At 41.5% G+C, this 108,706-nt stretch overlaps 1 protein-coding gene across 1 annotated transcript; it reads left to right on the top strand.

Moving 5' to 3' along the window:
- Positions 1-50,384: 50,384 nt before the first annotated feature.
- sptlc3 (serine palmitoyltransferase, long chain base subunit 3) lies at positions 50,385-106,700 on the top strand. Its single transcript, XM_080448586.1, has 12 exons — positions 50,385-50,638; positions 56,660-56,851; positions 62,393-62,547; positions 66,167-66,315; positions 73,257-73,381; positions 77,760-77,853; positions 83,166-83,271; positions 88,395-88,614; positions 97,064-97,190; positions 102,115-102,250; positions 102,943-103,072; positions 105,565-106,700. Exons 1-12 carry the CDS (start codon positions 50,510-50,512, stop codon positions 105,652-105,654), a joined length of 1,653 nt encoding a protein of 550 aa, XP_080304712.1. The 5' UTR covers positions 50,385-50,509; the 3' UTR covers positions 105,655-106,700.
- Positions 106,701-108,706: the final 2,006 nt, after the last annotated feature.

The following is a 108,706-nucleotide window of genomic DNA, read 5'->3' on the forward strand; positions in this document are numbered from 1 at the left end:
TAACACAAGTAAGTGTGTTCTCCTGTATGTCTGTGTTTGTTCCTACAAACACTATAACCCATTCATTTTATCGTTTTGAAAGTCTAGTTTGAACCTCTAATATACTGTATATATACAGATGTAAACTATTCACAGTTTATAAAACATTATCCATTATTATTTAATTCTTGAATGGAATAAGACTGCAGAAAGTAATTACCACTCTGCAGTAATGATTGCCAATTAGCTTGGCACTATATAGCTTAATGAGGATTTTCCATTGAGATGCTAATGGAAAGTGTATACACTGTCAACTTCATTACATTTAACAGCATAATGCTCAGCTATTTAGAACCAAGGCAGGTGTCGAGTAGGTTTGCGCTTTCCATCATAACTAGCGGGGGGAAATGCATTAAGAATGCCACTCACACCTTCCTTCCATGAATGAATGACAAAAATGTACACCTGAGAGCACATGGCTCATGACAGGAACATTCATTTTCATTTTCAAGGTGCCGTCCAAAAGGATTTAAAGTTGAAAGCATCCATTAAGCAACAATAATGCACTCAGTAGAGACTGCAGATCTCCGATAAGGCCTCGAAGTCTCCCCAGTTTGCTTGTTTGAAAGTTTGGCCAGATAGTGGCACTAGTGGAAAGCAGTGGTGTAAAGTAACTAAGTGCATTTACTCAAGTACTGTATTTAAGTACAATTTTGAGGTATCTTTACTTTACTGGAGCATTTCCAATTTTCCGTACTTTTACTTCTACTCCACTACATCTCAGAGGCAAATATTATACTTTTACTCAACTACAATTATTTGAACATTTTAGTTAGTTACTTTGTAGATTTTGATTATTATTACAGAACATACATTAACCACTTCAGCCCTACTGTATATACATTTGCGCCATTTGCTATTTTCAAAAGATGTGCATACATTTGAAAACATGTGAAATGGGACATTCTGCATAATGAGTACTTTAAGTACATTTTTATATAAATACTTTTATACTTTTACTCAGTACATTTTTAATTCCGGACTTTTACATGTAACAGAGTATTTCTACATTGCAGTATTGATACTTTTACTTTAGTAAAAAATGTGTGAGTACTTTTTCCACCACTGGTGGAAAGGCCAAGGGGTCACTATAATATCTCTTGGGAGCATGGAAGTGCTCAGCAAATTAAGGTTCTGTTCAACAAAGGAGTCGATGGATATGCTCACCTATAAATGTAAAGTTTGGCCTGGTGGTGGCGTTAGAGGAAAGGTCATGAGTGTCATCAAAATCAATCGTTTTCTTTCTATCTGAGCATCCATGTTTGAGAAATGTTGCTCACAGACAGACAAACAAAAAGATGGGGGTAAAAACGTAACCTAGAGGTAATAATTATAATCTTCATTCTCCATCCGGATAGCATTTCACCCTAACCCTTCACTTATTCTGAAGGGTAACAGGCACTTCAGAGCATTAATTACAGTATATTTAAAAAAGGTCAATATGACCCTCACAGAATGAAAATGACATTTGAGAAAAACTCCCATACTTACTAAATTAGGTTATTTATATGTATTTATGGTGTAATTTTGAAATGATTCCATCACTGATAATGTAGTAAAAATGGCAAATCAAATGTCTCAGTATAGGCCAAAAGTGGCTGTGCTATTATCTAGATATACAGTACATCTGTACAAGATCATGACCTGATCCATATTTTCTCGAGTCTCTAGCTAAAAAAGAATGGCCCCACCACGGGACACAACATCCTCCTCCCCCCCAACCCCCCCCCCCCCCCGTCACCACCACTAGCCTTCATAAATAATTAAAGATTTAATCTGTGATATTTTCTAAAGGTCAGACCCACAACAAAGAGAGAGAAATGCCAGTCCTCCCACCGCAGTGGCACATTCAGTAATCACTCTGCACCAGGGTATTATGTTTTCACCTGTAAAAGCTCTATGAAGCAGGCCCACCGGCATGCTGGTCAGTGTTGCCAGATTCTATGAGAGAAACAAGCAACCAGGTCTAGGAAAACCAGCCCAAAAGAAGCGACTATGGGCCACATGAGCACTTTAACATATACATCAGCTATTTGAAAATAGCAGATCTACAAGCTCACAACGCGTCGCGAATCTGCGACGCGTTGTGAGCTTGTAGATCGGCTATTTTCAAATAAAATCCTGCGAGGAAATTATAATTAAGCAGATCTGGCAACCCTGATGCTGGTGGTGGTGGTGGGGGGTGTGGGGGTGGGGGGAGGAAGCACAGCAATCCTCCAACAAACAATGCTGAACCTGCCATTGTCACAGAGACGAGCCTCATGAATGTTTCATCCTGTTGTCTGGAACTGGGCTGGAATTATGTCTTTGGTGAGGGAAGACACCACTCCTCTCTGGCAGTGCTCGGTGTCAACCTCCACAGAGAGGACTGCCCACTTAGGCAGTCCACAGGCCCCGGGATGTCAGAGGCCACGGACGTGCTCATGCATGGGTAAACGGGCGGCTTCACCCGTTAAATGGATGTGATCCAGATGGATCCCTCCTCCTGTTGCATTATCAATGAGGCCTCTCTATGCATCACAGCCCCCCCAGCCCACAGATATAAAGCCCTCCACCATCTAACCTCTTCACTGCCCCACCTAAATACTGCATGGATACTATATATATATATATATGTATTAGAGATGCAGGGTTTTTCGTCACTCAAATCCGCGTGTACATGTTCATCATCCATCCGCCATCCAACCGCATTAATTATATCAACCTATTTATAGATCCGCACCAGCCGCATGTCAAATAATAATTAATTTCCTGACATAAGTTTTCTTATAAACAATGGTACTCACCATTGTCGCGATGTAGTGACTGTATACAATCCATATCCATGGTAACAGCAAGTCTTCATTGTTCTTTCAATCACGTTCACTTTCACTTTTTGTTGACATTTTGGGCTTGTTTTCATAGACCCGGCTGCTTTTTTCTCTGGCAAAATCTGGCAACACTGGCTGCCTGCGGTACAAAGACCCCTTGCCGGCAAAGCAACGTGCAGTAGGCGGCTAATTTGTGCCTGATGTAAGATGACATAATATTAAAATACCACAAACGCACACACAGCGAGTTTTAATGCTTTTTAAAAGCTATAATAGGCCTATAGATAGATATCATTAATTTAATTCTCGCATTATTTCACCCACGGTTTATCCAATATTAATTATATATTTGATTGACCGAAATCCACCCAAACTGCGGTTATCCGCGGCAACTGCGGCTAAAACCGCGATCCGCGCACCTCTAATATATATATATATGCACACCCACCTTTTGTTTTCCTTAGACTTAGAGGACAGAAAAAGTCCTGAGCTGCCTGGGAGGACATTGTAGCTAAAGGTGAACACACTCTACAATAACAGCCGTCTTACTGCCATAATCCATCCCAGACACAATTTCATTTTCAGCCCATCAGATCAGATCATTCAGCGTGACAGGGTCAACTCAAGAACGGCCGTCTGCAAGCCAATCCACCAAACTACCACAGAGTTTCTAGAAAGTTTGGCAGTGCCGTGGCTGGTGCTACAGGCTACAGCCATAGACAACATGAGGCCATTATAACAGCTACCAACACGCAATATAAAGGAAAGGTCACTGTTTGTGTCAACAGAAAATGCTACCTTTACAAAAAAGTTTAAACATTTCCCCGGCACACACCATGTGAAAGGTCGACTAAATTCAACATGCACTGTCTGACAAGGTTGGAAATCAAGATTTTACCTTCGTCGTGATCATATAAGATAACCAAAATCGGGCAGTACTGTATATTGGACTGATTGGGCTGCCATGGTGTATAACAATACATACAAAATGATATACATTAAGCTGGTGAGGAAGGTTAGCTGCATAGTTGGAGTTAACCCATTAAGACTGGGAAGGGAACGCATCTGTGTCATTTTAAGATTTCTTTGAGCTATTCAAAAATAGCAGATCTACAAGCTCATTATGAAAAATAATAAAAATATAGAATTTAAATCGTGAAAATGTGTGAAAATCTTTGAATATATATATATTGTTTACTCAAATCTTTGCTTCTGGGGGTCACTGGAAAAACATATTTAGAACCACTGATATTATAGCAACATAATTTCCCCAAAAAACTATTAGGATTTAGAAGGCATTTGTAGAATCCTTGCAAAAGCAAAGATTTGAGTAAAAAAATCGCTTTAAAAACATACATATTTAAAGATTTGCACTCACGATTTCCCAAAAAAATAGCAGATCTACAAGCTCATAGCGCGGCACTCTGTGCCGCGCTATGAGCTTGTAGATCTGCAATTTTTTAAATAGCCAAAGAAATCTATAAAATGACACAGATGCGTTCCCGGTCTTAATGGGTTAAACTGGACTATAAGGTTGTGGAGGGGAGGATGAGAAGGAACCTGGACACCGTCATCATGAATACCTCTCATCCCCTCTATACTATGATGTGTTAGCGGGCTGAGGAGCACATTTAGCCACAGACTCATAGTGTCGTTTATATGCCAGTAGCCATCAGGCTCCACACCCAAGCATGACCCCCATATGTTCTGTTCTTGGATTACTGACTCCTGCTGGACTCTGGCACATTCACACACAGACTATTAGGATGTAGATTACTGAACCATGTCAGATGCCTGTTAATAAGGGTAACTGTCAGTGGTGGAACAAGTACTCACATTTCTTACTTGAGTAAAAGTATCCATACTGCAATGTAGAAATACTCTGTTACAAGTAAAAGTCCGGAATTCAAAATGCACTTGAGTAAAAGTAAAAAAGCATTGGCATCATCATGTACTTAAAGTACCAAAAGTACTCATTAGGCAGAATGTCCCATTTCAAGTTTTCAAATGTATAAAAATCTTTTGAAAATCTACAAACGCATTGTGAGCTTGTATATGGGCTATTTTCAAATGGCCGAAATGTATATAGGGCTGAAGTGGTTTATGTATGTTTTGTAATAATAATCAAAGCCTACAAAGTAACTAAAGTTTTCAAATAATTGTAGTGGAGTAAAAGTACAATATTTGCCTCTGAGATGTAGTGGAGTAGAAGTAAAAGTAGTGGAAATTTGAAATACTCAAATATGTTTTATATATTTTTTTTACTTAAGTACAGTACTTGAGTACATGACTTAGTTACTTTACACCACTGGTAACTGTTCTATCCATTTCATTGTTGATAGAATGTGCATTTACTTATATTCATAGTACTGATAGACTGTACTGTAATAACGATACACTGTTACATTATCCAAATACTCACTACTGAAGTGAAGGCCGGTCGTGCATATGCCAGTCCTGAATCACTGTTGAGTGTTGATAGACTGTACATTTCTACTTACATTTATTAAGAGAATGTATACATTATGTTAACACAGACTCGGTACAGATTAAATAGTGTCAGAATTTAAGTCTACTTATTTTATCTTTAAAATTAAATTTGGTCTGCCACTACCTAAAATACATTATCTTGAAAATGACTGGCTGGATACAAAGGAATAAAAGGTTTTGCTTTGCCATTGTCAAGGTTTGATTAGTTATTCTTAGGTTCCTCACTAAGTGCAGAAATCAGAGCAGAAGCGAAATGAACTGAACTGAATTTAACTGAACTGAACTGAACTGAACAAACAAAGAGAGCAACACACAACCCTCTCTGTAGATGAAAAGCTGTCTAGATATCTTTGGTGTTCGTTAATACATATGGATGCATCGACGCTACAGAGCTTTCAAACCCACTGACCGTAGGTGGGCTCACTGAATATGTACGAGTTATAAAGTAGAAACTTTTGTGTTGAACTCATATTCATATTCAGTGCAGTCGGTTAGCTGACTCATCTCTGCGTGTTCTCTCACAGACTGCAGCTCACAGCTGAAGGCTTTATCTTGTCGTGACGCCCAGGCAGCAATATTTTAGACTCCTAAAAGGGGCGAAGAAAGTATGTTTTACCCCCCACTCCTCTATGCTCTGCGCCATCACACACACACACACACACACACACACACACACACACACACACACACACACACACACACACACACACACACACACACACACAGAACAATTTCACTTGTGCTATTCCCTCTGTTTTGTATCCTCCATGTGCAGTAAAGCTTAATTTCTGAAAATAGCTGATCTACAAGCTCACAACGCACCTCAATGCGAGGCGTTGTGGGCTTATAGACGGGTATTTTCTGTATAAATCAGGCTTCATACAAGCAGAAGGCTGTCTAATAGATGTGGGTAAGCTGAATGTGTTTATCAGACAGAGAACAGGGAAGGAGAAGCTGTATTAAAAGCATTAATAAGCTAACTTAATGTTTGTTAGCTTGGGATTTCTCATGGCGCCAGCGTTGTTTAGTTTTTTCAATCATGAAATTGTCAGCTTAATCCACAGACATTACTGTGCCATCCAATTACCAGCGTCTCGCCTCCGCCCAAATCCTTTATATTTCATTTCAATCCATTTTCAAATTCTTTCCTACCTTAATTTACAATGTCATCTCCTCCCCTGCGTTTTCTGTCCTCCTCTTCCTCCGCTTTTTTTTATGGTGTTCTTTTTTATCCTCTCCTCTCCCATCTCTCCTAAATGTCACTACATGTAGCTTTCATTTATTTATTATTTCACGGCCCTCCTGTTTTATTAGACAGTGTGCCACGGAGACCGACAGGAAAGGGACGGCTTGCAGGAGAGCGAATGACACAAAACATGTGTCAAGCGCACAACGTCATGAATGTGCTGCGTGTGTCTACAGCCCACTGAGTCTCCATTATAACCTGTCACTCCTGACATCTTTACACAGTCCCTACATAGTCCTCTACATAGTAAAATCCTGAGTGTTATATGAGCACGGTGCAAATTGACCTGTAAGGTGGTCGATTTTGCTTGCGTAAGAGTCTTCCCTCCCCCTACAGGAAAGGCCATGGGGTTACCAAAACAGTGTTTATTCTGGAATGTGCCTATTGAATTAAGACTAGTCCATATACCAGTCATTTCCACCCACCGTCCATGTGGGCTATGGGACTGCAACCATGACTACAGATCCCATCCCATAGTCTGCGAGGACTATTCACAAAAAATGCTAAGAAACAGCTTAGATTACGGAAAGGGGAATTGGCTTCGTCACTCTCTTCATATGCCAATGGTCAATGCCTGTGTGCAAGTTCAGGCCAATTGGTCAACCCACTGAGGAGAAACCCCGGTTTTATAGTAGGATAGGATATACTCCTGCGCAAAATTGACATTTTGGCAAGAGGTTGATGCTAGAGGACATGAGGGAAATAGGTTTCATCTTACAGAGTTTCATGACAGATCCACCCATTAGATTTTGAGATATAATTTGTGTAAGTGGAAAATGTGTCCTAATGGAGGCACTAGAGGAAATACAACTAGGTCACCAAAATCAGTATAGGGCTGACATCACCTTTCTTTTAGCCTCACCGCAAGCGGCGGGGCTAATAAGAATAAACACAAGTCAAAAAATACTTTAAAAAACTACAAACCTTGTATCCATGTTTTTTTGTAAATGAATGCCCTACTTCATCATACAAGAGAGTCACACACAAATAGTGAAAATAGCAGATCTACAAGCTCACAATCCCTCTAGATCGTCAATTTGCACTATTTTAAATCGTTTTTTAAAATAATAATAAATAGGAACGGTTTTGGACTTAGTACAATCAGAATCAGAATCAGAATCAGTTTTATTGTCACATCACAGGTTTACAAGGTAAAAAAGTGGGTGAAATTCTTTTTTGTACATCGTTCCCATCGCAACGTTAGTTTCCATAGAAAGAAGAGGGGGGGGGGGGAGAAGAAGAGGGTGGGGGGCAGGTGGGAAGGAGATCAAAACAAGAGAGCAACAGAAGGCCAGACAAGTTATCTACATATTTACAAAAACCTGAGATAATAAAAAAAACTAAAAAAACTAAACTAAGGTGCCTGAGCATAGCAGCAATGTATTGTATACTGTGCATGTTATACTTATACTGTGCATGATAGACAATGGACGTTAAGGTGCTTAGAGGAAAAGGAGCACAATAAAAAAAGACCAAAAAAAAGTCAGTGCGTTATACAAGGGATTAAGGTGCAAAAGGTCAGTGCGTGTCCACCTAGAGTGGACTGACCCTAGTATAATCCGCAAGTAGCTCCATGAGGGAGTGCAACAAAAAGTCATTTGTACCTGGTGTAGTCCACAGGTGTGTCCGAGGGGGGGCTAAAGTCCAAGTCATTGTCCCTGGTATAATCCACAGGTGTGTTCAGGAAGAGCCAGAAAAGTCTGCGCCGCCTGCTGTCAGGCTGCTGAACTCATCCAGGCTTATGCCCCATTCAGTATTCTGACAGCAGCTGGATTGAAACTACACCAAAACCTGGTGGTGGAACTCTTGATACTGCGGTAGAGCCCCTTGCCCGGTCGCGGTCGTTGTAGGGGGTTGAACAGTCTGTGACTTGGGTGGTGCTTGTCCTTGATGATGCGCTTGGCTTTGACCACGCACCGCTTTTTGTACAGTTCCTGGAGCGCTGGGAGCTCGATTCCCATTATCCGCTCTGCCGATCGCACTACTCGTTGTAGGCTGATCTTTTCTCGGGCAGTGCAGTTCCCGTACCAGGCCGTGACACAGCCTGTTAGGATGCCTTCAACAGAACTGTTGTAGTACAGCCTGAGGATGCGACGTCCTACTCCGAGCTTCTTCAGGCGGCGGAGCCAGTACAGTCGCTGCTGAGCCTTTTTCCTCACGTGTGTGGAGTGCGTCTCCCATTTGAGGTCCTCCTCGATGTGTACTCCGAGGAACTTGAACTCGCTGACCCTTTCCACTGCAGCACCGTCGATGAGGATGGGCGCATGGTCTCTCCGCGGCCTCCTGAAGTCCACAGGAGGCCGGGTACAAGGTTTGTACCCGACACCAACGACACAATGTATATACAGTATATATATATATATACTGTATTATATAGTGTACATGTGCTAACTGGGGATCTGATGTAACATTAATTAAATTCTGGTCGTGCTGCTGTGGAGAATATGGGTCATCTCAACTCTGCCTCCTCTGTTTATGGTGCCTGTGAGGGCTGAGCTGGAGATCCAATAAAATAAAAGCAAGCTTGAGCTCTGAGGGCGAGGGTGGATGCGAGAGAGAAAACTGTGTGTGTGTGTGTGTGTGTGTGTGCTCGCGTGTGTGTGTGTGTGTGTGTGTGTGTGTGTGTGTGTGTGTGTGTGTGTGTGTGTGTGTGTGTGTGTGTGTGTGTGTGTGTGTGTGTGTGTGTGTGTGTGTGTGTGTGCGTGTGTGTTTGTGTAGAGAGAGAGAGAGAGAGAGAGACAGCTAAGTTGGGGTATTGGATGTAATTACATTCCGTTCTCATTAGCTACCCACCTGCTTCCTTTCTTGGGAAGTCTAGAAGAGAATGTTTATTTATTAGTGTAGGTGCTGTGATTGTCATGCCCCTCGACTTAACCCATTGAGACCGGGAAAGCATCTGTCATTTTAGATTTCAACCACATTATTTTATACTTACTTAAAAATTGTAGATCTACTATTTTTTTAAACATTGTGAAAATGTGTGCAAATCTTTGAATATATATATTTTTTAAAGCGAACATTTGTAACTCAAATCTTTGCTTCTGGGGGATTCTACAAATGTCTTCTAAATCCTAACAGTTTTTTGAAAACACGTATGTTGCTATAATCTGGTTCTCAAACTTTTTCATGTCAAGGACCCCCAAAAGTATATGTATTTGGCCACGGACCCTCATCTCAAAATATGTTGTTCCAGGGACCCCCCCAGAAGCAAAGATTTGATTTTAAAAAGTTTGCTTTAAAAAAATATATATATATAAAATATTTGTACACATTTTCACGATTTCACTCGGTGCCGCGCTATGAGCTTGTATATCTGCTATTTTTGAATAGCCAAAGAAATCTAAAAATGACAGTTAACCCCGGTCTTAGAGGGTTAACCTCTAGCCTGCCTTTGAATCAGCACGTCGTGCGTATGTGTCAGCGAGCGTACGGCGGTTGGAAGGCCTGAAGACAGCCACCTCCTTCCCCATTAAACATTCATGAACTGCAGTGCAGTCGGTGGCACCAATGCAGAAAGGTCATTGAAGAATGATGGGTTTTAGTGTGGCGCGACGGTATAGGATTGCATGCCTGTATGTAAATATGTTCCCTGTGGACCAATGTCTGTTGTTCCATTTTTTTCCTATGATAGAAATAAAATTTAATAATGATCACATGTTTATGGATTCTAGTCATGGAAACCCATAGAATGGCAGTGAAGGATTTGCCTGCATGTGTTCCCCGCCTGTGTTTTTGAATAAAGTCTGCACTGCCACAATAAACTTTTTTTTTTATATGTAGAGAAATAAAAATGCATATGCGTTTATGTTTGTGTTTGATAGACAAGCTATATTTGATTTATTTTAAATACAATTCCATGCACTATTTCTGACAACAAATATTCACGGCATTGTATTATATCGAATGTACTTAATAATTTGCATGTAGGGTTATAGTAAAAAATCAGTTCATAAAGTAAAACGTAAAATATAAAGAATCTCATAAATGTATGTGTGATCATGGTATTTATTTATGAAATATATATATATAAATGTTAACACATTGAGTGCCAAAACCGTAATATTATATTTTTGCAAATACACCCGTGGAGAGCCAAAAAGCCAAAAAAAACGTAAATTTACGTGAAATCGATCTTTATTTTAATTTTATTTTTGCACAGGGGGGGGGGGCTAGCGCAGCCCTGGAATCACCCATGAACACTCTAGGAAGTAAGGGACAGATGGATCACCGTGCCAAAAAATCTGGCTCCCATCCGCTTCCATTCTATCTCCTTGCTAAAAACCTCTGTATCTCCTTACAACTTTTTACAGTGGGCAAAATGAGTCATTCTCGATGCGCGATCGCTCCGCGATGGTGACTCGCGCGAGACACGTTGTTGTTCCAGGCTTTAGCCAGGACCATCGCGCACCCTACACACATGCATTGTTTTTCATGGATTGCTCGTCGTGGAGTCCTACAGCTTTAAACAGCACAGCGCAACGGTGAGATTTCTGCCACCGAACGTAATCTGTTATTATAAAATTCTGGCACCCAATGTGTTAATTATCTCACTTTTTTGATAAGAATATATTGCTTATAGTACTGCGCAAAATATTTGTGCAGTACTAAAGTACTTCCACAGGTGGGTCATGGGATGAAAAAGGGATTTATTTATTACACTCTTACATAGAGGATAGCAATAGAGTGCCTTGCTCAGGGACAGCGGACAGGTCACAACAACCAATGGTGGTTGATGGACATACAGTATGTAGGTTGCTGCTGAGGGATTCACATCTGCAACCTGTTGTGTTATAATGTGGCCACGCTATGAGCTTGTAGATGTGCTATTTTTGAAAAGAAATCGTGAAAATGTGTGCAAATCTTTGAATATGTATACATTTGTAACTCAAATCTTTGCTTCTGGGGGTCCCTGGAACTAGATATTTTTGAGATAGGCGTCCGCGGCCAAATACATAATACATAATTTTGGGGGTCCTTGACATGAAAAGGTTTGAGAACCACTGATATTATAGCAACATACTAGTGATGTGCGGGTCAGGTTTTTTCATGACCCGCCCCGCCCCAACCCGCGACGGAACCCAACCCGCCTCAACCCGCGACCCGCGACCCCATATAAATCTATGGCTCAACCCGCCCCGCGACCCGCGGTGGGAATATGAATATATATTATATAGCGCTCTTTTAAGTACCCAAAGTCCCTTTAAATGTCTACAGTAGCACAACATTGTCATGGGCTGAATAAACAAGCATGTTGTTCAAAATAGGGTTTTTTTTTTTTTTTGCGTGTGAGAGCGGCTGACCCGCTCACCCGTAGCCCGCATAATTTCCTCTGAAATCCTGACTCGACCCACCCGCGCCGCGGGTTGACCCGCGGGTCCCGCGGGTTACGGGTCGACCCGCTCATCACTACAACATACGTTAAAAAAAAAACCTGTAAGGATTTAGAAGACATTTGTAGAATCCCCCAGAAGCAAAGATTTGAGTTAAAAATGTTCACTTTAAAAAGCATTCAAAGAGTTAAAAATGTTTTTGCAGATCTACAAGCTCCTAGTGTGGCACTGGTGCCACGTTATGAGCTTGTTTATCTGCTATTTTTCAATAGCCCAAAGTATAAAATAATGGTTATAGCTACAAAACTAAAATGACACAGATGCTTTCCCGGATTGAATGGGTTGAGGGTTCAGTATCTTTGCACACTGAACACTGAAACGCAGCCTGGACGAGACAGAGATTGAACCAGGATCCGATCTAACTCCTCAGCCATACGTGTTATGAAGTTAACAGGCTTAAACGGTTGATCAATTCATAACGTCTCATAGCATGTCATGGCATTAAACTCATTTCTAACGTGCACACTACAGTCACAGGTTGCTTAGAGCCTTAGAGACATAAGTAAGGCCATTAGAATGTAATCACAGGGGGAACTGATTCAATCGACTGAGAAAGGACAGCAAAAAGGGCGAGCAAAACAAATCACATTACACCTCAATTAACACCACAGTGGCCTCTGGAGTCCACTTCATTTCTCTGAAATACTTATCCCTCTCTCTCTCTCTCTCTTTCTGGCTCTCTGTCCCTCTTCCTCATTACATGACTGTCTCTCTCTCTCCAACATTCTGCCCGGATGCAGATATTTCCAGCAGCAGTGAGCGGTGGTGAACCGAGAGCAGCATATAGGTGAATCACACGACCTACACAGTCGTGATCCATGACTCAGTGGAACGAGTCACTGCGCCGCGCCAAAATGCACATCGGGCTCTCTCTGAGTGACCCCCCCGCTGGTCTCACTTGGTTAATTATGAGGCCATGAGGATGTGCATCCGACTATTAACCCTTTAAGACCGGGAACGCATCTGTGTAATTTTTTTAGATATCTTTGGCTATTCAAAAATAGATATACAAGTTCTGCTATTTTTGAAAAATCCTGACAATGTGTGCAATTTTTTTGAAAATATATTATTTTTATAAAGCTTATGTTTAACTCAAATCTTTGGTTCTGGGGGATTCTACAAATGTCTTCTAAATCCTTACAGTTTTCTGAAAAATGTATGTTGCTATATCAGTGGTTCGCCATCTCAAAATATTTTTGTTCCAGGGACCCCCAGAAGCAAAGATTTGAGTTACAAATGTTCCCTTTAAAATATATATATATTCAAATATTTGCACAAATGGTCAAGACTTTTAAAAAAATAGCAGATCTACAAGCTCGTAGCGCGGCACTCGGTGCCGCGCTACGAGCTTGTAGATCTGCTATTTTTGAATAGCCCAAAGAATGAAATATGGATAAAGTGGTTGGATAAAGATGACACAGATGCGTACCCGGTTTGAATGGGTTAAAAGGGCAGAGAGCTGATGAGTGTTGAGCATGAAGCAGCAGGGTGTCCCCACTGTCCCCAACGCCAAGACAAGGACAAGTCCAACAGAGAGGCCTTAACGTACCGCTCGGGGCTCAATTACCCCACCTGCTGCACCACAGCCGCAGCTCAGGGGTGTCACATCATGCTAATGCCCAGGCCCTATATAATTGGTGTTGTTTTCCCAGTTAGAGGGTTATGGAAATGAGATCTTAGTGGATTTTTTAAAAGCCACTTGAATTAGAGTCGTGCCACTGACTGGGTTTGTTTCCGATCATTAGATTGGGTAGATGGAGTTACTGAGCGGAGCCCCGTGTCAGCCTGCAGGCATTAAACAGTCATTAAAAACAGTGAACGGACCTTTTTTGGGACGGCACATTAATTCAAGATTATGGTAAATGTCTCCGGCAGGGCCGAAGGCAGGGCAGAGGTTATGTTTTTCACCTCTGTGTGTGTGTGTGCGTGTGCGTGCGTGTGCGTGTGTGTCTCTGTCTAATCTAAAAAGTACTACTGGCCCGATCAAATTTCTTGTGCACGCTGGCAGCAGGCCAATAAAATCAATCCCTGAATATATTTTTTTAACAATGGCTACTAAAAGTAAAGAAAAGGCCGCACACTCGAAGCCACGATGCAGGATTTATTTAAATTAAAACCAACGTTTCGACCTGGAAAGGTCTTCTTCAGGGAATTAACATTGGCTACTAACAACTATGATATTTATGTGACTTTATATTTTCATACCCATTGACCTTCCAGCCTATGGGATACATGGCCACCACAAGCCTATAGTGGAACTTCAGTATAGCCAATTGGGTGCAAGCTGTCCGTTCAGCACATTATCATCCACGAATAGCATAGTACGGGAATATTGAAAAGTAAGCAAGGCAGAACACACACAGTAGTAATAAAGATTACTTTTCCCCCCCTCCATTATCTGCTTTGTTAGTGCTGTCACTATCTGTTTTTGCTGTTTTTCACACTGGTTAAGTAGCTCGCAGGAAGAAATGTTGGCCCCCTGTAATTTTATGGAAACTTCTGGAGGCTACATCGCTTTCTCCTTTTTACTGAGCTGTTATTTCCCTGGGGGACAAACGCATGAAGGATGCTGAGAGAAGAATACAAATCAAGGTCAGAGAGAAAATTATAGACGCGGGGAGGCCAGGACTTGTATTGCATTATGACCATCACCGTCCATGCCAGTGCTATTATTATGGGAATTATTCACCGCTGGACTATTTGGTATGGAAGAGGAAAATGATATCAGACCGGAGCTTGGGTCTCTCGCTGGCATACTTTATGAAATTGCCCTGCAAATTAAACATACAGCTGCTCTATGGTTGAAGGAGACACCGTTGTGCTTGTTGGTATAGCATGGTACCAATCTGCACCAACAGCTAGTATATCCAGTGTAGATACTTTAGATGCCTAGGGCATAGGGATGGGTGATATGGAAAAAATAACCGATTTACAAGCTCATAACGGGTCATATCGGCTATTTTTTAAATGATAAAATACGGCTTAGGTAGGGTAAGTGAAGGTAGGGTTAAAACAAAAAGCTTAATGTTAAAAGGTTAAAGCACTTTATTCTGATAGTACTCATTGCTATAGATTGTTTGTTCAGTCACAGGGGTCTCCCTGTCTCTCCAGCTCTTTGATAAACTGAAAATACATTTTCAGGTAGGTTCACAACATTTCAGCCAATCAGGAGAGAGTACCCTTTTATCAGCTTCATTTTGATAGTGATCCAGTTCCAATTGTGTCTGTTCATTTCTTAGTGTCACCACTTCCAATTTCATTTGTTTAATCTGTATCCTGAGTTCTCTATCCTGATTGGATAAAATTGGTATCCCATCCTGAATATGCATTTTCTGTTTAATAAAGAGGTGGAGAGACATGGAGACTCCTGAACAAACACTCTACAGCAATGAGTACTATCAGAATATAGAAAAACGGAAAAAGACAACATTTTTATTATATTATGATACTATGACATCCAAAATCCCAGATTATATCCAGTCTCATATCACGATATCGATATTAATATTGATGTATTGTATTGGCCAGCCTTACTGGGTCATTTATTAGGGCGTTTTCCCTTTGTGGTGACTCATAACGCTGCTGGTACACTGCAACCGACTGTTTGACTTTCGCCTCCAAATCTGGAAGTGAGGATGATGATGATGACGATGAGTGACAAGGACGCGTACGTCTCCCCCCCAATTAGCCAGCCACCCCCCATCCCCCCACATTAACCACAGGAGGAGGAAGGGTTGACACATGCCCGTCACTGACCTCTTCCTCTCCACCCCCGCCACCTCCCTGTCTGCTATCTTCCAGCCTGTCACCAACCATTGTCACAGGCTGCCTCCAACATTCCCTCTTAACCCTTTCAATCCGGGAGCGCATCTGTCTGTGTCACTTTAGATTTCTTCAATGGCTCATAGCGTGGCTGCCGCGCTATGAGCTTGTAGATCTGCTATTTGTTTTTAAATCTTGAAAATGTTAGCAATGTTCTTGTTTTCTGTCTTACGCTTATTTTTTGTACGTACACTGTTTTGTATGTAGGTCTGAGTCTGTTGTAGTCTGTTGTTGTTGTAGTCTGTTGTCTAAATGTAAACCGAAAAAAAAAAAAAAAAAAAAAAAAAAAGATTGAAAAAAACATTTTTTGGATGTATATGTTTTTTTAAAGCGTAACATTTGTAACTCAAATCTTTGCTTCTCGAGATTCTACAAATGTCTCCTAAAGGTCATTACACACCGGCGATTATTATATACGCAAAATTCGGACTCGTTCTGAATAATTAAAAGACGCTTTTTCGCTTCGCTTTTTCACTTTTTCGCACTATGGAATTGACTTTATAAGGTTTTTAAAAAAAAGTATTATTCGCATGAAAAAATCGCCCCCGGTGTGTAAGGGCCTTAAATCCTTACAGTTTTCTGAAAAACTTATGTTGCTATAATATCAGTGGTTCTCAAACTTGTCAAGGACCTCCAAAATGACATGTATTTGGCCGCGGACCACCCATCAGAAAATATATTGTTCCAGGGACCCCCAGAAGCAAAGATTTGAGATAAAAAAATGTTTGCTTAAAAAAAATATATATATATATATATTCAAAGATTTGCACAAATGTTCCCAATTTTTCAAAAAATAGCAGATCTACAAGCTCATAGTGCGGCACTCGGTGCCGCGCTATGAGCTTGTAGGTCTGCTATTTTTGAATAGCCAAAGTATAAGATAATGGTTTAAGTGCGGTTTTAATGGGTTAAAGTCTCAATTTAGCTCCTTAGCAGGAGCTGTCTGCGGCCGGACACGCACAATCACAGCTATCAGGAATCCCCACGGTAATAGTAATCTGAGTACTAGAGGACACACACACACACAGTGAGACCAGGCATTATGCTGGATAATGCCTGGCACATTAGCCAGAGAATTATGACACCTAGAAAAGTGTGAGGTTTTTAGCACTCTCTGGCTCTCTCAGCATGCATCAGCGCTCCCACCTACTAAACCAGTTTGCTATGCGAGCGACCCGAAACAGTTCTCTTGCTGTGACATGAACCAATTAAAATCACTGAGCGGACAAGGAAGGTGATGGTGATCAATGGGAGTTGTTGTGGGCAATGTCATTGGTTCTGGTGGAGGAGGAGGAGGAGGAGGCATCTGGCGGTCCCAGGCAGTCGCGCACACACACACACAATACTCGGCCAACACAAGTTCATGCACTTCTTACATCATGCGATAATATATGGACCAAAAAAACATGGCAGACATTTAAGAAATACTGTTTTAACTGCACCCATTTGTTTTATCGATTCCTCGTTCATAGGGTGAGAGTGAACCATTAACTCGCTTCTTCGCTCGGGGAGGTTTTCCTGTATTGATTCGTTCCTTTTCCGTGACTCTTCTGAAGTGAGAGAGTACTACTGCGAGGACGGGGCAAACTTCAGCCACAGGGATCAGCCCAGAGATGGGGACCATAAGAAAGATGCAGGGTCAGCTAATAAAGCCCATCAATTCAGGCCACGGGCCGCAGGATACAACATTTTAAAGTGACTCCATGCATAGCAATTAAAGGACCATACAGGTGGTCTGGCATATTTAGCCATTAGCCCATTAACTCTTTCACTGCCAAGGACGACTTTTACGACCTTCTGCAGGGTCAACACTGTTCCTGACGCTGCATCACAGCCTGGTATATGAGAACTGTACTTCCCTCAACCGCAAAGCATTACAGAGGGTGGTGTGGACCATAGAGGTATAATATAACTAGAGGGCGGATTGCCCCGCCCCCAGCTATCATTTCAATGAATGTGCTCAGTGGCGTTTTGAAGCACCCGGAAACCTGCCGGAAGTAGAATTATTGGTTCGATTTTGACCCCCCATAGAGTTATGAGCATGCGCACTAGTGTCCTTTTTGCGTTCTACAGCAGCCCGTGTGTCAAGGATTGAACGCGAGATATTTATTAAATACACTCGAGATACATATTTATATGTAAATGCATATGTATGTATGTATAATATGTTTACATATTTATATGTATAAATATAAATATATCTGTTTTGCGCGTGCATGTATTTCTCCCCGCCTGCAGTTCCAGCTTTGGCCACTGGGGTGGAAGCTTCAATGTTTCTCAGCAACTCTGGGGGCTTGGTGTGGACAGCCCAACGTGTCAGTGGATGTGAGCTTCCCTCCATCCAGTACATACAGTACAACAGCCCGTAGGATTATCAAAGATCCAAGCCACCGCAACCACAGACTGTTTCAGATGCTACCACATGGGCGTATCAAGGTCAAGCGGGCAGTAGTCTCCATAGAAGATACTTCCCTCAGGTGATCAGGTCTTTGAACAACAAGACCAGGACCAAATAAGCTCAGGAAAATCGAGTTACCCCAGGCAGGCAATCATGTAACAAATGATTGGCACAGTAAGTGTGCTACCTGTCTGCCTACCACATATTAAGAGAGATCGATACCGCGCGCGCGCGCACACGCACACACACACACACACACACACACACACACACACACACACACACACACACACACACACACACACACACACACACACACACACACACACACCTGGGACCAGAACCTCAAAGTGCACTAATTTCTCAATTACGCTCTACTATTGCTGCTATTCTTCATTATGTCTTTGTTGTTGTTATTATTGTTGCTATAATGTTGAGGAAACAAAACCAAATAATTGTATACTTGTGTACTGAGATATAAGATGTTACAATCTTGAACACTTTTCACACTTTTTTCAAAACGGTTAACACATATCTTAAAATAAAAACACCTCAAACTCTATAGGACAAACTATGGCAAACAAAAGGAAAGCATCTATTCATATCTGATAGAAATGACTTGAATAGTTATTAATCTCTAAATGCACCTGTGTGTAACACCTTTTTCTCATAGACTCTTCAATCAGCAATCAATCCTTAATATCCATCTATAAAAGATGCCACCTCTGTGTTGTTATTTGCAAGAATGGATCAAAAAGGCCAAAAGGCACATACTGTAAGGAGAGGAAAGTGCCATGACAGCTAGAGGCCAGAGAGGAAGAAGTGATTGCATGCATGGTGGAGGAGCCGCAGCCAAAGGAGAAAATTGAGCTCAAGTTCCAAATGAAATCCGGGCAACAATTATTGACCATGTCATCAATCATGGGCTTATCCTAGTCCAGCCCATTCCGAGTCTGAGCACTGTAGCATCTATTGTCAGACTCTTTCGGAATGAGAATATAGGTAAGTCACAATTGGGCAGTGACCACTGGGAGCTGGGAGGGTCCGGGCTCTTACATGGCTGCAGGTTGAAGTGTCCTTGAGCAAGACAGAGTACCCCTAACTGCTGGATGGTGCCTTGCATGGTTACACCCACTGTCAGTGAGTGAATGTGTACCGCTTAGCAGTGGTGGATAAAGTACTCAAATGTTTTACTTAAGTAAAAGTATCAATACCGCAATATAGAAATACTCTGTTACAAGTAAAAGTCCGGAGTTCAAAATGTACTTGAGTAAAAGTACAAAAGTATTTATGCAGAATGTCCTATTTCACAAGTTTTCAAATGTATGAAATGTATAAAAATCTTTTGAAAATAGCAGATCTACAAGCTTACAATGCGTCACATCGCGATGCATTGTGAGCTTATAGATCAGCTATTTTCAAATGGCCGAAATGTATATAGGGCTGAGGTGGTTAATGTTCAGTATGTTTTGTAATAATAATCAAAATCTACAAAGTAACTAGTAACTAAAGTTTTCAAATAAATGTAGTGGAGTAAAAGAAAAATATTTGCCTCTGAGATGTAGTGGAGTAGAAGTAAAAGTATAGACAATTGGAAATACTCCAGTAAAGTAAAAGTATCTCAAAATTGTACTTAAGTACAATACTTGAGTAAATGTACTTAGTTACTTTACACCACTGACTGCTGGATGGTGCCTTGCATGGTTACGTTCAATGTCAGCGTGTGAATGTGTACCGCTTACAATGTGTAATAGTATTCCGCTCTTGCGGCGTGTGAGAATGGTCTAATGTGAAGTATATTAGAGTGGTCCTAATACAAAAAAAAATCGCTATATAAAGAATCAGAATCAACTTTAAAACTCTTTGCCTGCCACTGACGAGGGAACTCGTCAGATTCTGCAAAGGCGCAGCCTGCCACTGACGAGGCTGACGAGTTCTGTGTTTTCAGTGGTATTCCACCAGATGGCGCTGTTCGCTACCCTATGAATGATGCTTTCACTGCCAGATGACGACAGACCCGGAATTGACGTCATTTAAAAAATAAAAACGCTTGTTTAGTTCCGGTCTATTTGTTGTGGGAAAATGGCTTTATCTCCGTTTCTGTTGTTTTTTGGCAAAAACAAGCCACATTCAACTGGCCACAACTTACCGCGACCGGATATATATATTTTTTCCTATACTAAGTGCGTGTAATGAGGCGATCGCCGCGAGGACAGCGATCACTATCAATATTCCATGATTTTTCAAAGGTTGGTAAAATCGCTCGTTTTCTCTGGCAGTGGAAAGGAGCGCTGAAAAGGAGGCTGCCATTGTAGATATGATCTACCATGGAAACAATGTGATCAGACTGCGTGAAATCCAGGCAGCAGTAATTGCAGATCAGGGAGCATTTAAAAAAAATATCAGCAGCGTGAGTTCGGCTACTATTGAATGAGTCCTTACACACAAACTCATGTTTTTTCATTCCAAAGAAACTCTGACCTTAAGGAGGCCAGACTCCAGCAGGTCCAGGTGAAGCCTAAGTACTTGGTTGAGCATTGTGACCGAAAATAGCCAATTCACAATATGTCGCACTGTAACGCGTTGTGAGCTTATAGATTAGGTCGTTTTCAGTGAGTGACACCGGCGTGCAGCCATGTATGAATCAGGTGTAAAGGATTACGCTGATGGGGCACATCACATTTATATGCATGAAACCGGCTTCTAAGGCAGTGGTTCTCAACCAGTGGTCCGGGGACCACCAGTGGTCCTTCAGCGGGTTCCAGCTGGTCCCCAGCTAAATGATGGAGAGTTGGAAATGGACCCTTATAGATCTTTAACTCTTGAGAGCGTAACATGAAACCAAATGGACCCTTACAACAGCATGGAATTGTGGACAAAATCATATCCGACGATTAACTAAATATTCGAGGTTTTGGGTCTGAGACGCTAAATCTCATCAAACGGTGGTCCGTGGCTCAAATGCCGAATAAATAATGGACCTTGATGTGAAAAGGGTTGAAAAACTCTGCTCTAAAGTGAGAAGATGTGGAAGAAACATCACAAACAAGGCAGAGGGCCACTGCTATAGTGCCAGGTCAGAGGGACGCCAATATCGCCATGTGTGCAGCAATCTCCAATGATGGTGTCCCTCCTTGCCACACAGCAACTCTATAGCCAACACGGTATGAGAATGCCTCATCACATTTCTTGATGCACTGAATGAAAGGCTCCATCTGAAGAAAAGAGTTCCGTTGGCCTGGCATGACGTAAAAGTATCAATACTGCATTGTAGAAATACTCTGTTACAAGTAAAAGTCCGGAATTCCAAATTTACTAGAGTAAAAGTACAAAAATATTGGTTTCAAAACGTACTTAACTCTATAACTGCCAAAGACGTTTATAAACGTCTTTGAGAAATTAGCTGTTGCCTGCCAAAGACGTATAAAAACGTCCTGGAAAAAAAAAAAAATAATAATAATAATTCTAAAAAGATTTTCTAATTATTTAGTATTGACACCTTTTCGATATTCCAAACGAATAAGGAGATAACAATTTCCAAAGATTTGCTGCTCCATCCACTTCAATGTTAAAATTGAAACGGACAAACAATTCACAATGTTTTTTGGTTTGAAACCACTGGTTTTGAGCTATTTTCAAACATCAAACAACACATGACAACAAGGTCAAATTGACCTCGTTGACATTTGTGAAACCACACCTGAATCTCATCTGTGATTAGAAATTTTCTGGGGATCAATCATACTTGAGAAAAATATTTTGTGGCTATGCGAAAAGGTACCAAAATCGGTCAAAACCCTGGCAGAGGCTACAGACTGTTCTGAAAAAACTCTGGCAGGGTAAGAGTTAAAGTTCCAAAGTAGAAAGTACTCATTATGCAGAATGTCCCATTTCACAAGTTTTCAAATGTATACAAATCTTTCCAAAATAGACGATCTACAAGCTCACAATGCGTCGCATTGTGAGCTTAGATAGATTGGCTATTTTCAAATGGCAGAATTGTATATAGGGCTGAAGTGGGTAATGTATATTTTGTAATAATAATCAAAATCTACAAAGTAACTAGTAACTAAAAAGTTTTAAAATTATTGTTGTGGAGTAAAAGTACAATATTTGCCTCTGAGATGTAGTGGAGTAGAAGTAAAAGTATTGCAAATTGGAAATATTAGTAAAAATACCTCAAAAATTTTACTTAAGTACAGTACTTGAGTAAATGTACTTAGTTACCTTCCACCACTGACTCTGTATGTCATCATTTAGGACAATGTTGCCTTCCACCGCTCTCTCGCCTTGTGAACCAATGGTTTGCAGCACAGCTCCGTATGATGATGCAATTCTTCCCTGCTCGTCTTTTCTGAACCCAATTAAGGAATTCTTCTCTGCTTGGAGATGGAAGGTATATAATATGATCAGATGTCCCTCCTGGAGGCAATGAATGCTGGTTGCCTGGCGAGAGGACGCAGAGGACCGCCAGTGGAAAGATATACAACATGCAGGGAGATTTCTCCCTTGGTGCATTAAGAGAAAACATCCATTGATGTTGATATGGACCATATGAACCAATGGACTGTAAATGTTAGAGTATTAGTATTTCAAGTCTCTTATTTCTTTATGTTTTCACCCATACATTTCCGTTTTTTGTTCATTTTCTGTTAATTAAATTTTTATTTAGTATTTCTGAGTTTAAAAAGGTTGAAAACAAGAGAGATTTAAAACCTCAGATATGGCTGGACCATGTATGAAATGCTATAGAGGGATTTTAAATTGAAATGACTCGTACAGGACGTTGTGACCAAGGTTATTATAGTTAACGAAAACTAACTAAATAATGGAAACTAACATTGAAAAATCATTTTCTGAACTAAATAAAAACTACAATAAAAAAAGAAAACGATAACTAACTGAAACTGTATTGTGTGTTTAAAAAACTAACTAAAACTAACTGAAATTATAGACAATTTTTGTTTGTGGATGGTTGGTGGTTCATCTGTAACTGAATGCATTTTTAAATGCTATCTTTTGTTAGGTTTTTATTACACAATACTTACCTTTTCAATCCTGCACCTGACAAATAACCCAATGTATAAAAATAAATAAAACTAACACTAAAACTAATACAAAACTAACTATGAGCATTTTCAAAAATAAAAACGAATAAAACTAGCAAATCCGCTCTAAAAACAAATTAAAACTAACTGAATTAGATTTTTTTATAATGCAACCCATGTGCAACACCTAGATTGGAAGACACAATTCATCTACAGTGCCATTCATATTCAGAGTCAGATTAAGAATGATGCCATTGTAAAAGATTATCTCATTTGAAAGGAATTAATTCTGTCAGGTAACAATGCAGTCTAGGCCATTAAGTATGACAAAGGGCTCAGAAGCCATGCAAAGAATGAACGTACACCACATTATCACACACTGACTGATATGTAAACAAGTTAATCATAATCTTTATGAATTTGTTGTTGGCAAATTGCTCCAAATCTGCTGGTTATTAAGACCATGCCATACAGTGCCAGCGCCAACACATCAGTGTCTATTCACTGTTTTGACATTACAGCAGTGGTTCTCAACCAGTGGTCTGGGGACCACCAGTGGTCCTTGGGGGGGGGGGGTACCAGGGGGTCCCCAGCGAAATTAGTTAACATAGCGTCACAATCATTTTAACCTCTTAGCTTTGGCTATTCAAAAATAGCAGATCTACAAGCTCATAGTGTGGCACCGAGTGCCGCACTATGAGTTTGTATATCTACTATTTTTGAAAAATCGTAAATCTGTGCATATCTTTGAATATATATATTTGATTTTTAAAGCAAAACATTTTAACTCAAATCTTTGCTTCTGGGGGTCCCTGGCACAAATGTATATCAATTTAGGGGTCCTTGGCATGAAAAATGTTGAAAACAGACGGCCTGGCCTCTCTAACCTCTCAGCTACTGCAGTCCCTAAAAGCTTCTCTTCCGTTATCATAACCAGGATTCACTTCCTTAACCTCTTGGTTTACCGTTCACAATGTTTACCTACCGTTTTAAGTGGTTCTTAATCTTGGTTGCCTGCCATGTACGGAGATTAATTACTACTAGTGACTTCTAATGTTGTTTACCTGCTGTTTACAGATTGTAATGCTTAGATAGGAGAGTGCAGAGAGAGGAAAGAGAGGGCAGAGAGAGGAAAGAGAGGGCAGAGAGAGGGGAGACACGACAAGAGTCTGGTTTGAACTTGGGTGTACTTGGAGCAGCTTATGGTCAGTGAGTGAGTGCTGCAGCACCAGGCACCCTGTTTACAGTGATTCTTCATGGGGTTTACCTGACATTCAGGCTACAATGGGAGCAGGGAAGCTTAGGTTTGAACTCTAAAGATAAAACTTAAAAAAGCATCATGGGCATCACCACCTAGCATCACCAGCTAGGCTGCTAATGCAGCCAGACAGCTTTGTGCAGGTTCGAATCCCGATCCCGACGACCTTTGCTCACTCCCCATCTAGTCTCGCGTAGCCAGACAACTATTCCACAATCTCGGAATGCTATATAGAGTCTGGAACTACACCTCCCGGAATCCGAGAGAGGAAACGGGCACTTCCGTTCACAACAATATATTTTAAAATATCTTTACATTTTATGTATATAAGGATACATTTTCGGGACTGTAAAGACGAAACAGAAGTGGGGAGGAGGCTTCACATCCGCTTAATAATTTAATCATGATCAGCGCTTCCGAGTCCCAGACTGTATGACCGGAAACATTTGAAAATTGTGAGGCAACAGTCTGGCCACGCGAGACTACTCCCCATCTCTCTCTCCCCATTTCCTGTCAGTCTACTGTATACTATCAATAAAGGCAGAAAAAAGCATCATGGATTAGGTCTGCTGCTTGCATAAATATGTCTTAGGGACCAGTTAGGGACAAGGATATACAGTCGCTTAGTTGGCCATAACGAGTACATTAAAAGTATCAAATGTGACACTTTTTAAACACTGTAAGCGTAACTCTACATTTGGAGGCCTTGCAGCATGTTGAAAATGGATGGAAAGACGGCGTGCTGTAATGTGGATTGATATTCTCACCGTAACTACGCTCGACTAAGCAGGGCTGAAATAAAATGGCCCCTTCAGCAATCTGTCTCTCGCTCTTGTTCTTTCTCATCCACCCCCCACCAGCCCAACCCACACCCGACGCAAATGTGATGGCATATCAGAGCAGCCCAAAGCACTACCAGCCCTTCTATCCCTTTAGACTGTCAATCTGATATGCATGGTTGTGAATGAATGTACAGTTAGTAGACTACATACAGTGAGTGGAACAATTTCCATGTTGCAACTGGCTTGTGACGCAAGTAAGAGAATAAGTAGAGAGTAATTAAAGAGTAACTGCACGTCACATTATGCGAAATCTTGTCTGGATTGCCGGTGCATATTTAATGTTACATTTCAGAGCCTTTTTGCATACTGTAAGTGTAAATTCCTCTTTAAAAATAGGTACTCACGAAAAACAATGTCTAACTTCTGACTACTGTATACTCTATTAAACTTAATACAGCTCAACTAAACGAACAGAGCCCTTAAAATTCTATCAATCAATTCTGAGTATTATGTAATCACAGCCCCACCCTCTACAGTGCTCTCATCAAGGCAATCTGGCCTCATGTCAACTGTGAGTCGTGTGGGTTAAATAATAGGCCACTGATGGAAATTGGCAAAAAGACATAGATCACTACACATATTTTGCCGATGATTTGATTGAGTTGATAGATACGCTGCCGATGTTCCTCATCAATCTCCCCATCTGTCTGCCCCCCCCCCCCCTTTGGGTCTCAGTATAATAGACTAACCTGGATAATAATGTTTTCAAGACACACACACACACACACACACACACACACACACACACACACACACACACACACACACACACACACACACACACACACACACACACACACACACACACACACACACACACACACACACACACACACACACAAAAAGCCTGTACCCAGTCCCATGCACACACACAGATTGAAGTCACAGACCGACTCGCTGTCTACCTCCATCTAACCATTATCCATTCATTCTGGTGACAGGAGAGTAGGAACGGATTCACTCGCCTCTTTTACACCAGCAGGAAAATGGCTGTCTGCACCGGTCTGTGTCTCATCAGCCATGCCTCTGCGAGACAACAGAACAGTCTCACCCCCCACGGTAAACTTCTATCCATCCCCAGAGACGCAATTGCTCAGCGTGACAAGGACTTCTGACCAACATAGACTGCATGGGGGGACCGATATCATGCCTGTAGGTCCATACATCAACGACCCTGGAGAGAAGCTCACCTTCCGGAGGGCTCTGCCTGGCCTGCCTGTCGGGCGTGATATCTGGTTGGCTGACTGGCGCGACAGGGAGGAGATTTAGTGCAGAAGCCCTGCAGTGGTGGTGTCTCTGTGGACTTGAGACAGGACAACCCCTGTAGATAGAGAACAGTAATTACAGCTTGGGGGGGTAGTATGGACCTTGCAGAGATTGGATGTCATAAGGCAGATGGATTCCTGGGAGCGCTCCCGGAACAAATAGCTGCTTTAGCAGTCAGAGCAGCCAGAGTAATACAGCAAAATTCCAAACCAAAGATTTACGAGTTTGATTGTACGCTTAGAGAGACAGGTTCTTCTAGTCCGTGACTGCTCAATGCTGAAGGCTAAAATGATCATCCTGATTCTTCTTCTTGATAATGTAATCATGGCATTATATAAAAAAGCATTAATGCCTTGTAATTCATTGTGCTTATCGGTGCCATATCTTTGATCAAATGGTGTGTAATGTAATGACCCCCGTGATTATTATTGTCCCTGTGAGCCTGATGGATGGGGAGATGGGTTGTGCAATGTTCTTGTGTAATGGTGAGGAGACACGGGCAACAGCTGACTAAATAAAATCAATTACCAACTTTCTTTTTGCTTAAATTTAGAGTAGCCAATAATTTTTTACCCCTTTTCCCCCCCAATTTAGTCATTACGGCAATTGATTCCACCCCACACACATTTCTGTGTCGTCACTGCTGTGGTATCTTACTGACTCAACTGCCAGTGAGGAGCCCCCACCAGGAGGACGTAGAGCCTTCGTCCTACTCCTCCCGCCCAACACTCCCCGCTGACAGGTGCCGCCCCATCCCGTAGGAGTACGTGCAATGACCGATATCACCCCCCCCGCCTGGCTTCCCTCCCCCGAACACGGGTCAATTGTGTTCGAGTAGTAGATGCTCGACAAAGCCGGATGCACCACACATGACACATGACATAATTATGAAAAATAAAATCAGAATTTCTATGCACAGTTCTACCCAGATTCATATTTTGACGGCGACCTAGGGCTCGTCTTGGGAATTAGCTTTTAATCTTAGCTTAATAGCACATGGGCCGAGTCCATTTCACATCCACAGGCGGTGCAAACAAACTGAACCGAGTACATTTCTGCAGCTTAATAATTTTACACGTGGGCTCGTCCGTCTGCATTTAGAAGAGGCGTGCGCGACTGCTACATGGCGCTTAAGCTACTTGCAATGCATGGGTGTGAAGTGTAATGAGAGCTCATTGATTGACAGGGATAGAGGAGCTTGGAGGAAGAGATAATGAGAGAAACAGTGGACAGAAGTACAAAACATAAGAGGATATTCAACTACCCCTCCTCCTGCTTCCATTAAGCTGCAAGCGCTTCCGTACACAGCAAAATCCAGAATGCTAATTTAACGCTGAGAGTGTAATTCTGGGGGTCGTTTTTCACTGGGTTATATGTTATATACATGTCATTTTTAGATTCCTTTAGCTATTCAAAAGTAGCAGATATACAAGCTCATACCACGCTACAAGCTTGTAGATCTGCTATTTTTGAAAAATCTTGAAAATGTGTGCAAATCTTTGAATGTATATATACATATTTAACTCAAATCTTTGCTTCTGGGGGTCCCTGGAACAAAATATTTTCAGATTGGGGTCCGCGGCCAAATACATATAATTTGGGGGTCCTTGACATGAAAAAGTTTGAGAACCACTGATATATAGCAGCGTACATTTAAAAATTGTGGAATCCCCCAGAAGCAAAAATTTTAGTTAAAATGTTAGCTTAAAAAAAAAAATATATATATATATATATATATATATATATATATATATATATATATATACTCAAAGATTCGCACAAATGTTCATGATTTTTCAAAAATAGCAGATCTACAAGCTCATATAGAGCTTGTAGATATCTAAATCTTAAAATGACACACAGATCTAAAAGGGTTAAATTAACGCTCAAAATTGCATGGTGTATTCGTTCAGTCAAAGACATGTAAGCATTAGATGAGTCACAAAACCGAATCTGCAGTAATTAAGGTCAACACCGTCAGAAAAGGCACGGTGCATGGGCTAACACCCCCAGACCAGAGACACATGTTCCTCTGAACCACTGGTTCACAAGCCTCTCTCTCCTCTCTTTCAATATTATTCTCACTCTATCCTTGTTCTCTCCATCACCCTACTTGCTACCTAATGGCCCGGGTTCACCCAAACATCTGCCATTCCCCTTTTCTCTCATCATTCCACCTTTCCCTCTTACTTCAACCTTTCAAGACACAAATCTCACTTTCACCCACTCCCTCCTCTATAAATATCCTGCTCTGTGTCTCTCTCTCTCTCTCTCTCTCTCTCTCTCTCTCTCTGAAACAAGCATTGGGGAGTCATCCATCCATCCCTTGCGGATGTGAACACACCCACTCAAGGTTAGGCATACTGCAGCTGTTGAAGCCAACACAGGGCTCCTACTGTCAAACAGGACTAAGTGGAGACATTTGTGTGGTCCACATGTATGGCCCATGATGCCCTAAAACTCAAACTCATTTATCTCGTCTTAAAATAATTAGAGACATTGAAGTTTATATTCCGTCAGCCACCTCCAAAAAGGATGTAGTGTATTTGTTCACTCACACTTGCTATCTCTGTGAAAGCCAAACATGCATGCCTGTAGCAATCTACACATTCTGCGCATCAAACTTACATGATTTTCTCGTTTGTCCTGTTGAGCCTATAATGGATTAAGTTGTTATGTAGCCGGTGTGGCTCTTAGCACACTTTCCTGACAGACAACACAAACATTACATTACAGTCATTTAGCAGACGCTTTTATCCAAAGCGACTTACAATAAGTGTATTCAACATACAGTAGGTAGGCAAGGAAACTACTAATCACCAGAAGTCTTAAGTGCATTCTCTTCTAAAACAAGCAACTAAGCGCTAAGGTAAAAGTGCAATATATCAGCAACCTACTTTCTTAAACTGATGAGACAAATAGGAAAATCAAATGAGCAAGAGCTAAAACAAATAAGTGTATCAAATAAACAAGATCCAATAAAACAAGAGCTCGTACAACTAATTGACAACAAGTAGGCACGGCTAAGAGGAAGGGTCAGGGCAGTGTTTCCTGAAGAGGTGGGTTTATATAATATAAAGTAACACATAACGCCACACACCTGTTATTCAGCTATTCTAATTGGACTTAAAGCTTATTCTGAAATTCCAGCCACTGTGATTCTCTGGGGGGAAAAAGAAAAAGAAACATCTGCAACTGCTCCTAACAGCTAGGAGGTGTTAATGTTGAGAACAAATGTAAAGTGACACATACCCCAACAACAACTAAAAGGAGACTAAATCATTATTCTTATCAGTGTTATTATTTGTAATGCAAACAGATGTAAATGTAAAACGAGGCACCACCACCACCACGGTAAATTCAAAACTCAATATCCTCCTCTTTTTTTTTCTCCTTGATGCTTTCTGAAGTGGATATTAAAATGAGGTCAGTCAGGCCTGATGAAGAAATTACATGATTTAATGGCACCCCAGGGGTCGTTTAAATATAGCACTGCATTAACACAGGGCCTGTGCAACTACACAGCGTGACAGAGATCATCCATAAACACTTAATTCCTAGATGGGTCTGTGTCTATGCTTCAATGTTACTATGAGAACACACTGTGTCAGTATAAGAGCCTGAGTTATACTTTAGTTGTGTGCAGGTGCTGCTCACTGAAGACAGACCGTCTACGAGCTTGTAGATGTGACTTTGATTTTCAGTGTGCGCACAACTAAGTCTAAATCAAGCATGAGGAACTGCGCATCCATCAGAAATAATATGCCTAACATCAAATATTGAAAGCTGCTATAGTGCAGTGGTTTTCAACCCTTTTCATATCAAAGTCCATTATTTATTCGGTATTTGAGCCTCGGAACCACCGTTTGATGAGATTTAACCTTAGACCCAAAACGTAGAATATTTTGTTATCGTTGGATAAGATGTTGTCCACAAATCCATGCTGTATTGATGTGGTACTATAGGAGAGATAACAGGCAAACGTTGATCAAAATAACAATTATTCTACATTCTCTAATTGTGTAGACTTCTTGTAAATGAAGTAATGCAGATGTTTAACAATATTTTAACTCTTGAGAGAGTAAAATGAAACATTCATTTTACACTCTCAAGAGTTAAAGATCTATAAGGGTCCATTTGGTTACCAACTCATCATTTAACTGTGGACCACCTGGAACCCCCTCAAGGACTACTGCAGTTGATGAGAACCAACCAACCAACTATAGTCGAAGGAACAGGTGTGTGTGTGTGTGTGTGTGTGTGTGTGTGTGTGTGTGTGTGTGTGTGTGTGTGTGTGTGTGTGTGTGTGTGTGTGCGCGCGCGCGTGTGTGTGTGTGTGTATAGGGTTAGGTTATATAAATGCACCTTCTGAGGAAGAGATGTATAGACTGCTAATAGATAAGCATTGTATACAAGGTAATTCATTGTGCTGCCACTAGGTGGAGGAACCATTCTTTCAATACATTATGAACTTACAGTATAATTAAAAACTAGTAGCCTAAGCATCAGGTAAACCTGTCTCTTGTCCTAAGCATCTAAGCATTAACCTGTAATAAAGTGCATTGTGTTCTATTCATGTTCCATTTTGTTTTCAATAAAACAAAATACATCCCATGTATCTTAATCATTCTAATGTTAACAATTCATGAGGATTTCTTTATTGGTCAAGCCTACTCAATCTGTTCAGTATATATGTGACTGTACAACGAATAGCGAAAATAGCCGATCTACAAGCTCACAACGTGTCACATCATTGTGAGCTTGTAGATCTACTATCTTTGCTATTTTTGGGGGGAATGAGAGAAAAAAATAATATTTGCCATGTCCCCATATAGGGACATCAGGGTTAAAGTGGTTATGGGAATTTTATGACTGTGGTCCTCAACCAGTGGTCCAGGGACCACCAGTGGTCCTTGAAGGGGTTCCAGGGGGTCCCCAGCAAAAAGGTGTTAATACATTTTCAGCCCTTTATCCATATTGTAGACGTTGGCTATTCAAAAATAGCAGATATACAAGCTCACAGCGCCTCAATTCGTGCCGCGCTGCAAGCTTGTAGATCTGCTATTTTTGAGCGTTTTTGAAAAATCAAATCAAGTGAAAGTGGATCATTTAAAAAAAAAATGTAACACAAATCTTCTCTTCAGGGGGTCCCTGGCACAAAACATTTTTAGATGGGGGTCCGTGGCCAAAGTTATATCAATTTAGGCCGGGGTCCTTGGCATGAATACTGATATATGACATCCTCCTATAATTTGCCAATGCTCTGTAGTGGTAGGTAGGGTGGTGAGGCCATCGCCATGGTTACTGGGGCTGCCCAGCTGTGGGATGGCCCCCGCGAGCTATGGGAAAAACATGCCTCCCAGGTTGCCAAATCATGTGCGCATATCCCCCCACGGATGTGTCGACCGGGTTGGACTAGTTCAGATAATACAGGATGACCAGCGCTCGACACTGCTAAATCTCAGCCAAAGCTTTCCCCACGATAACAAGCAAACCAAAAATACACTAGAATTGGGCCCTGAGGGACTACGGTTATACCCATATGGGGTTTAAAGTGGTTAATATCCTCTATGACGTTCAGATGAAAGCAGCATGAATGGAGGCCCCCTGCTGTGCCCTATATGGGCAGCTTATACACGCTAGCTATACACTCATCAGCATTCCAGGTAGGAGATTGCCTTCATGAAGCGTTCCAAAACAATTTTCCACATCACATTATATATTACACATTATAAAATTACAAAGTGTGTCTGATCAATTTAAAGGCAGTGTTAGAGCAGTGCAGGGACGAGGGTGATAAGTAGCAATCCGTTTGGGGAAATGAGAAAACTTCTATCGGTATCAAATGGGATACATTTCATGCCAAGAAAGAAAATAGGTTGTTATATATGAAGGTCAGTCATCAAAAGTATTGAAAAACGTTTAAACAGGCTTCTTGAAGTGTAGAATTTCCCTCCAGAGTTGGGCTTATTTTAGAGATCTGCTTTAAAGACTGACCAACTTCAGTTAAACTGCCAATGTTCCGCTGCACGGCCCAGCAACAAAAAACATCTTAATTTGGCGTTAAATCAGCACTAAATCGAAACTAGAGGTTACGAATGTAACCCCGGTTTTAGTAGGTTCGGAGTTTACTACTCACTATGGGATATCAGCGCCCTCAGGCGATGAGACAGAGCAACACACACGCTCCCGGTGCCAATACTGATTGGCTAAGGGTATGTCACGAGTCCGGAAGACCCGGGAGTATAAAGCTCCCTCGTGACGTAGGCTCTTCCTCTTAACATTCTCCTCTCTGCATGCCAAATGCGCACAGAAAGGGGTGTCTGGTGAGTAGTAAACTCCGAACCTACTAAAACCGGGGTTACATTCGTAACCTCTAGTTTTACCACGGTTCTCCGTTTACTACTCACTATGGGATTCATAAACCCCCCTTGAGGTAATGAGCCACACAACCCTGACAACCCCGCACGCCCCTCAGCTCCTAGGTCACGTCCCCCCCGGACGTGACCTAAGACCCCCAGGCCATAGGTCCACGACCTCACGGCCCCTGGGCGCCCCCCCAGCCCACCGGGCTGGGGTGCGGGATAGATAACAAGAGTAGGCCCTGACAGACTCTAGAGTCTGCCTTATTTACTAACAGGCAGACACAGTCCGCCTCATAATAATGAGGAGCAGGGCCCTATCCCCAAGACACAGCCCTGCTGGTCCCAAGGAAACCTAAAGAGGAAGTCGGAAGATATGGAGAAAAGGCCCCAAGCCTACTCCCTATCCTCCACTGACCTGGAGGCAGCAGCCACACCCAGGACAGCGTGCGCCATTGATGACGCCGCCACGTCCAGACTGTAAAAGGCCGCAAAAGTCGACGGTGACGACCAATTTGCAGCCGCACAAATCTCCTGGATCGAAGCTCCCTTGTAGAGAGCCCAGGACGTAGCCATGCCTCTAGTAGAGTGGGCCCTCAGACCCCCCGGGACAGGGACACCACTACTCACATAAGCCAGCTTAATGGCATCACGGATCCATCTAGAAAGCGTCGCTTTGGTGACCGCCTTCCTCTGAACCCCCACGCCAAAAGAGACAAAGAGTTGTGTCGATGAGCGACTGGCCGCCGTCCTCTGGCAATAGAGCTTCAAGCTCTCACCGGGCAGAGGCAATGTAACCGCCTGTCCTCCGCCGAAGCGAAGGGAGGCGGATGAAAAACCACCAATTCAACCGGATCTGGGGCCACCACCCCGGTCTTTGTAACGAACGCCAGGTTTGGTTTAAGCAAAACCCTCCTGTCGTTGTTCAGAAAATTCATGCACTCCGGGCTCACCGAGAGCGCATGCAAGTCACTGACCCGTTTAGCCGTGGACAGGGCCACCAAAAGGACCGTTTTTAGACTAATGACCTCCAGGTCCATAGACTCAAAAGGCTCGAACGGGTGACGGCACAGTGCCTCCAGCACCACCGTCAACTCCCAGACTGGGAACAGTGGCCTGTTGACCGGTCTAGCCCTTCTGGCGCCGTTCATAAATCGGCGCACGAAGTTATGCTGACCCACCGTCTTGCCATCGTCGAAACCTAGGTGGCAAGCCGAAATGGCAGCCAAATACACTTTCACCGTCGAGAAGGATAAACCCTGATTTAGCCTTCCCTGCAGAAAGTAAGAATGCTACACATCGAGGCCTGGAAAGCCACCACCACTGGTGACTGTTCCAACCCCCATCTGACCTCGTAAGCATTCCTCGTGGACACGGCCCTTGCGCCCTGGATGGTAGCCATCACGTCAGGGGGAAGGCCACACGAGCTCAAATTCACCCTCTCACGGGCCAGACCCATAGGTCTAGGTCCTGAGGGCGTCCCCCCTCCCTGCCGCAGCAAGTCCCTGCCGACAAGGAGGGCCCAAGGCACGTCGTGAAGGAGAGGAGTTATCTCCTGACCTCTACGTGTCCCATGCTGGGGCCACCAGCAACATCAACAACCCTCGGAGCCTGACCTTCCCCCACATGGGGAGGATCAGCTCTATTGGTGGGAAAGCATAAAGCAGTTCGTTCAGGAGGCTCGGCACCTGGAACGCCTGAATGGACGCGAGACGTGAGTCGCATCACAGCGCCATCTCGCACGCCAATCCGTCCAACACCAGGGAGGCCAAACCTTCCTGCTTGTTGACATAGCACATGGTCGCGGTGTTGTATGTTCTGATCGAGACAGAACAACCCGGAAACCGAGCACCGAACTGTTTGAGAGCGAGGAAAAACCCCGTGAGGCTGGCGTCCGTGGTGATGACCTTCTGTGATATCACAGCGCCTATACTGACCCCCTGGGACAGAAAAGCCACCTGCGACCACGATCCGAGTGTCTCCACGACACCCTGGAAACACCACCACTTCTGAAAGCCTGAGGTGAGTGGGATCCGAAGAGCCCGCTGCCACCTCTATACAGGTCTCATGTAGAACCTGCCCAAGCGGATTAGGTGAATGACTGAAGCCATGAGACTCACCGCCTGCATGCCTAGTTTGTAAGTGACTTGACGCCCTACGCGAAAAGACCTCACACAAGCTAAGACGCTGTCTAACCTGCCCTTGGACAGCCGCGTTCTGAGCGTGTTCGAGTCCAGCGAGATCCCCCAGAAGGTGGTCCGCTGAGATGGAACCAGAACGCTCTTCTGGACGTTGATTGTGAACATAGCGACGTCAGGTGGGAGAGGGCCACGGCCGTGTGCCGTGCCACCTCCTCCTCTGAGCCAGCAATTAACCAGTCGTCGAAGTTAAGTCGACAGACCGATCCCCTGTCGCCGCAGTGGAGCTATGGCCGCATTGGTACACTGCACGAGCACTCGCAGGCTCAATGACATACCAAAGGGAAAAACCGTGTACTCGTACACTCCCCTTTGTAGCCGAAGTGCAGGAATTCTCTGTGTGGAGGCCAGACTGGAACGTGGAGGCAAGCAACCTAGAGGTTGATGCCCGCCCATCAGTGCCCCTGATGTACCGTTTTGCAACAGCTTTTACGGTCGTCAACCAAGAAATGGATACTTGTTGAGGCCCTTCAGATTCAGAAAGGGCCGTACGCCCCCCCCCCTTTTTCTCACCAGAAAAAGCTTTGAACAGAAACCCAGTCGGTTCTGATTCGTAGATATTTCTCTGGTAACGCTCATGCTGAAGAGAGAGAGAGAGAACCTTCTCTCTTAGAGTCGTGGCTGCTTTTATCTTCCGCATGAGAGAGACACACTCGTCTGACATAGGAAGTAACACAAGGCATGTGGAAAACACACCAGTTCAACCACAATGTGTTGTTGTTGTTCAGGGGAGCCTGGCCAGTACAACCACAGTGTGTCACTGCCGTACTGAGCTTAACCAGTAAACACAGTGCAACGCTGATGTACTGGGATAAAAACAGATTCGGATTGCAACCCTCCCAAAAGCTGCTCACCGAGCGAGCGAGTCGGGAGGGGGCGCTGCTGTTATCAGTCCTGTGGGCAACGTGCACATTTCCACGGGGACCGATGACGGCGCCACGCGGTCCAGCGGACTCGTACTGTGGCGTCCATTAGAGACCGTTAGTGTCTGCCATGCTGTGAAACAGGCCTGTCAGGCACAAAGGGCTCATAGAGGAGGCCATCGACGCCCAGGGACCCCCTGGGACCCCTAGCGTCGTGACCTCCTGACCGGGGCTGGATTACGTGCTTGTGTATTTTAAGACATTTTTAATGGAACAAAATAAAGCACAGAGGCAGTGTAAAACAACATAAAAAGTTTAACATACTCTTATGAAAACCCTTTATGTGTGTCTCAAAGCACTCAATGAACCTGAGCCTCCATCGTGGTAGTGTAGACAAAGGGCTAACTAGCTTAGTTTGTAAGCTTAGCCTGGTCTAGTCTAGCCTAGCTACAGGTCGCTTTTAGCCTTTAGCTGCTACCTGTAGCTGTTTGGCTAACCAAGAACGAAGGAGAGCTATGCCCACCGCAGCGTTGTTTTAGGGGACTGGCTAAGCGCTGCACCAAAACAACACTGCTCTTTAACTGTGTCGATGTTAGTGAGGCTAGTCAGCCGCTAAGTGAAACAACATCAGCCTGACTCTATGGGCTCATAGAGGAGAACTTCGACGCCCAGGGACCCCCTGGGACCCCTAGCGTCGTGACCTCCTGGCCGGGGCTGGATAATGTGCTTGTGTATTTTAGTACATTTTTAATGCAACAAAATAAAGCACAAAGACAGTGTAAAACAACATAAACAGTTTAACATACTCTTATGAAAACCCTTTATGTTTGTCTCAAGGCACCCAGTGAACCTGAGCCTCCATCGTGGTAGTGTAGACAAAGGGCTAACTAGCTTAGCCTGTAAGCTTAGCCTGGTCTAGTCTAGCCTAGCTAGCCAAACAACTACAGGTAGCAGCCTTTAGCTGCTACCTGTAGTTGTTTGGCTAACCAAGAACGAAGGAGAGCTATGGCCACCACGTGTTGTTTTAGGGGACTGTCTAAGCACTGCACCAAAACAACACTGCTCTTTAACTGTGTCGATGTTAGTGAGGCTAGTCAGCCACTAAGTGAAAACAACAGCAGCCTGACTGGAGGCTATGCCAACCTAGCATATCATAGCTAGTAATAGTCACGGCTAACTCACCAAGAGTGAAGAGACGTTGACATCCGTTTCCATGGAAACAGCTGACGTCGACACCTAACCCACGGGGCCCGTGCAAGCGTGGGGGTCACGTGACTGAGTACGGAAGCATTCCACGCTGCTCCCTTGTGTTTACAAAGTCCGTCGCCATCTTGTCTAGGCTTCTTGGCCTGGCTAAAGGAAGCGACGGAGCCACCTCCACCGAAGGAAGCACTCTGTCGCCCTCCAGAGGCTGGCGTGACACGGTGCTTGGCAGGTTGTAAATATTGGGGTGACCTTCGACCCGTGCCGCCATCTTGCAAACCTTCCTTCCCACAGTGGGCCTCTGGCGCCCTCTGCCGGATGGATGGTAGAATTGGAAATTTTTTGGCGTGACCCATGTACACTGGCGTATAGAATTAGCAATGGGTTTATTACCTTTGTCTTGTTCATATCATGCACAGTATTCATCCCAGCAGCGTTTGGAAAGTCACCAAGGGACTTTCCAAGCGCTTTGGGCTTATAAGGGGTGGTTATCAACACGGGGACCACCTAGTGATCCCTATGCATCGATGCACCCCGACAGTTGTCGAAAACAGGCAGAGAAGTATCCCATTATTGTCTATCATGCTGTGAAGGCAGGCCTGATAGGCACAATGGGCTTATAGAGGAGGGCATCGACGCCCGGGGACCCCCAGGGACCCCTAGCGTCGTGACCTCCTGACCGGGGCTGGATAGTGTGCTTGTGTATTTTGGGAAATTTTAATGGAACAGAATAAAACACAGAACAGTGGAAACAGCATAAACAGTTCAACATACTCTTATGAAAACCCTTTATGTGTCTCAAAGCACCCGATTGTAGCCTCGTTCTTCGTGGTACAGACGCCGGCTCTGAAGAGGCTAACGAGCTGGTGTTGTCCTAGCAAGCTAAGCTAGAACAGCGCTGCTAACAACCTGTTGCTTAGTGAGGCTAGCCATTCGTTGAAACCAGCCGCCACAGGTTCGAGGATCTCTTCCTCGGTGGCTGCGGGAGGTTCTCCCCGTCCGGGGCTCGTCGTGGACACCTCCTGGGTGTCCTGGTACGACGGGAGCTCCAGGAAATCTTCCCCGTCCTCCGCCATGTCGTCATCGTGAAGAGCCATCGACTCCTCGCTGGCAGGGGGGGAGGGAGGGCGGGAGGTGGCGTCAGCGTTGTGGACGCTTGACGCTCTAGTCTTGGCATCGGCACCGGTGGGGGTCCCATGAGCCGGGGGGCCGCTCGTGCTGCCCGACTGGGGTCCCCGGTCCGGTGGCGGTGGAGGTCTCACCGTTATCTCGTCTAGTCCAGCCGACCAGGGTCCTAGCCCTGACGAGCCGAGCGTCAAGTTGAGAAACGGTTAACCTCGTGCAGTTAGGGCACGCATCTGTCTCACCCGGGTGGGTCCTGGCGCAGAACGCGTGATCGACCCCCAAGCAGTGGATGAAGACGCGGTGGGGGTCGTCTGCGGCGATGAGGGGGTCGCATTCCGCGACCCCGCAACTCCTCGGTGGTTCCATCTTGGTCCTCGGTCTGGGAAAACAACATGCTAAAGCCTAGCCAGTAGCGTAGCCTAGTAGCTGCTAGTATTAGCCTAGCCACTGAATGAATGAATGAGCTAGTAGCTGCTAACCGGTGTTAGCAGCTAACCGGCTTTTTCAGCTAACCGGCTTTTCCAGAACAGACCAAGAAATAAGGAAAACTGAGAGGATAGGTAAATAAATACTTAATAATAAGTTCCGGGATAAAACTTATTTGCAAGGATTTTCCCGTGGGGATATACTCCGTATTCCCGCGTTGGGTTTAAGTTGAAAAATTTGAAAAAGCTTTGTTGTGTGTGAATTTCTGCGCATTCGCTTGCAGAGTGGAGAAAAGAGGAAGAGCCTACGTCACGAGGGAGCTTTATACTCCCGGGTCTTCCGGACTCGTGACATACCCTTAGCCAATCAGTATTGGCACCGGGAGCGTGTGTGTTGCTCTGTCTCATCGCCTGAGGGCGCTGATATCCCATAGTGAGTAGTAAACGGAGAACCGTGGTAAAACTAAATCAACTCCAGTTGCCTCATTTCCATAGCAAATTGAATGGCTGGATTGAGAAAACATTTTGTCACATCACAATGAACAGCATTTTTTTCCTGATTGACATAGCTAATGAGGCCTGACAGATTTAGGTTACATCTGGTCCCACTAGTGGAGAACACAGCCCTGCAGTGGAGGAGCCACTGTGACATCCCCACTCACTGTGACATCCCCACTCAAAGACTGCTGGTGTGAAGAGGGGAGGAACACAGTAGAGCTGCTTTTAAATTACACAGTCAATCTTGATTTGACATAACTCCCCATCTCTCTGGGCCACTCCGCAATGCATTCACTCTCCACTATCAGGGTTGCATGAATAAAAAAAACATCATGTTTGTTATTGAATTTGTTTTCTCTAAACTGTCCCAACAGTGAAGCTTCACTGTATCACAGTTAGAGGGGTTAAATTATGGAACACCAGTGGTGAAGAACTGAAAGATACTCAAGTTTTAAAACAATTATTAAAAACAACATATTGAAAGGATATTGCATTAAGCTCTGAAGATGAACACCAGTTGTCGTTTGTTCTGTTTTTGTTTCTGTTTGTTTCTTGTCTTCATAGTATTTTCGTTACATAGATTATTTGATCGTTGAGCAATAAGGGATAGGACTAGATAAGTTTTTAACTTCATCCTATGCCCTTTTCGAACACCCCAGAGTACAACATGCATTTGTTTTCATATTTTTATATTTGTTATTTTCTTATTTAGGTGCATTGTTTATTTTGTGTATTTCTTTTGTCTTTTAACAGTGTTTCGAAATAAACAAATCAATCAATCAAAAAATCTCAACCACACAAATCAACAGCATGCCCCCTGTTGCGTTTGTTTTCAGACAGAGGATGATTTTTGGCTCAATAATTCCATGCTGTTGCAAGAGACATTGAAAGTCAGAATATTTACCTTGATATTGCATTTTTTCATATTGTCCAGTGGCCATTCGTGATGAAAACTCCTGCACACTACTCTTGCTCGTCAGCAGCATCCCTCTGGACCTTACAGAAATGACAACATCATGATATTATATAGATACTACACACCCCCTCTGTGTCCACAGGTGTGAGACAATCACAATCTCCTGTAGGCGTGTCTCTCTATGATTGTCTGTGGCTTTTGTGAGACTAATCACCCTAACCAGACAGTTAACGATTTAATTGTGTTTGGCATTGAACATTGGAACATTATGAATACAAAAATTCATTTCTGTTTGCCTTTTAGGCTTCGTAATAAAAAAAATTGCACAGGCCAGATATGACAAATAACTTAAAGGTAGGGTAAGTGATTTGCGTTGGTTAAAATAATTGTTAAATAGCTCTATATTCTGATAGTACTCATTGCTATAGAGTGTTTGTTCAGTATTAGGAGTCTCCTTGTCTCTCCACCTCTTTATTAAACAGAAAATGCATTTTCGTTTCAGTTTCAGTTTCATTTCCAATTTTATCCAACCAGGACAGAGAACTCAATCAGGATACAGATTAAACAAGTGAAATTGGAAGTGATGACACTAAGAAATGAGCATGCAAAATTGGAACTGGAACACTATACAAATTAAGCTTAAAAATTGGTACTTTCTCCTGATTGGCTGAGATTTTGACACCTACCGAAAAATGTATTTTCTGTTTATTAAAGAGCTGGAGAGACAGGGAGACATCTGTTACTGAAAAAACACTCTATAGCAATGATTACTATCAGAATATAGTATTTTAACCTTTTAACAAAATACTTTTTGTTTTAACCAAAAAATATCACTTACCCTACCTTTAAATATACAATGATTGATATATTTAATCCTTTTTCTGCAAGCTTACAACGCGTCAGGTGTTGAAAGCTTGTAGATCTGCTATTTCTGCTTTTTTTATATTTGAAAATGTGTGAATCTTTCTCAACATGGAAACGATTATGACTATTATGCAAAACTAATGGCGATTATCTCAAATAATTGCGATTAGACGATTATGTAACAATTGTGACAGGCCTAATCGTGACATGTTGATACACCACAAAGTCAACCCAACACATAATATATATTTACATTATTTACAATAGATACACAACTAAGAAGTGTAAACATCGGCTTTTAAGCTTTCATAAATCATTTCAAAATGTGCATAACGTACAAAGTGTAGATCATGTGTGTGTGTGTGTGTGTGTCTATGCTTCAATGAGAACACAGTGTCAGTGAAGCCTGAGTTACACTTGCATGTATGCAGGTTGCATGCAGGTTGCTGCGCACTGAAGACAGCCAGTCTACAAGCTTGAAGATGTGACTTTTGTGACTGATTTTGCAGCTTTCATAAATCATTCCAAAAATATGCATAATGTACAAAGTGTAGATCAAAGAAATCATTAAACTTCAACACTACTGTCTGTATACCAAATGGCTCTCATGTGTTACACAAGCAGAAAACGCATGGACTTTGCCGAAGTCCATCAGCGCATTCAGGTTTCGGTATCCAGCCATGGCCGGGCTATTGCGGGGGTGAAATAGGCTCGCTAGCCCTCTCTCTCCATCTCTCTCTCCCCCTCCTTCACGCCCTGGTCTAAATGGACTCTTACAGGGTCTGTGATTCTGAGAGTATACAAATGGAACCAAATGGACCCACATTTGGTTCCATTTATACCCTCTGAGTTAAATTAACACTGAGGATTTTACAGTGTAGAGTGAGGTTCCAAAAGAGTTACATACGGGTCCATGCGGACCCGACTTTGAGAAACAGTGATATAGTAGATGAGCTATGACAAGGCTGTTGGGTTATTAGACAACAACAGCCCACATCCTCAGCTTAGCGCGAAGTGAAGGAGACAGTGAGACGATGGAAGATGACGTGTGTGCCATCGCATGGCAAGTGTTTACAAGCAAAACACCAGTGGTGGACAGTAACAGAGTAAATGTACTTTACTTGAGTACAGATTCTGAGGATCTGTACTTTAGTTGAGTATTCGATTTTTTTGATACTTAGTACTCTTACTTGAGTACATTTCCAAGACAAATATTGTACTTTTACTCGAGTACATTTCTAGGAAGACTGTAAAGTACTGAGTACTTTTAAGCCCACTCCACATCCACACCAATGTGGATGTGGACAATGAAACCTGTTGACAATGCAACTCCTTGCAACATGCAACTACTTGCAACCACTTGCAACCATTATCCCCTGGCAGTTGCAAGGAGTTGCATTGGTGCAGTTGACCTTACGTTTTGTTGCAAGGAGTTGCGACTAGTTGCATTAGTGCGGTTTGGCCTTTAGGTTGGCAATTTCTTTTTCTTCCCTAAAATGCAATTGGCCTAACTTCTGCTCTCACACTAGCCGTGTTTCTGGCTTCCCCCTCCGCTCGCCTCTTTGTTACAGTACATCTTGTACAGGTGTATAGGAGTAAAAGTATTTAGTTCTGGTTCCTCAGTCATTACTTATGTTTTTATAGGTGTTTCTGCAGGCTTTGTATAACGTAGTGGTTCTACAAGCAAGCACATCAGTGCATGCAATGCAGGTGGTTTCAGAGAGTTACAGTACTTCTCTCAAACAAGAGTTACAAGGTCCTATAAATTCTTTTTTTTAACTAAATTTTTTATCCCACGATTTTTGTAACCCATTTTTTTCACCCGGTGCCAATTTCCTAAGTGATCCTGGGCGCTACACCAGCCCTACACCAGCATTACACCAGTCCCCCACAGTAGGGAGGCCAGGGCCGAGCTCATGCTTCCTTCAGGCATGAGAGCCAACTGACCTTCTTGTCACCTGACAGGGGGGAGTTTCCCTGGTTGGACGTAGCGCGTGGAAGGAACACGTTATTCCAACGAGTTCCCTTCCCCTCCATTAGGCGCCCCGGCTGTCATGGGGGAGGCGGTATAGTGACCAGGATTACTACATGTTTTTGTGAGGGTATTAACTACCCTAGGAGACACGGGGAGAACATGCAAACTCCACACAGAGTAGGCCCTTTCGCCAACCCCACCTAGGGTATGGGCGCTGATGACGCGGAGGAGAAGACACGCCCCCAGCGCCCACAGCGTCCCCGGCGGGAATCGAACCCAGGACCTTCTAGCTGTGAGGCGACAGCGCTACCGACTGCGCCACCGTGCCTCCAAGGTCCTATAAATTCATTGTGAAAACATGTAGTAATAAATTCATTGTGAAAACATTACAGCAATTCGTTGATATAAAAATTAAGAAATGTACTTCTACTTTTACTTTTACTTGTACTTTAAGTATTTTTTAAAGCATGTACTTTTGAATACTTAAGTATATTTAAAAGCAATAACTTTTTTACTCTTACTTGAGTAACATTTTGACTGAGCTACTTTTACTTGTAGTGGAGTAGATTTGACCAAGAGTATCTGTACTCTTACTCAAGTACCGGGGTCGAGTACTTTGTCCACCTCTGCAAAACACCACTCACTCACACACGGCATTCAGACAAAGCCCTTATCCTCCTAACAGCTTCTTTGCAAGTTTTTACACTTTTGCAAAGTGTCAAATGCCACCAGTGGTGGAAAGTGTACTCACATTTCTTACTTAAGTAAAAGTATCAATACTGCAATGAAGAAATACTCTGCTACATGTAACAGTCCGAAATTCTAAATGTAAAAGTAGTAGTAGTAAAAGTACAAAAGTATTGGCATCAAAATGTACTTAAAGTACCAAAAGTAGAAAGTACTCATTATACAGAATGTCCCATTTCACAAGTTTTCAAATGTATGAAAATCTTTTGAAAATAGCAGATCTACAAGCTCAAAATGCGTCGCATCGTGACGCATTGTGAGCTTGTAGATCGGCTATTTCCAAATTGCCGAATTGTATATAGGGCTGAAGTCGGTAATGTATGTTTTGTAATAATAATAATAATAAAGTAACTAAAGTTTTCAAATAATTGTAGTGGAGTAAAAAGTACAATATTTGCCTCTGAGATGCAGTGAAGCAGAAGTAAAAGTACTTAAAATTGGTAATACTCCAGTAAAGTAAAAAAAAAAAACTCAAAATTGTAAAAGTACAGTACTTGAGTAAATGTACTTAGTTACTTGTTTACACCACAGAATGCCACAGAGACAGCCCTTGTTGTAGAGGTGGGAGGAGCAGAACGAGATCTGCACTGACTGCACAGAGAGCAGTGCAATGGCAATGCCAGTCACCATGGCACCACTCCATCACAATGGTCTATGCTGGCAGCGAGTCCCAACCTGTGGGCTGGGGCCCACTGGTGGGCCACGAGGGTATTGCAAGTGGGCCTGGAACAACACTAAGATGGTCTGCAGATGATGGTACATACTGTAAGTGCATACAGGAGGAATAGCATTTAGGAACATAGGGCCAGAAGTCTTTCTGCGGTTATCTTTGCTTTATAAGGAGTAGAGAGAGAGAGATAGGAAAGCTATAGGGCTTGGAAATGGAGTACGGATTGGAAGTTCTGCAGTCCTCAGTTACAAATGATGCACAGAAGGACATGGACACTCGCACACACACACACGCACACACACACATGCGCGCGCGCACACGCACACGCACATGCACATGCACGCTCGCTCGCGCACACACTGAACAGCAATAAGCAGAATGTATTTCCCAACCAACTGGGCATGGTGCTCAGACATGTAATTGCATTCCAAGCCTCTTCTTTTCCCTCGTTAGACCCGTCTACTTAACATTATCTGCTGGTACATGCCCACCACCATCATCACACAAGCTCACCAAAACCAACACACACACACACACACACACACACACACACACACACACACACACACACACACACACACACACACACACACACACACACACACACACACACACACACACACACACACACACACACACACACACACACACACAGCAACAGGTCTGCAGTCAACACAATGTTAAAGTCACCTCTTTCTAATGCCTGTCGAGGTGCCAAGCACAACCTGGTATATTCTGGGTCTCCAGCGCCGCTGTGCTGCAAGACCACTGAGTAGGCACTGACATTTTACAAACAAATCCTCTCTTTGTGTGTCTGCCTCAAGGGGAAAATCACAACAATGCAGGCATGCAGGCACAAATATGTCTACAGTCTGCAGAGTTCCAAAGGCTATGTTGATTTGACACAATACAATAACAACAAATGCAACTTGTTGCACCACAATTAAAGGCACAATACACGACAGAATAACAAATAAATCTGCTTGTTGTACTATAATTAAACAGCTGCCTAGAATGAATAACATTGCTCACTGGGTATTTATGCTCTTGACTTCATGTCTCTTATTCAGAGATGGAGTATAGATAGTAGATACAGTACACACTAAAAACAAACGGTGCTATATAGCACCAAAATCGGTTCTTTGGCTCGTAATCATAGGGGAACCGTTTTTGGTGCTATATAGCACCAATCTTTAAAGGTGCTATATAATATAGCACCTTTGTCAAATGGTGCCATATAGCACCTGTTATTAAGGTGTTACTTAGCACCATTTGTCAAATGGTGCTAAATAGCACCAGTCTTTAAAGGTGCTAGTCTTGTCAAAGGTGCTATATAGCACCACTAGAGGTGCCAAATAGCACTATATTGTTTACAGTATAGTACGACAATTAAATCATGCCAGATACCACCATAGATTACTTAATATGCTTCTAAATCACACTTCCGCTCAAAAATATTGATAATTTCTTACTAAATAGGGCTTAAAAGATTCGGAATCCTGTACTAGAAGCATACTGAGAAACACAATACATAACCTTTTCAAAAGTTTTATTTTAGCAAATGAATAATGTATTGATAAAACTATGATACAAATATCCTCTATATCATTAATAAATATACACTCAATGTCGCTAACTTGAACATCAGTGCTGAAATGTCAGGACAAAATCTAGGCATGCTATCACAGATGGAGTTGTACATTATTTTTTTACTGTGACAGGAAGTTTGCCTGCATCTTTCCATTTCAGAACAACACAACTCCAAAAAGGTCAGTGTCTTGTTCAGTCCTTTAGGGCAGGGGTTTTCAACCGGTGGTCCGTGGAGGTATTGCATTTTTTTTTTTTTTTTTTTTTTTTTACTTTTAATAACTTAAAGGAGTTCTTACTGTATGGTGTGTGTGTGTGTGTGATATGTGAGCTTACCATAATCACAGTAATCCTTATCATATTCCATCATATTCAAACAAAATCACTGTATTTTATTAGATATTATACTGATATTATAGCTATTTTCTTCAGCTCCCCGTGGTGCATAAACCCCCCACCACTATTGTGTGGGGTGGGTCTATGATGGACCCGCCACGCACAATAGTGGTGGTCCCCAGGTTGCTCTTAGTCAGGATCGTGGTCCCTGGGTCAAAATCAGTTGAAAACCCCTGCTTTAGGGTGCTGGATTCTGAACACAAAATATACACACAATAGGAGTCCTAGTGCCATGGAGATGTACTCACTCTCATCTGTGATCACCTGGCCATCCAATGTGAGCATGATGTGGTCATACTGCATTGGTGTTGACAGCCAGAAATGCTGGTCTGAGCTTGGCCCTGGGGAAGAGGGAATAGCATTAACCATCTTGTCTCACATTTATTTGAAAGGCAAATTCAACTACTTTCATACTACTACTCAAATTAGTGATGCACAATATTAACATTTTGGCTGATATCTGATTAACGATCAGTTGCATACTCAAATCGACTGATACAAATACCGGTATTGCGATACAAGTGTCCAATAAGGTTTACCTTACACCTCTTACAGTAACTGTAATACTGGGTAACTAGGATGAATGTTAGCCTATAACCATATAATCAGCATGCTAATTTATATTAAAATAAAATAATAAAATCATCAGTAGCTAAAGAAATTACTATTATGGTAATCTCCATCAGCATCTCAAAAAGGCTTAACTCTGTTTTTAGGAGGCAAGCATCACAATGTATGACATCCACTAAGATAGCTTATTCTTATGAGAAACCAATGAAAGTAGAACTAAACCTGAGCATTTGTAGGTAAGAGGGCTATATGCAGGGGGTTTCCTTACTTAAAATCTAGCCATGGTACCTCAGTTTAAACACAATGGATAAAATAAACACTAGCCTAAATAATCTTCAATGTGATGCATTAACACTTTCATACCAACACCTACTCAGTTATACATAAATAATGTAATAAATAGATGAATAGGGCAACTATAAAATAGGGTTATGGTGGTCAAACTAATTTTAATGCTAGTTTATCTCATTTTGCTTGGGGCCCACTGACAGCCCTTTAAGCCCCCAGACCTTACTTTGAGAACCACCATAGTACTAAATAGCTAAATAGATTATCTACAAGCTCACGTGTCACTATGTGACCATTGTGAGCTTGTTGTAAATAGGATATTTTCCCTATTTTCACTTATAATGACATGTCCAAAATGGGACGCCAGGTTGACAGTTGTTAAACTCTGTTGACAGCCACAAAATGGTTCTGATAATACTATCATTTGGGCAACTGTACCTATCAAGATATGTCTAGTTAAAGTCTGTGTTTTTGCCACATGGGAGGCTCATATTGTTAACATACTTAATATATCCATAACAGCCATTATCACCGTCTTAAAATCCACCAGAATACACGACAAAAACATCATACAAAATCGCTAATTACCAAAATAAAGTTTCCCCAGTAATGTCAAAAGCCACATTCTTTGCCATTAAACACTCACCTAAAAAAAGGCCCTCTTCTTTAAGCTACTTTCGTCTATGTTCTTGATGAATCAACAATGACGCAGTTTATATTATTTTATTCTCAGGAGGATTGTACCGTGGTCCAGCGTCCCTTCTGCTCTCAGCATCACTTGTCAAAAAGGACAGATTTACAAGCTCGCAGCGTGTTTCCATGCAACGTGTTGTTAGCTTGTAGATCTGTTGTTTTTGTAACATGACACCCTGCATGGTGAACTTTCACTAAGTCAGCCAACCAATAGGAAAGAAGCACTAAGAGTTTACTTCACTTGGAAGCCATTTGTAGTTTTCTTCAGTTTCCTAGAGATTCCAGGAGATACACCTGTAGCCTGTAGGCTATTAATAAGCTACTTATTGATGATGAACTAAAATGGCTCATGTATTTGACTGACATGTGTGCATGCCTGTTTTGTTTGAATTAGACATTTGGGCAGGCCCCATATATTTATTAGATGTATTCGATATAGTGTGATTATGAGAATGCTATATTCAACTACCCCTACAAAAATAGGGCACCCACATTATATATATATATATATATATATATATATATATATATATATATATATATATATATATATATATATATATATATATATATATAGGACTTCAGTAATTGTGCTGAGGTGCTAGCACCACAACAATCCCAAAGAACCACAGAAGAACCCTGAGGTGCTATATAGCACCACAACAATCCCAAAGAACCACAGAAGAACCCTGAGGTGCTATATAGCGCCACAACAATCCCAAAGAACCACTGAAGGCACCACAACCACTCAAAGAACCACGTAAGAACCACTGTGGTGCTATATAGCACCACAAGAATCTCAAAGAACCACTGAAGCACCAATTTCTTTGTATGCAATGCCAGAGTTGATTAGATTGTTTTTCAAATTATAGTTTGTTATGGATTACAGGAAAATAAATGGAACTGTCAGCACATCAACTCTATAAACACTGTCTGAGTCATTTCAGTAACATTCTGATTACAATTTGCACCCAGAAACAATACAATTTGGTGGTAATAAATCAACAACGCTAGTTTACAGTATAACTATTGCGTCAAAAGTAAACTGTGTGATAATGCGACATCAATGCATTTCTTCTTTTAAACGCTTAAGTGGAATTTTCACCATACAGTTCAAAACATTACTGGGAAAGGGATTAGCATCATGTCATGGACCTTTTTTAATCTTGCACATACTGTAGGTCATAGGACATAGCAAATGAGGCACCGCCTCAGTACATCGACATACAGGATCTACAGAGAAGAAGGCATAACTTCTTTACAGTATCTAAATGCTCATTCATTGTGTACGCCTTTGCAACTTAGTGTGCATTTATTGTCTCCGCCATGCCGCCATGCAGGCATGGCGAAGACTATGTTTTGCTTGCAGCGAAACTGTGCACACACACTCCCTGGATGCCAGAGCAGAACCTCTGGCCCGGATTTCTCACATTGTTATAGCGCCACCAGGAGGCCGATTTTTGCAAAACACATTTTTGCATTACAACGTTTTACACCGATCAGTGTAAAACATTGTATGCGCACTCCCCAGAGGCCAAGGAAAAACCATTGCCCTGCATTTTTCACATCTGCCTTTTATAGCGCCACCAGGAGGCCGATTTTTGCAAAACATCCCACTTAATGTTGTCCAAACATCACACAAATCAGTACACGTTATCTCTATAGTCAAGTGGAATCAAGACGGATCCGTCCGATTTTTCATATTGCTGGCCCACAATTAACCTACCTGACCTGGCGGAGACCTGTGCTCCGAGGAGCACTTTTTCTAGTTAGGTCTATAATAACTTTGGTTACAGAACTTGCAGTATTGGTTGCAGTTTCATTTCTAGTCAGTCATAACAGGGAAGTGAAAGATTGCACTAATAATAGCCTAATCATTTAACCCACTAAGACCTGGAACGCATCTGTGTAATTTTTTTATTTGAGCAAAAAAAAAAGGCATTATTTTACACTTTGGCTATTCAAAAATAGCAGATCTACAAGCTCACTGTAGATCTGCTATTTTTTTTTTATCTTGAAAATGTGTGCAAATCTTTGAATATATATATTCTTTTAAAGTGAACATTTTTAACTCAAATCTTTGCTTCTGGGGACCCCAGAATGACCCCAAAATGTTCCAGGGACCGACACCCCAGACAACATTTTGGGGGTCCTTGAAATGAAAAGGGTTTGAGCACCACTGATATAGATAGAAACATACGTTTTTCAGAATACTGTGGTGGGATTTAGTAGACACTTGTAGAAGGTCTTAATCATTTAAAGGAAGATGATCTGGGGCCGATGCCACAAACTGTCTGACTGCAGATCCTTCTCTGACAGACAGACAGTGGATAAGAGGCTGTACTGAGCCCGCAGCTCCCTCAGCGACCGCGTAGCCTACAGGACACAAGGAGGAAGTCACCTTTGTAATGATCCAAACCGGTTTCATTACCTGACACAAGACCAGCACACAGCCACACACACACACACACACACACACACACACCCAGGGAGTAGACGCGGGTCGTGTGGGTAAAAAAAATGGCAAGAACTGCGATAAGAACAGCAATCGCCCCAATTGTGCTCAACGGCGATCTGAAGTCATGCCTAGACCAGACGGGACATCACATTAAACACGACAACAATGCAAAGAGAAACGGATATCACAAGGTGAGAGAGAGAGAGAGAGAGAGAGAGAGAGAGAGAGAGAGAGAGGTGCAGACAGACCTACTGTCTGCTGCTCCTCCTAGAAGCTATTATTTAAACTTATCTAACGTTGTTGTTGTTGTCCAGTTAAGCTAGGTTCTGTGCGTTAGACATAATGTATGATTAGTTGTAGCCTAGTAGGCCCACCACCACTGTCTGTGTGTTAAAGTTGTGATCATGGGCATGAGATCTCGCGGATCTTTCGCGGTTTCCGTGTGTGTGTGTGTATACAGATCATAATATTGATCTGTAAACACGGAAATCGCACCATTGCGTAACGTTAAAGTGAATGAAGTTGTCAAGAGTGAATTAGGGGGAATCCTCCTTTAACCTGACTTCACCTTTATCCAGGGTCCATGACGCCATCAGGTGACTGTCCAGACTAAAGGGTTGTCATGGTCATGGTTATTATTATCCGCATACCTTAGATTGCTACCGTAGAGTAGACCTCCAGGTAATAGCTGTCAAAATAGAGGAAACACCTGACCTGAGCTAAAATAACCAGTGGTGGAAAAAGTACTCAAATTCTTTACTTAAGTAAAAGTACCAATACTGCAATATAAAAATACTCTGTTACAAGTAAAAGTCCAGAATTAAAAATGTACTTGAGTAGAAGTACAAAAGTATTGGCATCAAAATGTACTTAAAGTACCAAAAGTAAAAGTACTAAATCTTTGAAAATAGCAGATCTACAAGCTCACAACGAAATAGCCTAGGTATAAAATAGGGCTGAAGTGGTTAATGTATGTGTTTCATTATATCATAGTAACTAAAGTTTTCAAGTAAATGTAGTGGAGTAAAAGTACAATATTTGCCTCTGAGATGTAGTGGAGTAGAAGTAAAAGTATTTGAAATTGGAAATACTCAAGTAAAGTACAAATACCTCAAAATTGTACTTGAGTACAGTACTTAAGTAAATGTACTTAGTTACTTTCCACCACTGCACCTGACCTGAGCTAAAATAACTAAAGTTACATAATGGCAGTGAGTGGTGTAAAAAGTACTTTTTTTTCTTCTTTTTTTACTTGAGTAGAAGTATCAAATACTGCAACTCTGTTACAAGTGAAGGTATTTACTTCAAAGTGTACTTGAGTAAAAGTACCAAAAGTATTGGCGTCAAAATATACTTAAAGTACTAAAAGTAAAAGTACTCGTTAAGGCAGAATGTCCCACTACATTTTTTTTCAAAATATTTTGAAAATAGCAGATCTAAGCTCACAATGTGATGTGTTTTGAGCTTGTAGATCTGCTATTTTCAAATGGCCAAAGTATATAAAGTGTTGAAGAAGTGCTTAATGTATGTTTTGTAAGTAAGAATAATCAACATCTGTCTTTGTTGATCAATAATGCAATTTTTTTTAGGTTTATGAGTGGGTGGGTTGAAAGGGATTCATTATTATAATTTATTATTTGTAACTGAGTTTTTTCTTTTTTTGTGGCCTTTTTGTGCCGTAGCCAGTGGCAGCTAACAGGTATACATTTGCATTGATTTCGAATATCAATCAATGTGTTATTTTTCTTTGTGCGTGCCTGTCTTTCTCTCCCATGAAATGAAATAAAAAGAAGAAAAAATAATAATCAACAGCTGCAAAGTACCTGGTAACTAAAGCTTTCATATAATTGTAGTGGAGTAAAAGTACAATAGGCCTATTTGGTTCTGAGATGTAGTGGAGTAGAAGTAAAAGTATTGAAAATTGTACTCCAGTAAAGTAAAGTAAAAATACCTCAACATTGTACTTAAGTACAGTACATGTACTTAGTTACTTTACACCACTGACTCCAGGTAGCTGTCAAAATAGAGGAAACATGCACCTGACCTGAGCAAAAATGACTAAAGTTACGTAATGGTGGGGATAACATTGGTATTAGTTTCACTTTAAGGTCTAACTTCTAAATGACACTATACTATGAACACATGTGGTCACCCTAAAGCACAGATGTGCTTTAAGTTCGATTTTATTTGTGCGGTGTTGTTTTTTTTACAACATTTCTTTATCATAGCCTATTTTGTGATTGCATCATCACAACAATAAATCTACTGCAGCAGTCCACCTGTTTGAAGAGTAGACAGACTGCTTTGAGGTTATATAGCAGCTCAAATATTTATTTAGGCCTGTTCATACGGTGTTGTTTTATCAACAAAACGCATCACATTCTGTTTGTGTGACATGCATGATGCAAAGGTTTTGAAAGTGAAACTGTTCAAAGTCCTCACTGGCCACCTACTGTATTAGTTAGTGGGCTCCCACTCATATTATCTTCATTTTGTCTTTGTTTATTCTGCCCACTTCTACTTCCACATACTTTGAGCTGGAAACTCTGTTCAAACATTAAAATGTTAAGTTTTTTAATGCCCTATGGCAGATGTATTCAACTTTGTGAAATATATTATACTTTTAAATGTATGTATCTGTACGTATGTATGTATTTATTCATCTTTAAAAATATATATAATCAGTGGGGAAACTGTGTTGCTCCTAACTTGTCTTTCATACTGTATATACAGCATTCACGGCTGAATGAAAGAGGACACAGTGGTTGAAGTTTAACCAGATGACAAGGTTTTATTACCCTCAAAACACAGGCTTGTAAATGGGATGGGAATGGGAGGGTGCCAAACAAAAGGCCTGACAAGCTAAACTAGCTAGCAGCAAATAACTGGGTGTAGGGTGTCTCTCCTTGGGGCTTCTTTTTATCCCCGACCCACCGCCTTTTAGCCTCAAACTCTAGACCAGGGGTCTTCAATGTTTTTGAGGACCCCCTAGCTGAGAGAGAGATGAAGCAGGGACCCCCTCTACATATTGTATAATATTGTGTTGCAGATTAAACTTGTTTTATTTTTACTTGGTCTGCTCTTTTTTCCCTCTACACCAAACCTCTTCACCCAAAAATAGCCGATCTACAAGCTCACAACGCCTCGCAGCGCGAGGCGTTGTGAACTTGTAGATCGGCTATTTTTGGCTAAAGTTCTCCTCAGAAAAGAGGAGAACTATTTTTATCACTCAAAGATTTGGAGGCCCCCCTGTAGTAACTCTGAGGACCCCCTAGGGGTCCCGGACCCCCCGTTGAAGACCCCTGCTCTAGACTCATCCTCTTCCCCCCCCCCCCTTACCAGAACTTGACCACCCAACTGACTCATTCCCCCCGACTTGGAGCAGCGGCTCTTCGGTGGTTCAATACGCCCAGGAAAGTGCCTAGAAGTCCTGACCCTTTGCGAGGCCTAGCTGCTAGGCTATGACGTGGGCAGCTAGGCAGGGGTGGGAGGCTGATGGAGACTCAGGGCCACTATATTTCCGAACTCATTATTATTATTATTATTATGCATACTGTCGGGCAGAAACCTCTTATCTCCATATTTTCAACGATATTTTTTTTGACGATATAATTTTAATAGTAGTCATTAAACTACTAATATAGACTGAAGTAATTAAAGCGGGTCATGTTTGCATATTTGGAATTGGAACAGCTGAAATATCATATCTATCAGTATTCCAATATTAACCAGTGGGCCGCATTAAGTGGAGGTGGGGGCCGCATGTGGCCCATGTATATGGCCCAGCCTTTGACGATCCCTGGCAGAACAACCTGTTCTGTCTGGTGCCTGGAGATGGCCATTTCGAGTCGGTCCTGCAACTCTAGCATATTCCGGCCCTAGCCATGGTGTCTGGTGCATTGGGTGGTCGTCCATACTTCAGCCTCTGGCTGCCTTTTCTCAGTTTTCCCGCCCAAGATCAACAATGCAAGAGTACAGCATGGTGGTTTCTTGGGCTGCGTTGCACTGCAGCATGCCATGAGAAAGAGAGGGATATCTGCAGGTCCCAGCTGGGGCCGTTCCACCAGTCTGTCACTTTGCGGATGAAGCGGGGTGGTCCTTGTCTTCATTCAGGATGTCTTCAGTTCCGCCCTTGATCTTGGAGTGGAGCTTTTGAGGGTGTTCCTTCCTACTTCCAAAAGCGGCTGAACATTCCTTGTACCAAGGCCTCAGCCATGGGTCATCGCTTCTTGGTCGGGCCTCTACCAATAGCATAGAAGGGTGTGTGGTAGATCCCCACTTGGCTGTTACTGGCTGTAGTATTCTCAGAGTCCAGATGGAGGCTTTGATTGTTACTGTGTCTAACCAGCCAGCATTGCATGATATTGCCCATCTAAACTACAAATTGCCCCTTAAGAGAGGTGCTGCCTGGCTGGCAGCTGTGAGTTGGGAGACAAATATCAAGCCCACACTGTGTGACCAACAACCACAACCATTAAAACGGACTACAAAGCAGCAAATTGCTTTCTGTGTGTGTCACCTTCGCTACTCCCCAGTGTCCACATTCAGCATGACAAGATTCCACCTCGGCAGGTGATGGGCATTCGCACATTTGTGACTGTATTTCTACTTATTGCTCGTCTTACAGACATGTAGTTCACCACATTGGACTTGATTGACTCTCCTTCATTGGTGTAACCCCCTTTCCTGATTGGTTAGTGCTCGGTACGAGTTGGTAGCTCATACATTTTGAACCACTTATCTTACAGACCTGTGGATGACATCATTGGACTCGGTATGGATGGAGTCCTGGCCCCATACCGATGTCGCCCTAGCAACCACCTAACTACACCATAGCAACCACCTGTTTTACCCTATCAACGCCCTAGCACCCAACCGGCTGTTACACCATAGTAAATGCCTAGAATAACCCAAGCTGATAGGCTGTGTACTGCTAAACTCGTTTTAGTTTTAACTGTAATGGTCTGCTCTGATGCTCTGTTTTGCACTCTTTCATTTTGTTCTCATACTTGTAAAGTTTAATTCCTCTGGAATTCGATACATCTTCAAGGATGATGTCAATGTCGGGTCATGTTATATAACAAACGCATTCCACTGAGTAATTCTGTTCAGACCTTTTTATACTGCAAGGTTATTTCCACACAAATGCTATTTCTAATCAATTTATTGCTGTATGCTTTTAAAGGTTCAAAGGTTTTAAGTTACGTTCTACGCAACAGCTAATTCTGTTATCGGATATCGGATTTAATATTTTATCATGATAAAAACACTCAATTTCATTTTATAGTGGTGAATTTTCATTATCAGGATCATTTTGAATTATCCTCACATGAGTGTAAATATCTTCACTTGGGAAGTCTAGCTCACTAACATACTGTACCAGTGTTCCTACCAAGAGAGTGTGTTCAGTGCGCATTCTCCCACGGTCACACCTCACATGAGCACAATTAAAGCCAGAAGAATTTAATATGCTGACATTTTTTGCACTTCAATCTGTCTTGAAAAGGACCAAGGTTTTACACATCTCAGTGCTTCACTAGAGGCATTTCTGTCTCATGTTATTGCTATTTGACCATGCACCTCATGCACAATGACAATTGCTCTTATCACATTGGGAATATACTGTAGGATATGTTTGATTTTTTTTCCCTTTTCTATTTCTTTGAAACTGCAAATGTTGAGCTTGTACAGCAAATAATTGAATCTGATATGATTACCATATTGTAGATAGTTTGTTATTCTGCTGTCCTTGCTGTACCTCTGTCTTTGTGATCTTGTGAACAAATTAAGTTATTCATTTACTGTGCATTTACAACACATAACTAAATGAACCATGATGTGGAATGCTTGGATATCAGGTTTTTTTCTTTTTATTAATGGATTTGTTTCTGCTGGGTGTTGAAAATAGTTTTTCTACTAAAACGATGTTCACAAAAAAAAATTTTTTTTCCCAATGTATGGTCAGAAGGACAAAGAATCTCATGAATCAGAATTATTTTCGCCAATATAATCGTGACATGAAATTTCCATATTATCCCATGCCTATCTGTAAGGGTACTTTTTCATACTTTCTTTTTACATTCACCCAATTATTTTACAATAAATAAATAATATAAAGGCATTATTACGGTAACATTTGAATGTAAGTTTGAAACCAAAATAATTTGTCCTACAGCTGTGACATAACTCATGTACCTCTCGTGTTCTTTCAGAAAAATGGAAAAGAGAACGGGGTTGCCTCCAGGCAGCCGAGGTACGAGACCTTTGAACAGGCGCCCATGTATGTGGCTGTCATGACATACCTGGGCTTTGGCATTTGCACCCTGTTTGGATACTTCAGAGACTTCCTCAGAGCCGTGGGCCTAGAAAAGTGCCACCTTGCCCAGGAGAGAGAGGAGCAGAAGGTAGGAATAATATGCATACACCACACACACATACGACAGCAAAGGTCTGCGTGTCAATTTAACCATATGAACCCTAGCGTCCCTATTCTGGGCATGTCATAATATGTGAACACTCGCCGAAAATAGAGTACAGGACGTCTTGACGTCACTCGTTCATCCCCTGGGTCGCGGAAGTAATTTCTCTATGGAGAATAACATTGAGTCATCTTAGATTCGTCTCATATTAGAATTGTGGTCCAAAAATAAACAAACTGTCTCTGCGATATTGTCAGGGAGGTGTCTCTGTATCGTTTATGATAGTCACTCACTCATGTTTGATACTCTGTTTCTGTCTGTTTCTGGCAAAAAAAATACTAATTCGGCGGAAGTAACATTGTATTTTCTCACCGTCAGTTGATGCTTCGTATCCATAAGAGTCAAACCGCCGGGATCATTTGTTTATTTTTGGAACACAGTTCTTATTTGACGCGATATTAAACACGTCTATGGGAATTCAGAATGGGGGGGGACGAGACGAGACCCAGGTAGGATGCGTAATTCTCTCCGATCTACAAGCTTGTGTGATCTTGTAGAAGGGCTATTTTCAGCAAGGAGATTTTGTGTGGAGGGAAAAAGAAGTGGGCTAAATACATTGGCCCCGGTTAGTGAAGTAAATGGTGTTAACGTTTTTTAACCCATTCAATCCGGGAACACATCTGTGTTGTTTTAGATTTCTTTGGCTATTCAAAAATAGCAGATATACAAGCTCCGCGCTATGAACTTGTAGATCTGCTATTTTTTTAAAATCTTTCTAAAACATTTTTTTTGACTAAAATCTTTGCTTCTGGGGGTGTCCCTGGAACAAAATATTTTGAGATGGGGGTCCGTGGCCAATACATATAATGTTGGGGGTCCTTGACCACTGATTATTATAGTAACATAAGTTTTTTCAAAAAACTGTTTTTATAAGACATTATTTTGTAGAATCCCAGAAACAAAGATTTGAGTTACAAATGCTCGCTTGAAAAAATATATATTTTCAAAGATTTGCAAAAAATGTCATGATTTTTGAATAGCCAAAGTATAAGATAATGGTTAAAAGTGGTTCAAATCTAAAACGACAGATGCTTTCCCGGTCTTTATGGATTAATCAGAGAGTGTAAAACATTACCCATAAGGTTTTGTTGTTGTTGTTGTTGTGTACCACACACACACCCACACACCTGCCAGTGCCCCCACTATGTGCATGTGTGCCTTTGTTTCCTTCCTATAATTGCTGTAAGTTTGTACCCTTCCCCCTGTCTTATGTCTTGACTTTCTGTGTTGCCATGGCTGAGACAGGGTACCATGGAGGATAGCTGTTGGAAGAGAGCTAATTAATTCCCTGTGGATTCAAGTTATTTCTATGCTCTGCTCTGCTTTGGGATCCTTGATGAGGTCTGAGTGGTGCTTTAGTACAGGCGGAGGAGTGTAGTGTTACTGGAAATAGGAGGGGTACTTTTAAAGATTTTTTTTGTGTGGCTTTTTCTGCCTTTTTTTATTGATAGTATGCAGTAGACCAGTGGTTCTCAAACTTGATATGTATTTGGCCGCGGACCCCCATCTAAAAATATTTTGTTCCAGGGACCCCCCAGAAGCAAAGATTTGAGTTACAAATGTTCACTTTAAAAAATATGTATTCAAAGATTTGCACACATTTTCAAGATTTTTCAAAAATAGCAGATCTACAAGCTCATAGCGCGGCACTCGGTGCCGCGCTATGAGCTTGTATATCTGCTATTTTTGAATAGCCAAAGTATAAAAGGTCATAATTATTCTGATGCTATATTTACACATTTTTCTGGGTACCCCCTGGAACACCCTCAAGTACCCCTGGGGGTCCCCGGACCCCACTTTGAGAACCAATGCAGTAGACTGACAGGAAATGGGGGGAGAGAGAGAGAGAGAGAGAGAGAGAGAGAAGGGGATTGACATGCAGCAAAGGTCGTCGGGATCGGGATTATTGGAGATTTTACTCCTTAAAATCCAGAATTCACAGAATTAGATGCTTTCGGTGCATGATGTTTTCTCTCTTGGATATTTGTGTTAAAAGCCATTTGAATGTTTTTCTTGACACCAGACAAAGTAGAGCTTAGATCGGACCCAAGAAAACAAGCCCGACCCAAGTACCCGAGCCTGTGCACATTCTGTCTGAAACATTTTAAAAGTCTGATCGATTATTTTGGGTGTAATATATGTTTATAATTTATATTTAACTGTAGTTATTTGCACACATATTCAATGTATTGTAACATTTGAACTATATAGACTGATTATCACGTCAAATAGCTTACTATCCACCCAATTATATAAAAAAAGAAAAGCAATTATATGACCGACCCCTGCCCCGACCCTGACCCACTGGCCGGGCCTGTCTCAGGTCGGGCAGGGACTCAAACCTCTAATTGGCCTGGTTGGTTTGCTGTGTTGCAATTCTTGGAAGGTTTGAACACTGTTGTTAGGGACCTGGCGTTCACGATCAATAAGACCATGTTCTACTCTCTTTTTACACCCATGTGTGTGTATTCGTATCATTTGTCTGTCACAGCGACAGCTTGGACAGTTAAATCCAATCCAATCCAATAAAAGTAGCAAAGAGCGACTGGAGGCTTTGGAGGTAGAGTGGCCATTCGGGAAGCAGTAGGTTTCCAGTTTGATCTGTGACTCTTCGTGGCTTTGTGTTAAAGTGTCCTCAAAACACTGAACCTCTAACCTTGCATAACCACGGATAGGTGAATGCAGTACATTTTGTAGTGCTTTGGATAAAGGGGCTATAGAAATCCAGACCATTTACCAAGATAACTTGGACCTGTGCTTTTCTGATGTCAGTTTTTGTTATTTAAAGTAATACTAGGTAACTTTTTTTCAACAAAACTAAAGTTAAATTGTATATCTTTTGTGAGTGGCAAATGTTTCACAACACCCACTCCATGAATTTCACCCCCGAAAGCCTTTTATAAACTATCTTATATTGAAACGGTGGCTAGGGTAGTCATTCTCGCGAAAATGACGTCATCCGGCCGGATAACAAAAAGGAATCTCACGCTGTTTTTAAGAGATTGTAGGATTTGAAGATCGAAAAACAACAGAAAAAGAAAACACAGCTCACGGTAACTAAAGCTCCACTGGCTAAGGGAAACGATCTACAGATAGTATAAAACAATTAAAAGAACGCTTTTTGAAACGCTTCCGTCTTCCGGTGAAAACAAATGGAATTCTGGGTAACACAGGAATAAACGAACGACCTGCAGTGACGGTAATGACCAGCAGAGGTTGCTAAAAATCGTTATTTGTGGATCTGCATTGTATTACTTAAAAAAAACAAAAAAACAACGTCACACAGTTTGAGGATTAGCTGAGATGCTGGGGCTAAAACTGAAAAAAGAGATACGCACACACTCTGATCTTATCTGTACAAAAGGAATTACCGTGCCTTGTAGTGTGTATAATATATATCTCCTTATACATTTCTCCATATGTATTATTTAAAGCAGCGTTGTGTTACTTTATTTTATTGAATACAATGCAATTGTGTCCAATCTGTATGGTAGAGCTAGAGTATGTTAATACAATGTAACTTATACACTTGGGGTGGTTGTATGTTGTGTCCCTGCTCTTCTATTGACACATGTAGAGCGTGTCACTCACTCGTGTGTCAAAGGTCACCTGACCTATAGACACAGGATCTGACTCCAATTTTGACCTGATGGTCAAGAAGATTCAATTTATTTATGAGCAGGCAGGCAGGCTCTATTAGGTCAATGGTAAACATTTCAGCACCTGCGTTGCATAGTGAGACCAGGTTCAAACCCGGGGTAGAAGAGGAAAGTTACATATAGTGCAGCTTTAACATTGTAACCACAGTCATAGGAAACTTCCACTAAATAATAATTTCACTCTTTTTAGTATAAACTTGTGATGTGGCATTAAAGTTGAACCTTTGAAGTCATTTAAGTCCCGTCTTGCAGAATGTCTCTGAGAAAAAGCTTGCATTAAACCATTAAGACCGGGAAAGCATCTGTGTCATTTTTAGATTGCTTTGGCTATTCAAAAATAGCAGATCTACAAGCTCATAGTGCCGCGCTATGAGCTTGTAGATCTGCAAAAAAAAAACTCAAATCTTTGCTTCTGGGGATTCTACAAATGTCTTCTAAATCCTGTTTAAAAAAACGTATGATGCTATAATCAGTCAACTTCTTTCATGTCAAGGACCCCCAAAATGTTCCAGGGAGTTAAAAATGTTCGCTTAAAAAATAATAATATATACATTCAATGTTTTGCACAAATTTTCACGATTAAAAGTGGTTCAAATGTAAAATGACAGATGCGTTCCCTGTCTTAAAGGGTTAAACTCCACCTCACCCCTAGCACTCCTCATTCCTTGTATTACTTCCTGTGGCCTATATCTGATAGATGCTACAGATGCTGTAGTTATACTGGTATAATGCTACAGATGCTGTAGTTATACTGGTTTAATGCTACAGATGCTGTAGTTATACTGGTATTATGCAGTTATATATGTTGGTTACTTGTTCACATATGTTGTTATTTAGATAGACGTACCGTTTGCTTCACCACAAATGCCAAGAATGTTATTTAGCCATGTTTGACGTTTACCTGGTATCCTAGATATACTTTGTAGCACTTAATTATTTGCTTTGCACTCTATTTAACTGACCATTTTACACTGTCGTTTGTTCATGCCATTTTGCCATTTACAGTAGAGGGAGATTGACCTTATGAACCGTTAAATTGACTTTTTAGGTTTATATTAAACTGAGTTCCAGTTCCATGCCAAAGGAAATGCTTAAAGTGTAAGTGTAGCATGTGGCATGCATGTATCATCTCTGAGAGTTGTTCTAGTTTATACTAAAGACCTTTAACCACTTTAGCCCTGTACACTTACAACAAATAGCGAAAATAGCCGATCCACAATGCGTCGTAGCGGCAATTTTTTTATTTGGAAAGAAATGTTTTGAAAATCTGCCCGGAATAAGGGATACCAGGGTTAACGTGGTTACTGTAACTGAGTACAGACGTCCTGACATCACTCGTTCATCCCCTGGGTGAAGTAATTTCTCTATGGAGAATAACATTGGGTCATCTTAGAATCGTCTCGTATAAGAATTGTGGTCCAAAAATAAACAAACTGTCTCAGCGATTATTGTCAGGGAGGTGGCTCTGTATCGTTTATGATAGTCAGTCACTCATATTTGATACAGTCTGTTTTCTGGCGAAAATGTACCTAATTCGGCGGAAGTAACATTAGCGTTTTCTCACCGTCAGTCAAACCGCCGGGATCATTTGTTTATTTTTGGAACACAGTTCTTATTTGACGCGATATTAAACACGTCTATGAGAATTAAAATAAAACGTGACCCAGGTAGGATGCGTAAATTACGTCTGACTTCGGTGCTCCATATTACCATACGTTAAAATGCTCCACACTTGACCAAGTACACTAATACTGCATGTCCCTTGCAAAATTTGGTCTTGATGGATATCTTTCCTTTTGGTTCGCAGGACTTTGTGCCACTTTATCAAGACTTTGAGAACTTTTACACACGCAACCTGTACATGAGGGTACGAGACAACTGGAACCGGCCCGTATGCAGCCTCCCAGGACCGGTGTTCGATCTGATGGAGAGGGTGTCCGATGATTATAACTGGACATTCAGGTACCAACTATTGACTCATTACTGCTAAATGATTACACCAGCTTTTTACACATCAAGTATTTTGCACAATTAATCCATTGAGACCGGGAAAACATCTGTGTCATTTTAAGATTTCTTTGGGCTATTCAAAAATAGATATACAAGCTCATAGCGCGGCACCGAGTGCCGCGCTATGAGCTTGTAGATCTGCTTTTTTTTTTTATCGTGATTTTTTTTTGCCAAATCTTTAGATGGATACTTTATTGTCCTTGCGGAAATTCCTTTTGTACCAAGCAGCCCTCAGGACACAACAAAATCACAAAACATAACATAAATACACAATACATAGACAGATCACACAATACATTGACAGTGCTACACAGCTCCTCTCTTACAGAGTGAAAACTAGAAAAGCCTACCAGTCATCATTCAAGAGGCATCGCATTACATTTTATGTACAGAACTGAGATATGGGGCCTGTTTGTTCAGGCGTCCTATACTTGTGGGTACAAATGATCTTGAAGCCCTAGCCTGCAACATTGGCACTGTGTACCGTCGTCCTGATGGTAAAAGGCGGTATTGACTGTGTAACGGGTGTGTTCTATCCCTAGCAATAGCTTTCCCCTTCCTAAGCACCTGGGTCTCATACATCTCTTTGAATATATATATTTTTAAAGCGAACATTTGGAACTCAAATCTTTGCTTCTGGGGGTCTCTGGAACAAAATGTTTTACAAATGGAATAAAAAATATATATATTCAAAGATTTTCAAAAATGTTGACGATTTAAAACAAATAGCAGATATACAAGCTCATAGCGCGGCACCAAAGAAATCTAAAATGACAGAGATGCGTTTACGGATTTAATTGGTTAAGAACTGAAGAGTTTCAGCCCAACCAGAGACCCATTGACTTCCATCACAATATTAAAGTTAAATATTATATTCCATAATAATTTTGGGAAACAAATTTGTGGACGTACCAAGTTTTGTACGAACCCGATAAGAGCCCAAATAAAATTAGAGCAGGTGTTAGCCTCCGGGTTAGAGATGAACTAACAAAGTCTTATTATGACCTACAGGCATCCACCCTGCACAACACAATTATGGGAATAGAATGTATAAAAAGGGAACAGAGCTATGGTGGAGAAGTGGGATCAGGTAAGAGAGATACAGAGGCTTACTCAGAGATTGAGAGATTTGAAAACAGCCTTTTGTGTTTGGCCTCTTATTGTCAGTTGCTTTGGTGAGTAGAACTAGAAGCAGTACGATAATACTGTCTTTTATAGTGGTTTGTGCAGGCTTCTGTGCGCTGCATAGTAGACAACTTGACTCTATCCTGTCAAGACTATATCTCTCAAACCTGGGTTACAATGTGACCTTTCCGGTCAACTGATGCAGAGAACTCCACCTGAACCTATAGAATCTCGTGACACTGCACAGTAAAATCGTCAGTGTTAATTTAACTTGTGTACAATCACAAAGTGGATACATTAACAGGGAGGATATTGGGGGCACTGTGGCGCAGTCGGTAGCGCTATTGCCTCACAGCTAGAAGGTCCTGGGTTCGATTCCCGCCGGGAATGCTGTGGGTGCTGGGGGCGTGTCCTCTCCTCCGCGTCATCAGTACCCATACCCTAGGTGGGGTTGGTGAAAGGGCCTTTCTGTGTGGAGTTTGCATGTTCTCCCTGTGTCCCCTAGGGTGGGTACCCTCACAAAAACATGCAGTAATCCTGGTCTCTATACTGCCTCCCCTTGGTCAGCCAGGGCGCCTGATGGATGGGAAAGGAACTGGTTGGAATAACGTGTTTCTTCCACAGGCTTCGTCCTACCGGGGAAACTCCCTCCTGTCACGTGATAAGAAGAGGTCTGCTAACTCCTCATGCATTGAAGGAGGCATGAGCTCAGTTCTGGGCTCTCCCTAGGCTGGCAGAGGGAGAGTAGCGCCCAGGAATACATAGGCAATTGGCACTGGGTGAAAAAATGGGTTTCAAAATCGTGGGATTAAAAAAAAACTAAAAAAACATGGAGCATATTGCAGTTTTCGTGCACGGCTGCTGGTACTTTCTGGACAGTAGAGGGAGATTGACCTTATGAACCGGTAAATTGACTTTTTAGGTTTATATTAAACTGAGTTCCAGTTCCATGCCAAAGGAAACCATGCTGGATACATACTACCACAGAGGTGGCTGTTCTTAGGAGCTGTACACACAATCTTGAGTCAATTATCAGAGTTGAAATTAATGCACAGGATTTTACTGTGTATGCGTGAAATCTGGGATTAGAGAACTAACTGTGCATATCTCATTTCTTCTTTCTGTTTCACTTTCAACCCGTCCTTGAAAATGGGAATAACAAAGCCAAAAGGTTGTAGCGTTAACTTTTAACAAATCAAATGTCAACATAGTTCTGTTTGGTATGAATAGAAATTTAAATTCAAATTAACGTTGATTCCCTTTTAACCCATCAAGACCGGGAACGCCGGTCATTTTTAGATTTCTTTGGCTGTTCAAAAATAGCAGATCTACAAGCTCATAGCGCGGCACCGAGAGCCACCAGTACGAGCTTGTAGATCTGCTATTTTTGAAAAACTATGAAAATCTTTGAATATTTATGTTTTTAAAGCAAACATTTGCAACTCAAATCTTTGCTCAATCTATTTTTAGATGGGGGTCCACGGCCAAATACATATACAGTATTTTTATTTAAGGGGTCTTTGACATGAAAAAGTTTGAAAACCACTGATATTATATATTTTTCTAAAAACTGTTAGGATTTAGAAGACATTTTGTAGAATCGGCCTCAGGTCTTAATAATGGGTTAACACCATGAAATTAATTTGAGCTCTCAGAGTGCATATGTAAAAAAACGAATGTCTATATTGCTGTACATTATAGCAGTGGTTCTCAAACTTTTTCGTGCCAAGGACCCCCAAAATGATATGTGTTTGGCCGTGGACCCCCATGTCAAAATATTTTGTTCCAGGGACCCCCAGAAGCAAAGATTTTACCCACAAATGTCGCTTTAAAACATATTATACTCAATGAATTGCACACATTTTCATGATTTTTCAAAAATAGCAGATCTACAAGCTCATAGCGCGACACTCGGTGCCGCGCTATGAGCTTGTAGATCTGCTATTTTTGAATAGCCAAAAGCATAAACGGTTATAATTATTGTGATGCTATATTAACACATTTTGCTGGGCGACCCCCTGGTACCCCCTCAAGGACCCATGGGGGTCCCCAGACCCCTCTTTGAGAACCAATGCATTATAGCATATGATTATGCATTATAGCATATGATTATGCATTATAGCATATGATTAGCAGTGTTTTCATGTTCTTGGCAGGTTAACGGGGAAGCGAATAGACAACGTCATATATTAAACTGACACTCGGTGCCGCGCTATGAGCTTGTAGATCTGCTATTTTTGAATAGCCAAAAGCATAAACGGTTATAATTATTGTGATGCTATATTAACACATTTTGCTGGGCGACCCCCTGGTACCCCCTCAAGGACCCATGGGGGTCCCCAGACCCCTCTTTGAGAACCAATGCATTATAGCATATGATTATGCATTATAGCATATGATTATGCATTATAGCATATGATTAGCAGTGTTTTCATGTTCTTGGCAGGTTAACGGGGAAGCGAATAGACAACGTCATCAACATGGGCTCCTACAACTACCTGGGGTTTGCCGAGAACAACCCCGACTTCCTGAAAACGGTGGCTGAGAAAACCCTTGAGTACGGTCTGGGGGTCTGCAGCACGAGACAGGAAGTGGGTGAGTCTGTCTGCGGTCATCTGTTTAACGCTTAAGTGAGGTTCTCTTTCTATGCAGCTCGAAAAACGTTGTGATTTTCCTCTTCACTGTGAACCACTAATAACTGAGTGTTATGTTTCTGAAGCGTGCAGGGGAAAAGAAATCACCCGTTTTATAGTTTTAATAAAAAAAGGTGGCTTTATCCACTTGCTTTAGCCCTATATACTTTGCTGTATGACAAATAGGGGAAATAGCTATTCTATTTGACCTATTTTTTGCTCAATTGAATTAAAAAAACAAACGACGCTTTTCACCTATAATGACACGCCCAATAGGGAAGCCGCAGGTGGAAAGTGGTTACGGTCAGTGGCGTAAAGTAACCAACTACATTTACTCAAGTACTGTACTTAAGTAAAATGTTTACGTTACTGGAGTACTTCCAATTGTCTATACTTTTACTTCTACTCCACTACATCTCAGAGGCAAATATTATACTTTTACTCCACTACAGTTATTTGAAAACTTTAGTTACTTTGCAGATATACATTATTACATTATAAAACGTACATTCACCACGTTAGCCCTATTTTATACCTAGGCTATTTGAAAATAGCCGATCTACACAATCTTGTAGATCTGCTATTTTCAAACATTTCGGTACTTTTACTTTTGATACTTTAAGTACATTTTGGTACCAATACTTGATTTGTTTCCAGCTACTGTCATTTTAGAGGCTACAGCGCATCAATGTATTTTATGGGGTTCAGGTACAGAAAATGCTAGAACGCTGCTGTGCTGTGATGATACCCAAAAAGCTTATAACCATCAAATGGGGAGAAACATGCACCATCATTTATTATCTTTTCTCATGAATTATACCGCTCCAATCTTTAATTATCTTCCAGCGGCTGCGATGTTATATGAATTATTCACCCTTTGTTAAATTATGTACAGTTTGGGGCATAGGCAGAGATCATTACATACTGGGCCCACACTGAGCAATTGGGGGGGGGGGGAGGGGATATCATCATGGTGTGGTGTAACATTATGAAACGCTCTCCGATATAAAATAGGCCATCGAACAATATGAGCTATGGCAGAGTTCGAAGGGACCATAGCTTGAAAGCATGGGGTCTTTCTGTGGCTTCTGTCTGATGTATAGAATTTTTAAATTGCCATTTCATTTCTCTGAACTTCGATCCAGCCTAACCCATTAAGACCGGCAACGCATCTGTGTCACCAACCACTTTAACCATTATTTTATACTTTGGCTATTCAAAAATAGCAGATATACAAGCTCATAGCGTGGCACCGAGTGCCGCGCCATGAGCTTAAAGATCTGCTATTTTTGAAAATGTGTGCAAATCTTTGAATATATATATATTTTTTAAAGCAAACATTTTTAAATCTTTGCTTCTGGGCGTCCCTGGAACAAGATATTCTGAGATGTGGGTCCACGGCCAAACACATGTAATTTTTGGGGTCCTTGACATGGATAAAGATAGAAAAACAATAGTTTTTCTGAAAAATTACATATCTCAACATTTGTTGAGACATTTGACAGTTACAAATGTTCGCTTAAAAAAGAATATATTCAAAGATTTGCGCAAATCTTCCTTTTTCTTTCAAAAATAGCAGATCTACAGCTTGTACACTGTAGATCTGCTATTTTTGAATAGCCATAGTATAAAATACTGGTTATAGCTCAAATTCTAAAATGACACGGATGCGTTCCCGGTCTTAACGGGCTAAGGCGGTCTAAATGGCTTTTGTGCTCAGGGTTCTGGAGAATTGTGTTCCCAGTGTCCTACTGTTAGTAATGGTGAAAAAAGAAAAAATGATGAATGGCTCCCAACTGTGTGTTTATAGGTCAGGCGGACTGGTGTTGGGGTAAACAGGTGTACAGGACAGACAGAGGGAGAGAGAGAGAGAGCGAGCACACAGTGTCATGTACTCGCTGTCACACATGCTTAGCAAAGTGTGTACCACAGACAATGTTCCTGTTTTTTTGCTCTGTCATTGTGACTTGTAGCTGAATAGCCTAGCTAGCGCGCCACACACACACACACACTCACAGTGATATATGAGAGCCAGGCTATCTGAGGGTGATATATGACATGCTCATACTGTGGGACCGGGCTCTCACACACAGGGGAGTGAGTGGGTTTGTTGAATTTTTCTGCACTGAGAGCTGCAAGGCTATTAGAGAATTGACAGACCTCAAGAGTCAGTGGTGTAAAGTAACTGAGTACATTTACTCAAGTGCTATACTTAAGTACAATTTTGAGGTAATTTTAAGGTGCTTTTACTGGAGTATTTCCAATTTTCTGTACTTTTACTTTACTACATCTCAGAGGCAAATGTTGTACTTTCACTCCGCTGCAATTATTTGAAAACTTTAGTTACTAGTTACTTTGTAGATTTTGATTATTATTACAAAACCACTTCAGCCCTATATACATTTAGGCCATTTGAAAATAGCCGATATACAAGCTCACAATGCGTCGCTTGTAGATCTGCTATTTTCAAAAGCTTTTTATGCATTTTATACATTTGAAAACTTTGTGAAATGGGAAATTGAGTACTTTTCCCACCACTACTCAGAGTAGTTAATCAAACTAATTGATTTCATTGATTAGAAAAGAAATATCAATTTGAATACAATAACCGAGGTTCAAATCGCAAGCGACACATGAGCTTGTAAATTGGTTTTTTGTGCAACACTGTTGTACGAGTATAAAATATTGTCTAATCGACAAGACTAATCGATATGGACAATTATAAAAAATCTATTAATTTTTTCCTCCTGTTGATATGTTGATAGGCCTATGAAATAAATCCCTTCTTGAATATTTGATTAATTGGAAAAGTATTGGATTGACTAATCGCTTAGACAAGACAATCAATGGTTTGCAGCTGTACCTCAGAGACAGAACCAGAGGAATAAGAGTACAAGTACATGTTATCATTAGTCATATGTGTGTTTGAGTGCAAATATAAAGTCCCCTCCCTTGCACCATCCATAATTCATGTGCGTTTTTTTCATTTATTTATACGTTTACTGTATTCCTCTTTCAAAATGGGCCTGGTTTTCAGTCAGTTGGCTCAGTGAGAGGGTTAAGGAATAACAAGCATGTATCCTGTGAGACCTTATTAAGCATCAATTATTAAACACCCCAGTGCCTCTATTAGAGCAGCGACGCCATCATAGTCTATGATTTAGTCCACATAGCAGGGAACTTTATTCTGGGTGGAACATACTCCAAAGTGCTGTAAGAGCATCCAGTCCACTCAAAGTGTGTACGATTTATTTGGACATTTAACTGCTCCTACTGTAAGTTTAAACGTTTTATTTGAGAAAGTCCTTTCCACACACCAAAAAAATAAACAAAACAACAACATTTTGTCTATATTGTTTCAGGGTCAAACACAACTCAGATTTCCTACTGTGATCTTATACCAATTCCTTTTGAGAGACTCCATTTCAAAGCATTTCCCTGTCTTACTTAAAAACTGATATCAGCTTCCTGTCAATGCATTCTTCTCAGGGTGTGGAATGGACTCTCCCACGGCACAGTAAACTGTCATGTGCTTTATGAATACATGGCTTTATGAGTCCATGTGATAGATCTTTTTTGTTGGCGTGAGTTTGAAAGGAGACGTGTTAAACATTGGTAGACTTACATCAATGGATAGCCAGCCATTTCCTACTGTTCACGCAATGATTAACGGAAATTAGACTTGAGGTCCGACCAGCGGTTATCACTGCAGTTAAGCCAGTGTTTAATTAGCATGACAGTAGTAGTGATGACATGGACAATCATCTAGTCCAGTGATTCTCAAAGATATATATCTCTATATCTATATCTAGATATATGTATATATGTGTTTATATAGATATAGATATAGATATAGATATAGATAGATAGATAGATAGATAGATGCTATTTTCAAAAGATTTTTATACATTTGACAACTTGAAATGGGACATTCTGCATAATGAGTACTTTCTACTTTTGGTACTTTAAGTACATTTTGATACCAATACTTTTGTACTTTTACTCAGGTACATTTTGAATTCCAGACTTTAACTTGTAACAGAGTATTTCTATATTGCAGTATTGATACTTTTAGTTTAAAAAAATGAGTACTTTTTCCACCACTGCAGTGACTGCATATCATATTGATTTTTTTTTTTTTGCATTACCAGCTGTCATCTGAAACTATGCAAGTAATAGATTTTGGACCAGTTGGACAGTTGGTTCTAACTTACACTGAAAGGTGCAGTCCAGAATTTCATTTAGAAAATTAAAAGTAATTACTCATATGATTTTGAGCCTCAGGGACAGGAATAGGTTAATATGCGTATACAGTATATCTTATTTCTGGCAACAGGATATTACAAAGCTCCTGCCATATATTAAAACTACTGAGGCAAATGACACCCTGAACTCATTGTACACTAGCCATGGAAATTATTGCTAATTCACTAGTCTACTGCCTTTTAGTATTACAGCATTATAAAATGGTGCCATTTTACAGTCTGCTGACAGAAAGATGACCAGATACTAAACACTTAAACCCTACTGTATTGACCGGGGTCCCCCTGGGCTCTATACTAGGTCTGCTCCTTTTTTCCCTCTACACAAGATATCTTCACCAAAAAAAGACCAGATGACGCTTTGTGAGCTTGTAGATCTGCAAAAAAAAATTGTCACTTAGAATTGTATTCCTTTTTTTTTACACACATACAAACACATTACACAAACCAAACACTAGAAAGAAAAGAAAAGAAAGACAGAAAAAACAAAAACATGAAAGACTGTTATGTTTGCAGAATGTTCGTCCCAGAATAGGGAAGCTAGGCTTAGTGTGGTTAAAAACAAAATCTGTATTGCCAAAACGTCTAGCTAAAAAAAGAAAAGAAGAACTAATTGGTTTTGACAAAATGTGTGGTTTGGTGGGGTCTGCAAATGTGTGAGAAGTGTTGCCTCACAAGTGTCGTTTCCTTTTTCTATTTCTCCTAGTGTACACAGAACCAGCTCGCTAAAATACAGTGGTGGAAAAAGTACTACATTGTAAAAGTCCGGAATTCAAAATGTACTCGAGTAAAAGTATAAAAGTATTGGCATCAAAATGTACTTAAAGTACCAAAAGCAAAAGTAGTCATTATGCAGAATGTCCCATTTCAAGTTTTCAATGTATAAAATCTTTTGAAAATAGCAGATCTACAAGCTCACAATGCGTCGCGTCGAGCTTACTGAGCTTGTAGATCTGCTTTATTCAAATGGCCGATATGTATATATAGGGCTGAAGTGGTTAATGTATGTTTTGTCATAATAATCAAAATCTACAAATGAACTAGTAACTTAAGTTTTAAAACACTTGTAGTGGAGTAAAAGTACAATAATTACCTCTGAGATGTAGTGGAGTAGAAGTAAAAGTATTGGAAATTGGACATACTCCAGTAAAGTAAAAAATACCTCAAAATTGTACTTAAGTACAGTACTTGAGTAAATGTACTTAAGTTACTTTACACCACTGCTAAAATACAACAACACAGACACATCAGAATCATTGCTATAAAATTACCAGCTTCACCAGCTGGTGTGCGATAGAGAGACCAAAGCGGAGTTATAACATTATGGGTTTTGTATCATTGACTGGGAGCAATCACCACCTGGCCCTGGAGCAAACTGGTGCATTCATAACACGTCAATGGGTTCATCAACGGGAAGGAAAATATCAACAAAAAGTCGGCAAACCCATAGCTCGAAAGTTTCAGGAAGAGGAGAGAGATTGGTATTGAGTGGTTGTGTATGAAAACATAAAAGCACGAGGCAACTCTCCCTTTATGGTGTTTTACATTCCGGTGCCTTCCATCAGGGCCGTGTGCCAAGGCAAATCGATTCATACATTTCCTCAACCACTCAGGCTCAGAGCCCCCTCTCTGCCCGCATGTGCAGCTTTTTTTAATCAGACCGCATTGACATTCAGTCTCTTTATGCAGCATTTTCCCTCTCAGGCCTGCCTCCTTATTGATATGCTAACTTCATATGGGAGGCTTTTGGTTCCCAACACCCTAAGGTAAGAGAGAGTGGAGTGGAGTCCTCATCTGGGTTTCCCTGAAATTAGAGTTATTATGGGCATCTGTTTAAACAAACAGAGTCACCTGTTCACTGGAGTACAGGGTTCATCTGGCTGCCAACCAATGTTGTCGCCGCGAACGCCAAATAAATATTGCAAATGTTCGTCTGCAGCGTGGCGAGGTGGCAGTGATCGTATTTGCAAAACCTCAAAGCGAAATCTATTATTTCCCCTTTTCCAAGCAACCATGACTGACATGTTTCCTCAAAGCTTATGCAACCAGGCAGCCCAGCACAGAAAAGATAAACATATCTATTTAATCTGCACTAGGTCAGGTAGGTGTGTGTGTGTGTGTGTGTGTGTGTGTGTGTGTGTGTGTGTGTGTATACATATATATACATACATATGTGTGTGTGTATGTATGAATGTATATGACTTGAAGGTTGATTTCGTCGACTAAAACTATGACGAAAAATGTTCGACTACCTTTTTTACTGACGAAAACTAAATAAAAACTAAGCTGTGATGACTAAGACTAAATATATGTTGACAATTTCGTCAACAAATAAAAACTAGACTAAATTGTTAGTGAGGGACTAGTGGAGAAGAGATCCAGTAGAACTAAAAGACAAGTCATTTTATGTTTGGTTGAGCTCGGGTGTTGCGCTCGACACGTTGTGAGCTTGTAGATCGTCTATTTTCAGCATGCATAACAACCATTTCAACCATAACAGTGAAATACTGGTGGTGGCTAAATCCAACACAACCATGACAGTGAAATACTGGCAGCGGCCCATAAATCTAACAAGACCATAACCCTGAAATACTGTCTGGACTAATGTGAGTGACATCGTTTATTACTCTCTGTCTTGCAGGTAACCTGAGCACCCACGAGGAACTGGAGCAACTTGTGGCGCGCTTCCTCGGAGTAGAATCCTCCATGATCCTTGGGATGGGTTTCGGCACCAACTCCATGAACATCCCCGCACTGGTTGGCAAGGTATCCGTTTTTTTGGATAAACATTTGTTTATTGGATTTTGACAGAAGCATGCAGGGACATGCAGAGAGATTTGTAGAGGCAGGGGCTGGAATTTCAAAAGGGCACCGAACAACTACCATACTTTTAGGCCCAAAAACCCAAATAACCCGAAAATGTGTCATTGCGTGATTAATGTCCTCAGAGTCACGCATCCAACACGCTTTGAACTGAGCAGATTGGACCTTCCGTTCCAGAGATAATGGCCAAAACATCTTGAAAGCGTCCACTTTCGCCGGTTTTCGATCGCCGATTTTCGATTGAGTTTTGGCCATTGTCGCCCGTATTTCTTTAATAACACGGGCTAGGAAGGTCGGACGGCGACAAACTAGATACCTGAGTAAAGTTCACTTTGAGCTGCATCCAACACATGCACTGCCATTTCCGTCTGCCTTACCGTTAGGCCGCTAGAGGCAGTTGAAATTTCTTTTTTGGGGGGGTAATAGATATATATATATTTTTTTAGAGTGGGCACTTTTTTACTGATGGGTAAAAGGGCAGGGGCTCGAGCCCCCTTTCATGTCTATGTGTGCGCGTGCCTGGAAGCATGTCTTGCATACATATCAACAACATATAACATTGCATTGCCACATATATAGCCCAATCTAGAAAAAAGTTACATAACAAGTTAGGTTTTTTTTTCCCACCCCAAATGAAAACACAAAGGAGAGAGTCTTACAAGACTTACAAGAAATAAGATGCAAGTAAAAGAGAAACGACAACAATGCACAAAACCAAAAACAGGAACTTAAACAAGAAAAAAACAAGAAAAACAAATCAGTCAGCTGAACCATAACGGAAAAGCTACGGTGCTATCCGCAAAACAGCACTCCCGTCACGAGACCCCAATAACATTACACCATCAGACCACACACAACAATACCCTAATCTGGAATGAAAGGAAAGTTTATCCTCCGTACATATTGGAAGAAAGGACTCCATACCTTCCGGAATTTTTCGGCAAAACCATTCAGGGACAGTCTAATTTTCTCCAATTTAAGAAATCTCTCATCCAATGAATATGGGAGGGAGAGTCAGGAGATGAGTCTCCTAGCCAATAAGGTGACGGGTATCCGTTTTAAACACATGGAATATCATACAGCATAGGAAGAAAAAGTGCTTGCTCTCTATGGGCCCGACTTCCACAGAATAAGTTAATCTAATTAGCCTAGCTTTTGTTCCAGGCTTGAATACGGCCTAAATTAATGAATAATAACAGTCAACTACATTCAACTGCTAACAACTCCCCCCCCACCCAGTTCCATTAATTAAACTTGTAATTAAACATTACAGTAGCCAGGGGAGACGGTTGTTGCTGTGGGCATACATACATAGTGACATTCAGACACATGGACAGGAAAGGGCAGGAGGTTGTTGAAGGGTACTGCCCAGGGGGCATTTATTACCCATATACCCCCGGTCTGTTGGCACACCGACTACCACGGGTTACCAGGGGCAACACGCCAGCATGACTATCACTGATTGGATGTGATGGGGAGCAGGGCGAGGTCGCATGCGGTTTGGGGTTTTAACCCTTTAAGACCGGGAAAGCATATCTGTCATTTTAGATTTGAACCACTTTATCCGTTACCTTATACTTTGGGCTATTTAAAAAAATAGCAGATATACAAGCTCATAGTGCGGCACTGAGCTTGTATATTTGAATATATATATTTTTAAAGCAAAGATTTGTAACTCAAATCTTTGCTTCTGGGAGATTCTACAAATGTCTTCTAAATCCTATGTTTTTTTTAAAAACGTACGTTGCTATAATATCAGTGGTTCTCAAACTCTTCTCATGTCAATAAAAAAAAAAAAAATAGCAGATCTACAAGCTCATAGTGCTCATATTTTCAAATCGCCCAAAGTATAAAATAACGGTTGTAAGTGGTTATACAGATGCGTTCCCGGTCCTTAATGGGTTAAGTGCTGAGGATGTGGCCATTTATGCAGCTCAAGTGGGTTGATGTACTGTAGCCCCTAAGGACCATTTTTTGGAGAGAGAGCCCACCACAGGGGCGGGGCGGGGGGGTTGGGTGGTGTCCGAGTCTCTACACAGACTGCCAGTGGTATCCTACAGCGACAGGCTGAACTGTGGGCCAGGCCGTGATGATGGGCAGAACTAGAGGGACAAGCTGCTGGTAGGCTATAGGGACCAGCCCAGCTGGACCCCCAGGCCAAACTGAGGGGGGGGGGGGGTGGTTCTGTCACTGAAATGGTGTTGACGAATGCGCAACGAGAAGTCATTCCTCTTTGCTTACAGCGTCAGCTCTAAGCACTTGTCATGATTGTTCGATGTTTATGTTATCAGGGTTCATTAATTTGCATAGGATTTGTGTAGGAAAATCTTGGTGGGAGCATTGCTTGGGAAAACTACTCACTACAGGTCTTATACCCCGATTAAGACACAAATGATTTGCGCTACAAATGTGTGAGACTTATCAACATGGGAATAAATATTAGTTGTAATTATAGCTCAATTTAAACATTATATTAAAGGTAGGGTAAGTGATTTTCTTTGGTTAAAATAAGTGTTAAATAGCTCTATATTCTGATAGTACTCATTGCTATAGAGCAGAGGTCTTCAACAGGGGGTCCGCGACCCCTAGGGGGTCCGCAGAGGTACTGCAGGGGGTCCGCGAAATTGTTGTTTGATTTAAAAAAAAAACGTTTAAAAAACTTTGTTTATTTATTTTTCTCAAAAATGTCAATACGTCTTTAAACATAACATGACATATTTTAATAGCTTAGTATTGAATGCACAATAACATGGTATGTTTATACATATTTTGTAGAGAAAGAAAAGGTCTTTTGCACACCTACTGGGACAACCTGTGGGTAGGAGCAGGCTCCAGGCAACCATTTTTTCATGTTTATACATATAAAACACAATTTTATACATAAATATACGATATATGTGGTGGCCTACCCCCTACCCTATGAGGTAGGGGGTCCCTGCTCCATCACCCCATCAGTTTGGGGGTCCCTGGCCTGAAAAGGTTGAAGACCCCTGCTATAGAGTGTTTGTTCAGTAACAGGAGTCTCCATGTCTCTCCAGCTCTTTATTAAACAGAAAATGCATTTTCAGGTCAGGATACCAATTTTATCCAATCAGCATAGAGAACTGGATACAGATTGAACAAGTGGAAATGGTGACACAAGTAAATGAGCAGACAACATTGAAACTAGAACAGAAAAGGCAGCTGATAAATGGGTACTCTCTCCTGATTGGCTGAAATGGTGTCACCTACCTGAAAATTGATTTTCTGTTTATTAAAGAGCTGGAGAGACATGGAGACTCCTGTTACTGAACAAACACTCTACAGCAATGAGTACTATCAAAATATAGTTTTGTTTTAATCCAAAAATATCACTTACCCTACCTTTTAAATAGTATAGCTGATGTTAAAAGTAGTTTTTTTTTGCAACGATAGCAGTTTTTCCTCTGATCTACCTGGAGGAGGGAGGTATACCTCAGAACTACAGTGCGTTGCACCAGTAAACTATTGAAGGGAACAACAATCTGCCATCTTGCACCTTTTTTCTTTTTGTTTGTAATTCATTGTTTGACTGAGCGACACCCCTTCAGCAGTCACGTTAATTCTGTATGATTGAAGTGCCAACGCCTCTTTGAAACATTATATATTTTTATTTTACATTATAGTTCAACTTAAAAGTAACACACAGTTTTTGTTGAATACACACTTTTTTTTTGCAATGATGGCAGTTTCACCTCTCTTTATTCATTACATTATTTAGTGCCCTGGATGCCTCTGAGATGATGCAGAGCTATCCCACACTGTCCATAAAGTAAATTATGAGCATGCACTGACCTTAACTAACATCAAAAATTCCTCGGCTCTCGCTGCAAAATTTCATCAAGTGTTTTCCAAGAAACCTGTGCATTATTTTTAACGGGGCCAATTTTCTCTACATCATCATCATCATCGTCGTCGTCGTCATTTATTGTTTTCATGTTTTTCATAGTGAGAGAGTTGCATTCGGCCCCATGTTTTTTAGCAGTATTGTAGCTATTGCAAGATAAATAAATTGTTAAATGACAGTGAAAAGTGAATGTGCAACAACTCTTGTACTCGGCACTATGCACTTTCTTTGACTGATATTCTTGCCCTGTGTTTACTCTTATTGATTGTTTTAAAGTTGTTTTATCATGTTTTCATGGTTTTATTGTATTGGAGCTTCCGAGCGTAAGTTTTCACATGTATGTACCTAAACAGTGCATCTAAGTGACAATAAAGTGAACCTGAATCTGAATCTTAGGGAGCTTTAAAGTGATTATTTGGATTTGAATGACGTTTTTGCTCTTTGCCGGTTATTCAGGGTTGCTTGATACTGAGTGATGAGTTGAATCACACGTCTCTCATCCTGGGAGCCAGGTTATCGGGAGCAACCATCCGGGTGTTCAAACACAACAGTAAGTACAGCAAGTTTTTCATCTGACTATAACACCCGACTCTGCTTGTTTTTGTCACCCCGGTTCAGCACTACAGAACTAGTTAATATTCCTTTAAAAGTGCTGGAAACGGATTGAGCCACGGACCGCCGTTTGATGAGATTTAGACTCTCAGACCCAAGACTTAGAATATTTTAGTTATCGTTGGATAAAAGATGATAGAAATGATTGGCCAGATGATAGAAAAGATGAACAGAAAAACTTTGAACTGGAAAACTATAAAAATTGAAGCTGATAAAAGATCTTTGTGGGGTCTCTCTCCTGAATGGATAAGAAAACGTATTTTCTGTTTCTAAAGCCCTGCAGAGACAGCTGTTACTGCATAAACACTATAGTGAATGATTGGAATATAGAACTTTTTTTAGTTTATTTTTGTTCAAGGTTTCTTTATTGGTCCAATTCACATACAGGTCAATAAGAGAAAAGCATACAAAAACAGTGTATGTTACCCCTCCCACCCCCCAAAGTTCCCGCTCCAAAAGAGCCACAACCCCCGGTATCGTGTTGTACCATTAACAACAAAAAAGACAATGCAAACAAATAAGACACATTTTGCAATGAAAGTTGAAAGAAAATGTAAAACAAGTGGGGGGGGGAAAAGGACAAAAAGTCAAAGAAGGGAATATAGAACATTTCAACGAGAGATTTTAAGAAATATCACTTACCTTACACCCCCTTTTACTGATAATTTCTACAATATCGGTTCTATAATGTCAATTATTTTTGTTACACAGGAACGAGGAAAGGAATTTAGCATGAATAATATAACACTTGTCACTTCCATGTTTTTCCGCCATTGGAAACCCGCCCTCCCTCTTGCAGGCGACAAACCTCTGGCAGCAAATATGTACTGACAGGTACAAGCAGAGTCGGTTAAGGGTCTGTCTTTCCTGCAGACTCTAGAGGCCAAGTGTCTGAAAGTAGAAGCCCCCAGGCATCTCCCCGGCTGACCCCTCCCTAACCCCCCCTCCAGCATTACACCCTGTGGCCTATTCCACTCTTCATGCTAACACTCTTTTATTTAAAGTAGTTGTTAAGCCAAAAAAAATACATATTTTCTATCAATTGCACACCCCATGAAGCCTTGAATTCATGGATTTCTTTTTAGTTTTTGTCGCATTCCTGAGCCAATCATTTGATGACCGGGTGTATTTCTGGTAGGAGACACAAAGAGTCTACTTTGACTCTCCTACCGGATACATTAGCATCTTTCCGCCGGTAATCAAATGATTGGCTTAGGAATGCGACAAAAACAAATCCATGAATTCAATGCTTCATGGGGTGTGTAATTGATAGAAAATAAGTAATTTTTGGGGTGAACTACTCCTTTAACCCATTAAGACCGGGAACGCAGCTGTGTCATTTTAGATTTTTTCTTTCAAACTCTGAGATTTTTTTGTATTTTTATATATTTTTTCAAAAAACTGTTGGGAAAAACATTTTTAGAATCATCAAATCATGGAAGAAAAAGGGAGATGGGAGAGAGAGTCCCGCACACTGTCTTCACTTATAAAGAGGCTTTTATTTAGGATGCAACGTTTCGGCCGCTTGAACCTTCATCAGGCATAAAGAAGCAAGTGGCACACAGCCAGTATATACGACATCTCTCTGAGGGCCACCTCAGAGAGGTGCGACGCACCTGTCCGTTTGTAGCTGTGCAAAAGGACTTTTCCTAGAAATCACAAAAGAAAAAGATCGTTTTGCGTTGTTGTGAGCTTGTACATGCGCTGTTTTCGCTAGTAAAAACATATTAATAATAATCTTATTTGTTTCTAAATTTCTCAAATGTTTCAATTTTGTTTGTATTTTTTTTCTATTTTCCACCTACAATGACATGGCCAAAGTATGGAGGCCAGGTCGAAAATGGTTACGTACAAGGCTTCTGTTTGCTAAGAGGGTTATACTGCTCAACTTAACAACAACAAAAGCCAGGTTAAAGGCATTGTGCAAACACAGTGCTGCAGAGTGCACTTTTTATATTTTTGAATGCACGCCTACAAAGCAGCATGCCATAGGCAAGCATTCTGACGATGAGTGATACTGTACAGTTTGAAGAGGAGAATCTGTTTACAGAGATGTGACTAAACAGGTTTGCTCGTTTCTCTTAAGCACACACACACACACACACACCGGAGAGAGCATTCCTATGTAGTGTGAAAGTAGTTCAAATAGATCTAGAAAGATGATAGCTAGAACACTTTAAAGTGCAACGTCGTCTGTTGTTTGCATTTAAATGCAAAACATTTTTTGCATACTGGCGGGTCATCTAAAAGGCAAGCTTTCAACACATTATGGAAATGCACTATTGAACTCCTATTTGCATAGGAGCATAATAGTTGACATCCTCTCGAGTTATATAAGGTGATGCTCATCTTAGCTCGGTGAATTTACAGTTGGTATACATTCTAAACTACATTCCATGGCTTAGGTAGGTATGCAGACCACTCCTGTAGACTTCTGAGTAACACTCTGGTTAGGTCATTACATAGCATTATCTGTTTTTCCCTTTTCCACAATCGGGATTAATATTTAACACTGGGATGAGAAAAGCCCAATTAAGATGGCATTTTTTAAATGCCCAATCTTGTGATTTTATTTGGCCCACGTTAACAGTTTGTCATACAGTGTATGTTTTGGGTTTCTTGATGTGTGCATGTCTGAAGTAAAACATTTAAACCCAAGTTATTGCCATATAACCAACTGTGCTATGTATTATGCTTCATTCAAGTGATCGTTGTGACCTGATTATTCCATGCGATCTGTGTGTTAGTATGCATGGAAACACTTGTTTGCTTTTATCTTTCTTGTGCTTAGATGTTGGTGTTAGATTTTTTTTTCTTTTCCCCACACTATTTGATATCAAGATTCTACTTTGATGCCATAGATGAACCATTTTTGGTTCCTAGAAATGCATCAATTACAACAAAAGTATGACAGTTTACTATGCACACTGTAGCCATATATGAAGTACAGTATTCTAAACTAATTGACACTCAGTTCAGCTGTTGCTCAGCTGAACGACAAACCTCATTAACTACAGCTGTTCAATACTGCCATCTCCTGGTTGAATTTCCGTGCCTGCAGCAAGGCATTATAAAAACCATTGCCATCAATATAATCATTAATAGGAAAAGTACATTTCATGAATCATCCCTTTGTAAACGGCACAACACTACTGCATTTCCGTTATTGTTGCATCATCAACCACCCAGACCTGATTATGGAGTGGGTTTTAGTCAGACCACAACGGTGGTTCTCAAAGTGGGATCCAGGGTTCCTTGAGGCAGTGGTTCTCAAACATTTTCATGTCAAGGACCCCCATATTGATATGTATTTGGCCGCGGACCCCCCATCTGCAAATGTTTCGTGCCAGGGACCCCCCAGAAGAGAAGATTTGTGTTTGAAAAATGCTAAATTATTCAAAACACTTTCAAGGTTTTTCTAAAAATGTTCAAAAATAGCAGATGTACTGTACAAGCTCACAGCACGGCACGAAGTGGCAGCGCTGTGAGCTTGTATAGCTGCTATTTTTAAATGGCCGCGGTCAAATGTTTTGCTGGGGACACCATGGAACCCCTCCAAGGACTTCCTGGGGGTCCCCGCCCGGACCCAACTTTGAGAACCACTGCCTTGAGGGTGGCTTCCAAATGGACCCTTAACGGTTCTGTAACTCTGAGAGTGTACAAATGGATACACTCTCAGAGTCAGTGGTGTAAAGTAACTAAGTACATTTACTCAAGTACTGTCCCTAAGTACAATTTTGAGGTATTTTTACTTTACTGGAGTATTTCCAATTTTCAGTACTTTTACTTCTACTCCACTACATCTCAGAGGCAAATGTTGTACTTTTACTCCACTACAATTATTTGAAAACTTTATTTACTAGTTACTTTGCAGATATCAATTATTACATTATAAAACATACATTAACCACTTCAGCCCTATTTCATACATAGGCTATTTGAAAATAGCCGATCTACAAGCTCACAACACGTCGCATCGCGACGCGTTGTGAGCTTGTAGATCTGCTATTTTCAAACATTTTTGTACTTTTACTTTTGGTACTTTAAGTACGTTCTGATACCAATACTTTTGTTCTTTTACTCAAGCACATTTTGAATTCCGGACTATTACTTGTAACGGAGTACTTCTACATTGCAGTATTGATACTTTTACTTAAGTAAAACATTTGAGTACTTTTTCCACCACTGCTCAGAGTAATGGGGTCCTTGAAATTAAAACGTTTTTGAGAAGAACCAATGCACCACAAAGCTATAAGGTTGGTATAATCGTGTCTGAGGAGGGAGACTTCTCTTTGCAGGTGTGAACCCGTGCTGTGTAGGCATTTCCTGTTTTGTTAGTTTGTGGAAGGTGTTGCTGGCAGATAAAGAAGTGCCTTGTGCTGCACGTTGCCCTGCCCTGTGGGAGTGATGCAACAAATGTTGACTTTGCATGCAGTGATTTGCTCGGCATGATATAACTTTAGTATTGTTTTGCAAGAAGAGGCTCTCTCTTGTATACTTTTATTGTTATATACACTTTTATGGGGGGGACCACGATTGATGCTTTAAAATGATTTTTTTTGTTTTATACGAACTGTGTGTGTACTGACTGAGCTCATATTTTAACCCATTAAGACCGGGAACGCATCTGTGTCATTTTTAGATTTCTTTGGGTTATTAAAAAATACCAGATATACAAGCTCATAGCGCGGCACAGAGTGCCGCGCTATGAGCTTGTAGATCTGCTATTTTTGAAAAATCGTGAAAATCTTTGAATATGTAAATGTTGTAACTCAAGTCTTTGCTTCTGAGTGTTCTACAAATGTCTTCTAAATCATTTTTTTGTTTGTTTTTAAACTTGTATATGTTGCTATACATCAGTGGTTCTCAAACTTTTTCATGTCAAGGACCAACCCAAAATTATACGTATTTGACCCCCATATAAAAATATTTTTTCCAGGGACCCCCCAGAAGCAAAGATTTGAATTACAAATGTTTGCTTTAAAAATACATATATTCAAATATTTGCTCACATTTTCACGGTTTTCCAAAAATAGAAGATCGCGCGCTAAGAGTGCCGCGTTACGAGCTTGTAGATCTGCTACTTTTGACTAGCCCAAAGTAGAAAATAATGGTTATAGCTAAAATCTAAAATGACACAGATGCTTTCCCGCATTGAATGGGTTAACTCGCCGACCCTTTCTCGCCCTCTTGTTTTTAAACTGTGTGTGTGTGTGTGTGTGTGTGTGTGTGTGTGTGTGTGTGTGTCAGACATGCACAGTCTAGAGAAGCTACTGAGAGAGGCCATTTGCAGTGGGCAGCCTCGCACCCACAGACCCTGGAGGAAGCTGCTTATCATGGTGGAAGGCATCTACAGGTCAGCAGCACCGCCTCCACACACACACACACACACACACACACACACACACCAACACACCAACACACCAACACACACACACACACACACACACACACAAAGAACTTTAATTATACCATGGCATATACACACACACAGGCCTACACACACACACACACACACACACACACCCGCACCCAAAGAACTTTAATTATACCATACACGCACGCAAGCCTAGACACACACACACACATACACACACACACACACAAAAAGAGCTTTAATTATACCACACAGGCACACACACATGTGCGCGCATGCACACAAATGAATCCTCTCTATCTCTCTATCTCTGTATCTCTCTCTGTCTCTCTCTATCTCTTTCTATCTCTCTTTTCCCCCTCTCTCTTTTCCCTCTCTCTCTTTTCCCCCTCTCTCTTTTCCCTCTCTCTCTCTTTTCCCCCTCTCTCTCTCTCTCTTTTCCCTCTCTCTCTCTCTCTTTTCCCCCCTCTCTCTCTCTTTCCCCCCCCTCTCTCTCTCCCTCTCTCTCTTTTCCCCCTCTCTCTCTCTCTTTCCCCCCTCTCTCTCTCACTCTTCCCCCCCCTCTCCCTCTCTCTCTCATACTCACACATGCTCATGTGCACACTGCACACCCATGCAGACACACACACATACGCGCACGCGGACGTGCACAACACCAACACACACACGGGTCTCTCTCTGGCTACTCGATGTGTTTAATCAATGTGTGTGACTTTGGGCTTCCAGGTGCTGTTGTTTATCAGAGTTCAGCACAGGCTGAGCCTCAGACTCCTCTAAGCGCTGAATCTTTATTTGTAACTCAAGCAGTGTGTTTATCAGCCCCTGTAATGGCCTCTCTGCTACTTATTGCTTTAATAGCTCTTTACTCTTGATTGTGTGTGTGTGCGCAGTGGTGTAAAGTAACTACGTATTTCCAATTTTCAGTACTTTTACTTCTACTCCACTACATCTCGGATCCAAAAACTGTTACTTTTACTCCACTACAATTATTTGAAAACTTTAGTTACTAATTACTTTGTAGATTTTGATTATTATTACAAAACATACATTACCCACTTCAGCCCTTTATACGTTTCTGCCATTTGAAAATAGCCGATCTACAAGCTCACAATGCGTCGCGCATTGTGAGGACCTCCACAGTGTGAGGACATATGTTGTTCCAGGGAACCTCCAGAAGCAAGGATTTGAGTTACAAATGTTCGCTTAAAAATATATATATATTCAAAGATTTGCGCAAAGATTTTTCAAAAATAGCAGATCTACAAGCTCGTGCCGCGCTACGAGCTTGTATATCTGCTATTTTTGAATAGCCCAAAGTATAAAATAATGGTTATAGCTAAAATCTAAAATGACACGGTATACGTTTCCGGATTGAATGGGTTAATAAAATTGGCGTTCTAAAAGGTTGACGTCCTCACCAGTATAGTAATACAAACGTGTGTGTGTGTGTGTGTGTGTGTGTGTGTGTGTGTGTGTGTGTGTGTGTGTGTGTGTGTGTATATGTGTGTGCATCTTGGTGGGTATACTGTTTGATTACTGGAGGTAGGGGGGTTGAGAGGTATAGTATTGTGTGTCTCTCCTGCCAGTGAGCAATCTGGAGCCCTGGTGACTCTCTCTCTCTCTTTCTCTTTCCTCCATCTGCTCGTTAGCTCCAAATCAAGGCCAAAAGAAGCCACAGAGATTGACTCCAATGCACCTCCTCCAGCCCCCGTGTGTGTGTGTGTGTGTGTGTCATCGCCTCTCTCTTTCACTCTGCCTTCCTTCCACCTTTTCTGCTATTATCCTCCTTTCCATTTCAGTATTTCTCGAGAAAAATGCAAAATCTGTGCATTTGTTTATTTATTCGTCGCCTACTTTCTTCTTCGCTGAATCTTAGCCTGTCGGGGAGCAAAAGGAATAGTTCACCCAAAAAAACATCGATTAGTCACCCCATGGAGACTTGAATTCATGGATATATATTTTGTTTTTGTCGCATTCCTAAGCCAATAATTTGGTAGGCAGCGGTTCCGGTAGGAGACACAAAGAAGACTCTTTGTGTCTCCTACCGGAACCGCTGTCGTTCATCAAATTATTGGCTTAGGAATGCCACAAAAACGAAAAGAAATCCATGAATTCAAGTCTCCATGGGGTGACTAATCGATAGAAAAAAGTAATTTTGTGGGTGAACTATCCCTTTTAAGTTTTGCATTTCAGTTCCTCTTCATCGAATCAATCTCGATTGCAAACTTTGGACGTGTCTTGTCAAATATATTCTAACCTGAATTCACCCCGCAGACATATTAATCCAAATGATGACTTTATTGCTCTTATAACGATGATATCTTAGACATTAGAGGGAAAGCGGGGCCATAGTTGGTGCAGCTTGTTTGAAAAGGACGACTAATGCACCCCGGCCGTACCCTGGCCGGGAACATCAAACGCTTTGGATAAAGAACTGGAACATGTTTAGCTGATATCCAGAGCCCTTTCCTTTGATGTCCATCCACACAGGTCCTGGAGAACCTCTGTCTGTCTGCTGCCATGTTGGAAGGCAGAGGGTTCTCTCTGCCATGGCAGGGATAGCATACAGTAAAACCCTCAGTGTTCAATTAACCAGGGGTGGAGAAAGTACTAAATATTTTTTACTTAAGTAAAAGTATCAATACTGCAATGTAGAAATACTATTACAAATAAGTAGAAATTATAATAAAAGTCCGGAATTAAAAATGTTCTTGAGTAAAAGTACAAGCTCACAACGCGTCGCAACGCGTTGTGAGCTTGTAGATCGGCTATTTTCAAATGGCCGAAATGTGTGTATAGGGCTGAAGTGGTTAATGTATGTTTTGTCATAGTAATCAAAATCTACAAAGTAACTAGTGACTAAAGTTTTCAAATAATTGTAGTGGAGTAAAAGCACAATATTTGGATCCGAGATATAGTGGAGTAGAAGTAAAAGTATTGGAAATTGGAAATACTCAGTACAATTTTGAGGTATTTGTACTTAAGTACAGCACTTGAGTAAATGTACTTAGTTACTTTACACCACTGCATTTGTACACTCTCAGAGTTAAATGAACACTCAGGATTTGACTGTGTATTGGGTCTGGAATCGCTCCGATCCTTCAGCGATGCACCAATTCTGTCTAACTTGGAGACCTTAAAAGGTCTTCCTCAGAGGCAGGCCTTTTAAGGGCTGAATGATGGACTGTATAAAAAGAGGTGTGTTGGAAGGGGAGGATTAAAGAGACGGACAGCAGACTTGAAAGATCAGGGGCGGTGTTATGTAATCTGCATATACAGTACCAGTACATGCTGTCTGCAGGGAGTACAGCATAAAAACCAATGGTTCAAATCAAAAAAGATGTTGTTTTTTTTGTTCAGGAAAGTTGAGAATCCTTTGCTAGAAATGTGTTTATCCAGTCCGCCGCAAATAATGAGGGCGTGTCTCCCATGTGGGTTTAGGAATTCATGTGAACAGTCTATGACAGGGGTGCCCAAAAGGCAGTAGATCACAAAGGCAGGTAAACCACATGACATGCCCCTAAAAAACATCATCAAATATTAAAAAACTATTTTTGGCATCTGCTACTTGAATTAAGGTGACTTGATTGATTGACATCCAGAATGGCCTGTCAGCTCACTTCACGGTTTCTATAGTTGGCAAACCCACAATGTAATACTTTGTTTTCAAGAGTGTTACAAAGCGTTATAGTTATATAAAAAAAAAAAGAAAAACGATTCAAAATGTCCCCCTCTATTTCCCATTCCAAGTGTGTTTGTCTTATATGTAAAGTCAGCACCGCTATTCCAAATACCCCTTCGGGTACATTTCCAAAGTATTTTCAGCAACAGGATAATGCGTTTTTGGGGTTGGTAGATCTTGTTGAGCAGGTGATTTTAAAAGTAGTTCTCAAGTCAAAAAAGTGTTGGCACCCCTGGTCTATGATGTCAATCGTCTATGTATCTACCTGTATGTCGTATGACTGACACTTGGGCAGGTTTTCAACCTGATCCGACTGCATTGACATCCATTATGATATTAAAGTTAAACTACCCAAGTAGGCTGGCTCTTCCTGACCAAGTCGGGAACGATGTAAATCGGGAACGATGCATGCCCCACTCGGTTATGTCTGACTGTCTGTCCGCGGGGGGCCGCACAGATATTCATGGTCCCACTTAGCAATGCACATCCCAAGGTCATCTGGGACACACGCGCAAAGTTTGAGGTCAATAGGTTGCACGAGTTATGCCCGGGGAGGATATTGCAAAAGATATAAAACGTAATGTAAAAAAAGGCATGGAGATACTTCTTTGACTTACTGTGGGCAGCAGTGGCTCAGGGGTAGAGTGGCCGGATGGTAACCGTGAGGTTCCCAGTTCGATCCCGGGCTCCACCAGAGTTGGTGTCAAAGTGTCCTTGAGCAAGACGCTGAAACCCTAATTGCTCCCGATGAGCAGGTTGTTGCCTTGCATGGTTTCCTCCGCCATCGGTGTGTGAATGTGTGTGTGTGAATGTAATGCACAATCTTATGTAAAGCGCTATATAAAAGCGCTATTTACCATTTATTTATTGGCACAATAAATGTGCTGCTGATCAGCCCCCCTGCAGAGCCACGTGAATAGCTGTGAATAGCTGTTTCCATTTATACATACAACAAAGGTTTTTCTGAAAACTCGTAGGATTTGAGAACAAGTGGTTTAGGACAGTAGTTCTCAAAAATAGCAGATCTACAAGCTCACAATGCGTCGCGGAGCTTGTAGATCTGCCATTTTCGAATGGACGAAATGTATACAGGGCTGAAGTGGTTAATATATGTTTTGTAGTAATAATCAAAATCTACAAAGTAACTATAGTAACTAACGTTTTCAAATAATTGTAGTGGAGTAAAAGTACAATATTTGCCTCTGAGATGTAGTGGAGTAGAAGCCAAAAAAAAAGAAAATTGGAAATACTCCAGTAAAGTAAAACATACCTCAAAATTGTACTTAAGTACAGTACTTGAGTAAATGTACTTAGTTACTTTACACCACTGGGTTTTCCTGGGTTAAAACGATCCATGAATGTGTCTCCTCCTTGTCCTTCTCCTTGCATTAATGTGTGTTTCTCCTCCTTCTCTCCTCAGCATGGAGGGCTCTGTGGTTCGGCTGCCTGAGATCGTGGCGCTGAAGAAGAAGTACAAGGCCTACCTGTACCTGGACGAGGCCCACAGCGTGGGGGCGGTGGGGGCCTCGGGGAGGGGCGTGACCGAGCTGTTCGGCGTGGACCCGACCGACGTGGACGTGATGATGGGCACGTTCACCAAGAGCTTCGGGGCCGCCGGAGGATACATAGCCGGGAAAAAGGTTTCTGATTTATGGTCTTTATTTATTTAACCCATTAAGACCCGGGAGAAAGCATCTGTAATTTTTTTTATTTTAATCACTTTAACCCATCTTGGGCGGTAACCCCTATTTGTAACTATACCTTTCAGGACGGGAACCCCTTTTGGGGTTCTTGTTGCTATGTACAGTATATAGCAACATATTATATTTGGTGTAATTTTTGAATAAATATTTGAAGTTTTTCAGAAAACTTAGGATCTCTTTTTTGTTTGTTTTATATATATTTTTTTATCCCACGATTTTGTAACCCTTTTTCACCCTGTGCCAATTGTCTAAGTGATCCTGGGCGCTACACTCCCCCCGCCAGCTTGGGTAGCCCAAAGCCGAGCTCATGCCTCCTCCTTCAATGCATGAGAGCCAACTGACCTTCTTGTCACCTGACAAGGGGGAGTTTCCCCGGTAGGACGTAGTGTGTGGAAGGAACACGTTATTCCAACCAGTTCCCTTCCCCTCCATCAGGCGCCCCGGCTGTCATGGGGGAGGCGGTATAGAGACCAGGATTACTACATATTTTTGTGAGGGTATTAACTACCCTAGGGGACACGGGCAGAACATGCAAACTCCACACAGAGAGGCCCTTTCACCAATCCCACCTAATCTTGAATATTTTGTGCAAATCTTTGAATACCGGTACATATATTTTTTTCTTTGCTGGAACATGAGCTTGAGCTTGTATATCTGCTATTTTTGAATAGCTAAAGAAATCTAAATATTTTCCCTGTCTTGTTTTAAGTCTTCTGCTGCTTTTGTTTTTGGACACGTTCCATATCGTTGTTTTATTTGTTATGACAGGACTTGTAAAAGGCTGATTCATATTTTGTTGCGCGCTGTTGTCATCGTGCAACGAAAATATCCGATCTACAAGCTCACAACACGTTATGAGCTTGTAGATCTACTGATTTTCAGTGCACAGTATGCTGCCGTGGCGCTGTGTAAATTAAGCATAAGTCGGTGGCACACACACGGAGAGACAAGACGGATGTCGTTGTCATTCACTTGTGGTGTTAGTGCTAATTGGTTAAACCTAAATTAATGGAACCACCTTCTGCACAGCCTCTGGCTGGATCAATTTAGCAATTAGCAACAATACTGAAGATGAATGACGCTTCACCGTACCTATTTCAGTGCTCACCTCATGCCCCCCCCCCCCCACACACACACACACAGAATCGATATGAAAAGTGGGGTTCTTTAAATGAATACACTATCTTTGCAAGTATTGTAGATGGACTTAACTGGGTGTAAAGCAGAGACTGATGGCAACACATTTCGGTGTGTGTTCAGCGTTTAAGTTACAGTCGGTCGCTGTTGAGGCGATGCAAATCTAATTCATATCGTCCACTGAATGTTCACAGTGCGTTTAACCCTTTTAAAGACCTGAGGCCGATTCTACAAATGTCTTCTAAATCCTAACAGTTTTCCGAAAAACGTAACGTTGCTTTATCAGTGATGCTCCGACTTTTTCATGTCAAGGACTGAAGGACCCCCAAAATGATACGTAATTTGGCCACGGACTCCAATCTCAAAATATTTTGTTCCAGGGACCCCCAGAAGCACAGATTTGAGTTACAAATGTTCGCTTTAAAAGAATATATATTCAAAGATTTGCACACATTTTCACAATAGAAAAAAAATAGCAGATCTACAAGCTCGTAGCGCAGTGCCGCGCTACGAGCTTGTAGATCTGCTATTTTTTACTTGTAGATCTGCTATTTTTTACTTAGATCTGCTATTTTTTACTTGTAGATCTGCAATTTTTTAAACAGCCAAACTGTAAAATAATGCTTTTTAGCACAAATCAAAAAATTACACACATGTGTTCCTGGTCTTACTGGTTTAAAGCGTTTTGGATGCATTGTCATACAGTAAATGCATAACAATGGACGCAAAGGGCAAACTCATACTCATAAGTCTAGTTAATTACAACAATAATCAGCTCATCACACTTTACTAGGGGTTACGTTGTGCTAAAAAAAAAGGTGATCTATTGCTTTAACACTTCTTAATGGTGCTCAGCTGCCTCTTTTGAATACCCTCCTTTATCACTGTTACCATTCACCTCCTCTCTCCAGCCTGTTCATGTGGTATCCATGGGCGACAGGAGGACTAGACCTGTGGTATTATGCCATCCAAAGACAGGACCATGGTGGTAGCCTGGTCTCTGGTCTACGTGCTGTGCTGTTCATACAGAAACACCCTTTACCTTTACCTATGGGTCAAATGATAGTGTTGTAAATATTAGTATTACATTGTTTTAACCCATTTAGATCGGGAAAGAATCTGTGTCATTTTTAGATTTCTTTGGCTATTAAAAAATAGCAGATCTACAAGCTCGTAGCGCGGCACCGAGTGCCGTGCTACGCCGAGCTTGTAGATCTGCTATTTTAGAAAAATCTTGAAAGTGTGTGCAAATCTTTGAATATATATAGGCCTATATATTTTTGCTTCTGGGGGGGGTCCCTGAGATGGGGGTCCGAGGCCAAATACATATCATTTTGGGTGGTCCTTGACTTGAAAAAAGTTTGAGAACCACCGATATTATAGCAACATATACAGGATTTAGAAGACATTTGTAGGATCTCAAGAAGCAAAGATTTGAAAAATGTTTGCTTTAAAAAATATATATATATATATTCAAAGATTTGCTAACATTTTCATGATTTAAAAAAAAATAGCAGATCTACAAGCTCATAATCTCTCAAGAACAGATTCTGCTCTCCGCTTGAATCTGTCGGGGGGGTTCGTCATATCGCGTACGCACTGGCCTTGTGGGCGTGCCTTCAGATCAAGAAGCAGGCCGCGCTTTACCCAATCAAATGTAGTGGGCGGGATTTACGTGTCTGCCGATCCTTCCCCACTAGAAACAAACCGAAACTAATTTAACAATAGCGTCCTCGGAGCAGACAAAACCACGGAAAGATATTCACATTTTAACTTGCTCTTTCATCATAGAAACAAGTGGGCTTATAACCAAAACGATCCATGTTCTCTGGGAGAAGTGGTGTTAGTGTTCCGTGTAGAAATATTGTTAGTGGGAATGAAAACATAGTCGCGGTGCCGCGCTATGAGCTTGTAGATCTGCTATTTTTGAATAAGCCAAATAAATCTTAAAATGACACACGGATGCGTTCCAGGTCTTAAAGGGTTAACCCACAGTATGTATGTTACAGGTAAATTGGCATTCCAGGTAAATTGGAAAAAGGGCGCTTGTTTTCCCCGCCCCCAGGCAATTCTGTAGAACCAACGCTAGAGGGCAATGAATGCACACTGAATCTACACTGAATCCACACGCATGCACATGCATGTGTGCGTGTGCATGTGTGCGCACGCGTGTGCGTGTGTGCATGCGCACACATGCACACATGTGTGTCGTCGTGGATAGTAACCATAGACTGTATGATAGTAACCCATAAAAAGATCTATTCTCCCCCTATCGGGTTACAACTCGAACGGCGCTGATTCGACTCAGCAGACCTTCGGCCGGTCGGCGCGGGCACTCGCGCGCGCGCCTCCTCGGCCTCAAGCTCTGCTGAGTCGGCGCGCCTCCGTCATGGACAATAACTATTATCACGCGCGGTCCGCGTCGCATCAAAGCCCCGCATCGCGCCTCCTCCTCCTCCTCCTCCTCGCGCTGCCTCGTATCAAAGCCCCGCTTCGCGCCTCCTCCTCCTCCTCCTCCTCGCACCGCCTCGTATCAAAGCCCCGCATCGCGCCGCCTCCTCCTCCTCCTCCTCCTCCTCCTCCTCCTCGCGAGCCTCGCGTAAAAAACCTGTCTCGAAAAGCCCCGCCTCGCAGCCCCGCCCCACGCCAAAAAACAAGCGCTCCCCTTCCAATTTACCTGGAATGCCAATTTACCTGTGACATGTATACCGGCACCAAAAGAGTGTGGTCGGTGTGATGCTTTAGGGACAGCTTTTGATGATGTCTGCTACAGTACATTCAACAAAGTAAACGCACACCATTAGCGCTTAGTCAGGTGCAGAACTCAGGCATTGATAATATACTATACACTAAGAAAAGAGAGAAGAAAAAATCACACACTCAACGCCAACTCAATTTAATAGTCGTTTCGGCCAATGACTTAATCTTGGGTCCATTAAATTGAGTTGGCATTTACTGCTTGAGTGTGCGCTTTCTTTTCTCTTCTCTCGCTGGTGTTGTGTCTGCTGTTGTCAGTCACAGAGAGGTTTACTGCATATTGACATGCAGGGCCTTTTCCCATGAACGTTTACTAGCGGCTCATTGTCTAATGTGAAATCCCTCTACCCACCTGAGCAACCTGCAGGCAGTGGTGGCTCACGTTTTGTACTTAAGTAAAATATCAATACTCAGACATGCAAAAGTGTCACTTTTCAGCTACAGTCACCTTTTTGAACCCATATAGGGCAATTGTGTGACACCTGACCCGAAAGAAAACAACATGTTGTCACCTTTTTCACCTCTGGGCTGTTTGCATGCCTGAATACTGCGATGTAGAAATACTCTGTTACAAGTAAAAGTCTGTAATCAAAAAATGGACTTGAGTAAAAGTACAAAAGTATTTGCATTAAAATATACATTAAAGTACTGAAAGTAAAAAGTACTCATTTTGCAGAATGTCCCATTTCACAAGTTTCCAAATGTATGAAAATGCTTTGAAAATAGCAGATCTACAATTGTAAATAGCCTAAGTATGCATAGGGTTAATGTATGTTTTGTAATGATAATCAAAATCTACCAAGTAACTATAGTAACTAAAGTTTTCAAATAATTGTAGTGGAGTAAAAAAGTACAATATTTGCCTCTGAGATGTTGTGGAGTAGAAGTAAAAGTACTGAAAATCGGAAGTACTCCAGTAAAGTAAAAGTACCTAAAAATTGTACTTAAGTACAGTACTTGAGTAAATGTACTGTAGTTACTTTACACCACTGCACCTGAGCAACCTGCAGAAACTACACAAATACCATAAAGCGATAACTAACATTGCAGTATGATCAGTATGATCTACTACTATAGAGATGTATGGAGTGTCACCACCCCCCCCCTCTCTCTCTCTCTCCCCCCCCCTCCTCTCTCGTAGCCCCTCATATGTCCAACAAATGTTCCCCGGGCCGCCGTGTGTCTCACAGCCTTTGTAATTCCTTTCGACTCCATTAAAACGTGCGCTTTAGTCCATAACCACAGCAGCAGTTTTGCGGCAGTTGATTAGAAAGCAAAGAGAGGAAGTGGCCATGTTGTTTGAATTAGGCATCCAGGCAGTGAAGGGACCCTTCCTGCCCGGCCCGCCCGCCCGTGCCCCGCATATTGGCTCAGCCCTCCGCTCGCTCCGTCATAATAAGAAGGTAAAAGCTGGCAGGCGGCCAGCCCCTTCTTGTGGCAGGCATCGGAACTGCGCTCTAGATTTAACAGGATGGGCTTTAACAAGCATGATAATGTTTGAAGTATATGAACACGCTGCCTCGTCTGACAGCTGGCTATAGTAAACGACACAGAGAGAGCGAGGGCGAGAGAGAGCGAGAGAGAGAGAGAGAGAGAGAGCGAGAGAGAGAGCGAGAGAGAGAGCGAGAGAGAGAGCGAGAGAGCGAGAGAGAGAGAGAGAGCGAGAGAGAGGGCCTTTAGATTTTTACTTATTTGTTGTTGTGGTGAAAAAGCCCCCAAATCTTACATTAAGTGGATTCAGGTTGACCGACAAAAGACTTAGCAGATGTGCTCTGGAACACACAGTCATAGCCATTTTATAAGTCTACCAAAAATACGCACCCTAATGAATAGACTCCAAAACTCCATATGAATCACTTGAGCCTCACATGAGGTAGGCTTATAACCAAAACGATCCATGTTCTCTGGGAGAAGTGGTGTTAGTGTTCCGTGTAGAAATATTGTTAGTGGGAATGAAAACATAGTCGCGGTGCCGCGCTATGAGCTTGTAGATCTGCTATTGTGTGTGTGTGTGTGTGTGTGTGTGTGTGTGTGTGTGTGTGTGTGTGTGTGTGTGTGTGTGTGTGTGTGTGTGTGTGTGTGTGTGTGTGTGTGTGTGTGTGTGTGTGTGTGTGTGTGTGTGTGTGTGTGTGTGTGTGTGTGTGTGTGTGTGTGGGTTCAATACTGCAATGTAGAAGTACTCTATTACAAGTAAAAGTCCCGAATTAAAAATTTACCTGAGTAAAAGTACAAAAGCATTGGAATCAAAATGTACTTAAAGTACCAAAAGTAAAAGTACTTAAATGTTTGAAAATAGCCGATCTACAAGCTCACAACGCGTCGCATCGCATCGCGTCGCATCGCGACGCGTTGTGAGCTTGTAGATGTATGTTTTATAATGTAATAATTGATATCTGCAAAGTAACTAGTAACTAAAGTTTTCAAATAATTGTAGTGGAGCAAAAGTACAATATTTGCCTCCGAGATGTAGTGGAGTAGAAGTAAAAGTGGAAATACTCGAATAGAGTAAAGGTACCTCAAAATTGTACTTCATCACAGTACTTGAGTAAATGTACTTAGTTACTTTACACCACCGGTGTGGTGTGGGGGGGGGGGGGGGGTGCATAATATGCATTACTAGCAGTGCTGCTGGTCTGCTGCCTTGTGGTCTTGCTGTGTCACATCGGTATTGTGGCTAAAGCTTGGGAGGAAGAGCGTAAACGCTCCCGAGCCGTCGCTCTCCCTGCTCTCCTCCACAGATGTGGGAGGGCTTTCGGACATGTTCCCTTAACCGGTTTATCTCGGTCGTACCAAAGAAGAAAAAAAAATAAAGAATCCCGCCAGGCCCTAAAGCGGTGAAAATCTCCCCCCCAGCCCTTTAACCCATTACGACCGGGAAACGGCATCTGTGTGTAAATTTTTAGATGTCTTTGGGCTATTAAAAAAAATAGCAGATCTACAAGCTCATAGCGCGGCACCGAGTGCCGCACTATGAGCTTGTAGATCTGCTATTCTTTTTGAAAAATCGTGAACATTCTTGCAAATCTTTCAATATATATAGATTTTTTAAAGCAAACATTTTTAACTCAAATATTTGCCTCTGGGGGGGTCCCTGAAACTGAATATTTTGAGATGGGGGGTCCACTGATAAAAAAAACAAAAAACTGTTGGGATTCAAAAGACATTTGTAGAATCCCCAGAGGCAAAGATTTGAGTTAAAAATGTTAGCTTTAAAAATATATACATATTCAAAGATTTGCAAAAAATGTTCACGATTTTTCAAAAAAAAAAAAGATCTACAAGCTTATGTATGAGCTTGTAGATCTTGCAGATTTTTTTAATAGCCAAAGAAATAAAATAAATATGACACAGATGCGTTCCCGGTCTTAATGGGTTAAATGAAAACAGATGTCAGGTCGTTGTGCGGGGCTCCTTTCCGATGGTTTTGGAGCATATCCCCCCCCCCCCCCCCCCCCCGCTCAAATCCCCCCTTCCTCTCTCTCAACATCTGCACGAGGAAGGAGAGTCCGTCACCGCCACCGCCCAGCGGAGAGACAGATGGCAGCAGGGTGAGGGGGGGGGGGAATGGTGGCCAGACGGCATCTCCGGCTACATGTCATCACCCCGCCCCCGCTAGGCCACCACACAGCCACCGAGTGGCAGCTCCGCGGCCAACTCTAAAACCTCAGACCACTTATACAGTGTGTGTGCACACACACACACACACACACACACACACGCACACACGCGTGCTTCGAGGACCGTGACCAAAATCAGTCCCGTTTCCTGAATCCTTGCTCTCTCCCCACTTGACAAAGTGATAGTAGAATGAGTTCTACTGCTGACATTTGGGAGTAATAATGAGGACGTGGCTACTTTGTCCCATTGTGCCTCAGCAACTACTGGCCTGTCTCAATATATGTAGCGCTCTGGCTCCCCTCCGAGAGAGAGAGAGCATGGAGCAGGAGAAACACCCTCTGCGTTCACAGCTCCTCTGTGATGTAAAAGGTAGTAGCGCCTGGGAGGTGACAGAGACACAACTCCATGGTGCCGTTAATTGATTCTCAGGTGTTGGCCTGTGTTGCATGTGAGCTCTCTCTAGTGGCCCTAAAGGACAAGTGCAAGGCCAACCTCATGCTTTTTTTAATGGATATATTATGCCTGGGATAGATGTTCTATGTTTGTGTCTTTTATCTCATAATGTGTTGTTTCAAGACCCCCCCAGATGCAAAGATTTGAGTTTCAAATGATCGCTTAGAAATACATATATATTCAAAGATTTGCGCACATTTTCACGATTTTTCAAAAATAGCAGATCTACAAGCTCATAGCGCGGCACTCGGTGCCGCGCTATGAGCTTGTAGATCTGCTATTTTTTTAATAGCCAAAGAAATCAAGAAATGACACAGATGTGTTCCCGGTCTTAATGGGTTAAAGCAATGATCGGATCCAAATATAACATTTCTTAACAGCACATTTCTGATCATCTGTCATGTCCGTCTCATCATTACAGGAGCTGGTGGACTACCTGCGGAGCCACTCCCACAACGCGGTGTACGCCTGCGCCATGTCCCCGCCCGTCACGGAGCAGGTGACGCGCGCCATGAAGTGCATCATGGGCCTGGATGGAACCACAGTGGGTGAGAAGCTCTCTCCTCCATACTGTATATACTGAACCCTCCTGCTCGTTCCTAATCAAAGAAAAGATGTTTCTACGTGCATAGATTATCAGCTACGATCCAACTTTTCACTTTCACTTCACCCAATCATTCCCAGTTGCAGACTGTTCATGCTGCATTCATTTAAAGCCGGATAGATGTGTTTCATGGCATCATGCACATGGGGGGTGTCTGCCCGGTGGCTCAGTTAGTTTTAGATTCAAGTTTGAATCCAATTCCTGTCATGTCTCCCCTCTCTCTCTGCCCTATGTTTCCCGTCTCTCTATACACTCTCTTTACTAAATAAAGCATTAAATTGCCACCAAATAAAAAAATAGACAATCACTGTTCTAGATGTCTTGGCCTTTCTCCACACTGGGAAAAAAAAACACAAACCCCCAAGAACCAAGAACTAAGAGAGTAAAGTGCTCCTCTTGTGATGCTAGAGGTCAGGTGAGTGCTACAGTGTGTGGATGCTGCTGCTCTCCTCCAGTGCTTTTCTTATTCCTCAACCACTTCCCACAGATTGCATTAGTGGCGTTTGGCCAAAACAAGAGAGAGAGAGAGAGAGAGAGACGTATAAAGTGAGAGACACATTGAGAGAGGGAACAAACAATCGGGCATAGTACTCGCACAGATCACTTGACCTCTTGACACCACAGCGAGTCCGGGCTAATCTCCTGATGGACAGTGCGTGTGGAGAATGCTTTAGACTCACTCCACCCAAAAAGTGAGCCTATGTTTTGTTAAATGAGTTGCAACTGTTTGCTGTGCAACCTCCTCTCTCCGTGAGGGACAGGTCAAGACCCATTTCTCCACAACAAACAGAAATATTTTTCCTGGGACTACGTCAGATGCGAGGCATCTCTCTGTGCGTAGAGTCGAGAGGAGAGGGTTACTCATCTCTCTTGAGCAGAGCTGTAAGCGCACACACACACATTATGAGACAGTACTCACTGGTCTTTTGCAGTGGCAAACTCATTAGCACTCTAAGACGTGTCAACAAGAATAGGTCAATGTGTCACGGCTTGCAAAAAGTCCTCCGCACATTTGTAGCCATTCCAGCGTACTAATATAAGCCATTCGGTGTTTATGTGTGTGTTTGCGATGCCATACAGTTTGCATAATCTTTTCCCTTTGGCCATTTTGGATCAGAGTAGTTTATTGTTTATTGTTGTTTATTGTTTACTTAGATCCCCATTTAGCTGCCACACATGGCAACAAGCTACTTTTCCTGGGGTCCCACACATTAAAACAGCTTCCCAGCAATACAGTAAATGCACTATTTGGTTATTTTACTGTCTGTATCTGTATCCCCGAATGGGCCTCGTTTCACTTGGACTGCATTGATTGTGGTCTTTGGGTATAAGATATGGGTTTCCCCGCTGCAGGATAAATAGTTTTTACTACTACTACTATTTCTATAATCACTACCACCAGCACCACTATTACTAAACTCTACACTATACAACTCAATAAGAGGAAAGTGTATTGTGCCGTTAGAGTGGGTTTGCATGCTGGTCTGGTAATGCAGGGCAGTGATTGCTTCACTGGCCTGGTGTCTGAAGACATTAAAGCAGAGACGTTTCAGAGGTACAGGTTTCCTCACAACGCTAACATGTGAAACTGATTTCCAAGCGTAGCCGGGTCACGTGTGCACCGAAGCAGCACGTCCTCCCTCTCTCTCCCTCTACGGACCCCTGTAATTGCTCGCACATTTTCTGACCACGCAGCTGTTTAGTCTTTCCATGCAAAAACTGGACTTATACCTATAAGGGCTGAACACGTCGCGGACGCGGCAGCATTGTGAGTTTGTAAGGTTTCGACGTGCAACACTGCCGTGCGACGAAGCATAAATTAGCAGTGGTGGAAAAAGTACAAAAAAAAAATGTGGGTGTCAAAATATACTTAAAGTACCAAAAGTAGAAAGTACTCATTATGCAGAATGTCGCATTTCACAAGTTTTCAAATGGATACAAATCTTTTGAAAATAGCAGATCTACAAGCTCACAATGCGTCGCATTCGCGACGCATTGTGAGCTTGTAGATCGGCTATTTTCAGATTGCCGAAATGTAAATAGGGCTGAAGTGGTTAATGTATGTTTTGTATTAATAATCAAAAACAAAAAAGTAACTAGTAACTAAAGTTTTCAATTAATTGTAGTGGAGTCAAAGTACAATATTTGCCACTGAGATGTAGTGGAGTAGAAGAAAAAGTATTTTGGAATTGGAAATGCCTCAAAATTGTACTTAAGTACAGTACTTGAGTACATGTACTTAGTTACTTTACACCACTGCTTTTTGATGTGGATTCTGGCACTCTGGCATCTTCCACACAAACTAAACATTGACTTACAGTATGTTTGTAAGGATAGCTGTTGATAAACTGTTTGCGTTTCATACATTTTTCATACATACATTAACTAATTCATTCATAAATTCATTGTTGAGAGACAGTCGATTGAGACCATATAATCATTCATACACTCATTATTGATATGTAGTTCACTCATATAGTCACTGTTTAAAGACAACTATTCATACATATCCACTCTGGATAGATTTGACATATATATTTATGGACAGATTTGCAGATTTTTAGTGCCAGAATCTATTTTTTATTTATCTTATTTATCTTATTTATCTTATTTGTATAATCATTGTTACTTCAGCTGAGATATGGGATATTAACCACTTAAGCCCCATTTCCAAAATATCTAAAATAGTCGATCTTTTGCTATTTAAAAAAAAAAATTGAAAAGTTTTGAAACATATTGTGCCTGTAATGACATATGCCCAACATAGGGACGCCAGGTTGTGAAAGTGGTTAGAGGACTCCTTACTTTGCCCTTTGAGAGCAGCTGCCAATCTGTTTCCCAGGTAATCAGAAGAGGGAAACAGAGTTGTGTTCCAAGGCTGGGTTGTGGCCAAAATGTGTTGTTAGCGGTCTGGCTCCCCACTGACTCACATCATTAGCCAGCCCAGGGGGCTTTAATAGCAGTACAAGGTCCCCTACTGCTGCCATTTGATTTGTCTCTGAAAATATTTCTCCGTAAAGAGACATTATATACTTAACCCAGTCAACCCGGGAACGCATCTCTGTCATTTTAAGATTTTAGCTATAACCATTATTTTATACTTTGGCTATTCAAAAATAGCAGATCTACAAGCTCATAGCGCGGCACTCGGTGCCGCGCTATGAGCTTGTATATCTGCTTTTTTGAACATTTGTGCAAATCTATTAATATATCTTTATTTTAAGGGAACATTTTTGATTCAAATCTTTGCTTCTGGGGGTCAGTGGAACGACATATTTTGAGATGGGGGTCGGCGGACAATACATAACATTTCGGGGGTCCATGAAAAAGTTTGAGAACCACTGATAGAGAAACATAGCCTTTTCAGGAACCTGTTAGGATTTAGAAGACATTTGTAGAATCCCCCAGAAGAAAAAGATTTGAGTTACAAATGTTCGCTTTAAAAATATATATATATTCTAACTAAAGATTTGCAAGAATGTTCACAATTAAAAAAAAAAATAGCAGATCTACAAGCTCATGTGCCGCGCTATGAGCTTGTAGATCTGCAATTTTTTTTAAAGCCAAAGAAATCTAAAAATGACACAGATGCGTTCCCGGTCTTATTGGATTAAGCGTTATTTGTATTCAGCGTCTCTTGTGGCCACACTCCAGTGGTAACAGACAGTCTATAGAGTCTGGAGCGTTTTTGTGTGAAGCCCCATCGCATCCTATTTGCGAGCACCTCGTCTTGGCAGCAATAGCGAGCGAGTTTACCATACTGTCAGGCCGACAAAACCGAACCATCTGCTGCGTTGCAGCTGAACCGTAATCATGATTGAGTCTCCGCGGTGACCGTTGGAACGGCACAGATGGAGAGGTGGTGGTGGTGGTGCGGGGGAATGGAGATGAGTTGCTATATACCTCATGAAAGGTCACACACACACCGCTCTGGTCTATAATCCTGACAGAGGATGTCCTTCTACTGGCATGGGATGTCCTTCCCTGGCATGGGATGTCCTTCCCTGGCATGGGATGTCCTTCCCTGGCATGGGGAATCTACTGTACCCGCTTCCACTTTAGTACTTTTGAGAGGAAATGCAGCACCATGCAAATCACCTCACATGTCCAAAACTGTTCCTTTTCAGGATTCAAATACAAAAACGTCAAAAGTAGAAGATCTACAAGCTCGAAACGCATCGCTTCGCGCCGCGTTTCGTGCTTGTAGATCTGCTACTTTTGTGAGACGTATGATCAAAAGTTAACCCATTCAAATCCGCGAACGCATCTCTGTCATTTTCAGATTTCTTTGGCTATTAAAAAATAGCAGATATACAAGTACGTAGCGCGGCACCGAGTGCCGCGCTACGTACTTGGAGATCTGCTATTTTTGAAAATGTATGCAAATCTTTGAATATAAATATTTTTAAAGTGAACATTTTTAACTCAAATCTTTGCGTCTGGGGGGGTCCCTGGAACAAAATATTTTGAGATGGGGGTCCGCGGCCAAATACACATTTACATTTTGGGGGTCCTTGACATGAAAACGTTTGAGCACCACTGATATAGCAACATAAGTTTTTTTCAAAAAACGGTTAGGATTTAGAAGACATTTGTAGAATATATATTCAAAGATTTGCGCAAATTGTCACGATTTTTCAAAAATAGCAGATCTACAAGCACTCGGTGCCCAGCTATGAGCTTGTATATCTGCTATTTTTGAATAGCCAAAAAAATCGTAAAATGGCAGAGATGCGGATTGAATGGGTTAAAATATAGAGATTAGAGGTTTCAGCCTCGACGGCAACTAAATGTAACGGTGAACGTACACAGGTGCCTTCGTGCACGTATAAATGACTGAGTGCAACATGCTGCTTGTTATTTTGCAGGCATCAGACGGGTCCAGCAGCTGGCACAGAACACCAAGTACTTCAGGGCCAGACTCCAGGAGATGGGCTTCATCATCTATGGCAACGACGACTCGCCCGTGGTGCCCATTCTACTCTACATGCCAGGCAAAGTGGTGTACGTATATATGCAAGGACCGCACTTCACTTTAGTGCAGGGGTCTTCAACGTTTTTCAGGCCAAGCAACCCTTAGCAGTGGTGGAAAAAGTACTCAATTATTTTTTTACTTAAAGCCATACTTGGTAAGTCCAAAAATAACGATTTTTAGCAACCTCTGCTGGTCACTACCGTCATTGCAGGTCTTTAGCGGATTCCTGCATTACCCAGAATTCAATTTTTTTTCACCGGAAGGCGGAAGCGTTTCAAAAAGCGTTTTTTTGAAAGACGCCCCTGTCCACTTTCAATAGAAAATATGTTTATAAAAGGCTTTCGGGGGTGAAATTCATGGAATGGGTGTTGTGAAATATTTGCCACTCACAAAAGATATACAATCTAACTTTAGTTTTTTTGAAAAAGTTACCTAGTATTACTTTAAGTAAAAGTATCAATACTGCAATGTAGAAACACTCTGTTACAAGTAAAAGTCTGGAATTCAAAATGTACTTGAGTAAAAGTACTTGTTATGCAGAAGGTCCCATTTCACAGGTTTTCAAATGTTTAAAATGTATACAAATAGCAGATCTACAAGCTCACAATGTGTTGCGATGCGACGCATTGTGTGCTTGTAGATCTGCTATTTTCAAATGGCCGAAATGTATATAGGGTTGAAATGGTTAGTATATATTTTTGTAATATGTTTTGTTCATCAGGGCGTTCTCCAGAGCCATGTTGGAGAGAAAGATCGGAGTGGTGGTGGTGGGCTTCCCGGCCACGCCCATCACAGAGGCCCGCGCACGCTTCTGCCTCTCTGCAGCGCACACCAGGAGCATGCTGGACGAGGTACTGTACCAGTCTGAGATACTGCATACCACACTATGCCACATACACACATACAGTACACACACTCTGAATGATAATAATGAATTGCATTTTTATAGTGCTTTTACCATGGTTCATTCATTCATACCAGCGTCCTCACTTTTTCCCACATTCACACACCAATGGTGTCAAGCTAGTAGGGCTGTCAACTTTCCTCAGAAATGATATTTGAATATTGGTCTTAAAAATTGGCAGATATTCGAATATATTCGAATATTATTATTATTATTATTATACAAAGATTTTTTTGTTTTTCTCCAAAAAGAAAAAAAATATTTTATTTTTTGACAATACAAAAAACAATGTATCGAGTGCTCGGATCCAATAAAACGTATCTTTTGTTTGTTTTTATAACTTGATACATTGTTTTTTGTATTGTCCCTGTCAAATAAACATAAAATAAAAAAAGATTATATTTGAATATACATTTTCATATTCAAATATACATATTTTCCCCATATTCGAGGAATATTAGAATATTAAAAAATGTTCGTCGACTACCTTTTTTCACTGACTAAAACTAAATAAAAACTAAGCTACGATGACTAAAACTAAGACTAAATATATTGACACTTTCGTCAACAGATAAAAACTAGACTAAAATGTTAGTGAGGGACGAGTGGAGAAGAGATCCAGTAGAACTAAAAGACGAGTCATTTTATGTTTGGTTGGGCTCGGGAGTTGCGCTCTGAAAATAGCAGATCTACAAGCTCAAGTTGTGAGCTTGTAGATCGGCTATTTTCAGCATGCAACCAAGTGCAAAATCAGCCATTATGACGCCATCAAAGCACCGCCAAAATATATTTCAGTCGACTAAATCAACTGCAGATTTAGTCGACTAAAATCTTAGGATATTTAGTCGACAAAAACTAGACAAAAACTAAAACATTCCAGGTGACTAAAATATGACTAAAACTAAATGGAATTTTATTCAAAAGACTATGACTAAAACTAAATCAAAATTTGCTGTCAAAATCAACGTTGGTGGAAACCTTGAATCTAAATCTTTCCCCCCCATAAATCAATGCCAATCAATTCGCCAAGCCAACAGTGTCACCCATAAATAGCCGATCTACAAGCTCACAACGCGTTGCATCGCCACACGTTGTGAGCTTGTAGATGGGCTATTTTTGAAAAAAGTAGGATATACAACTAGAAGCTTGTGAATAAATTATAACTACATTGGAGCCATTGGAACACAGGTTCTTTTTTCCATTTTCTGAAAAGTAACAGTTTTTGACATACTAGGTTTACACCCAGGGGCGGACTGGCCATTTGGCATACCGGGCATATGCCCAGTGGGCCACTCAAAAAAATATATATATATATTTTGAAAAATATTTTTGCTCCCATTTTAGGATTATTACGGTCATTTCCGGGTTGCGCGGCCCAATTATTAGTTACTGTAATGTTTGGGCTGGGATGCTTTTCAGTAAAAGTGGTGGCATTAAGGACGTGCGTTTGTATGTGCCTCGACGGAGTGGGGCGGTAGAGTATCTGCTATCTGCGCGCCGGTTGTGGTGGGCCGGTCTGGGCCAAAATGCCAGGGCTGAATTTTGGTCCCAGTCCGGCCCTGTTTACACCTAACAGCCACGATACGCACATGAACACTTAGAACGTGACTGCATGCACGCACACACACACACGCATGTACACACACACACACACACACACACACACACACACACACACACACACACACACACACAGCGGCGGCAGTGTGAGATACTTAGCTACTCAGTTGAACTATAATGATTTTAAATTATAGTGCAACTGACTATCTAAGCCTTAGATAGTTTTACATTCCTTAGAGATTCTATGGAATAGATCACAAGTCACACTTTGTAAGTGGCTCTGCATAAAGAGCATAGCTGAGTGTCTAAATTGTATAAGTAAATTGAAGCCTTGTTTTGCTCTTTGAAGGAGGAGTATGCAAAAACAAAGTCAGAATGAAAATCACATTTTCACATGCACTGAGAAACAAATGGACCCTTCCTGGTCTGTATGTAACCACGGGTCCTTTTGGTTCCATTTCTACGCTCTCAGAGTGGAATGAACTCTGATGATTGTACTGTGGTTATAAGGCAGTGGTTCTCAAAGTGGGGTCTGGGGACCCCCAGGGGTCCTTGGGTGGGTTTCAGGGGGTGCTGCGCTATGAGCTTGTAGATCTGCTATTTTTGAAAAATCGTGAACATTTGTGCAAATCTTTGAATATATATATGTTTTTTAAGTGAACATTTGTAACTCAAATCTTTGCTTCTGGGGGTCCCTGGAACAAAATATTTTAGATGGGGGTCCGGGCCAAATACATTTTGGGGGTCCTTGACATGAAAAAGTTTGAGAACCACTGTTGTATGGGGTCCCTGCCTGGCGCAAAATATTTTCAATCTGGGGGTCCTTGACATGACAAAGTTTTGAGAAGCACTGATATAAGGTTACCGTTACGCCCTCAGGTGCTGCATCATCTGAACGAGGTAGGAGATAATCTGTGTCTGAAGTTCTCTCGACGGACGTATTCCCCTCGGCCGGAGACAGACTGCTGAGATTGACCCCTGACCCCTTCACTTCACTGTGTCAGAATTGGTTGGCATCTGGGTTTTTTCCCAGCATGCCACAGGAGACACGATGGACTGACAATGTAGAACGTTCTTGGCACAATAAGGGTAAACATGTTTTGTGTATGTTTATAAAAATCTGTAAATTAAGAAGAATGCTACTACACATGGCATTAACTATTTTTCTTTGTTCTCCGTTTACTGTATATAATATGCTATAAGATCATTGCACATCCCTGTTTTCTTTCCTCCATGTCTTGATAACATGTGAGTTACACCTCAGCACTCGGTACGTTTTTTATACGAAAACAAGTCATAAATTATTTGTACTTGGATTTAGATGTCAAATACCTTTTTGTGCTTTATTTTGAAAGCAGATGTTGACTTTGGTATTGTGTTTTGGGGATTTATCCCATTGATGACTAATCTTACTCAGGAAAGTTTCTTTGTAATGCAAGACAGTGGAGAACCAAAATATTTCCCCATTTCTTCATTTCATAGAAGTAATGTTAAGGAAGACTAATCTCTCTAACTGATTTATACTAAAATAGTAGATCTACAAGTTCACAACGTCAGTCGTGAGCTTGTAGATTTTTCAACTATTTGTGACACTGGCACACAACTATGTATAATTTCAGCGTGAGGGCTGGGTGCAATTCTTAGAGCTTGTACTCTAAGACTTGACTTCCACCGGCATTGCTAACATGTGGACAGGAGTTGGATGGCAATTTTACTGTAAGTTAACAAAAATACCAAGGAGCAAATGAGATCGAGTCACGCTGAGCACCTGAATATGCCTTTTGATAATGTATTTCAAACTAATACTACTGTAAATATATTGATATTTTTAAAGAAATCTTTGAACAAAAAGTGGAGGAAGATGTATTTTACTGAACCCAAATGTTTTGTTTTGTTTTTGTTTTTTTATAAATGATTCTGCAACACCATTTTAGAAAATCATAATGCTTTCATATAAATAATAGATTGTGTACCAGTCATTACTTTGACATGCAATTAAATGTCGACAGCCCTCACACACGATAAAGGAAGTGCTTTGGCTTGTTTTGTGGTGAGACTTCACAGAATGTAAACGTGGACCGGGCCCTTTTTTAACACACTCGGAGTCAAATTAGCACTGAGGATTTGGACTGTGCACGTTCACAGAGTTCTAACAGCGTAATTATTGCTGTTTTTAAGAGATGCTGCTTTCTTTCACAAACACACACACACACACACTCTCTGTCTGAGACTTGTGACGGTAAGCATGCAGAGTATGCCTCACCTGAGCCAACACCAGCCCTAACCTAGCAATTAGCGCTGAACTCTAAATTCTCTTGGTATGGGGTAACCATTTGATTAACACAGAAAGGAATGCAGACGGATGATAAATGCGTTTCACAATGTGTCAGATCGGGTCTAGTCGACACTTGTTTGCCCTAGAGACCATAAAATGTTTGTGAATTTTCCATCACACAAACAACACAGCAATAGCGCTTTTTTACAACATTGGATAAGAAGATCACATTACAGCTTTTGTCAGCTCGGCGCCTACTGCAGTCGTTAGTAGAAATACTATTGTTCTTTGTTTAAAAGGAGAATCCCAGTCAGTCAGCATGCACATGTGTAATTCCTTTGTAATTAAGAGTACATTATGAATTTCTGTGTGTCATGATCTGATCTGTGTCAATGGAATATGGAGTTCGTCCTACCGCCTGAAAATTAATGTCATACCAAAGGTTAAAGCTGATAATTGAGAACGCTACTATAATGCAAAGGTAAATGGTAAGTTTAGACTAAATGGCTATGAATGCAAAAGCTGTGAAAGGAGAAGGCAGATACCTGGGTGTTAGGTGAGAACGCTGATCTGAGGCTTGGGATTTAAGTTTGGGATTCATACTAATTCATGTAAATTCATGTCAATAACTCAAATTTCTCCCTAATAGACATAGTGAAACAATAACAGAAGTACCCTGAGTGTTAAACTAACTCTCAGAGGGTACAGTACACGGTTACAATTGTATCCTCTCAGAGTTACAAAATTAACATTTTACTGTGTTAAGATGAAACCAGGAAATCAAGGAAAGAGAGACCGGCGTGACAAGATGGGGGTTGGATTTGAACCCGGGGTCTGTGCACTAACTGAGCAACTGAGACGTGCTTGTAGTTAGTTATTAACTTTGATCACACAGAGTATAATCACTTTCCTTACTTGCCTATTTCATCATTTTAGAGCTCTGACAGGTGGAAAGTTACATTCAACCTTTTCAAGCATCTCTAGGTGAAAGGGGGTACGTTTTTTTTGGGCGAAACCGCCCCTATATGTGAGGTTTGGACATCGACATTCGCTGCACTGTGATTGGCCACCATTGTACCCCCCTAACCCTGCACCGTGATTGGCCACCATTGTACACTATGGTGGCCAATTCAGGACTGTGATTGGCTAGTGAACACATGACACATGTGCATAGCCCTATAAATAGGACTGGTTGTTAGAACACCTGTGACCAGTCCATTTCAATGATCATTTCTGAAAATAACAGTAGTGAATCAGGAATTCATATCTTTCACCAGCTAAAATTGGCTAATAGGACAGACTGTCAAATCACCTTGAGCAGTACATTTTGCTGTGGCATCAATGAAAGCTCCCCCCAATTAGTGTTAATCTAATTCTGGGGAGCGTACAATCGTAACCAAAACGTACCCGTAATTGTCCATTTGTACACTCTCAGAGTTGCACTCTTTTCTTTAAACACTCACAGTTAAATGAACTCTTAAGATTTTAGTGTTTAAAAAACGATAAAGCGATGAAACAACAGGATGTTAATTCAAGTTGAGTGTCAAAGGCAAGGTGCAAAGCACATGTCCTGCCAGAGCTTCCCTCCACATGGTCCTCAGTCTCAGTACGAAAGCGGCAAATGGTCTGCGCTGGCATTCAAAACATCTGTCCAGGCCAGACTATTGGTGGCGAGGGCCCCATGGACCTGTGCGCCGCGCCGCTCGCCCGTTTGAACTCGCAGATCCACATACATTGCACTTATTG

Source organism: Gymnoscopelus braueri (assembly GCF_963280865.1).
Source record: "Gymnoscopelus braueri genome assembly, chromosome: 14".
NCBI lineage: Eukaryota > Metazoa > Chordata > Actinopteri > Myctophiformes > Myctophidae > Gymnoscopelus > Gymnoscopelus braueri.

What these genes read in the sequence shown, in the direction of transcription:
- sptlc3 (XM_080448586.1), top strand. Translation starts at nt 50,510, where the DNA reads ATGGCAAGAACTGCGATAAGAACAGCAATCGCCCCAATTGTGCTCAAC. An exon ending in GATACATAGCCGGGAAAAAG is followed by an intron (nt 88,615 to 97,063) that starts GTTTCTGATTTA and finishes TCATCATTACAG; the next exon opens with GAGCTGGTGGACTACCTGCG. An exon ending in TACATGCCAGGCAAAGTGGT is followed by an intron (nt 102,251 to 102,942) that starts GTACGTATATAT and finishes TTTGTTCATCAG; the next exon opens with GGCGTTCTCCAGAGCCATGT.